The sequence below is a fragment of the Hippoglossus stenolepis genome, chromosome 18 (assembly GCF_022539355.2).
Source record: "Hippoglossus stenolepis isolate QCI-W04-F060 chromosome 18, HSTE1.2, whole genome shotgun sequence".
Lineage (NCBI taxonomy): Eukaryota > Metazoa > Chordata > Actinopteri > Pleuronectiformes > Pleuronectidae > Hippoglossus > Hippoglossus stenolepis.
Window position 1 is genome coordinate 20,199,456 of NC_061500.1, and position 119,736 is coordinate 20,319,191.

A 119,736-nucleotide genomic window follows, 5' to 3' on the forward strand; every position below is an offset into this window, starting at 1 on the left:
CAACCGTGTTGGGACTGATACACAACAGTGATGAGTCTGACTACAGGGGTGGAGTCTGCCAAGAGTGCACCAAGACAACTGAAGTGACATTTGTGTTGCTTAGCAAGCTAGCAAGCTTTAAACATTGAATTGAAACTGTCGCCAGCTTCAACCAGTCTTATTGTTGCTAGTTCCATTGTACAAATCGGTATTCAAACAGTCGACTGCAGTATTAGGACTGCGACCGGATCTCGACAAATTTAGAGCAACCGGCCGCATCTATGGTCGCAAGCTTTTAAATGTGTTGATGAAAACTGGCAAACAAATACACCACCCTTTAGAGAGGGCTGCAAGTGAGGGCTCCCTCGTTCAGGATGGACAAAAGGGCACAACAAACAGATCACATGAAAGCTCTGCAAATAGTGATCGAATCAGCACAGAACAACCACCATCACTGCAGGACATATACAGATCCATACGCGTACATTGGGCCACTAACATAATGTAGCTACAGTCTATTCACTCTGATGCCGTCTGGCAGGCGCTATATGTCCATTGAGTCCAACAGTTTTGATTCAAATGCCGTCAAAGGACTGAACAGAACTGAGATGTCCAGTAAGTTGGGACTGTGTCATGATATCCTGGTTTAAGTGCCATAAATAAACTAATCATGTTCAACTTTTGTTTATAACTGACTATGCTAATTATGTGCAATCACTGTATCTATATGTCCATTTTTATCTTTGATATTTACATGTATTTGTGCGTGTGTGCACTACACAGATGACCTAAGTTTTGTTGCATAGCTATGCAATGAGCTATGAAATAAGGACATCCTATTCTGTTCTCAAAAACATACAGAAACGAGACAGTTGTGATTACCAGCCAGGATGAACAACTCATTTCTAAAAAACAAATGGTTTGTTATTTGGATATTCATTTACGTGAGTATTTTAACCACCAATAACTACATGTTAAACCAGCCTTATCACTCATTTAATTTTGCTGCACATATTGTTTTACAGAATCAACTAATCAAAGCAAAAACAAGCCATTATGAATACATTTCAGATTGAACCCTTACGGCTGCATTAGAAAACTTCCTTTCAGCACCTTTGTTTACAAAAACATCTACACAGCCTGGCATATGTCACTGATTAGCAACAACATCGACTTCTATGCATTATTATTTTTGGTGTAGTGTCACATTTAAAAAACACTACCCTCTTGGCACCTTCGTGGACAAAAATGGTCACTCCCTCAAACTGCTATAAAACATTTTATATATTCATATTTGTATCACTTTTATTGAGCTAATAGTATTAAACAACATTGGTCCTGCCCATAAATACCAAATATTCCTTAATTTTCATTATTTCAACACATACCAGTTTGTGTACATAATACCACCATTTTTATATTAAAAGAGCACAATTTTTTTTCCCATATACTACATGATAATGAGATTTCTATATCAGTTTTTATACAAAACAAACAAAAGAAGCATTATTTTCCGTATGACAAATACTAGGGGGAAATATATGTATATTCTATTTTTGAGGTTATCACAGCCTTGGATATGTCAATGACTAGCCACAAAAACAAACAAACACACACACACACACACACACACACACTGAAAGCTTAGCTGTAACTCATACACAGAAATTCCCAGCAAAATTGAGGTTTCATTTGTTATATTGTATTGAGAGCACATGTAGACGTGCACGTCATGTTTGTGTGTGTCAGTGGTGGGAGCTGTGATGATGTGTGCAAGTGTGTGAGAGAGACAGAGAGGGAGGGAGAGGGAGTGAGGAATTATAACATAAAACAATATTATTTCTCTGATTTGTCTACCTCTGGATCCTGTCATAACTGCACACAAACACACACACACATACACACATGCACACACAAACCCACATGCACATTGACACCCCCCTCAAACACACACACACACACACACCTTTAAGCTCAGCACACTGTTAATCATAAACAGAAATATACTCAAAGACTTGAGGTGTGGTTTATTATATACAATGCATGTGTAGGCCCTCACGTGCATATGAGCATCACACACACACACACACACAATTTTTTCCCCCACTCTCTGAAGTTCATATCAACACACACACATCATTTCAGTAGAAAACATTAGGTCTATAGGTCCCATTGTACAGAAATAGTGCCACTAAAGGGGACCAGGATATAGTATTTTACCTTTATGCCAAATATGGGAAAATGGGTCAATATGATGTTAATTAGTATGAAATATAAATTTGAAGCCAGGGCCTCAGAATGAAAGGATACATACATGGAATGCATGCTTTTATGTTCTCATGGTAGAGGTATCACGAAAAGCACTTCCAAAGGGTTTCAATTGGACCGTTTTTGCCTTGAAGGTGCCGGAATGTTGTATTTTCTTTACGCAGTGAAAAAAATATCAAATTCCACAAAAAAATACACATCTTTGGTGTCATGCCATATGCATTAACACAGCCAAAATGATCCCAAAAAGAAAACTAAAAGCCAAACATGTCCCCAAGGTCCCCTCAGGGGCTCCAGTGTGAGAGTGTGTGCAAGTCCTCATCTGTCAGTGGCTGCCTCAGACGTGCCACGCCTGCCTGGTCCTGGTCTGTCGCTGGCAGATTCGGACAGTAACACTGCTCCAGGTAGTTTTGCTGCAGCGGTTGCCTTCCAGAAGCTTCTCAGATCAAAAGGAAGTGTATTGCGTAAACACTGGAATATGAGCTCTGAGTGTGAGCTCTGTTCACGCTTGTTGTTCAGCTGTTGTGGAATTTAGGTAAAGAGTGAATAAAAGGTTACTGGGTGGGTAACCAGTGTCTCCCCAGGAGACGTCCACCGGGCTCAATCTTCTAGGGAGATTAGGTAGAGCAAGTCACTTTGAGTGCAGATGGCTCAAAAGTTCTGTGTGTGTGTGTGTGTGCTTGTCTGTCTAATTCTGGTTGAATACCATCATTGTGAGGACATTGTGGCTGGTCCTCGCAAATTCAAAGTGTTGTTTGAGGGTATAGACTTTCAGGGTGAGGGTTAGAATCCGGGTTAGGCATTTACTTATGATGGTTAAAGGTTAGGGGCTAAGCATTATGTCAATGAGTGTCCCCACAACTATAGGGAGACAACTTGTTCAGAGCAAATGTGTGTGTGTGTGTGAGAGCTATCAGCTGCAGGTTTCCCGGAGCCCAGTAGCAGTACAGCAGCGGACCAGTGTGGAAGTGGGATCATGATGGTGAGCGTGGTGCTGAGCAGCCTCCTGGCAGCGCTGCTGGCTCTACTGGTCTACCAGAGGCTGACCTATCCCTTCTTCTGGGTGGATTTGATGTCCTACTTGAAACTTCGCAGCTACAGAAAGACGTCGCAGGCTCGCATGCAGCAGGGGATCATCACGTACCTCGACTGCTTCCTCTACCAGGCGAGAAGGAAGCCGAACAAACCCTTCATTATCTTCGAGGAGCGGACCCTCACATACCAGGACGTGGACACCAGGAGTAACCGCTTCGCCAACGCGCTGCGGACGGAGATCGGTGTGAAGAAAGGAGACATTGTGGCTCAGTTGATGTGCAACGAACCGGACTTCGTGTGCGTGTGGTTGGGATTATGCAAACTGGGCTGTGAAGTCGCTTTTCTCAACGTCAACATTAAAGCCAGGTCTCTGCTCCACTGCCTACAAAGCTGCGGGGCGAAGACGCTCGTTGTCGGGGCAGGTATAGTGCACGTTTCTCTCTCACGCTTCCTCAAAACGTGTCTCTCTCACGCAAGGTGTTTAAAGTCGTACCACAAACAGATGGCCGTGCAGAGCCGTACAAAACCTTTCAGGGGCCCCTTTCCGCCCGAGTGTCAGGGCTCCCAGAAGTTAAACAGCACACAGATTCTGAGAGTACAAATGCACAAATGTATTTGAATACACGTTGATTCATAACACGTAATTTATTGTCTTTGTTAACAGTAATTAATTCTCGTAAAACTTTTTTTCTTTTTCTCTTTTTTGTTTTGTTGCATTCACACCATATCGGCAATTATGGAAAACGTAACATTTTCAAGTAGCTCACTAAAGCTGTTTTCAGTCAGAGAATTGACTCTGGAGTTTTCCTGCAGTTTGCCTTTCTCACGTGCTCAATGCAGCGGGAGGTTCCCTGCACAGATGTGTTTACAACAGCAAAAAAATCCTCCACATTATTCAGACGAGAGGTGGAGCAGCAGGCACAGGCAGGAAGTGGCAAATGAACTGTGTGGAGAAACTGCGGAGTTCAGTGCATATCTGAAGAGATTAAAAAAAGAGTTCATCACAGACAAATAGTGTGCCAAGACTTTTTGAGGCACTGTTCACACCTGGCATTAGAACACATCTTGACCGATATGATGGCGGTGGCCACAAATAAATCAATGCATGTGAATCACAGAATCATTACAATGTTTCAGGTTCATAATGAAGGACAAGGACACATTCCCATGCGTCACAGACCACCTCTTCATATGATCTTAGGTGCATCCATTTACACCAGTACCTAGAGCTGACCATTAGTGATTGGATAACTCAAGACGCATCTTTATACCAGAGCTGAATGGGGCCATAGTTACATCCCCATAAATTGTATAGAGAGCAAGTGTAATTAAGAAAAATAACCAAACATAAAAAAATGGTCACATTTTAAAATGTAGACAGGAGAAAATCCGAAAGAGTATTCACATTGCAGTATGTATGCGGAACATGGGATATGAAATATGGAGTAGTAGATGACATAATACTGCTGAATTAAATGTGAGATATTTGAGTAAAAGCTCAAAATATGAATTCAAATTAGTAAAAGTACTTGAGAGTGTTTAGTGTTATATTACTGGATTATCACTTAATATACTATTGGGTAGTTAAACTGAACCAACCATCATCTTTTTAAAGATAGTATAGCTGTCAGATAGTATGGATGTGGTGAAGTTAAAAGTAAACTGATAACTGACAGTTGACATGTACAGAGCAAAGTACAATGCCATGACTTCTCCCCTCAATAGTCACACTGAAAGTACGTATGAGACTGGTGTGCAGTCCCTGAATGTGAGGGATGTGATTTATATTGACAAGGGGTGTAACAATTCTCCAAATCCACGATTTGTTAAAGAGATTCTGTAGATTTGTGAGTCTCAGTCTTTGTTTTTGTGCTGTGTTGTGTTGGGGGGATATAGTTTCCCGCACTGCTGACTTGAACGTTGGGTCTGCAGTCTCAGGGTTGTTATCTATCTTGAACAAAGCAAAGTGTGTAATACTGATAAAAATACAGCTGGCCCTGACTTTGAATAGAATGAAATAGATCGTGTCATGATATACATGTGTGATAGCTTTTATTGTGAAATAAGTTTTGTTACATTAGTAAGGTCATGACAGCTCAGTAGGTTGCACCTGCAGCTGTGGCAGTGGGTTAAGGTTTAACAATTCCCGAAGTTCCTGTATGTCAGTAATAATATTGTGAGTTTCCGTCTCGATTATTCATTTATCATTTCGCTGCTACTTTTTACCTCGTGTCCGTGTCCTGGTTTGACATACTGTATCATCACATCTTTGAGTAAGGAGGACAAAGTAGGTGGAACACTGTGGACGAGTGTATTTAGTCTGATACAACATCTAAAATGACCATTGAGTGGAATCAGCTCTCTGTACATGTGTGTTTACTGTCTGTGGTTCTGTGTGATGAAGCTGCGCTCAGATAACCCAATTTGTCTGTTTGTCCAGATTTGGTGCATTTGGTGGAGGAGGTGCTACCTGATTTGAAGAAAGACAACATGGCTGTGTGGGTGGTAGATCACACATCACCCTCCGAGGATATCAACAGTCTATTGGATAAGGTGGAACACATGTCTGGAGAAACCTTAAGTGAACTTCCTAAAGTTGACATCATGTCAAACTTCCTCTTCATTTTTACTTCGGGCACTACAGGTACTGTGTGAGCTTTGTGTTATAATATTACCTATAGGTGGCCAGCCACCTCACAATGTGCAGAAATTACAGCCTAACAACTCTAGTTGAGTACTTTAAGATGAAGTGGCAGATGAATAAGATCGGGTGATAGGATCAAAAACAGAAAAGCACACAATGGACATTGAGTTGAAATTGTGTTTTCAGCACTAATTGTAACTCTGACATTTTTTATTATATTTTTTATAATATCTGCAATCTCTGCAACCTGTGAGATCAAGATATCCGATGTTGGTCTCATGATTGTAAAGCTGAGAACAGTCTATTTTTCTGATATAAATACACAGTCCTACCAACATAAGTCTCACCAGACAGTGAGTTACCAGCTTAATGGCCATGTCCAGATTGTTGTTCTGTAACAACTTTGTAATGCAAACAAAGACTTAGCAGTTCTTGGCAGTAGCACAGTTTGGATCCATAAAAGACAGGCTGCTGCATCTGCACAAACCACCAGTAACCAAACTCGGTGGGCCAGCAACTATGGAATGGTTTGGCATAACATTTTGTACATTCATGCTCCTCTAAGCTAGAGAAATAATTCAACTCAACTAATAGTCAGTATTTTCAACTCAGAGGCCATGTGTTTTGAATTTGTTACATGTATTACAAAATGTTTTCCAGGTAGTTTTAAAAAACTACAAATTGGTGAGACTGTACAAAACATACAGCTTGTGAACCATTTCCGGTGCCAATCTGTTCCAGGTCTCTCTAAGGCAGCCCGCGTAGGACACCTGAAAGCCATAGTGAGTATGGCCTTCTTCGCAGTGTGTGGAGCCACATCTGAGGACATCATCTACATCACTCTTCCTCTTTACCACATGTCTGCTTCCCTGTTGGGAGTTGGAGGATGCATAAACCTTGGTAAGAACAGCCATACTTCAGTCATTGTAGATTTTAAACTCCGTCTTTGGGCTGTTTACCCCCCAGCTCCCACCAGGGACACTGCTCTGTGTTTCACCTTCAGACTGAAAGCCTTGATATGAAAATTGAATTATGCTTTGTGAACTTAATTTTTTACACACATTTAGCACTTTTCTAGAGCAGCATCCCAGTATAGTGATTTCCCTCTGCTTCCAGTATTTATGCTAGGCCAAGGCTACACTCTGAAAACACTAATGGTGCACATGGAATGGCAATTGTTCTGTATTTATATATCGCCTTTCTAGTCTTGATGACCATTCAAAGCGCTTAATGGTACAGTTTTTTGCTATTCACCCATTCATACACACATTTATACATGGACTGCACAGCTCTCAGGGATAATTTGGGGTTCAGTATCTTGCTCAAGGGCACTTTGGCATGTAGAGTGGTGGAGTGGGCGTGAGCCACTGACCTTCAGGTTAGAGGACGACCCTCTCGAACCCGTGTCCCACATAAACCAAACTGAACACTGGGAAGTATCACGAATTAGAGATATATTTAATAGAAAGACATGTTTGATTAACACACCTAAATGAACAAGGATGTATAATAAACAAGAAGAAATATATGTTGGGTCCCTGTTTTAACTGCAGCGAATGCCGTCAATAATAAACACAATCACAGTTACAGTATCAAGTGACTTCTCTAACAAATGCTGAAGGAAAACAACATGAAGAAGGATTTCTGTTTTATAGGTCCATAAGGAATTCTCACTTCCTCACATTGCAGGAGAAAAGCCTGAAACAAAGAAAGGGAAATTTCTCGCTTCAGCTATATTTGTAAATGTTACGTTGACATTGTTAGAAATGTAGAAAAAGAGAAATATCTGAGTTTCTATTTGCATATTGTCTTACATTGCTGACTGCTTGCCTTTCCATCTTCACAATATTTTCTCTTTTGGATCTAAGGTGCAACTTGTGTGTTAAAAAAAAAGTTTTCTGCCAGTCAGTTTTGGAAGGACTGTGTGAAACACAATGTGACTGTGGTGCAGTACATTGGAGAGCTCTGTCGATACCTGGTCAATCAGCCTGTGGTAAGTCTTTAAAACATAGGTCATTCTTCTTGGTAAACTATACTATTGGATTTCAAGTTTAAAGGTTCAGTATAGGCCCCTAGAGGTCACTAATAGGTGGACAATCCTATCTGGACCCAAACCTACACCCAATAATTCATTGAGAATTGTCACATTTTGACAGAGCCTTTCTATTTTATCCGGCGTAGATTTTCTAGATTATTTTCAGCACTGTGGCCCAGGAAATTCACAGACGAGAATCCTATCCCGAGTCAGTGAGTGATAGGATTTAGTACAGACAGTGAGAAGTGAGTCAGAGAAAAGAAAGAAAAGTAACTTCACATAGTGTGCTCTGGAAAGAGATTCTTACATTTTTCCAGTGAGCAGGTGAAAACCAGTACTTTTAATTGTTAAAGGCAGAAATGTAAGTCGTCCTCATGTCTGGAAATTCTGTCCTGATGGTGATGACCAGAATCGAGGTCTGGAATCATCCTCAAATGACCATGAGTATTTGTGATGGGTGATGTAGGGTTATGAAGCTTTGAGAATCTCCCTACTTCTGCCAAAAATATGTTCAGTGCCCCAAAACCCTTTTGAGCATATTTCTTGTCATTTGCACTAATAAGTGCATTGACATCTTTCCCAAAATGTAGGACTGTACTTTTGTTAAGTTAAATGCTGCTTTTCCCTCTAGATTCCAGAGGAGAGCGCACACAGGGTCCGGCTGGCAGCGGGAAGTGGTCTCAGATCAGATGTTTGGAAGAAGTTTACCAAGCGCTTTAAAAGAATAAAGATCAGAGAGGGTTACGGCCTGACTGAGGCCAGCATCGGATTCCTCAACTACACAGATGAGGTCGGACCGATTGGGAGGGCAAGCTATTTCAACAAGGTCAGGAATAAAAAGTCCTCTTGGACTTTGTCACACTCACACAGTTTTGACACAGATTAGTGTTTTTTACGGTACAATATATTCATAGTTAAATGAAATACTAGATAAATAGATGCTATTGCTTGCATTATGGGAAATGTAGGATCTGGAGCCTGGAAACCAGGTTAATAAGAACACTATGGCTGAACCAAAACAGCAAAGTTGTAGGTTGTAAAATAAAACGTTTAGCTGAAATATTCTAAAAGGCTTTAGAAAGCTATAAAGGTGGTTATAAGCCACTGCCATACCACACATGAAATAAATGTAAAAAGAGGAAATATGAAATGTACGTATAAAGTCAACATTGATATGATGGTAAACATCACTCAACAATATATGATATGTTGTGTTTTTTTCTTTTCCAGCTTTCTATGCCATTTGAGCTCCTTCGATATGATCCCCAATCATACGAGCCAGTCAGAGCAGACTCTGGAATATGCATACGAGCACAAAAAGGTAAATTAATAGCATGCCAAGTCTTTTTACATGACAGGGATTTAGTCTGTCGGACATATCTGTATGTACAGAAGAAGAGCTGATGTGTCCTCTAAATGTGCGCTGTCTTTCTGTGCACAGGAGAGGCAGGGATCCTGGTAGCCCCTCTAACAGCTATGAGCCAGTTTCTGGGCTATGCTGGAAACAAGGTCCAATCAGAGAAGAAGCTGCTCAGGAATGTGTTTAAAGCTGGCGACGTCTATTTCAACACTGGAGACCTACTGCTCCACGATCACAGGGACTTTCTGTACTTCCATGACCGCATCGGAGACACCTTCAGGTACCATGACAGTGTGTATGATCAAAACTGTGCCAATGCAACCTTGCTCAAGTATTTGTATTTTACTTTGCTTTAGTGATGATGATACACAATGTTTTGTTGGGGTCATATTGAATACCATTACTCTGCCAGCCAGCCCCTGAGTAAAAACTCCGGAGAATGTCTAAATGAGCCCATGTGAGAACACAACAGGAGATCCATGAGCAAGTGGGTGTGTTGATGATGCAAAACTGAAAAAATATAAAGAATACAAATATCTCAGGATGAAAAAGGGCCGACGTACACCTATAAGACGCACACAAGAAAGCTTTTATTCAGCTACACTGTTTACCCCTGAAAAAAAAGTGTTTTTATCTCAGGAGTAAACAGTGTTGCAGCCAAAGTGACCCCTTCTTCAGACGTAATAAAACAACAGAAAAAAACACAACATGCCTCCATACTGCTCGTGAGGTATCATCTAAGTGTCCGGAAGCCCAGACATTCATATTTGACTCGAAATGGCTTCATTTACACTATGTTTTAGAGTCCCCTACCGAAAGTAGAGATGCTAGCGGACGTAGCGATCCTGTGCGTGCCCTTGGGTGAGAGTGTGTGTGGTTTTCCGGTGCAGTTCACACTGGCACAGCAAAATAACTAGTTCAAAGTTCAGTTCATGCAGATGAAAATGATCTAGTTCACATTCATAGTTCATTTTTTTAAAATTTTGAACTAGTTCACGTTCATTTGTTCAATTTGCTATAGGGATGATTTAGGTGACAAACTTACGATCATTAATCGATGGTGTCGGATCATGTCTGCGTGTCGCTCCGCTCACTTTAACACTGAGTCCTGGCTGTGAGCGTCACGTCTCGTGTTGTACTGAGCACAAAATGTAGACGAGTCATTTTTCATGTTTAAATGCAGCTTCATAAACTCTGGAGCGAATCAAACAAACACTAAGTGACTTCATGTGCTGATCAGGTCCTGATAACTAGTGAGGAGTGTTTATTAGTTCAAGTGAGAGCAGAGTGGAGGAGGACACAGGAACTCCAGCTCGGTACAAACCAACTGCAGCTTCTGCTCTGATCTGGACGCAGCGGCGCTGATCACTGAGCAGCTGTGACCAGAGAGGAAAGTCAGTAGTGTGAGAATGAACATCACTCACATTCACGTTCATCATATGTAAACTGATTCATTCAGTTCATTGTTCACAAAAATGCCATTTCTAGTTGATTATGAATGTTGGGGCTTCCCGACACTTGGATGACACCACACGTGCAGTATGGAGGCATGTTATGGGTTTTTTTCTGTTGTGTTTTCCATCTGAAGAAGGGCTCCCTTTTATTTAAATTGTATTGGATTTTGCTGAAACACATTTTACATCAGAAACTGTTTTGTGGACTCAAACACTTCACCCACCCCTCCGTCGGCATAGTGGTGAATAGATACAGTAATGAGTGAATTCAAATTATCGGTGAACTATTCCTTTAACAGGGATACCTGCAGACAGTGAATTACAGCAGCAGAGAGGACTGATGAATGTCGATCCTCTAGAAACAGTATTTGGAGGTCCTGTCAGATTCTCCAAATCATGTTTTATGAAGGGAATATGATGTGAGGGAGCTTCCTGCAATAACATGTATCATCAATATGTTTCTCCACATCATAAATTAGATCCATGGTTTACATTTGGTTTATCTCGTCACAAAGTCATTTTCTTCTGCTATGTGTGAAACAAAGTGAGCATTTAGTGTTGTAATTAGAGAGCATCACAGACACGCCACAGACATAAATATATGCTAACAACAGCGTAGGCTACTTGTGTAGGCTATGGTGATTCTACACAGAAGTATAAATCCGGGTTAGTGCTGTAGCGTCTCACTCCCATTAGAATTGTGTTTCCCGTTGCACCGCCCCTTAACCACTATGACACAATGAGCACAGCATGGAGCACAGTGAGGCCTCAGGCTGACCCACTGGCAGAGGAACTAAAAGATGACTGTCAGTCTCTTGACATGAGCACAACTTTTACTCTGAAGTTATTGTTTAGCTACATCTAATCTTGTGTCCTACAGGTGGAAAGGAGAGAACGTGTCCACCACCGAGGTGGCAGAAGTTTTAGGTCTTGTTGATTTTATCAAGGAGGCCAATGTGTATGGAGTCACTGTACCAGGTCTGTGGAATCTGTGTTACTCTATAATTTATATTACTGCCAAAGTTGGTTTTTGATTTTGTTCATTTGGTATCGAATTGAAAAGCAGGAGATGTTATTTGAGGAGCCACAAAAACAAAACCGAATTTTAAAGATAATAATAATAATAATAATAATAATAATAATAATAATAATAATGAGAAGGAAGAGTTTGTACTTGATGCAAGGGTTGGGGTTATGTGCTGCCAGAGCTAAGTGCGGGTGAGAACCCTGGCGGCAGAGATCTGCACAAACTGAAGTCTGTTCAGGACATTGTTTGGTACACCGGACAGGACTCCAGGTGTTTACATTTTTTAAAATTTTTAATTCAATCAACAAAACCAGTTTCTTCATATCAATCAATCAATCAAATTTAATTTGTATATCCCATATTCACAAATCACAGTTTGTCTCATAGGGCTTATAGGGGCTCATAGGGCTCATAGAGGGTTTGACATCCTCTGTCCTTAACCCTCAGCGAGTCGGGAAAAACTACCAAAAAACCCTATAGAGAGGGCCACATGGGGGGGGGATTCCTCTCCCAGGACCACAACATAACAATATTTAAAACATTCATGAGACAGTGTCTGAGAGGTGTATCAATGTTTGAAGTATTTTTACGTGAGAAAAGGAGATGAAGGAAGCCGTAATGATAGAGGTGTTGTCAGTAATGGAAGAATATGTGAAGAGGTTATATAGTACATCTAAGCAATCAGTTCTAATCATAATCTACGATCAGCTGCCACCACGATCACCATCCATGATCACGATCCACCATCACGATACCATTACGATCATAATCCACATCAAAATCCATGATGTGGCCGCAGCAGCCATCCTGAATCTGCAAACAATAAAGCACCAGGACTCCAAGGAAGAAGTCAAGTCAGTCACATGTATTGATGAGACATTAACGCGATGAGGAGGAAAGGGAAGTTCCATGGGTCATGTGTCCCCCAACAATCTAGGCCTATAGCAGCCTAACTAAGAGCAGGTCCAAGACAGGTTTAAAGCCTACTCTTAATCAGTCAATCAATCAATCAATCAAATTTGATTTGTATAGCCCATATTCACAAATCATTGTTTGTCTCATGGGACTTAACAAGGTGCGACATCCTCTGCCCTTAACCCTCAACAAGAGTAACGAAAAACTACTAAAAACCCTTTTAACAGGCGAAAAAACCTCAAACCTTAACATTGAGAATGTGTCTGCCTCCCGAACTGAAACTGGGAGATGATTCCACTGGAGAGGAGCTCATGTGACTACAGGAATGTGCTGCTGCTCAAGTAAGCAAAGTGGTAACACAAATAGGATTTTTTTTTACTAAACAAATTGTCCCTTTGGAAGAAACACCCAGTATTTGTCTAATTTAGAAGAATGAACCCTCGTATTAGCCTCAAACAAAGAGAATCAGTGTAAAGGGACCATCAGACCAAAAGCAGCCCTGCATTAAACAAAGGATGCACTTTATATCTCAGCACAGTGCTGGTGGCTGGGTTGGTTCTACTCCATTTGAGTACGTCACACTGAATGGCACATTCCACCTTCTATTAACCTGAACCGACAGCTCTGTGTGATAAGTTACATTTTTTATTTCACTGATAATAATAATATAGACCAACAAACAATATTTTTCACACAGCTTATTACTGCTAAATGGAAAAAAAATTGTCTGTTGCATCTTTGCAAGCACATACAAGCTGTTAGAAGTGTTTATCTCCACCTATTGGAAAAGGGTTCCTCTTGTTGAGGGTTAAGGGCAGAGGATGCCACACCTTGTTAAAGCCCTATGAGACAAATTGGGATTTGTGGGCTATGGGCTATACAAATAAAATGTGATTCATGGTTGATACTGCTGATGTTTGAATATCAGCCAATAGAAATTACACATCATAACTACAGTCTCATTTGCTGACTGAACACTATGTAACCCGGCTAAATGACGCTCTGCCACAGCCACATGGAGCACAGCCAATATTGTTTTTGAGCAACACTGAAGACTATCTCAAAAGAAAACTTCCAGAGGAGCAGGTCCTTCCACTTTTCAATTCCTTGACATGTTGCACGTCAGGGCCTCGGCTGTATTATATCACAGACTAAATAAAGTAAGGCCATGGAGGCACTGCAGTTGGTTTCCTCTGATTTATTCAGTGTGACTTAATGCATTTTCTCAATCTGTGTCTGCAGGATACGAAGGTCGTGCAGGTATGGCGGCTGTTGTCCTGAAACATGAACACAAATTAAATGGAGCAGAACTCTACCACTGTTTAGTCAGATCACTTCCTGCATATGCCTGGCCATGGTTTCTCAGAATACAGGTAAGTCATACAGGTATTCATTGCCTTAACTATATTAGGTGTAAAGTTATTTTCTTCATTTGGTTCCCTGCCTGTGTTTTCAGACCTCTCTGGATGTGACCGAGACGTTCAAACAGCAGAAGACAAAGCTGGTCCAGGACGGCTTTAACCCTGACATCACCGAGGACCCTGTGTATTTCTTAGATGTCTCTCAGAAGGATTATATTCTCCTGACTGCATCCACGCATCACGATATTGTGTCAGGAAAGAAAGTTTTTTAAACATTTTAAGACAATTTACTTTAAGAGTACTGATCACCTGTGTCATGGCCACATTTCCATTGGTCTCTGCTTTGAACCCGTATAAATGATGGGTGCCACACTGAGTCCTTTCCAGTATTTTGCAATTGCAAATAATATATGAGGACCAATTGGGGAAGCAAATCATCCAACGATTTGAAATTATCTTTCAGAGTTTTCAAATATTTAGTAACCATTATTGAATCATCAGCCACAGTAGCCTTAACAGATGGAATTGTTCAGTATTTCAAGGGAAAATACTTTTATTATTAATTGCATTTTTATATATTGGCTACAGCCTTGTTGAACTCGACACAAAGAGAAGCAGGCCTTTCGTATATTTGGAGCATTTTCTATTTCTATTTCTGTTATTTTGTAAGTAAGCCTCCCTGCGTTGTCTCTCTATTTGAATTGTTTTCAAAGTTTCTCTGTCTTGATAAATGTAGTGTCATATCTACATTTCCACAGTAATAACTCAGTCAGTAAAACAACAGACATGCCATACTATACTTTACTTTCTCTTTTTAAAACCGAAATGCTGTTGTCAGTTACCTATACCTATATTCACTTACAAAATGTGCATGTTGAAATGCTTACAAAATTAAGAATTTGTGTGTGTGTGTAATAGTAGTAGTAGTAGTAAGTGATCATGCGCTGTCCTGGTTGAGTTTCATTGATGTGGTGTACGGTGCTAAAACAGAAAGACATACAGGCAAAATCATCGTGATTGGGATAATTAGGTGAGTGAAAACAGTATTTAGGTTCAAATGAGAACCTCAGAGAAACAGTAGAAAGTATGACTGTTGTTGTACTGATGGTGCTTTGCTGAATTTATCATGAGCGCTATTACACTCCCATTCCCCCTCAGGGTTTTTGACCCACGATTCATTTAGGTCATATTCCTACTGGCCACGGCCATTATTTGGATGATTTTTATTTTCGGTGCAGCCCTTATTTAATTATTTGTGCTATTAACATTTTCAATTCCTGGGCGGATTTCCCTTTTCTTAGAAGAATGGGATTGATATATTTGTACTTATTTAGTATAAAATAGCATCAGTATATATCATACCTTATCATAACAAAAGAGTAAACAGAACTAAGAATATCTGAAGTCTCAAGCCTTGAAATGAATCATTGATATCAAATTCCCAGAATTTACCACTACTTTGAGTAGAAAGACTGATGTCTCTAACTAGTTTCACCTGAATCACTGCAAGTGTAATATTATATATGATTACCCATACAAAAAATGCCTGAACATGTTTGTTTTTTATCACAAAATGTAATTAAAACAAGGACATACCGATGGTGACAAGATAAGTATTATTCATTTTATAACAGCTAGAAATAATAAATGGAGCAAGTTATACAAACAGACTGAACAGACACTTTGGTATGTTTTCTTAATTTCAGATTTTGACTGTAGTATAGTTTAAATAAACACTTTAACTATTTTCTTTCCTCTAATTCACATTGGTAACCATGCACATTACAGCTGTATCGTACAGTAAATGGGGATCTACTGGACATTTAACTTAATTTGTACATCTTTTGACTCAAATTTCACCAAATGTGTACCGTTGTTTACCTGCACATGCAGTTCATTGTTCATGTAAAGATGATCTAGTGGAATAAACTCATGTATCATGGCAAATTCTCAGTCTCTAACAGAAAGTGTTTCTGACCCTGACCCCCAATATGGATATATCCTCTGGAACCAGTAGACAAAAAGAGGAGTCCACAATGTTCTTTTTATCTCTGTAGAAAAGGTTTGGAGGGATAAAAACGATGAGTCAGTTTGACAGTCACTCCTCTGATCTCATTCACCATTCGATATTCCGAGGGAAGGCACCAACCCTTCTCCCAGTCCAGCTCAGAACTTGGTAGGAAATTCCGTTTGGAATAGAGACCATCCGGGAGACGGTCGCAGACGTGGCAGCATGTGACGTCATCAGAGTGGGTCGGTGGGTCGTTGATGGCAGCAGAGAGTCGCGTCGGTGCAGCTAGCAGGTGAGTGGGGAGGCACAGGAACATGTAGCAATGTTTATCACAGACGATGGAAGATAAAGATATTAAAGGCACTTTGTCCATATTTAAATGTCACTGTTGCTTCCGCTGAGAGAGAGATAGAGAGAGAGAGAGAGAGAGTGTGTACACGTGTACAGCTGAGCTGGGAGCTGTGTGGTGAAGGAAGCTAACTGTAAATTGTTCCAAACTAAGGCACGGACATGGTCCGCCTACCATGGTTTTAAAGAACTGTGCCGTAAAGATGGTGTTGGGTGAAGCCGCTGTGGTGTGTTGTTCTTTACCAGACGGAACAAAGCAGCTCTCAGATTGAACAAAGTTAGTGACATTTGAATCAGGAAGCAGTGAGTGAGTTGGCAGTGTTGTGTATGTGCAGTCCGTCATGGTGACATGTCGAACAGGAGTTTCTACTCTGTTGTGTTCAAGCATCTAAACAGGAGTGGTGGTGCACATCCTCAGCACTGGACTCAGCCCCTGGAGGAGCCTGAGGGTTCGTGGTGCTGGTCCTCAACCTGTTTCTCACCCACAGCCTTGTGTTGCTATGAGATGATAACAATAACTGCTGCAGGATTATGCACAATACAAGGACAGTTCTAACTGAAGTGAAGCATTGGAGATTTTAATATTAGCTTCTGCCTCAGGTAAAATAAGGTCAACATGTAGAAAGAACTAACCTTTTTACTGCTGTCCTGTGTGTGTGAGTTTATTTATTGAATTGAAATTCATGAAATCACAACAAACTGGACATGCAGGGGCCCTGGGGCAGTCATTGACTATGTGTTCATTCAGTTACGATACACTATACAGCTTTTTGCAACCAAAGAGTGTAAATCCTGGAGGTGTTTGTTCGGAGAGCACCTGTTTGAATGTCACATTGGAATGTTGTCACCTCAGCTCTGGATATCTGATTGCCTTAACATCGGTGTAACTCACTGCATGGAACTTATTGGGATCATTTTGATGTAAGGTGACATTAATGCAAAGGATTTGTGTGGCACTAAATACTTACCCTGTGTGATTTAATTCTTGTAACTGATTGTGGCAACACCAAATTCTATATAAACATTGAAGAAACTATTCAATGTAAGTCATCTAATTTGCAGTCTAGGGTTAATAGCTAATCTGCTTCACAAGGTGTAATGGTTTGATACATCCTGTCTGCAGGCTTTAGAACTGATGAACTCAATAACAAGTTGAACACATCTTAATTCATCTTATCTTATTACAGCTATAATCAGGGTTGAATTGAAGGAATAAGGTACAATAGAGAAGATGATGGAAGAGAGTGGGATTGAGAATACACCTCCTGCCAGTCCTACACCTCCTCTGACTGTGGCTGCCGCAGTCAACGCCCCACCAATGACCATAGGTAAGACATGACCTATCAAGTGTTGCTATGTGAGCAGAGGAGGTTCCCACTGCGGCAGCGAGCAACCTGCCATCCTTTGTCAAGTCATTTGTTGTGTTTCATTTCACATCACTATAAGAGTCAAATTGTTGAGACCAATTTTAGATTGGTAATCCATGTCCATATTCAATTGTTATGAAGTTGGCATTCTTATATCCCAGAGTATAAAATAGGCTACAAAAAGCACAACATTGGTGTTAAGAAGGAGTCCACCGATTTGTATTTCAATATAGAAATCTGGATTTTAAGAAGAGGATAATGTGAACTGTTTCTTTTAAGAAGAGAAAAAATCATTCACCTGGAATGATGACTTTAGTTATTGAGAAGCAGGACAACTACTCTGACATTATATATAATCCAGTTAAAATCCAATCTGTTTATGGAACACATTTTATTGCCAGGTGTAAATGGAGTGTGTGTCTCAATTTAGTCCTTTCAATTTCAGGTTTGTCCAGCCCTCTCTCCCTCCCAGGCGCCAGCTCCATCTCCATGGGATCCACCTCAGTCTCCACCACTCTCCCTCCTTCCCTCCCTCCCTTCAGCAGCCCGCTGACTGCACCCCCCTCACTCTCCTCCCAGTTTCCCCCTCCCTCCACACTCACCTCACCCTTCCCCAGTCACTCACACTTCCCTCTCTCCACCTCCCCCTATATGCCACCTATGGCCTCCCCCATCAGACCACTTCACCCCTCAGCTCCAGGTGTGTCAGCCCCTCCCGTAGGTCCCCCCATATCTAGCTTCTCCATGAGTGCAGGATATGATATCACACGCGGCCACGCTGGTCGAACACCACAGACACCGTTGATGCCAACTTTCTCAGGTCCTACTGCCATGCCTGGTAAGAGCCACGCCTGTCTGTAACACACTGTTTGCATTGTCAACATGTGGAACTTGGCTCCTTTTTAAACAGTGTTTTTTTCACATCTACATTGACACGATAGAGAACTGTCGATATGTAGTTAAGCTAACAAATAACTTTACATTAGAAAATTGTGGGACTAGTAAGAGATTTGTTTATTTGATCGGGTGTAGGATCTTGAATTATGCATCTAACCAAATATATCCACTGTGTGCAAACTTGTGTCTTTAGGTCTCTGCACCTACAAAACCCTTCACACATTGTACAGACCAATACCATGATACTGACCTACTGTAAAACATTACAGAACTATTGTTACCCACCTGTTAATCAGAGAAGGATCTGTCGTCATGCCAGTCATCTCTCAGAGGTGTTCACCATAGTCTCACTGTCCATCCGCAGTCCACATACACACATTGTGTAGGTGCATCTACACTCACTGAGCAGTATGTGAGGAACACAATATCTCAGGAACACAATCAGGGAATTTCTTAAAATTTGGCAAAATGTGCAGTTGGACTCAAGGACGAACTGATTGTAACTAGGTTGGTCGAAGGTTCCTGTTCCTGTGACCTCACAACACATGTTTTTGGACATAATTCCATAACATAACTACATATTACGAGTCATGCATCAACAAGGTGGTACTCCTGTGTCCACTCCTTAAGATTGGTATTGGTATTGTCACCAAAAATCCACTATTGTCCAAGCTCTACTTCTAACATCTCTAGATGAACGTTGATACATTTACATTTATGTGGATTTGTTTTTTTAGAATTGTCCCATCATATGTTCTAGGTGTCGTATCCAATGCCATGGTTCAGCAGCCAGCCATGACAGGGGGAATAAATACTGGATCTCCAATAACTTTTCCAGAGGAGCAGGAAGATCCCAGAGTTTCTGCAGACATAAGCACTGGTGGGGGCATCTGGGGCTTCATCAAGGTAATCCGACTCTAATCAAAGGTGGTTTCAGTAACTTTCCGAACACATTCAGCATCTCTGGCTGGAAGCAGCACCAACCACAAGATAGCAGCACCAATAAAGAATTAATAATAATCCTGCAGCTCTACAGTCAGAGGTACAAGCTATGGATGAGACAAAAAAGTTAATGACATGTAGTAATGTGAAATGCATGCATGGGGACAGAGAGAGAATGATAAAATATAAAATAACAGCCACAAAAACCCTGAGTGCAAGCAATACATATTTTTAAAATTTCCAATGTCTGTTTTTTCAACTGTGACACAATTGGAAAAAGATTCTCACCTGCTGACCTTAAAGGAAAGGGATTTTTGGTTGGGCTCTATGTATCTGTGTTTTTAGAATTTGTGTTTTTTAATCAGGGACATTTTAGATTGTAAAAATCTACTTTTAAGGGTTCTCTGGTAAACAGATGCTATAATGGCAACACTGTTTTTAAATAACCTTATTTTTCATCATACTTGAACACTGGCAAACAGTCTTTACTACCTATGATTCTTTTTCACATTAGTCTAGTAGGGCTCTAGTTTACTCCAGGTAATTACGTGGATACAGTGTTTACTAAACTCTTTTTTCAGTAAGAAGAAATGATGATAAGTTAAATGATAAGATATGATGTGAAAACTGAAATATGTAGTTGTCTTACTTTCTTTATTATTTGGTGATTAATTTGATTTTGGATTAATATATACTGTGAAGGTGATGAATCTGCATTAACCATTTTTCAAATTGATTACAGCAAGCTCTGCTCTGTGCTCTGACAGTCACTTCTTATGCTTTGTCTGTGTGTCCTCAGGGAGTAGCAGGCAACACTGTAGTAAAGTCAGTCCTGGACAAAACCAAACACTCTGTGGAGTCCATGATCACCACTCTGGATCCAGGCATGGCTCCATACATCAGTAAGTAATCCTGCTCTCATCATCACTACATTCCTCCATAATGTTAAGACATTTGACTAAAAGTCACTGTATTGTTGCTCCACAGAGTCTGGTGGGGACATTGACATTGTGGTGACTTCAGATAAGGAAATGAATGTAGAGGCAGTCAGAGATGCCTTCCAGGAAGTTTTTGGGATGGCCATGGTCACTGGAGAGCCCGGTCAGTCCAACATTGCCCCACAGCCAGTGGGCTACGCAGCCGGTGTCAAGGTTAGTTTGCTGCCAATACTCCAACCAACTGTAGCAGAGTTCTATTTTAGCAGGTTCATGCTTCATCATACTTCACATTGCAGATCCTATCAGTTCAGACCCAAACCTTTTCTTGAACATGGTATAAAGCTCATTACTACTTGCGATCTGATATTCATGGCTTTCCAGTTCAATCAGGAAAAAGACTGAATAGGTTAAACGTTTGTGGATAACAGTAGCAACAAATCAATCTTTAGAAATACTTTAAGGGATAATGTTTAGACATAAAGGATTAAACATTTCAGAATAATATCTTCATTTTTAATGATATTTCAGTAAAGTAGGTTGAGCTGAAAAGTAAATGTTGCATGTTACTTTTCAATTATGTTAATTGGATTACATGATTGTTTTAGCATTTCCTGACAGTCCCTACGGTAATCTGTAGTTTCCTTAGTAATTGTAAAGGACATGAGTGTACTTTCCTGCAGCTGGTACTGTGTACAAGTGTGGTGTTTATCGCTGTCACCTCTGGTCTAAAGACAGACTACCACTCTGTATGCCTCACTTTTGAAAATCTTTGTGCTGCACTTTAAGACCGGTCAGGAAGTTAACTTTTGTATGGACAGGAAGCCACTCAAAGATTAGATTCATGCCGTATCAGCATTGTATAAAACTAATCCAGAAGTAGAGGTTTCAAGGATGAGGAATCGGTTCTCCACAGAGGCAGTATGCGAGAACGCAGAAGAATTTATACATTACCTGTGTGTATACATATATATATATTTATTACGTATGAAAGCGTCTGAGCGGAGAGTCTCCTAGTGTGTTGTCCATGTGTGGAATTCAAACTTTGGAGAAAGTCTGAACCCAATTCTGTGAACATCCTCAGGAGTTCATGTCTGAAAACATTCTACACAACAACTAATCTTCATTCATAAGAAGCTTCCAGTGTGTGGAACAATGTATTTATTATCAAAATATAATTGTTGGTGATTTATTTTTGTTTCAGCTTTAGACCTCCACTGGCTGAAAAGTCCAGTGTTATATTTTATTATTTATGTTACTGTGTTACATAGACAAACCATCTTTCATTCTGGTCCTTCCTTTTCCTGTTCTTCAGGACAGAATAGCCAGGATGTGCTACAACTTGTGTATTTAAACATTTTGGGACTTTTTGTATGAGAATTATTTTGAATATACTAAGGTCACTTGAAATCATATCACTTCTTCAAGTACCTGACAATATTTAGTCCCTCAACCCTCACATTTCCCAACAAAACAGATCCAGTCGCTCAGTTCTGAGTAGCAATGAAGTGTCTTTGGTTTCAGTCTTGCATTCGCTCTGTCTGTGTTCATGTGTGCAGGGGGCTCAGGAGCGAATCGATAGCCTACGTCGTGCTGGTGTGATCCATGAAAAACAGCCAGTGGTCTCATTGGAAAGCTTCATCGCTGAACTCTTTCCTGACAAGTAAGAAGAAAACATATAACACACACACACACACACACACACACACACACACACACACACACACACACTGACACATTTGCACACTGATGTAAAAGTCTCTTTGTGTGCAATTTGATGTAGCATTTAAGAGCTGGAGCAGACTTCACCTTCAAAAGTTGGTTAGCAGGTCATGGAAAAATATGCATGATATCTGCTGTGGCGCAGGAGGAAGAGTGGGCATCCACTAACCAGAGTGTTGATGGTTCGATCCCCTTCCGTGTGCCATAGGGTCCTCATTTCCAAAAGTCACACCCTTTGATGCAGCAGTTTTCACAAAATGTAAATATACATTTACCCACAATACACTTTCAAAGCAACATGTATTTTTTTAACAGCTTTTAAATTTCTCCATTTAAAATGGGCACAGATGGTGGACTTTATTGATAATTTTACAGTTATCACTAACATAGGTTTAATACAATCATTTAATGAGGTAATAATTAATAAGGTATTGTCTATCTAGCTGAATATGAATTGAGTTGACCATGAGTAAATAATAATAAATGCTGTCATGTAATGCATAAATGTGCACCAATCACAACATGCATTATCTCAAAGCACTATAAATAATAAGGTCAAAACCTAAATTTAAGAAACCCAACAGTTCCCACAAAGTGCAGCACTGATGACTGCAGGGAGAAAAGATCCCTTTTAACAGAAACCAACCTCTAGAACCAGACTCGGTGTGGGCAGCTATCTGCCTCGACCGGTTGGGTGAGTGGGAGAGAGGGGAGAGACGAGAGAGGGTGGGGGGAGTGGGAGACGGACTATAGGTACAGCTGTGTAACGTTTTAAGTTTAACCTTAAATGTAGAAATGGTGTCTGCCTCCCAAACCCAAACTGGGAGCTGGTTCCACAGGAGAGGAGCCTGGTAGCTGAAGGCTCTACCTCCCATTCTACTAGGATCCACAAGTAATCCTGTATTTAGGGAGCAAAGTGATCTATTGGGATATTACACTGCTATGAAATCTTAAATACATAATAGGCCTTAATTCTTAAGGTCTTTGTGTGTAAGGAGCAGGATCTGGAATTCTATTCTGAATTTTACATGGAGATTTTACAATGCAGAGAAGCTAAGACAGGAGTAATATGATCTCTCCTTCTAGTTCCTGTCAGCACTCGTGCTGCAGTATTTTGGACCAACTGGAGGCTTTTCACAGACTTACTGGGACTTCCTGATAATACAGAATTACAGTAATCCAGTCTAGAGGTAACAAATGCATGGACGAGTTTCTCAGCATCCTTCTGAGACAGGATGTTCCTAATTTTCCTGATATTGTGCAGGTGGAAGAAAGCTGTCCTAGAGACTTGTTTTGGGTGTCATCTGTGTAATAATGGAAATGCATGTCAGGTTCTCATAATATTGCCTAAAGGAAGCATATATAAACTGAAAAGTATCGGTCCTAGTAGTAGTAGTTGAACCTTGTGGAACTCCATGACTAACTTTTGTGTGCATGGAGGAGTCATTGTTAACAATTTCTACATAATCCTGTTTCTTTAAAATCTCCAGGTGGTTCGATATTGGCTGTTTGATCCTGGAGGACCCCAGTTACAGCATCCGCATTGAGGTCTTCACTCAGGCAACACCTCTGGCTCTAGCTCATATCCAACAGGTATAAATCAGCAGATGACACAGTGTTCACATGTACTACCGAGTATTATTGAGAATTATTTATTTATTATCTACTCACCACTATGCCTATGGGTGAGTGGGTGAAGTGTTTGAGTCCACAAAACACTTTTCTCTCCAAATTAAGTCTTTAGTGCAAGATGACAGCTTTCATATTCTTCATATTTAAGCTTCATTTCTGGATTGTGTGTGGAAGAGGTGATGGTATAAACACTTTATTTCAAGAAAGAATTTCCATAAAATGTTGTATGTCCTGATGAGAACAGGAAATACAGTAGGTTAACCATTTGAACGTTTAATATAAAAAATGTACAATTGTGTTGTAATAAGAAAAATAAAAAATGGAAAAATATTAAATTTTATACACTTCATAGAGTATACTTGTTAAGTTCTTGGAAAAAGCTTGGATGTTGTCCTTCATAAACCTGCCTGTGTGTTCACACTTTACTTTCATCAATGGTGCTTAATATCAGCTTCAGAAATGTATTCAATATCACTGAATCGGAACCCTCTTGCAACTGTCTTTTTTTTTTTACTCTTCTTGTGCAGGCTCAGTCCCTGACTCCTCCTGACTACAGTCTGCGCTGGTCAGGTTTGATTGTTCCTGTGGGTGAGGTCCTGGAGCGCAGCTTGCCCAACATCAACAGGACAGACTGGCATCAGGCTATGACGGGTATGACCCAACGCCAGATGATCCGTAGTGCTGCTAAAGCTCTTGCTGGAATCTACAAACAGCAGCTGCCACCCAGGACTGTGTGAGGCTGAATGATTCCAGTATTTGTCACAAACTGGAAGATAGATGAAGTCCGTTGGGACAGCTGGCTGATGGGTCAGCGAGGTTCCTTGTCTCTCCCCATCAGTCTCCCATCTGCCCTGGGTAAAACCAAATGCACATTTAAAGTCATTAATGTTTGTGCCAACAGATGTTTATTGACATTCCAGCAAGTCACCTGAGTTTTGTGAAACTCCATCATATAATATCTTTATTGCCAACTCAGAATCTAGAGAAAACTTAATTATTAACTGATCATTTCTTCATCTCCCTGAGAGATTTTTACACATGTATATTAATATCAACAACCTTAACTGAAAATGTGGCCATATGTAGTTTTCTTGTTTTGTTTAGAAATGCTTAACATTATTGTAGAGACTATTACATAGACTGTGTCCCAATTGTATTCTATGTACTAGAGACCTAAAGCTCTTCAAAAGATACTTGAACCTTATTTGCCTGAAATTATTTTTAAAAGAGGAGACTCAGAGAAACCCAGAGAGAGACCACCACCACCACCAACGTTTTGACCTGAAACATTTAGAAAAACATAACCCTACCTGACCCCATTAGATTTAATTATATAATGTGGACCTGACGTTGGCTACTACTACTATAGATAGTCTCACTGTTTATTTTAACACAGTAAATTCAACTTAGTACTAAAGACAATAAACTACTATGCTGTTTTGAGATAACCAGAAATGATACAAAGTATTAACCTTGTATCTTACCCTGACAAGACTCAGTAGACCTGACAAGATTTAATTTTGTATTTAAATTGCTGCTTTCTTAACTGTTGCTAGTGTCATCAATCTAAGGTCCAGCTTTTAAAAAAATATATATCACTAGCTGTAAATCACTGTTGTCCTTGCTAAAAAACTACCACTTAAACATTGAATTAACTTGCTAAGAGGGCTAAAGCAACAAGGCAATGGCTAACCCATAATTCATCCCCCTTGCTTTGAATCAATGGTGTTCCTATGCTTAATTCATATGCTAACTTTATGTAATAATGAACTCTGCTAATTTGATTAGTACAAATTAAGATCAATGATTCTGGGAATATGCAACATGCAAACTTAATAAAGAAATGACAAGGATATTAACTATAGATTGTGACACAGGGCGTTGACATCTGATAAAGCCTTTATGTCAGTTGATATGCCTTAACCATTAATCAATTACCATGGAACATGGGGTTCAGGAGACTTAAGACAGTTTCCCATAGAAACGATAAAAGCACCGGATCACTATCAAGTGATCGTGCTAACAATGGTTCATTGTTTTTGAAGCATTTGATGCCGTAACACCTGTGGTACTCCTTCTGTATCAAACGGTTGGTTGAACCAAGGTTGTGATGGAAAAAAAGGAATTAGAATAGAAAAAAACGGCCTCACTTGTAGTGATCCTTTGACTGAAGGCTTCATTGCTTGTTACATGATTTGCCCCGTTAGTAACAACTCCTCACTCTAAAGTCGAGGAAGTTCAGTCTGTGTGTTTGTCTTCTTATACATACTTCACTGAGTCCATTTTACAAAGTAGTGCACGAAAGCCATTTAGAATCCGTACATAGTGTGCAACTGGGACACAACTAGAATGGTCTGATGCGTCATATGATGTCGTTCTGTTTTAGATATGTGAAGGGGAAAAAAGCATAGTATCACATACACATTCATATTGATTCTTGCTTGTTTTACTGCAAAAGTATTTGCCTGCCATAACTGTTGAGCTGTCTGTATTCATTAAGAAAAAACACATTCTGACCATGAGTTATAGTGGCAGGGATGCAAACGTGCCAACTTTCAGTAGAAACTGCTGTTTCCAATATAAGTTTTGGAAACAATAAGTCTAGCTGAGACTGTTAATTAGCAAGGTAGAGTTGTTTTGATGTAGCTAATGTTAGCCACCTAACTCTGTATGTAATCTTAATTGTTCACTTTATTTCCATGAAGAATAATATTAATTCACATACTTGTTATCCCAAAATAGACTGGTATGACTTCACTCATATTAGGGCTAACAATAAGTAATGATGCCATTTTTCTGTCGATTGTAACATGAGCTGAGCTCTTCAGCCAAAGTGCCAACTTAAAGCTGGGGTATAGGGAAAGTTGATGTTCCAGCATTGGCAGCAACTGCCAAAGCAAACTAAAAAGGAAGACTGTATTTTTTTTTTTAAACCGTCCGAAAGAAAGTCTTACGATGAACATAATCAACAGTTTTTCCATTGCTCCCACCTACTCCACATCTTTCTGCCAAGATAATAATAGCGAGGCTAATATTGTCATTACCACAATGTAATTAAACTAATCGCTTTTAGATTTGTTTTGGAATGTGAGATTACATCATGAGAACAATGTAGGCATTCCACCAAAATGGACCTATGATACCTCACATACGTATGAGCACTTGTTATAGTAGCATTATTCTCGTCACTTGAGAAGGGTCAAATGCCCAGCTCACTGAAAACAATAGAAGCCGAATGTAAATTACCATGGGAACGATTTTCTTTTAGTTGTAGTTGTTGTGAAATCAATTTATCACTTTCATATCTAAATACTGTCTTTTAATAAACCCTTCTTTTATAGCCCCTTCTTTGCATCATCGGCCCTGTTTAAACCTGGTATTAACATCTGTCTCCGGTGATCAGATCACAAGTGGCCAGCTCTAAGTTCAGGTGTAAACAGGCCCAAGACCTATTGAGGCTGCATTTGAGATCCAATCACTCAAACACGTTGGGGAGTGGAACACACGTGGCCCCATTCTTTTATCAAAGTTAACACAAATGTGTGCTGGGCCTCATTGAAGGTCCGCTGGCGTCCTCTGGCCTGCTACAGATTACTGTTGAACCAAAAGTATGTTACACTTCTAGACGAGCTGGAAACCTAATTTGGTACACAAGGGTTCATATGTCAATACCATGTGTGAACAACGCCATCATCACTGTTTTCACTGCTGATGAGTTTGCATCCCTTCTATCACTACCTTGGGGTTTGATCAAAAGGAAAATAATTTATTTTCTACTGCTTCAGGCAGTTGGACACTGACAGAAATGGAAGTTACTCATACTGTCGGCATAACGTCGTTGTGTTTGTTTGGAAAGAGCATCCTTCTCTCTACTTTGTGTCCTCTAAATGTGCCTTTTTACATAAATAAAATAAATGGATTTTTACTTGTTTGTACCTGCACACACTGACAGATTTGGCAGGAGATTACCCTCTTCTGTCACCATCTCACAACTTAATTTCTTGTATTCACGGTGGACACAAAGCTCAATGCTTCCAGTGTGCAAAAACAAACACTGAGAATGACTGTAGAGGCAAAAGAAAAGTAATTCTTCTGGTGTAAAACAATATCACTGCCAGCTCTAAAAGTTAAAACAGAAAGAGCTCTCTGAGTGCGGTTCATCTGTTCAGCTTCACCACTAATTTGGGAGGTGATGAATATAATTTGAATCCGCTGAGCTTTCATTTAAAGGGGTATATAGTAATTTCACATGAATGATTCATATTGCCTGAGGTTAGAAATTCTCTGTCTGAAGACTCCGATTCCTCCCTGCACTAAGAACAGGGTCTGTGGAGGCAGCTTCTTGGGGCCCCTGAGCCTGCACTGACTCGTCACCTGACTGCCTTGAGATTGTATCCTGTCACCTAGTTTGATCTTTTGAAGGTCAGTGAGGGCAGCTATTTTCCTTCGAGATACATGACCACCTGATAATCAAGTGGAGATCCACTGCTGAGAGGAATAAATGTGACTAGCATGGCATGCATTATTTGGTGTGGTGTTCTTATGTGCCCTGTCTAACTGGAGCTTGAAACAAACAATCCAAATAAAACCAGACCAACTGTGGTGTTGTAGCCGTCTCCTCAGTTCTAATCAAAGTGGTGTCCCACAGAATCAGGTCAAAATCTCCTCAAGATATCTTGAAACCAGATCGAAGGATGTAAGATCATTTCATACACCATTCAACTCCATCCATGTGACCAACTGCCAGGCCAGTTTGGCTGTTAGCAAACCTATGTACAGAGTGATTGACCTGCAAGCATGGCTCCAAACACAAGCTTATGTATAGGCAATGCACTTCTCTGTGTCCACCACTGTTTTCTGTAAATTATATTTATATCCAAACTATTTGTATTACCTAAAAGGTTTTATAGAACATTTTATTGTGTTATACCATTTAGAGCATTTTCCCATTGTTTGCAGATCCTCATGTTCTGACTATCATGACCAGCTTGCCTTTTTGAGCTGAACATCCTGAAAACTGAGGAGTAGCTGCCCTACTCGCTGTATTTGCACAGGAAGTAGAGCAGCTCCTTTACCCTTCCTGTGCCAGAACAGGAAGTTGCACCTACCTCGGGAGCTATTGATCCAGTTCTGTTCCAGAGTCTGTTCTCTGTACATGACTCACTTTCTCCTTAAGACCGGCCACCAAACAAAACAGGAAAAACAACACATCAGACAGTTGTGACTGAAAAAAGTAATTGTTGCCAACCTTTCCTGTATTCAGCAGTTGTATACCTCTGCCAGGAAAGGGAAAGATACAATCACTGCACAATCCCTAGGCACAGATTGTTCCAACTACCAAGGCAACCAGGCATTAGGAGACAGTTTCACACACCATTGCATTAAATCACCCATATCATAGCAATCCCTTAGAGAACCTAACGATAACCCTGTAATACCAAAACATTCATTGTACCTTTAAAATCTAAAATAGATGTGTCCTGCATTGATCAGCTAAACATCAAACCAGTGCCTTTATACACTTAGGAAAGCTCTTGAAAGATGCAATCTGGGACTTCAGCCAAGGTGCAGCAACTATGATAGAGTTACAAATTAACACTTTGCAATGGCAAACATATCCATGTCCATTCTGTCAAACTCAAATCTAAAGGGGATTAATGGACATCGTATTGACATGTGCAGACATCAGGGGCCTGTAGTACGAAGCAACTCAACATACCCCGGATATCTTTTCGTTATCTGGCTGAACTTAACCTAAGGCTAAGCAGTCACACAACACTGGTTATCAACTCGTTAAGTCAATCACGGCTGTCCTACTTTGGATATGAGCGTGTGTACATAAAAGGTGCGATGTTTACACCATATGACAAATCACCAACATGGATGAAGTGTTCCGGCAGCAGAGTCGCACATTTAACAAACAAGGAGCAAACTATTACATTAGAGAAATACGAGAGGAAGAAATGCAGGAAGGACAGCTGGTAAAAAAATCTCTGATTGTGTGAATGTGTACGTTTCGGAGCCCCCTGGTGGTATTTGGGGAAAAAAATATTACGAGGCCACGACATATAGTGTGGGAACGAGATTAATAACTCCGGGCCATGAGATATGTATCTGTTCTTTACTACCGGGACCTGGCAAAGTGAACTGACGAGGCCTCTTGGATGAGAAATGAAACGTTTGACTTAATCCCATGATGTAGCCTCTATAATGAGCTCACTGTGGTGGAAACGTTTGCAATTACTAACCAATTAAAACATACGGACCTATTTTTGTGCAACATGGTGCACGGAACGAGACTGTGCGCATTTGGTATCTTGGTGACAGGATGTGCCTGGAGCAACTGGTAACAGGGAGAAGTTGAGATGTACTGAGTGTGTTAGCGGGGGGGATTGACTTAACCAACCAGACATTTAAACCTCCCTTATCCTTCCCTTTAAGGACACTGTGCAACTACACAACTGTGTAGTGTCATTTTGGTGAGAGCTGACTGTGTCAGAGAGAGAGAGGGAGGGAGGGAGGGATGAGTGCTGTCACAAGGTAAAACTGTAAACGATCTATCCCCCATTCCAAATAAATCTTTTATTTCATAGGATAAACCTACCTAGAGGCAGGGATAAAAGTATAAAACTATTTATCCCGTCGCTAACACACCCAGTACATCAATATCAGTAACTCCCACAAGCATAAATAGAAACTTGTGGTACTGTGAGCACTTTGCTCCTACGTGTCAGGTTGGTTATGTTCGGCTCCAGCAGCTGACAAAGGTTTATATTCCCTCCGATGAGAATCTATATCTTTCATAAAGATACTCATCGTCTCTGAAGACCATTGTCCTCCTCAGAGACCCTCTAACAATCTGCTATGAGCTCCATCGCATCCTATAAGAATGGTGATGTCATGTTTCAAAGGAATTGATTGGCCAGCGGGTGGTGCTTTTATACAGGTTGATCGCTTATCTCTAACTTAACCTGCTCCAGAGTAGGTGAGCCGTTCAGCATAGGTTACCATGGTGATTTACCTTGATAAGAAGTGAACTGAAAACCCTGAAGTAAACCTGACTTTACCCCGATAGCTGCAAATCCTGCTTCGTAGTACAGGCCCAAGACCTCGGGATGTGAATCTTCTCTCACCAAGCAGGTAATCAGGAACCCCTGATTACGTCAACCTGCTTATTCATGCTACAATTCAATCAGCAAAATGTGTGCTGACAGTGGAATATATAAAATCATCCAGATAAAGTTAAGGAACTTCAGTTAATGTTCACATCAAACATCCAAGTGGGGTTAAAGGTTCTTTTTAAGATCAGTGTCCACAGATCATATTCCCAAAAGGATCGAGTTCAAAAGTGTAGTAGTCACAACATTTTCCTTTTGTCTTGACCCTGGAGCAAAGAACAATGAACCCTGATCAGAGGGGCTAATATGTAATGGTGATATAGGGCTGTAGTGCCTCAGTAAAGACTTTTTCAGACATGATAGCTAATTCTCCAGATTTTACCCGCAGTCTGCCATGCCAAATTGTGACTGTAGCACAGGAGGTGGAGCAAGTCGTCCACTAACCAGAAGGTTGGTGGTTTGATGCCCTGACGGCTTCTCAAGTCTGCATTGCCGAAGTGACCTTAGTCTAGGAAAGAACCCTAAATTGCTTAAATTGTCCTTGTCGACTGTTCTGTGTGTAAATGATGTATGATGGGAAAGTGCCACTTATAGAAATGTCTCTCTGACGGGTGAATGTGACTTGTAGTGTAAGACTGATATATAAAGTAGAATGGCTCTCAGTAGAGCTCATACCTCCACCAACAGTCCATTCACACTCAATCCAGCTGCACCTCATTGCACATACTTAGACACCAGTGTCCTAAATATTCCACTTTTTTTTTTTTCAAGCTCCATGAATTATTTCTTGGGAAATCAGTGACATTTTAATATATTTTTTCAAACACCAAAACAAAAAACACCCCTTCTCAATATTTTAAATAAAGATAAAACAAATTCCTGGATCTGCCCCCTTTATCCGGATCTGCACCAAAATACAAGGGGGTTCTTCCCTCAGCCATGCTGCATCCTGACTCCAAGTTTTTTTTGCATAATCTTGCTGACAAACACACAAATATGATAATGAAAACAGAACCTCCATTGGCAGATGTGATGTGTTGTTATTTCTCAGGCGCAGGAACTTTGTCTGAATTGTAGAATTAAACGGACTGATTTCCAAAATGTTGCTTTAACATGTGAAAGATGGTTGAGTATTGTTTCCCCCCCTCACACGGCCCTGGGACTCTTTACCCTGATGATTCCGAACCGTGCCGGTGTAAAGCTGCTGTGTCTCAGCCGGGCTGCGGTGTGCACTGGGCTGATCCGCCCCTTCCTCCCGGCGGAGCCCCGGCGCACCTCAGCGGGCAGTGAGGCAGCTCGACCCCGGGATGGGTGTTCCTCTCGGGCATCCACACACACACCAACTACCTTCCTCGGCGGAATCCCGTCATTGTGCCTCTCTGTGTTTCGTCTGTTTGCCACGGAGGCTGCCGACGGCGAGGCGAGGAGCTGAAGGTAGAATGGGCCAAAGCTGCAGGTCCTATGTGTAACTCTGGAGATGGGTCGGACATCCCCGCAAACACACACAGGTATCATCAGCCGCTGCGCTCTTACGGGGATGCAGATGAGTGTGTTTGCATGTTTAGGATTCAGCTCTGTGTGAGTGTGTGAGTGTGTGTGTGTATCCATCTCTGCGACGCTCACTGGTGTGCAGAATGTGGCTGGTGCACAGCAGCACTGTTACTGGCTTTGCACTTGTTGAGTTGTGTTGTCCTCTTGACAGAGAGCTCAGCTGTCAGTGTGTCAAGGGAGACAGGTTCACATGAGAGAGGGTGATGAGCTTACATTGTTCTTGTCAGATTCACTGCCCCCCACTCCTGGGTTTCTCTTCACATCCACACTACATGTCAGGAGGTTGCAGTGTCTGTGCAGCACTGAAGGAAGCTGCTGATGTACAGATACTATACACTCAGTTATTCTTTTCTTTCCTGTGGGTGGGGGTCTACAGGGGTCGTCATTACCCACTTGACTGAGAATGTGAATGTGGCCTCAGAGCTGACTGCATCTTTTGCACACTTTATGTTTTTGAGGACTCAATTCATATGAAACTGTACATTTTTTAATCTCTTCACTTTCTCGTGTAACTGGGCAGTAGAGACATTTGTCCCAGGCTTAGTGGACATTACAGGAGTCACACTTTGCTTCTGGGTGAACTTCTGGCCACTATAATATGTTTTCTATAGAATCACCTTTTGACATCACCTTGGGAAGTACTTTGATCTGTGAAAATAGTGACCTGTCTGGAGTTGATCCATCACTTAATTCCAGTTCCACTGAAGTTTAATTTTTTCTTTAAATGTTACTTCCATCTAAAAAATATTTTAAAGGCCAAAAAGAGAACATGTGAAAATGTAGGATAGAGGATAAACTTCTATAAAGTTGGTCTGTCCTTTTGATCAGAGGAATCTGAACTGTACGTGGTTTTCTGATGTCTCTGTGAAGATCCTCACTCATCCAGGTCCTGGTATCTTCAGAAGTTGTACAAGTGCACATAGGCAAGTGGACTTGCTTGTGTTTCTTGAAGACGATTCACCTCTCACCCAGGATGTTTGAACTATTCCGTTCAGTTAGAACAGAAGAAGCATCTTGGACATACACTTGTACAACTTCTGAACTTTTCTGATGTCATTATCTCAACCCATTAAGGAAACAAGGATTTTGCCCTTCTCCACATCCAGATCCATTTATATTACACAGATGGATTTTGGCAGTTGTAATGAAATTGTGTGGATGATATTTAAAGTGTAAACTATAGCATTATGTTCAGACATTGTTGTTATCAACAGTTTTGGATAAATTATTACTGAAAAAACAACATCTAGTTTTGTTTTGACTTTGTATTTAGTGGATAAAAATGTATCTGTCTCACTTCTTGTCTTCTTGTGAAGGTTGTAATTGGGGGTGTCTGTCTTTCTATCGGTCTGTCTCCGACGGACAGTTGTAATTGGTTTGATTTCAAGTTAGGTTCAGGATGAGTGCTGTTGATCTTTTATATTCCTGTTATAATGATGACATCCAGACCAGGGCTCAGCAAATCTTTGCTATAACTCTTTGAGAATTTGTCCAATTATTATGAATCATGGTAGATATCTTCAGGGCTTGGTGGAGGGTAGGTCTGCTCTAGGGGTTGGCCGAAGATCCAATATCAAAAATTAGCAGTGCATGCGCTGGGGGCAACTATTAACCAAAATCTCAAGTGCAATACTGATTGGTGCAAGTGTTATGTACACGGTCTGTAAACAGAATGAAACTAGCTGAGGTGACGTTGTTCAGTTTTCTCAAACCTGAAACCCACTTATTGCTGCTTGTGAATTTAATCCATGCCAATTGAGTTGCTTTCTTATGATGAGCACAAGGGTCTTTTCTTATAATTGCACATGCAGCATTGATATTAACCGTGAGACCAATTATACATCCAAAAAATAAATATATCATACTCAACAGCTCTTACAATGTAATGTTATCACTGTACCTACTTTGCTGTCCTGCATTCCTCTTATGATTGTCAAGTTAGAATAATTTCATCATTTTATCATTACCCTTTACCCTTGCTTAAAAGTTAAAAAAGATACTTAAATATCTGAACCATGTAGCAATTTATGTGCATGAGCTTTCTAAAAATATGAGGTTAATTGGCCAAATAGTGGCACTGTAACAATTTAGAAAGACATGCCCCTCACTGATTCTGATGGACTTGAATTTAATAACTCTACAAAATAGTCCCTTTGACCTTAAGAGTCTACATGGATTTTTTTGTTCATTTGCATAGTGTGAAAAACGTATTGCATATCAAATTTATCAACACCAATTTAAGTTGCAGCCTTGAGAACACATGCCAATTATAAATGCACATGGTTGAAAAACGCAGCTTCCGAATATCTTTGGAAAGGGTTGGGCTTCGTATATATCAGAATATTGGCTATAATAATAATATCAAAACATTTTCACAACCTCACAACCTGCTTTTTGCAGGATCCAATAATATAATCAGCTCTGCACTCTTCGGTGTAACTTGATTTCATATTGAAAAAGCTTTTGTTAGGCAAAAGGCAGGTTTTATGGAAGATACAAGAAATTGCCCTTTTCTGTGATGGCCCTGTTCTTATTGTTGTTGCTGTATTTTAGCATAAGAAATCATTTGGAATTTTCACACTCCCACATGCTCCCATAAACCTTTTAATGACCTCCCAGGTAGCGTTTAAGGCACAGGCCCTTCTTCAGACAAATTACAAAGTAGAGACACAATACATTTGCTAAATCCCATTAGTGTCTGTGCTTATTACCCCAGAATACGAACACAAAACTGCCAGGACATATTCCGTTGTTGAACAAAGGAGTGATCAATGGTAAAACAAATAGGGGACTTGTTTCTGAAGCTGTTTTCAGACATGACCTGCGGGTAAAATCCGGAGAATTGGGAGTTTACCTTTATCTTATCACCACAAACTGTCTTGACACATTTGTTGGTGTTTTCTACATGTGTGAGACCGCCTTTTCACCGTAAATAAACCACGGCAGGCTGATATATACACAAACTGTATTCTAATAATAGTAATTAAAATTTACTAATAACACGTGACAGTCTGTAAGCCTTGTTCGTTTTGGCAGATTTTGACACATTCCCACTGCTTGCTCAGGTTCAAAGTTGTGCTAGTACATCTGCTAATGCTTCTGGACACATCTTCAGTGATGATCCTAATAACCTAATAACTAATAATCATGTTGGGACTTCAACCAATGTTGCTGTACCACAATTGAAAAAAAGAAAAGATCTACAAGGTGCTTCATTGATTTACACAATATGACCATATGCACAATATTACAGCTTTTCCCGATTGCTAAAACATTTGTATCCACTCTTCTATCACATTTTCCAAGAAATCAACACACATGCTGAAAAACATTTTGTTTGTAAAATGTTAAAACACGTGCAACAAAAGATAATATTTCATATTAACACAGTGACTTGTTTTGAACAACCAAATACAGCTCTCAATTAGAAGTGTTCAGCCTCACTGTAATTTGTGTTTTATGCCAAATGCCATTTGTTGTATCATTATAGTATTTGAAAGAGAAAACACAAGCAAACACAGTTTCAACTGCTCTGTGCCCCTCTGGTAAATGGGTTGCCCAGTGTTTGTTGATGATGGTGTAGATTGAGCTCCAGGGAGATGCTTTGCAAAAGTAATATCATATGTCCTTGGGCAGCCACCTTAGCTGCATAGGATTTTTCTATTTTCTCCATCTCATAAGCAAAAAATACAGATGCCAAATGAGGTTTCTCACCTCTGTGACTCTCCACGTTGTGGACAGCTGAGCAAATCAGCGTTGTTTGGTTTTACTTTGTGTAGAGAACGGAAGGTCGTAGAGCAAGTTACACGCCCAGTACAGTTTGAAACTTATTTGTCCACAATACACGTCAAGCCACGATCCAGAGGAGTGGTGCCTTCATTCTTAGCAAGGGCCTCCTTTGCAACAATGATGTACTGTCTGGTGGTACTGATGCATATCAGCTGGGGTTTGTGAGTTGCGGATGATGCTGCCAGATCATTGCAAAGTAATGCAATACTTGTTCCAGGCTTAGAGACAGGAAAAACAAAGATACATTTATTGAAGTGATCAGCGACATTCAGTCTTTCCTAAATGCAATCTGAACGTTACTGAATAAAATAATAATAAAATAATAAGCATGATATGAGAGAGAGAGAGAGAGAGAGAGAGAGAGAGAGAGAGAGAGAGAGAGAGAGAGAGAGAGAGAGAGAGAGAGAGAGAGAGAGAGAGAGAGAGGTTGGCTGTAGTATAGGACATAAACTTCCTCCTTTTCGAAGAAAGGACATGGACCAAACAAAAGAAAATTGAAGTACACTTCAAATACATTTTTCGAGACTTTTCCTTCCGGTTTTAGGACAAACTACAGCACAGAGGGAGTACTTCTTAAAGTCATGAACAATCTGCTAGCTGCTGCTGACACTGGAAAACCCCTCAGTTTTAGTTTTATTAGATTTAAGCGCTGCGTTTGACACAGTTTTATTTTGACACACATTTTTTCTCGTACTTCTCATCACAGCGTCTATTTGAATCAATAACATGATCAAATGTTTTATTTTAATTTGTTTATCTTTTTTTATCTTGCCTATAACATTTTTTTTATTGTTTGCCTTTTAAGTGTTTCCTATTGTTTGCCTTCAAATTTTCATTTTTAACTTGTAAATGTTATATAAATAAAGGTTCAATTATTATTTAGCCCTATTCACAGGGATATGTGTTTAAGTGTTCATGTTTCAAATAAGTTATGTTTTAATGACCTTCACCAATCAGATTCTGTTTTTACCTTTTTTCTGTTAATTATTTAGGATAATGCAAAAACTCCTGGATGGATTACCACTAAAAAGAACCCGTTGGATTTTGGTGTGGATTCAGATAAATGGACGAATCCAGGAATTTTCTTTCACTTGCTCTGCAGGGTTTCCCACAGAATGACTTCTTTCTATTGGCTGTAGCAGGGCTGCACGCGCACCACGTAGACAGAAAAAAGAGTGAACTTTCTCACTTGAGAGAGAGAACTGCATCGATGCCACTTGTGGATACACACACAACTGCAGCTGAAGCTATGAGGGGACTGTCTGCATGGACGAAGTGAGAGTGTGGTGATCTGCCAGAGTCCTGGTGAATGAGCTGGTCCTTATACACAGTAAAGGTTGAAGAGTTGATGTAGATGGTGCATTGTTGCTGGCTTCATGGCTGAGTTGAGTGACTTGTATTTCACATGTACTCATTAGGCAGTCACTTTCATCCAGTAACTGACTACTGAGTAAGGTATTCACAAATCATAGGTCTTGCTGATCTAAGTATTTAAGTTATGAAATCCAAAATGTGTTCAAACTCCAGATGACTCATTTTTGTATGCAATACATGCAGTACACATGTTTTTTTTCATGCGCTACTTTAAGAAGTAAAAACATTACTAGTAGTAGTACATATTTACATAGTAGTAGTAATAGTACATTTCATTCATCCACTCAATCCACTAATATTACTTTGTACCAAATGCTGTGAGCCTCACAGACAAAATTCCATTCTCTTTAATAGTATCTCAAAACCTGGGTAAATAAGAACAAATCTACCTTGTGTCAGTAATTAAACTATGGTTTGATGTTGTTCAAGTCATTCATAATTTCTAACTCAAAGAACTTTGTGATTTCTATGTTGATAAAGATGCTTTGGTCCAATGTCTCCCCAGACAATGAAATCCAAGTGAAGGGGCTGGGCTGGAGTGAAGAGGATGCCACAGTGCCTCCTGTGGGATCTTCAGTGCTACTGTCCTGTCCCCACCACACACTTCTTCTGGATGATGGAGAGAGAGCCCTTCACCTCTGCATTCTCCTCTCTGCTCTACTCCGCAGGGGCACACTTTGTTGCCCTCTCCTCCTCCACGTCTTCCTCCTCATCCTCAACAGATTCAGCCATCACTGCCATGTCCCTGGAGCAGAAAACAACTTTTGCCTTGGTCATCTTCCTCTTTGTCTTCCTGCTTATCCTTATTGTCCGATGCTTCCGTATCCTGCTGGACCCCTACCGGAGTATGCCAACCTCCACCTGGGCAGATGGCCTCGATGGTCTGGAGAAGGGACAGTTTGATTATACTCTGGCCTAGGGTTCTATTCAAAAATGCACACATCCAAACACATTTGCACATTTTTGCACCCATACACATGCACATACATACAGTGTGTGCTATGTTTCTGTGTTAGCCTTCAGCTTATGGAGGCATTAATCAGTCAGTTGTAAGGTTCGACTCCACACTGCCTTTTCGGTGTGTACATGCACAAGCTAAATGAACAAAGAACAGTTCAGAATTAGCATAGTATGGGTGACTTTTTTGCACATTCTCCTCTACATGGATCAAATGGTCTACACCCTGGCCTGGCTGACTGTGAATATGGCTACCCTGCCTTTTTGATAGTAACAACAGTTTCAGTGACATGCACATTTACCAGAAATGGAAGTCTTGAAACCTGGATTATTGGGAGGTTGTTTAAACAGTCTTATAGTACACTAGCCTGAATCCAATGACATTTCAGTCTTGCTTTATTTACATTTTTTCACTACAATTAACCAAATGTAGAGATGTTATTGAGACCCATCCATCAACGTAGACAACATGTTTGTCTAGAATGCTAGCTAATGTGCAATCCCAGAATCAACCAAGAATTCATATCTTGTCTCAATACATTTCTTAATTAGCGTCATTAAAACTAAGTATAAGTGTAACTTCACTTAATCTGAATGGTTTTATTTCTCTAGATGAATTTGTTTCCAACTAGCACAAATGGTTGATATCTGTCTTTCATTGAATTTCAATGGAATTGTTTCTCCTCTAAAACTGCTTTGTATGTTTAAACCTGGGCTGGTATTAGTTCAACGTTTTCCATCGTAATGCTGATGTGAATTTTGCTACCAATTTTAAAATGCTCCTTTTTTTGATACTTCACAAACACATTTTTTTCAGGAAACATTTGAACTTTTGTCACTAATAGCTGCCCGATACCTCACTCAAGTGAAATATAGTCTATTGGAATATTACTATTCAAATCATGAACTGATCTGTTCGAATGAGCGAACAAGACCAGCTGTGAGTACAACAGATCCTCATTCTTGGTGTTACTGGTAAAGTTCTCACACTTCGAAGATATTGACTTTTGATACCCAGCCCTACGGACAAAAGGAGACAGGCACATGGGTAAAAATGGACCTCACTTGAATCGTTTAGTGGCTCATTTGACTAAGCTTAACATTATACCGTATCTACTCAGAGTCTCCTAAAAAGATATGAAGTTTTAACATTTTGTAACGCAATCAAGGTCAGTTCTAATTTAGCTTGAAAACAAGGCTACATGTTTATAATGTTTATCACTGTGCACATTTGCAGAGAGCTGTTCCTTTTGTTAAACTCTGAAACTGTTTACATTGTCAGCACTTCACTGAGAACTCCAGAGACAGTGGCCGGCAGGTGCCTCACTCATACAGGGTAGATATTGCTCTTCCCCACACCTCACTGTCTTAGCTTACTTGAGTGTGTCTGTGCTGTGTAAGAGCTTTTGATTTGCTAAGCTGCCAAATAAATTAACTTTTGAGTTAGTAAAATATATGTATCCTAGGAAGATTCTGTGGTGTTTTGGTGGTGTATTGCAAAAGAAGTTATTCTCAAAATGCAGTAATTCTATCCACTGTGAAATTTTGTAATTTAGGGTCAACTTCACCCCCCTACCCTCATATACATATAGTACACATTTATAAAGCAATCAGCTGTCAGCAGTGTGGGCTGGACTGATGTCGTGCAACTCCCACACTCGTAGTCCAACTGTGTTAGAAATGCAACCTGTTTATCTTATGGAATATATTGTCAGCATACTGTTCACAAAGAGCCTAAATGAAAGATGCTTTGAGTCATAGGAGTGATATGTGAGCTATAAGTTCTTTAAATGCGTTACAACTCCATTTCTAATTCTAGGCGACAGTCAGATGAAGCATCTTTTAAAACAGATTTTTAGACCAGAGGTGTAGTGTTACTTAGCACCAATTAGCTGAGACAGGGGTTGCACACACACAGTTAAATATGGCTCACTTTCAAGGTTATGTTCAGGTTAACACTCGTTCATCCACTGTAACCGAGCACACAATCCAATGTTAGTCTGACTTCATGAATAGTTTGATCATGTTGAGAATGCTACACAGTGGTCAGACAAAGATATAACTCAGTGGACCATACCATGGATGCAGTAGGTTGTAATCAGTGTCGTATTAAGAAACAGGGGAGTGAACATATTTAGTTTAAACGATTTACATCCATTCTGAAGAGAAGCTGCAGTGCAACAGAGGTCAGGTTCATCTAATAAGATAGACCGGGAAAACGTAGCTAAACCATTTTTAATTCTCAGCAGCAATGTGATGCAGCACAAGTTGTCCAAGTTTAACTGGCTTTCTAATGTGTCTTTGTGAATGCAACACAAATAAAGATCAAGATGGAACAATGTTTGGTTGGTAATTTACTGTGCAGCTACCTGGGTTAGACAGCAGAGAGATAAAAACCATCTGACAATATATTAGCACATGGGAGGAATTAGTGTGATTGTTCAAATTCATTCATGCATTTCAGGAATTTGTGCTCAAACTAAAATGGGATGTTAAGCTGCTCTTCAATAACATGATGTTTTTACCTTTTGGTTTTGGTTTAGAGACACAAATATTGAAACTTGGCAGCAGTCTGGAAGATGCAGTTTTACTTACTTACTCTGAAGATATTCCTGAAAGAAACCTCTTAATGAGCTTGTTTGTTATTGGATTATTCCGTTAGAAAGAGAACAGGGTATCCGATTTAAGTTGATTAGCAATGCACAAGCAAACACATAATCTCTGGCCGATTGTTGAATATGGATCTTGAGACGTTTTGTCTTTGCACAGTATGAAGATAATGGTGTCACCGACAAAGGTTACTGTGACTGTTGAGATCACCGCAGAAAAACAGCATCAGTGGCCTGCTCTATTCATTTCACTGCCAAACTTAACACGCACAAGTTCGATATGCACACATATTTGTAGTTCATGGCTGTTTTTGTCAGAAGTGTGACGATGCCGTTTACTGTAACCTTAATTAATGGTTATGGTCATTGGTGAAGAAAATCAAAGGTAACAAAACATAATTTTATCAAGCTGTCAATTTTGAGTTCACCTGTCAACTGTGGCTTCAGATACTATTAAGATACCTTCGATTTTAGTACATTAATTGTGCTTTAGATTTAATTGGAAAGAAATATAATTTTTCATCAGTGTCCTGCTGAAAATATTTGTATTAAAATTTCTTGCAACTTTATTAAAAAACATAAATTGAAATCTTCCTTTTACAAGTGTTCAGGGCCTTAATGCAGTATTGGAGTTGAAGTGCCTTTGGCAGCACAGTTTCCAGTTGTCTTGGGTAGAGTCTGTAAAAGTCTGGAACGCTGTGTGCAATACGAGACGAACTGGCACTGGACGAGGGGACGACACAGACCTTACATAAAGACAGACATCAGCTAAACTACACACAGGGAGGGGAAGACAATCTGTGAGACACACGGGGGTAGGAGTGAAGCTACCTAGAAGAAACAGAGACAAGCGTGAGTATCAAAATAAAACAGGAAGTGACATAGAACATGCAACAGGAAATGGTGTGAGTGTAACCATGACACATAGTTGCCTTTTATTAGGACCTTGCTACACAGTATTTACACAGATATATGCCCAACTTAACTGTCCAGTCAACTCAGTACAGGTTGACTCCAATAAAGTTGTAGAGACATTTTAAGGGTCATTAAAGCTGACTGAATTGTAGTACCACAATAATGGTCTGAATATATTGTAAAGACAGAAATTGATTTACAGAGTATAGACTGATGGGCAATCATGGCAGATTTATTTGTTTAGATGAAATCTAAAACACAATAATTATGATATGATACATCTTTATTCCCTCACACGTTTAGGAGAGATGTTTTAGTTTTCTCTCTCTCTTCTGCATTCTCCTTCAGCCCAACTGCTGCACTTACCTATTCTAACCAGATACAAAGCTAGTATTGTTGAAGGCGGGGCCATGTTGAAAAAAACCACCTTAAATTTCGAGCATAATTACGTAAAATTCTGAGAATAAATTCGTAGTTGAGAAGAAGTTGTACTATTGCGAGAGTAAAGTAATAATTTAGTAAGAGTTTATGATATTACCCCTCTAAAAGGACACGTAGCCTAAAATTGTGTCTTGTAGTAATACAACTTTATTCTTGAAATCTCTGATTTGTTCCCCTTTAAGTGTCCATAACACTCCGCAAGTAAATGCCAGGCACCATTTTGATGATTTTTGCCAGATTTCTTTCAGGAGGTACCATCTGCTTTCCATATGTTGACTTTGCAGCTGCAGAAAAGATATTCAGATACAACTAGCTTAACAATGAATTGTGCAATATGTGTGTTAACTTAATTTACAGATGAAAAATTATGCTTGGGCCTTGTGACTGGTTTGGAAACACATTAGTTCTTTCAGATTTTGTCTCCTTTTTACCGAGAACAACCACGGGAAAATATATACAACCACTGTCCGCCTGAAACATATTGCTCTTGCCCCCCTTCGCAAAAACAAGCCCAGTCTTCTCCGATTGGTCAGCCGGCCAGGTCTGTTATGGGGTTCTAACTGTTTAACCCTAACCCTAAACTGAAACCATCTTTTCTCAGGACGTGTCATTCTGTTTTAAACAGGAAACTTTATTATAACTGTCAGCGCACAGCACAGAGTAGTGCACGTCTTGTGCGTATCTTCTGGTATAAATACGGTTATTTTAACAATGAGTGTCAGTAGAGTCGGATTTTCTCCGAACAGTTGCTTTCCTTTCCTAACTCCTCACAGCTTCTCCTTCGCATCTTCCCTTGTAGCGGTTAGTGAAGGAGGTTATTTGGACGCAGCCAGAGTCTGTGAGCACAGAGAAGACTGAAGATAGTAAAACTGTAGCTTCAGCCATTATGGGAAGCGCTGTTCGTTATTGACACCGGGACACTGCGGTTCAACTAACGGAGTTAGCCATTAGTCAGTCCGTCGAGGAAATCGTCTCCGCCCGCTCGGGAGTTAATCGGCCTACTTCGGTGTTACTTTCAAGTCAACCCAGAAGTAGAGAGGCGCATTGCGTCGAGCCACCCCATTGGCCAGTCGATCACATTGTCAACATTTCAATGAGCCGCCATGTTAGCAAGCCAAACCCCCTTTCATTCTGTGAAGAATAGAAGACATTCACTTCCAGGGTAGTTTTCGGAAGTGCCGGTTGTTTACCGCCGAAATACAAATTGTTATACCAGCACAAGTTGTGTCCTGGTCTGGTTCGGTTCGCTTTGTGTCTTTTATTCCGGGTTTTTTAGCTCCTCTTGTACAAATGGCGACCGCGGCTGCAACTCCGACCGGCCAGAGAAGCACGTGCGGTAGCGGCACACCGCTTAGTCCGACCAGGATCACCAGACTGCAGGAGAAACACCAGCTCAGGGACCTCAACGACCGCCTGGCCCACTACATCGACACTGTCCGCAGTTTGGAGTCTGAAAACAGCGTGCTCCATCTGCAGATCACCGAAAAGGAAGACGTCCGGAGCCGGGAGGTAACCGGACTGAAAGCCCTGTATGAGACCGAGCTAGCCGACGCCAGGAGGTGTTTGGATGACTCGTCCAAGGAGCGGGCCTGGCTGCAGATCGAGCTCGGGAAATTCAAGTCCGAGAATGAGCAGCTTCTGCACAAGTAAGTCTTTTAACACTTGAATTGCGCGACACAGTCGGACAGGGACGCCTGCAGACGAGTGTGAAGCTGCAGCCGACTTTTGATTTTCGAGCCACAATTGATCCATCAGGCACGGAACTCTGTTCAGGGAAGAGCGCGTCAGTCCGACTCCACCCCAAACAAGAGTTGACCATGGAACGGCCAAATTAGATTTGATGTAATCACAACATTTATCTTTTTAAGTAACAAACAATTCTAGTCATTACTCATCCACCGTTATCTGCTTTGCTGAAACTCGCAACTGTGAACTTTTACAATAACTAATCCTAAATAAGTAAAAGATCGAATCAGTTGTTGGTATCAGTTTCGTTTGGAGAAATCCACCCGTGATTTAATCCGAACGAGTCCGCTCCCGTGAAGGTTAGTCACATGGTGCCTTTAGGGGCAAACATCAGGATCTGTCTCGAATTAAAACAGCATTTTGGTTTTGCTGTGTACACAGGAAACCTATCAGACATGATCCCGATTTTAATGTCCAAATTGTCTCAAATTGATATTGTATAGAGACAATACCCATGTATTAATAAACATGAGTAGAAACCATAGACTGTATATACAAAGGTAGAAACACTCACATGGGTATGGTGAGTTTCTGTATATCCTGGAGATCGGGGCAGCAGCAACTGTGTCACAGCTGTCAAAGTGCATGAGTAGACAATGGGCAAAGTTTCCTCCGGGAAACTGGGGATTCTACTGTGTTCCCTGAAGTAAAAGACCTGCTAGTTGACCAACTGCACATTAAGCCGAGTAAAAACCAAGCAATGATTTGTTATTTTCGATGGGTGTTGTTTTTTTTTCTTTGAATGGAGGTGCAGGATTTTGACTTTGCACCTCTGTGGCTAAAAGTGTCACTTGTGATGCAACTGTATGCAGTGTTGTACTACTTGGTTGTGTCTAAAACAATTGCACCTGTTGGGTTTACTTGGCTTCCAGAGGCCCGTGATGATCTCCAACAGAGCAGCTGCTTGGTTAACACAGGCTGGAGGCTGAAATGCTGCAGTTGCAGTATTGTAATTATACATTATTATTAATTACATGCTTCGGAACATAATGCATACAGAAGAGATGAACTGTATAAAAGTGACACACTCCTGCTCTGAGTTAAGATGCATGTACTGGTGGCACTGGGCTGGCAGCATATGTTGTGAGTATTTGTGCATCTTCAGGACATTTGTCCCAGTTGAGCAGGTGTTTCCAGCAGCTGCAACAACACCAGCTAGAGTGGACAATACAACCATTATGTAGATCAAATTGCACATTATCTTTAAAACAGGGCGGGGGCTGTTTATTGTTTATTCAATAACTTAAGGTTGTTTGCTGTTGAAGGCTACAGCCCACTCTCCCATTCGAGGGAATGAATGAAACTGGACTGTGTCCAACTGGTTTTGTCGATACTCTTTTATGTTTTCTGATAAATCCTGGAAGCTGTGCAGTGTCCTCTGCTATGTTTAAAGCGTTGGATTGTATCTGGTCAGTTTGATGAAATAACAGATAGTTATTTTTGCTCATCATCAGAAGACAATAGTCAAAGACCTTTTTAATGTATTTATTTAGTTCGATCATTCAGTTAAAATTGTTGGTTGTGAAAAGTGCCATCATTTTTTTAAAAATTTTTTACGTTGATAATTTCATCACTACATGAAACACATTTGGCCTCTCCTAAACTGTCTTTTTAATGTGCATGCAAGTAATGCCTGTGTGCATCCTAAAATTTCTCTGGCCAATTTATAATTGTGCCTGTGGTGACTGAAAACTTAAGATGCAATAAGAAATACAATAACAGGAGCTGTTTTTGAATATACAGCTCTGATGTACTTTTTGACGAATCTGTATGATAACTTTCTAAAGTGTGTTTGGTAGCTGCTGTGTTCTCGTATGGTTTACTGACTATGTTCTGTGAAGTGAGAGCCTGGCCTCTCCTAGCTAATGTTTTTCAGTAACACGTGAGAAAGTGGACATACCACTCTACATTCCACTCATAGTGTGTCCACTTTAGTGGCAGTCCCACACCCTTTTAACCCAGAGGCACACCATGAGAAAAGTGACTGTCCTCTTTGCTCACAAACCCACTGAAAGACTTGTGTTTATTTAGTTAACCCAGACTTACGACTAGGAAATAGAAATCCTGCGTGTTTTTATAAAGAAACATTTTCAAAAAAAGTTCACGTAGAACTTAAAAATATTTAAAACGAAGAAATAATGCATCTAGATCAGCAACAGTAAAGCTGACAGCAGCAGAGTCACCATCAACTCAATATGTCACTGAAAAAAATCTAAATGTCAGTAAAAAAATATATATTCTGGGATGGGGAATACTTTTTCTACTTTTGACCTGGTTCACTGTCTCTGCTCGCTCCCTTGTTGTGTGTGTGTGTTTTGTCAGAAAGTGAGGACGCTCTGCAAGTTATTTCTGAACATCCCCTACTACATTGTGTTTGTCGATACTTGTAACTTAGAGGAAGATCTGGCGACATCTAATGACCAATTAATGCAGAAAGCCAGGTCAAGCTAAAGGGTTTGCATACCTTTGATTGCCATTGTTCAGGTGTGGCTTAGGTCCTTGATGGCAATCTTTTGAGTTTTGGTATCTCAAGCAGACACCAGCATCACACACTATCATCTACACAAACTCAACATGCCTTTGCCTTATCCCAGCTACCACAAGAAGGACTCGGAGGCAGCAGGAGCCCAGGCCAGGTTGAAGGACTTGGAGGCGCAGCTCAACTCCAAAGACGCTATGCTGGCTACAGCACTGTCTGAGAAGAGGGGCATGGAGGCCACCATGACTGACCTGCGAGAAGAGCTGCAGGAGGTACTGCACTACTGACATAAATATGATGAGTCTAAAGATCTGTGTGTCTTTTTAACTGTTCATTTGGACACTAATGGAGTGATACAGAGAGATTTAATTGTGGCTTTTTAAAGCTAAAGTGTAGTTGTAAGTGATGTCTACTTCTATCTCATTCTTTCACTAGTGCTTCCCTGTCAGGTTCAGTTTTTCTTGAATGCTATTCTGGCCGTATTAAACTTGAGAACCATTTTACATTCATCCAGACTTATTTTTAAAGTCTTTTTGTGTGTGTGTCATCAGCTGGATACAGGTCTCACTCAGGCCAAAAAGCACCTTTCAGATGAAATGCTTCTGCGCGTTGACCTGGAAAATCGCTGCCAGAGTCTGACTGAGGACAAGGACTTCCGTAAGAGCATGCATGAAGAGGTGAGTACAGGAGATTAGTTGATCAAATAGAACAGACAACGTCTCCCACAACAGCAGAAGCATGATTATTTTCAAAGGGACTGCAACAAATGGTTATCTAGTTCATTTAAAAAATTGATTAATTTCTTTTGTTTCTGCAAACTAACAACAATTGACTTGAATCAATTAGGACAGGGTGAAACAGTGCTGACTCCGTGTTGTGTTACAGGAAGTGAAAGAGGCCCGGCAGTGTTACGAGAGCCGACTGGTGGAGGTGGACTCTGGGCGGAAAGAGGAGTATGAATATAAACTGACTGAGGCCCTGACTGACATGAGGGCTCAGAATGAGGAGCAGATCAAGATATACAAGGACAACATGGAGAGCACCTACCTGGCCAAAGTAGGAACTCACACACTCACTTTATAACTTACCTTAACTTTAAAAGTTTCAGTACAGTAGAATCTCCATTCCTATGCTAATCCATTACATGTGATCGTTCATGCCAGAGGAAGAAGGGTTGAGGTCAGGGCTTTGTGTGGGCTGGTCAAGCTCTTTGACAACAAGCTGTGGGCTCAGGGTCATTGTCATGTTGAAACACAAAAGTACAAAGCACTTCTTCTGAATGGCGGTGGTGCATGCAGACGCAGCTGCTTCTCATGTTTTCTTTTGTGCTAGTTTTTGTTAGTCCATTTTCTATTAGGGTAGCTGCAGTTTTCCAGCTATGATTGATCCCAGCTGCTTTCCATCTTTAATCACTACACAGGGTTTAGTTTCAACACTTTTAGTCCCCTGAGATCCTACGTACCCTAAAGACCACTGGCATTACCATCCGACCAGCGAAATGACACGGTGGAGGGCGAGCAAACAGGAGCGGGGGATGGGAGCTGGGCTACGTGCTAGGGTTGAGCGACATGTTAACAAATTTCCAATCTTCAACCGTCAGCCCAACAACTGTCGATTCATAATATATTGGCGTGTATGTTGTGTGCGGATCTCCCTCATATTCTGCCCTCTACATGCCTCCACATTAACCATAAATGGTCAAGAGTCATACACTTGCTACAATGTTAAATGACCTGGGTAATCAATGGATTTCTATTGTGAATTATTTCATTAAGCGCGTGTGTGTGTGTGTGTGTGTGTGTGTGTGTGTGTGTGTGTGTGTGTGTGTGTGTGTGTGTGTGTGTGTGTGTGTGTGTGTGTGTGTGTGTGTGTGTGTGTGTGTGTGTGTGTGTGTGTGTGTGTGTGTGTGTGTTGCTGCAGATATTTCAGTGAATAAGAGTGCGTACGACAGAAAGGAAAGGACATTGCCTGAAATAAAATAAAAAAAGTGGTGAGATATAAAGGTGGAGGCAAAAAGAGAAGCGCTTTCAGGGTCTCATCGACCTCACATTGCAGTAATTCCAGAAACAGTGCACCAACACAGTAGATGGCGGTAATGGACCTTGAAGTTGGTTGCCACTCGCAAATAAACTGAATAAAGAAGAGACTTGCTTTCTGAGGGAACTTGTTTCAACTACTTAGGGAATCTTCCTGGTCGCTGAGAACTCTTTTCCTCCTCATCCTTCTATCCCCTACTCCTACCCTACAGTGAATTTTACACACATACTTTATGAAAACTAAAGTGTGTCCTGACTGTCCTCTCTCCCCACTCTTCCACTGACCTGCACTCCCTTTATGCTTTTAACAATTAAACACCAATACTAAGCAGAAGTTATTAGGACATGTACAGTACTTGAAATTTACCTTGCTTACCTACCTAGGAAACACTGCCATTATTTAGAGATATTCTTCAACTCGCTATTTAATGGTATTTGAGCTCAATTTGGGGGAAGTTGTTTTACAATTTAAGGTTCTTATGGAACAGTTATGTTTTATGAGCACAAATAACAGTGCTGGTTTAATGTTTATGATAAAGTGGAGCCATAATCTGGCTTCAATTCACCACCTTTCGTCTGCATCGGCACTTTGCCATCTCCAAAATGTTAGTATGCATGGGTCAGAGTTCGTGCACAGGTGGGCGTGTTCTCCTGTCAAGTTTGACAGGAGAATACGCCCATGCATGTGGCATATGCATGTTTCAGACCCTGTTTTGTGCGTAAGCAGCATTTGTAAATGAAACTCTTACGAACAGGATGGATTTGGTCGGAAATCAAAGTAGCTGGTAGAGGAGGAGGTGGTGTGTGTGTTTCAGGAAATAAGGGAAAAGACCACGTCCCCCTCCATTTTCATTTGAGTCTTCGCTCACCGTATTCTCACACATGCTCCTGAGAGAAAACAGTGAAAGATGCGGTGAACAATCTCTAACTCTCCTAATGGACTGTGAGGTTTCATGAAACAAGACCCATCCTCTAAGAATCCTCTCTTTCTCTATGAAAGACACTTTTCTTTCACAGTTGCTTTGGCTGCTGTAATGACATCAAAGGGCATGACCTGAGTGTGACAAGATTGGATTTTGTTAGACAAAGAATTATTAGTCAATTGTCTGACAAGGTGTGATGTAAACTGATGTGGATGATGAGCAACACATGCAGTGTATAGTGCATTATAGTAAAATGTGAAATAACTGCATGTGTAAATTTTAGCACAACGGTGATTTTTAAAAATATTGGTTCATTTAGCTGTTTGCATGTTTGTCTAGTCCTTCAGAACATGAATAAGAAAAGAACATTAAGACTGATGACTGCAAAGATGAATGCAAAAATACAATCATATGCTGTCCTAATTCATAGTGTGCATGTAAGCAAGTCTATGTCACTCTTACTATTTGTAATCGAGTAGGCCAACATGGCAAACACAACATCAGCAACTTCCTGTGTGTCAGGAAGTGACTGGCTGCTTAGTTCCCTTTAAGTGTGATGAAAAGGAAACAACGTTTATGTTGCTGACCAGAATCATCTGTTTGTTTCCAGCTGGAGGATCTGCATCGGTTGTCTGAGATGAACGGAGCTTCAGCCAACGTGGCCCGAGAGGAGCTCCGAGAGTCCTCTCAGAGGATTGAGAGCCTCCGCGCCCAGCTGACAGGACTGCAGAAAGAGGTTGGCATTTTATCTTCCTAATTAACTAGCACTGCTGAGGCATGTTGCATCAGATACTGGTGAGACAAATGATAATGCAGGAAGTCTAGCTCAAGTTTTTACGACAGACAGGGCTGAAGTTAGTCTGATTGTCAGACCATCAATATGCTATCACTTATGTTTCCATCTGTAAAGCTGTGAAAACAATGTTTTTAATTATAAAACAGTCTTATGCTCACCTTTTTATAAAATATTGGGTCAATCATTCATACACAGGATTATCAAAGGATAATTCTCTGGATCCAGGTTTATGTTCACATTACTTGTTTCAAAGAATGTAAATTTACACATCAATTAAAAATTACAGGAAAAACTCAAGTTAACAAATACACCTTCTGATTCACTGATGCTTAGATAAAATGTTCATCTCCGCTATGATGGAATTGAAGCATGTTAAACGCATGATTAAGTGTTGGCATGCCCTGTGACCCATGCATTACTGCTACCTCCCTCTCTGACCATGTTTGTATTCAGACCCGTGGTTGGCGTGATCGTATTATGGAGCTGGAGTCAGCATTGGCTCAAGAGAAGGACAAAAGCCGCAAGTTGATGGCAGACAAAGAACGGGAATTGATGGCGATCCAGGCCAAGATGCAGCAACAGCTGAATGAGTACGAACAGTTGCTTGACGTTAAACTTGCTCTCGACATGGAGATCAACGCCTACCGCAAACTTCTGGAAGGAGAAGAAGAAAGGTGAGGACCCGCAAGTGTTGTAAATTGTGATCACATCAGTTAAATTTCCTCTCTGTTTCTGACACCAAATTAGTTTTTTCTGCACCCAGACAGGAAGTAATTCCTGGTATATATGACAAGTTAAGACAACGCCACAACACTTAAAAAATTAAATTAAGTAAATGGTCATAGGGAATGTAAATAATATTTGATCAAATATTGCTTAAAGGGGACATAGCATGCCCATTTTACCACAAGTTGATATGGTTCCTTGGGGTCTTAATGAAATGTCTGTAACATACTTTGGTCAAAATACCACAAGGATCATTTAAAACAGCACCCTTTTTACCCTGTATAAAACTGTTTTGAGTGCCTGTTCCTTTAAATGCTAATGAGCCAGCTCCCCCTCCCCCTCTCCCCCATGATTTTAAACGATATAAATTACATATTTTATATGATATAAATGATCAAATATGCATCCCATACTTTGTATTCCCTTGTTGTCCTGGAGTTTTAATTTTCGAATCACATAATTAAATGTCCCCCTCTGCCCATCCACTACAAGCACATAAGCAGACAGACAGAGAGAAGAGAGGGGTGGGGGGCTATGAAGACCATCATTTACCCTGAACCCCGACATTCAACGGGTACAACAACAAGCGGAGAAAGCAGAATCGCGGGCTGACCTTATATATACAGTCTATGGGGCTGACCAGCGGAGAAATGCTCGTCCCGTGTGAACAGCCAGGCGGCTGCGCGCTTGAGAACGGTGCGGCGCTTCCGCGTCCGGTGTAAACCCGGTGTAACGAGTGTGGGGGGGCGGGGGGATGGGGTGGGCCAAGGCCATGTAGGGAGACTTCCAGTGTATTGTGACGACACAGTACACAGGAAGCTCAATCCAGTCACTCAAGCATGACGTTTCTGACTTAGAGGAACCATAACAAAACGCGCAAGTGTTTTTTTTCCCAGAGTTTTTGGGTTGGTAGACATGCCAGATACCCACATTAATGTGTAGAAGCACTAACAAAGTGGAATTTGCATGCTATGTCCCCTTTAATCACTTTAGACTGTCTTTGAATAATGGCAAGAAATATAATGTCTCTCCAGTGTCTCTCCTACCCAATTTCAGCTAACGCGTATTATCAAGTATAGCTTGAAAATAGCTATAACGGGCATTGGCTTTAAATAGCTTCATCAGTTATCTGGCTACGTTTATCCATTACAAAACAGTCAAAGCAGGCTTGTTGTAGACATCTTTGACTGGGCAGCAGTAAGAGATGTTGATTGATTTTTCATTATATATATCTGTAATTTTATGCTATATACACTGGAACTGAATTATGGCTAAAAAAGCTGTTTGAGATATCTACAGTTTAAATCGGACTATTCATAATTCAAGTTAAAGATGTTTAATGTTTAATTTGCCTCAGTTCAAAATGACTAATACATAAAGTAAGTTTGAATTAGTCAAAATTAGGGGTGCACCGATATGAAAATTTTGGCAGATAACCAATATTCACATTGCTGTTATGGCTGATTACCGATGTGGATATGATCTGTTAAAACAGGTTTCTATGATGAGTATCACTTTTATATTGTTTGAAAAGCCCATAAATCATCTCTCAAGAAGTTAAAGGGCCACCATGAAAAACACAAGTAACTAATGGTAGCCACTTTTCTAAATTGTAGCAAGTGTATGACTTAATGATAATGTTAACTTGCATCTAAGAAAAATTTGGACCATATAACTAAATATCCTGACAAGCTTTTATGACTAATTAAACTTGCCAATATTCATGGCACAGTACAAAACCTCCTTTCAAGTTAATCTCCAGGCTAAATAAATACAATTGAAACATGTCCTCACTATATCCTCACTTATAAAGTTTACCGAAATGTATAATAGACACTGTATTCTGTGCACATTTCCCAACTTAATGTTCTTAAGTAAATGTACTTAACACTGACAAAATGTAAAGTCTAAGCCTACTCTATAAGCAGCATTTTTTCTTTTTCTTTTACCAAGATAAGCATTTCTGCTTTCTCGCATAGGATCCTATTTCTCTTTCCTTCAACAACTTGTACTTCAGCAGAGAAGAGTAGGTCGCTGTTGACTGATATGCATGAAGGTGAGAGGTGCTTGCGTGCTGCTTTGGCTAGGATAGAGAAGCCTGAGATGTTGCTTTTCCAATACAGCGGTGGACTCTCATTCCAGGGGATGGTATGTTCACTCAGATAGCCATGCACCTATAGGAATGTAGTCAAGTCATGCAAATTAACAGCAATCAGGACATTATAAAATGACCCTCCTTTTGTTGTTGTTAGGATCCACTGATGACCCATCAAACCAATGATGAAATTTGTTTCCAACTATATCCATATAGGATTTAAGTTGATTTGAATCTGTCAATTGTTGCAGCGCTACCCTCCTCCAGCTTGATGTGTCATTCTTTGAGCAGGATGACACAGAACAGCAGGAGGATCATCCAGACTCACTGTCACTTCACACACATGATCAGGAGTTGCCGTGCTGAAAACTGTGTGACCCCCTCCTTCTCCTTGTGTCCTATGTCCTTCATGGTCAAAATAATGTTACAAATGCCAAGAAATACAGAAATACAGGAGGCCATCAGATATCTAACTGTGGTGTGTGTGTGTCTAGACTGCAACTGTCTCCCAGTCCTTCATCTCGTGTCACGGTGTCAAGAGCCTCGTCCAGCAGCCGCAGCGTGCAGACCAGTCGAGGAAAGAGAAAGCGTGTCGATGTGGAGGAACAAGAAGCCAGCAGCTCTGTGTCCATTGCTCACTCTGCTTCAGCCACAGGATCCATCTGCATTGATGAAATTGATACTGATGGCAAGTTCATTTGCCTCCAGCACAGTGGAGATGAGGTGAGTCCCTGTTTTTATTTATTTTTTAATTTTTTTCTTGGATGTAACAGTAGAATATAACACCCATTTTATTATTGTTTGTCCCAGGACCAGGCCATGGTGGGGTTTGAGTTGATCAAGACTACTGGAAATGCTACAGCCACTTACAAGTTTACTCCCAAATATATTCTGAAGGCTGGCCAGAAAGTCACGGTAAGTGTTTGTCTTAGATTCGAATCCTTTTCAGCTGAACCTGGAATCGCTTAAATCTTATATCATGTATTTGTCTTATGAACACCATTACACAAACCGCATGTGCTCCTACCTAACCTTATGAGGCTTAACCCCACCTTACTGCAGGACTTCTAAGTCTCTGACAAACTAAGCCAGACGTAAGCCGAGCTCAGGAAAGCCACTTCAATGTTGTAGTTTAACTCGTAAACATTAATGCCTCCTCCTGGCTAAATCTAAACCTTGTCTGTGAAACTGGCCATGGATTTATGTTCGAAGCTGTCTACGTCCTTCTGACCAGTCCACAGCATTCTGAATCCTTTTATGTAAGGATGGGATACATTCATCAAACCAGAAACGTATATCTATTTTTTTCCTTTTTCTGGCTTGCTTTTAAACCACTAATACAGGAAAGAACTGACTGATATCAGTAGTGTATGTTCTTAGTCACTTCATGTTATATTGAGTTGAATATTAGGAGGTTTCTGGGGGCTTTTTGAAGACTAATGTGCTTGTTTTTGTGCAGGTGTGGGCGTCTGATGCTGGTGTGAGCTCCAAACCTCCCACAGACCTGCTTTGGAAGAACCAGTCCTCCTGGGCTTCAGGCGAGGACGTCCATGTGGTGCTGATCAACCCTCAGGGAGAGGTACACGCACGCGAGATTTCCACTTTTTCACTTATTTGTCACATTTCATTGTCCCAGATCATCCAACAAATTTTAGTAAAAGTTAAAGACAACATTAACGATCTCATTAATTCCATTATCTTTTGTATTTAATTTAAATCTTTCTGATGATCTCAAACGTTTAATTCTGACAAATATACAATATAGAAGAAATTAAGAAAGGGGCTAACATTTTCTTCAGAGCAATGTAATTTGATTTGAACTCAGAAGGCATAGTTTCTAAGATTTTTGCTTTGGTAAAATTTAAATAACTTTTTAGCAGAGACTATGACTTATTAATTAGAAATGAGTCAGTCATTTTATGTCCAAGATTAATTGATTTTTTTTCACCATTTCCCATGTGAGTTAGTTGTGTCTGGAAGAGGTTGTCCTAAATTATCAAATTAAATTAAATATTTGTTGACCGTACTGATTTCTGAAGAGTGGGTCAATTGGAAAATATGCCTGCAATTTTCTAAATGTCCCAGACAGTCCCACCCAAGAAGTATAGAACTATTAGATTAATAAGGCTGCCCAGCGAAAAAAAAACAAACTTCATGGATGTTTTTAACATGCATTTGCGTAGGAGGTGGCAAAGAGAACCACAACGTACAAGGAAGCCATAGAAGAGGAGGAGGAGGAGGACGAGGACGAGGACGAGGAAGATGACGGCGTGGAGGACGAGGACCTCTTCAACCAGCAGGTGAAACTATACATTATCAGATTTAGGATCCAAGTCCAGTTACTATTTATATTATATTTATATTATTAACAGTTGTATGTATGTATGTATGTATGTATGTATGTATGTATGTATGTATGTATGTATGTATGTATGTATGTATGTATGTATGTATGTATGTATGTATGTATGTATGTATGTATGTATGTATGTATGTATGTATGTATACTCACATTCTTTACTTAAGTAGAATTACAGATACTTGAGTAAAAAAAGACTGGTAAAAGTAGAAGTACTCATTCAACTCCTTTACTCAAGTAAAAGTAAGAAAGTACAGGCTCTGCAATGTAAATGAAAATTAATTTTTTAACTTCAATGATACACAATGCCTCTTTTAATAACTCAGCAAAATGAAAAAACTTCTAGGCACACAAAATAGGATAGTTTTCCTCTTATGTTAACAACCTGCACAGTGCTGGTACAGAGAAAAAAAACCTCACTGGACACAGTAGTTTTGCGGCAAGCCAAATTTCAGACAGAATAATAAAGACTGAACTGAGCCGAGGTCCTGCATGAGCACCTGGATACTTTTTTACAGGGGTTAAATGGATGGGGAATGTGCTCACGTTGATTAAGTCCCTGTACACAGTGAGGTCCTCAGATCGGTCACGGCTCTGGCGGAGCGCCGAGAAGACGATCAAACTTGACTATCTAGAGGAAGTAAAAGTCCTAACAAGGTTTCTGTAGGTGAACCTGCGGAAGGATCATTACCGGTACAGCCGCTCGACCACGGCAGCCCGACCAACCTCGCGGCGCTTAGGGTCTCCTCTGCCGCTAGCCTGTCTGAAGCCGGTGATGGTCTTCATTCAACACCAGACCTCTCTTATGTTGTTCTGCTGGAGTTTCCCCTCCAGCTTCCTCCTGTAGCTGTCCTTTGCCTCCTTGATCTTGATTGTCAGTTCCCTCTGAATACTCCTCAGCTCCTCCCTGTTGTCACCTCTGAAAGTCCTCTTCCCATTAAGGATGGCTTTGATGTCTCTTGTTAACCATGGCTTGTTATTTGGGTAACAGCAGACAGTCCTTGTTGGGACAGTTCAGTCCACACAGAAGTGTATATAATCCGTGATGCACTCTGTGCGCGGGCAGGGTCGTTGGCGTAGGTCGGGTTGACATTTAACCTGTTCTTTTTCATGAGGATTATCAGTGATTTGAATTTAGTGAAGGGCAACTCCTCTTTTGCGATATTGTAAGCAGTATTGAATTTGATCATCATTTCTGATTCCTTACTTGTTTGATTTGCCGCTGCCTGGCGCCGAAACGCTGCTGTGAGAGGAGCTGATCTGCCAGTAACTCACCTGTCACGGCACAAGATGTGCTTTGTTAGAAAAGTTTTCAATTTTGAATGCTGAGGTCGAAACAGCAAAAGCACTTTTTCCCGCAATGCTTTGGCCGCACTCTTTGCAGTAAATGCAATGCATCGAGTAGGTCGCTTTTTCATAGCGCAGCTATGTTTTAGTAGGCTCTGGATCTTGATCTGGCTCTGAATCAGATGGTAGATTAGGAGTCAGGCAGGTTTAACAACTGGAACGACAATCGCCGATGATGTCGGGTCTGCGCTCGGCGTTTCAACCTCGGGGACAGGTGCAACGGGCACCGAAGCAGTTTTCTTGATGGAAAAATAATTTATAACCTTTTTTACGTATGTCCTTTCGGTTTTTTGTTCTTTTTGCCTACAACCCTTAACGGGCCCTCATCCCACCTAATGGGGTCTGTTTCTGACAGTTTGGTCAAAAGTATGCACACCAGTAGCCTGCTGGAGGTCATTTGTAGGGATCTGGCAGTGCTCCTCCTGTTGCTCCTCGCAGAAAGGAGCAGATACCCGTGCGTGTGTGTGTGTGTGTGAGTTTTAAATTTATTTTGTATTTTATTCCTGGTAAATGGTGTCATAACATTTGTAGTGTTTTTATACAGTACCCTGAATGTTTGTCGTCACTTTGCAGGGAGACCCTCGCTCTGCCAAGAGAGGCTGCTCTATCATGTGATCCCACTGCTCCCAACAAGCCACCATCACTCCTCTTCTCTGAGCCCAGCCAGTCTGCTGCCAACTGTAATACTAGAACTATTTTTCTATTTTTTGTAGTAGTATTTCAATTAAGTGTTTTAAATTTTCTTTTATCATCTAATTTCTCATAAAAATACAAAACTGCTATGGTCACAGTATTTTTTATCTTAAATACCAAAATAACATGTATTGGTATTGAACAGAATTTGTATTTGTAGTTCACAGCCTTTTTTTTCCTTTTTAAAACCAAGCAACCGGTAGCTAAACTCAAGGACAGACTGTCTTTAAGAAAAGACTGTAATTTTACAATAGATTTTAATTTTGTAATTTTATTTTATATTTTATTTTTATTTTATTGTGGATGCTATACTTAATGCCTTTAAATTACAAGAACTGCCACAAGATGTCAGTCATGAGTTTAGCTCATGGACTGGTTGAGCTGGCTTTTTCAGAAAGAAAAACCGAGTATACTGCAGCAACTGGAGTTATTATGTCAAAGAAGTTTCTCCCATCAGTAATGACCTTGAGGGGGAAAAAGCCAGCAGTTGCATAAGGAAACTCGTATATGGCATTCTTCTAGTATTTTTGCAAAACAATGGAAATGCCACGGTTAAATGATTGTATTAAAGTGTGAGCAGTTGCTGAGTCACCTTAAAGCCCTGTGTAGAATGAAACTAAATCCTATTTGTAGTATGAAAAATTCAGACCTGAGTACATTACCAAAATGGACTGAAAGTAACAGCTTCAGCTAGTTTTTACCAGCCTAACCCAGATCGACTCATCCCATCTGAATAATTTGCCAGATGTATCATTGTGTTCTATCAGGGGCTTTAATGTGATGCAGCAAACATGACTTTCTCTTCTCTGAATAAGCATTGCAACACTAATTGAGTGTTGATCGTATTCTGAACTTTTGATATTTGAAGTGTTTGAAGTACTTTTGTGTCAGTGTGTTACTATGCATGCTATTGGCTGTGATCTTTATAGTTGGAAAAATTAAATGTTTTCTCGTACTTGTGTTTTGCATTTTCATTCAGTCAATCAAGGAGTCAATTAAATAAATAAGAATTCCTCCATAAGAAAATTATGAAATATATATATCCTGTATGTCACTGATCAGTTTAAAGTCTTTACTTTTTTAGACCCCTACACTTTTTATCCACTGAACAGTACCTGTAGTAGTACTTTTGATAGATATACATTCTCTGACAATCCAGCTTGTGACAATGGATCCATAACAACATCCTTCAAATTTAACTTTTTGTTAATTTACTATTGAACAATTTAATGTGCTTTGAGATGGAAGCATCTACATATCATGGGACTTCGGTCTGTTGGTGTGTCATGTAGCATCTCTCAAGTTGATCATGAGAAGCTAATCTCCAAAAGAGAAGGAATTTAAACTGGTTATAGGGAGCAGAGAAGAACGCTGATCTCATGGCTATTGTAAAAAAAAAAAAGAGCAAGAAGAGCTAAAATAAATAATGGGTATCGGATTGGTTCTGTTCTGGACATGTACTCAAATGGATTTTACAGAAAGGTATTGGCGGTGGACAGGAAAATAATGAGGAGGCAATATTTAGCTGTCAAGAATATGTCATAATTACCTGAAGAAAGTGCAGAAGATGAGCTGTCGAGAATAAATCTGCTCTGACAGGAGCAGGTGCCCCATTTTAATAACAAGCAAATTTATCAAAACACACAACAGTCCCATCAAATTCAGTCAAGCCACACCAAGTTGTTTACACTGATAAATGTGTGGATTTTTTCACGTGCATTATTCCCTAGGAAATTAGTGAAATGACAAAAAATAGCAATCTTGCAATGTTAAAAACAAATATTTGTCGGGGCCCATACCAAAATGTTATGTGTTCTTTCTGGCCTGTGTCCCATCCTTCCACCAAGAAAATCCACTCTGTAGTTTTGGGGTAATCCCGCTAATAAAGGGGCCAGAACAAAACCTACACGCATGATTCATAGTAGTTCTACTTTCATAGTTCCCCAAATGGCATAATGCTGGGAAATGTATTCAAAATCTTCCTAGCAACTACTTTCCTTCACCAAGGTATCTAATAATGTAATGTAGAACAATACAATGGGTTTAAAAAGTATCCATACCCTTTAACCTGTAGCACACAGACTCTCAAGCTCTCAGATTGGATGAGACGTGTGTGTCTCTTCTCAGATGTTGGAGTACATGTCTGAGCTTTGTCTGGGCCAGAGTCAGAAACGTGACCTGAAGTCACTCCAGTGTTGTCTGTGTGCTTCACTGTTGAACACAGTGAACCGTCGCCCCTGTCTGAGGTGAGTCAGGACAGCAGGTTTCTACACGGTCTCTGTCCCCGATGCAAAGACCCCCATGATGCTGCCCTATAGGGATGGAATCAACCAGGTGTCGAGCAGTGCTTGTTGTTCTCAAGTCAAACTGTTTGGATCCAATTTTTGACTCATCAGACCAGTGAGTCATTGTTGTCATGTTTCCATCTGTCCTCTCTATCATAAAGTCACTGAAATGGTTCTCCATATTTAAAATCAAATATACTCGTGCAAAATATGAAAGGGTCTTGATATTGTCTTTAACCACTGAATATCTTGGAATTGAATTGAGGAACATGAACTTTTGATATTTCTTGTACATTTTACTAGTAATTATGTTTTTGTTATTTGAGTAGGATTTAAATAAGACTTTTACTTGTAATGGAGTATTTTATGTGAGATTCCCTTCACTAAATTACAATAATATATAAGCAGATAATTATAATCAGAGAGCGCTCATTTGAAATTTGAATAATTAAACATCCAGTGTGTATGATTTATGGGATCTGTTGGCAAAGAGGGAATATAATATTCATAACAATGTTTTCATTAGTGTATAATCACCCTAAATTAAGAAGCAGCTCTGCCGTTTGTTCCATCATTCATTTCAGCCATGACTGGCCCATTATTCAAGAACTCTCCACCTCTCCTCTCTTCCCAACTTCTCCCTGCTCACCCCAACCGGTCGAGGCAGATGGCCGCCCACACTGAGTCTGGTTCTGCTGGAGGTTTCTTCAAGTTAACGAGGGAGTTTTTTCTCTCCACAGTCGCCAAGGTGCTGCTCATTGTGGGAACTGTTGGCTTTCTCTATAGATTTTAAGGTCTCGACCTTCTATGTAAAGTGCCTTGAAATCATGTACATCATGAGTTGGCGCTTTACAAATAAAATTGAATTGAATTGATTATGCAAACTCAACACACAAAGGCCCCCGGCCATCCAAGAATCTTCTTGCTGTGACGCAACACTGCAACCACTCCAGCGCCCTGCCATGCTGGGAAAGGTATCGTGACCATTATACATAGGTGGGACAGGGATGACAGAGAATGACATTTTCTCAGCACTCACATCAGCGAGGATCTCGCCAGGTCTAACAAAACACACACATCATCAGGAAATCCCAGCAGCGACTGTACTTACTGAACAGATTTAGGATATTTGCTATACCGTCAACAGTTCTCAGCAACTTCTACCGGTGCACAGTCGAGTGTCCTGACCAGCACTATCTCAGTGTGGTATGGAGACTGCACTGCCCAGGACCCTCCAAATGCACAAATCTTCTCAGGAGTAACCTTCCCATCACTCCGGGACATTTATCACACCCGATTCATAATTGGGGCACACAATATCATCAGGGACAGCACACATCCCCAACGCAGCCTCTTCAGACTCCCACCACCAGGCCGAGGCTACAGGAGGGGAAAGTCCAGGACAAACAGCTTCTACCCTCAGGCCATCCACTTGAGAACAAACATTTCTCTTTCCCAGAAGTCTGACTGGTTGAACATTTGTGAACACAAACACACTCCAGTGAGCCACAATCAATAATGGACAACGCACTTTACAACATGTTGCAATATTGCATATGCACCCTATGACTGCTGCTGCTCTTTGCACAACAATGCACATCCACCCTGCATATTTATATCCTTAGTATCTTACAGCAAAAGCCACGGCCCACAACAATTGTTTTAGAGTTGATTATTGCTGTTGACTTTTAAGGCACTGCATGGTTTGGCACCAAGCAACAAAGCTGAGCAATCAGTACTCACCAGCCCAGAGCCCAAAGAGATCAGAGCCTGAGATCGCCTGAGCAAAGTAAGATACTCTTCAAAACTGATGACCAAGGATGACAGGGCCCCAACCCTCTGGAAGAGTTTCCCTGACTAAGACAAGAAGCTTTATTGTCTGTTTTTAAATTGTTTACCAAAACCAATTTACACATTCGCTTGATTAATTGAATTAAAGAAGCTGGTCAAGCCTGTCCTTTGGCTTTGGAGAGCACAACAAACCTGATGCATTCTGGGTGCTCTTTTTGCTCTTTGGATCTTTTGGGGCAAAAGCCAATACCACTTTTTATGTCTCAGCTTTCTATGGTGATATAGCAGCCACTTCCATTCTTTTTGCAATTCTACTGTATAGATAGTGAAGTCTTCCTTGAAGTTGAACCGGTGAAACCAAAAAGCAGAAAGGCATGAGATAATGATGGTCTAATAAAGTTTTATTGCAAAAGGTGTGGGTAATTAATGGAGAAGTTGAGAGTAAGGGCACCAGCAGATGGAGGTGAAGGGCTGAGGGGAAGGAGAGGATTACAGGGCGGAACTGAGTGGATTCATGACTATACTCTTTGACAGTAAACTGAGCAGTTACTGCTTTCTCAGGACATTCTCCGGGAGGGACTGTATGTGAGAACACAAATGTTCAAGTTAGAATTCTCCAGAGAATGTCCGGATGAGCCCGTGTGAGAACACAGTAGGAGATCCTCCACATGATTCACTGCAAGCGAGTGGGTATGTTGAGGATGTTTCTAACACGCGACTGACGCAAAACAAAAACAAAAAAACAAAAGAATACAAATAGTATTCAATACAAAAAGTGGGGCCACACATGTAGAAGACACAGACGAAGATGTCGAGAGAGCTTTCGGTGATAAGGGCCTACGCCGGTGTCAATGGGTTTCACCTCCTGCCTCTGCCTGCTGAACCCCCCCCCCCCTCACCTGAGCACTGTGGAGGTTTCTGTGTTGTTGTGAACACTTTGCCCCACTGACTGCTACAGAGCGTCACCAGTTTATTTATATTTTATTAATACCACATGCATAACGCGTCCATATTGCACCAAACTCAGCACGGCACTTTCCTGGGCCATTTACAGTACACACAAGTGTGAAGCCGATTATGACCAGTTTGTAAGATATCTGTCTGTGGAATTAGAAGGTAGATATTGCGCTCTACTTGTAATGTGATATTGTTTTACATGTTTAACATTTCTTGCAGGTGTTCAGTTAAAAGATTAGGTGGTGTAATGAAATAGTGATAATGTAACATAGATGCATGTGGGGTGGCTGGTTGTGCTGGGCACCAGTCTAAAACAATCTTGCCAAAAGCTCAACATGAATCTCGTGAATTAGTGAATTTTAGTGAGACCATGACTACAAAAGTAAAGTTCATACATATTTCAAAGCATTGTAAACCAGGAAGATGGTTGTGCAGTACGACTGTCTCTCCATTCCTACATTATTTAAAATGCTATAATGTATCTTCTATGGGCTAAAGCAGGGGTGGGGGAAAGTTTTCTATCAAGTGCCATTTAAATTTTTATATTGAGGGCCATACTAAATTATTGTTTATTATTAACCGACTCCGATTAACACGCTCTCGATTCAATTTGATTCGATATCGATTTTAGTAAAGGATATTTCATTGTACAATACCAATGTTGCTTGGATATGTGTAACTGTGCAAGGAAACCTCGAACTCACTGTGGAAAATATTAAGGTAGGCCTGTCACAATAACAATAATAATTTTGTAGCTGTATTGTGATGATTGATGGTATTGTCATCATGTGTCTCCCTTTCTAAGAGCAATGAACTTAATTCTAAAGAATATCCAGTCTAACATTTGAATTAGAATTGAAAATATTAAAATATCCTAAATAGATAAAACACAAACACAACCAAAACAATGAAGAAAATGCTCTGTTAACAAATATAACTCTTGAATAAAAGTTATGTTCTGTATAACTTTCTCTAATAACTTTTGATGAGTGTAAAGTGAGTGTGTGGAGGGAGGATACACCACATTTACGATAGTTCCCTTGCTTGAAAAATCGGCCTCAGTTTAGGGCAAACACAAATCCTCATGTACAAAGTGGGAAAAAATTCAGTTTTCCACCTCAATGTAACTTTCTATACGTATATATGTACAGTATTATAAAGTCACTAGTGGATTAACAGCTTGTCAATTTTGATGGTGAAGGCTGTAACATGGCAACGGACAGAATACACTGTCTTATTAATGCATACTTAATTAAGTTGGAAAAGCAAGTAACATATGTATTTTACATACTTGTTGCTGTTAGTGCTGGCATTGTTGAATAGTTCTGTTAATTAATTCTAGTGATGTTAAGTTCTATATCTATATACATATTAGTTCAGTTTTTGTGTGACTTTAAAGATTTTTTTGTTCACCAACAGAACTAGTCTGTGTTTCTGCGGTTTTTTTCCCTTTGTGTTTTTTTGTCTATCCCCAGTTTGTCTCTCTCCTGGTCTGTGTTGTCCGTCTGGATGTGGTCATCTAGTTCTCTCCTACTGCCAATGTGTTTACCTGAGGCCCATCCACTACTCAACCCTGGCTCCTCATATGCTTCTGTTGAACAACAGTACAAACAAAACCACTTACACACACTAACATCTGGCTTCGCTCTGCAGTGGGACAGGGTGGAAGTAGCATTCCCAGGTCAAATGACTACACCCCCCCTCCAATATCTTATCTCTCCGGGAACTTTCTAAAAGGATGTCCCCATTTCATAGTTGCTGATATCTCATGTTAATAGATTACTAACACACTCAAACATTTGAGAACCGTGTTCAACTCTCATGAGAGAGACTTGGTTACATACACTAATAAAGGACTGATAAAGGATTATCTTATATTCTAAAACACACCTAAAGAATAACTTGATATAAACTATTGAACTTGATACTTGTTATCAAGTTTGTTATGTTATTATACAATAAAAAGAGAATAACAAGAGTTAAAACCTTAAATATAGGTGCAAGACCTCATACCAACATTTGATGGCCTCAATATGTCAGCGTAATGGTACAGAAGAAGCAAGTAAAAACGCCAGCAGAGCAATATGTGTGTGTTTGAAATGAATCCCATAGCATGTAATTAATATTTTAATCACTTGACAGCACTACTAGTAATATAACATTATTTTTGCAGGTTTGGTTTACATCACACAGGGATGAAAACATGCTTTCAGCCCTGACAAAGATTGCGTGTATGCGTGTGTGTGCGTGTGTGAGGTAGACCTGGAAGAAGAAACACAAATATGGTGTGAACACAGGCAGTCTGTTACCGTGTTTGTATTTGTTCTTTAGATATAAAGCAAATTAGCACACTTGATTGATTTGAACAAATAATAATCTAGAAAAAACAAAGACTTTACATTCAGGACGGTCCAAGGTCATTTCAGCACGATTGTGAGAGGATGGTGAAAGTGATTCCAGAGCCCTGCCTCCAACTCATCTCAACTCCTGTCACTTGTTTTCACTGCCAGAGATATTGTCAAGTTGCTTCATTAATTCACTTATACAGGAACTGTACTCAGGGGTTTCCCTTCAAAATAAAGCGCTCAGCACATTTGCCTGCTCCGTGAGAGGAGCATGTAAGCTGATATGATCACATATTCAACAACATTGTGTTGCTGTGTATAGTCTTTTTTAAAAAGAATAAAGTATGTAATGTTGGTATGACATTTTCACATAATACAAGAGGGGAGCAAACCGTGCACCTTCGAGGCTCATTTCAAAGTGTTTACAAAGCTAGTTTACATATTTCAAGTTCAACTTTACAGGTGTAAAGGTAATGTTATTGTAGCACATATGTGTAATTAAATGCTTTCTAATAAGAGAGTAGTAATGCTTAATTAATCATTATAACCAGTCCGACTGTAAATGGACGGTAATCCTACAGCTCTTTGGTTACAAATGACAATACTCTTTTATTTTGAAGGCGACACCTCTCATGTTCCAGCCTCAAGCTGTGTGTGTCACACACGCACACGCACACAAACACAAACGTATATCACCTGCAGCATGCAGCAGAGTGTGAGAGCACTCTTCTCCTCTGGTTGTCTTCAGCGGTCTTCATCGTGTCCTCACAGCCGCAGACATGTCTGTGTTTCTGGGATGGCTCTCGGCTCTGGCCATGGGTGTTGTCTCCGCTCATGTCCTGCTGAAAGTCTGCTTCCCGTACTTCTGGAGGGACCTGTTGTTCCTGATCAAGGTGATCAGGTGCGGAGCGCGGCTGGAGCTCTCTAAGTTCACCTGCAGCGTGCACACGGTCCTGGAGAGGTTCGTGCAGCAAGCGCAACGCGTCCCCAACAAGCCGTTCGTCATCTTCGAGGGAACCGTCCACACGTACCGAGACATCGAGCAGCGCAGCAACAGACTCGCCCATGTTTTCCTGGAGAGTGTCAACCTGAGGAAAGGAGACTGCGTTGCCTTGCTCATGGGCAACGAACCCGACTTCCTGTGCGTTTGGTTCGGGTTGGCGAAGGTCGGCTGCTCGGTGGCTTTCCTCAACACGAACATCAAGTCCAAGTCTCTGCTGCACTGCTTTAACTGCTGTGGAGCCAAAACTCTAATAGTTGGATCAGGTAAAGCTGTCACTTGTTCTGCTGTCACATCACTGAGGCACATGCTCCTATGGCTGCGTCTCTTCACCACTTATTTGAGGACAATTAGAAAATGATATCGACTATTAATTCTGCTCTGTATCCTGTCATGAGTAACATCTGGTCAAGTGTGTTTGTGAGTAGCTTCACATGCACATTGTGGGTTATGACATAATACGGAGAGAGCTGCTTATCCACCTCTGTACTGTAGGGTTCCTACATTCTTCTGGCTTCTTGACCTGTCAACATCTCAGTCACTTAGTGGGCTGCAGATATCATGAGTATGACTATGTCCCAATCACGTTTTGTCAGTCGGTATTTCTTCAATTCAAACGGGGACTATTTTCTCCACACAATAAAGACTTTAGGCTGGAATAAAAATGGGTTAAGTATTTTAAATTTCAATACAATAAGTTTGTTATGCAGAATGGTCCCTATTCAGTATTATATTGATAATAATAACCATTGTGCTGTAGCAAGAAAAAATGATCTACCACAACAATGAAATCTGACTGGAGGTGTGGGTTTTAAAAAACACTCATTTTCAGTTGGCTTTCACAAGAAGCATGTTCATAATGAGACCTGAGAAAGATCAAGAACTGTTGATTCACATGAAACTGGAAGGGGTTCCAAAGTAAACAGACTTTAAATATCCTGTAAACTGTCTGTTTATGAAGACAATTCACCTCTGTGCCTGAAGTCACTAGAGCTGTCAGATGAATTCAATTTTATTTGTATAGCGCCAAATCTTAATATACATAATCTCAAGGCACTTTCCATAGTAAGGTTGAGACTTTTTATTCAGAAAACTCCAGCTAAGTACAAGTACCTTAGAGCTTAATACATTTATATATGAAGTGAGTAAATATACTCTACTACTTTCCACCACTGATTTACAGCCAGTACACCTTCATTGGTCTTGATCTCAGTCCTGTGGATGTCAATGACTTTCAATCTAATTCCAGGATGTAAACATTGTGCTCATTGACATGGCAGCAAGTGGCATCTGCCACTTGTATTTAGACTTTAGACTTCTCTATGCATCCGAAGCCCGTTTTGTGAAGCAGGGATTGTTGGTAGCAAGGTAACTTAGGGTTTAACTATGGGGATTCATGGTTATAAAGAAAGTTCACTTCTTTAAATGGTAAATGGTTTTGTATTTATATGGCACTTTTCTAGTCTTGATGATCACTCAAAGCTCTTTACAGAACAGTTTTACATTCACCCATTCACACACACATTCATACAGTGCATCTATTAGCAGCACTTTGTTGTTCTATGAGGGGCAATTCAGGGTTTAGCATCTTGCCCAAGGACACTTCGGCATGCAGATGGGGAAGACTGGGGATCGACCTGCCGACCTTCAGGTTGGAGGACGACCACTCTACCCCTCAGCCACAGCCACAGCCTTTATGTGGTCAATATATATAATATTTTTATAAACAACAAATATTTTATTGAAATAATTCAAAAATAATTGAAAACTGCTAGGGAGAAAAAAAAGGCTTAATAGACAACCAAAAAAATACCAACACCAAATAGGAGGATTCAAATGTTACTTTATTACATTAAGCGAAAACTACTAAAATACCAAACCCTTAAATACTATAATCTCTTAAAACTATAAAAGTCAACCCAACTTAAGCAAAGGAAAAATAGGAGATGTGAGCTGAGGCCACATGTGGAGAGGCAGACTAACTGAGTGTCCAGGGTGCCACCAGCCACTCACTTCAGGTGTAACACAGCAAAGCGCAGCAACAATGGTGCATTCATATCCTGGTGCTCTCAGTCGTGGGGACCTCAAGCCGAGTGAAATTAAAAGCAATATAACCATAAGCAATATAACCATAAACTGTACAACCCAGTTGGTCAAATAGACAAAGATAGCAATTCAAACAAACTAGGGAAGAAAGTAACACACTGCCAAAAAGGAACAAAACCAATATTAAGAAAAGAACCAAGCAACAAAACAAACCAGCAGCAGGTGAAACACCTCTAGTGTGGGGCCTCGTGTCAGGACAACATGCAGGCTGTAACCATCACCACCAGCCACAGCCAAGGCAGGACAAGAAGCAGAGGAAGAACAAAGGCCCACAGGTGCCTTTATATAGCCTGGCTCTGATCAGGGGTTTGGCTGGAGGAGGAGTCAAGGCTGGGGACACACTGGGGACACTTCCCCACCACACATGGTAACTAACCTAACCTGCTCTTGGGCTGAATGACTTCAGAGGATCAGACCAAAACCTGTCGACATCTGAACAATCCGATTACTGGACAACCAGACAAATAGAGTTTTCAATAAAGGGACAAATGATAAAGAGCAATAGATATTTTTTCTCAAGTCCAGGTGCCTGTATTTTTATATTTTACTGTTCCAGACTTTCCATGTGTCAACAGGGGACAGTTTATCGCACACTAAATATGCATAATAACTGTGCATACAAATGTGTACAAAAAGAAAAATGATCTGGTCTGTGAAGCTGAAGTAAAAAATCTAAACGGAAGACATTAATATATATTATCCCCTATTTATTAGCCGAAGACACGCCAGTGTGTTCAAATTGCTTGGGTTTTGTGAAACATGCGCTTGTGAGTACTCCAAAGTAAGTTCCAACCACGTTGGTATCTTATTTTTTATTTCTAGATCTTGTCATAAACATTTGTGACCATTCTGATTTCTCCAACAAGTCCCTTGTTGTGCCGAGCAAAGTTTTGCAAAGCAGAGTGAAAACTGCCCCTAAACACACAAGGCGAAGCGAAAGGGGACAGAAGCCTCTTTTTCCAACAATTTGGAACAGCTTCCGCTCGTGTTAGGAAACCTAATTTGAACCGTTAGGAGCATTTCAACCAAAGAGAATTGATTTGAAAGTTGAAATGTTGATTGCAGCTTAAAGCAAAAAATAGTGAATGTGTGAATCAATGGGCATTTCATATTCTATTAGTTAGTTATAAAACTACAGTTAATTCAGTTTCTATTGCTGACTAATTATAATTATTCATACTGTTCCAACACAGCTTTACATACAGATTGAGGATGCTTTAACCATTTTGTGGGTTTTGTGAGACTTACTCTATAAAACATTATAGTGTTGTAATATTTAATACATTATTGTACTTTTTATATATGCTAAACACCTATTAAATAACATATAGTTTAAAAGTGCACCCCTTGATTTTGTTGTAATTGTCCAATAATGAACCCCGACTGCTAAGTGTCCTACCAGGTCACTGTTCTGAAACGGTGAACTGTGTGGAGCCTCGGTGAGGGATGGAACTTAGTGCTCAATGTGGAAGTGATCTCTGAAAACTGCCAAATCTGCTACAAATGAAAAAAAAATGAAAAAAAGAATGCATTATATTCTCCATCCATTTTAATCATACACCAATATAAATTTCGTTAAACCACATTCAGCTTCCCCCATGTTTTACTGCAAGAATCCTGCTGCTACAGTTAATAGGATTCACCATGCTGCAGCCATGTGACAGGATGACAGATCATTGCTCAACCAAACAAGCATGATGTTTGTCAGAGACGCTGTCCTCACCCCCACCCCAGTGCAACAGGAGAGTGGATTCATGGAATCGCTGGAAAAGTCAGACACTGATGAGAGTACTGTCCACAGAATATTGTATTGATATTGAATACACTTACTCTCACTTGCCCACACACATGATATACAGTGTATACACAGGTATTTACATACCTGATGTCATGTATTTTACAAAGTAATCCAAAATACGACACATATCTAAAATATATGACGTGCTCTACAGGATAGGTATTAACATATTAACATAGGTATTAACATATTGGCTAATATACAGCACTGTGCAGAAATTTTAGGCACTTTAAAGTAAAGATGCTTTTAAAGGTAATGGCATGAATAGTTTTTTGGATTATTCATTATTATCATGGTCAGTGAACTGCAAGTACAGTAAACAGAACAGACCTATATTAAATCAACATTGAGCAAAACATTACCGGTTGTCTTTGTTACACTTCAGCTCAGATCAAGGCACTTGGCAGGCAGGTCGCTCCACACATGCTGGAGAACTTGTCACTGTTGTGGAGGTGGTTTCTAATGGATACGATTCCAAACATCCAAAGTGCCCAAGACTTGCTCTGTGCTGTATTATATGAACTAAGGTCAGTTTATGTGAAAAACTAGAGTATTCTGGATCAAAGTTATGACATACAATGCATAATTGTTTGTGCTTATTGGCAGAATGCATTTAATTCATTCTGTTCAAAGGTCAATTTCATTGCATTTTAATTTTCCAAAGAAAAGATCTCTAAAAACATCTCTTTCAGCGACAAATCAGTTTTTCTTCTTTCCTCTGACAGTCGTTATCATGCAGTGTTGCTTGAACACGTGAAAGATACTTGCACAGTCCATAAATCTCTTCAATCACTTCTTGCAGAGTCACTGTGAAACATGTACTTTGTACTTCTAAAAGAACTTCCTATTTGCTCTGATGCCTCTAGAACACATTCAAAAAAACACATTTGTTCACGACATACTCACAATTTCAACTTTAGGATTGAAGGAAGTAGGAAGCGAGGCAGGCTGAGAAGAGGAATTATTACAAACCATTCCAAGTAACCTTTGACCGTCTCCATCCCCTAGAACTGGTGGAATGTTTGGATGGCATCCTAACCAGCCTGCTGGAGGACAACATCCAGGTGTGGGCCATGGGGAGCCACAGTGAGCACACACAGGTACACAGTCTGTTGGATAAAGTTGCTGCTGCCTCTGAACAGCCGGTACCAGCTGTGCTACATGCCACCACCTCTCTCAAATCCCCCACCCTGTACATCTTCACCTCTGGAACAACTGGTGAGTTTTTTGAACAGGCCAGTGGGGATAGACATTTGACATCACAGTGCTATCATTTCAGTTCATGCAGCTGATATTAGTGATAATGACACATGCAGTGCTTGCAGTGCAATGTAACATCAATGTGTAATGTTAATATGTCTGAGTTCTTGTATTAATTTAGTTTCATTATTTCGTTTTGCAACTGCATCAGTGATACATCATTACATTACATTATGGATCTTGTTTTTTTTTTTAATCAGAAGTAACTGCTGCAAGGTTCAATGACAGTTTAATAGGCACTGGTGCATCATGGGTGAACATTAGACTTCACTTGTTATTCGAGGAAAAATCTCATGACAAGGAGAAAGTTTAAATGGAAGAAATTTTGAAAAAACTAGTAGAGAGCAGCCAACTCTGCCAGACTGAGCAAACAGGGAGCAGGGTCTCGGTAACAAAGGTGACCAAATCTGGCTGAACTGCAGAGGTGCTGTGTGCACAAGAGTACTGGTTGTTCCATTTAAAAATCATGGAGGACACCAAGGCTCTTGTGAACCTTAAATGCAGCCTAAATATGTTGTAGTAGTCTGCAGGCAGCTCCCTCAACCTCATGTCTTGGTTTTTTGCTCCGATAGACTTTGTCAGTTGTAGAACCTGATCTAGAACGTGTGTTTCTTTCCAAATCTTATCCAGTCAGATGAATTTACCACAGGTGGACTCCAACCAAGGTGTAGAAACATCTCAGTAATGATCAAGACAAAAGAGAGACACCTGAGCTATTATTAAGTATCAGACCCATGAAACTTAGCTCAGATTAGGAGGATGGAAATATTGTTTCCATGTATTTTCTAATATGATCACTCCTCACTCTTGTAGAAATGTTTTGCTTGTTAGGCTACGTCATACAGTAAAAGGAATTGTATCTTTTGGAACAGGACAGATTTTTGCATACTTCCATTCTAAAGGAAACCTTCCTTGTTGCAGACAGGTCACAATAATATATTGTTTTAAGCGGAGACAATCAGATCCATTTTGGATGGGATCATTAGCTTTGGGTATTACAAAATTGTGATAAAGTTGCTAGTTTCTGATAACAATCAGCCACAAAGGTAGTATCATAGAGGTGCATTTGCTATTGAAATGCAGCACTGATATTGTCTTGAACCAAATGTTGTTTTTTTCTATGTCATGTATCATGTTATGTATCATGTCATGTATCATGTCTTCATTTCCACAGGTCTCCCGAAGGCTGCAGTGATCACTCATCTGCAGAGTTTGAAGGCAGCAGCAGGCTTTTGGGCATTTGGGATGACTGAAGATGATGTGGTGTATATTCCGCTGCCACTCTACCACAGTGCAGCTTCTTTGATCGGTATAGGAGGAACCATAGAGCTGGGTAAGATTCAGAGTTTCTTCATGACCCTACATCTTATCTTAATTCTCTGTATTCACTGTATGTGTTGATCATTTATGTCATAATGTCAGATGAAATCTAGCAAACCATTATGTAGATCCTGTGTTTTAGTACTCAGGTCCAGGTGCCGGTATTACAAAGCATGTTCAACATACCCAGGATAGGTTGTTGTTATTATCTGGCTTCACTGAACCCCACATTGGTTCGTCCTGGATAACCTGTACTACAAAGCAAGTTCTTTAGTATGTGGTGCATCAGAAACCTTTCCTGGATTTACAGTCTACGAGTTAGACAGCAAAGAACAGCTAGATGTGGCATGAAGGTGAAGATCAGAGATCGGCAGATGCATATAGCCTTTGATTAATATTATGGAATTAATTGATTATTCCACCAGATATTGTCACCAGATTTGCATAGATTTTATATTTGAAATTGCATTTAAGAAATGTTTTAATGCACATGAAAAACAAAGCAAATGATAACAAGTTGTTCATGATCTATAGTGTCATCTGAATGTGAATAAAAATGTATTATTATAGAGTTAAATCAGGAGACAAAGTCAGAAATGGTCTTCCTGTGAAGCAGATGAAATGTTACTTTTTTCTAAGCCCCAGCAATTTGTAGTCAGGACTGCTCACAGAGTCCAGTGTCCAGTGTCCACTAAACTATGTGACCCCTTTGAGGACCCGCTGTTTCACTTCAACTAGCAGCTTAATTAGACACGTTGGGCAGGAAGTGAACACTGGAGACTATTATGACGATTATCAGTCAGTTGTGCTGTTGATAAAGTTTTTGCACTCTGAATTTCTGTTCCCACTGCTACGTTGGCAGTTCGATGTCCCTCACTGGAAAAGACCAACATCCAATCAAGCTGTGCTAACAAACCTTTGGCCAGTGAACTGACAGCTTTATGTTATATAATAAACATGACAAACCTTGTACACATTATCACATTTAGCCTGTAGAAAACACCCCAGACACATTTGAGATCACTCAGATCCCATTCTGAGGTGGTCTGGGTCCCATTCGTAGGGTGAACACAAATGTCTCCTGGGCCAAGTTCAGAGACGCCCTAATAAGCTGACGTCCTCTAACCAGCTAGGTGCATAATGATCATCAACATCAGTGCTATATCAGAAATATTGAGTCATTTGTGGCCACAATATTAACATCAACTCTCGTCAAAGCTCCGCCCACATGAACAAGCACTTTTCCATGACTCGCTAACTCCTGGCTATTGTCCCTGCTTCAGTGGTGTATTTCGTCATGTGCGGTGAGAGCACGGACACGGTGCACGTAGGCAGGTAGGTCTAATCATCTAATCAGCTTTTTTTTTTCCAGATGTCTATTTATTGATGGCTATCGCAACGTGAGGAGGATTTTCACAACTAAGATAAAAAGTGTTTCAGAAACAAATGACCAACCCTCCCTTTAATTTACTCAGCTCCTCCCTGGGTCCACTCTCTCTCTATTTGACAATGGACTCATCTGTATAGTCAGACTGAATAAAACAACATCATTTGTTTATTGGTGAACAGAAATGATGTGTGTAGGTATTTGCCTTTAGAGCAGAGGAGTGAGATCTGATCACAAGTGGTCACAAGGTTTCCATTCAGGAGACATTCTTGCCAGATGTGAACAGACTAAACTTACAGCAGTCCACTTGCCATTGGATCTTTAAGGACAGATGTTAATAGCAGGTCTGAACAGCACATCGGCTCTCCACATGGGGCCAAGCTTCCCCACCTGTAGGGGGGGGGGAAGGGGGTAGCACAAATCCAAACTTGAAGTGATATCTGCTTTAGGTTTGACATTTAATCCATGTGACAGATTCAAGTGGAACTTCAAGTGTAGAGCTGCATGTCGGGCATTGCTGCTAAATAGCTGACATACGCTTGAAATTGTCTGAATTTTAAAATCATTCTACTCACACGTGTAATGTATGTTAGAGCAGTGAATGATCTGTAAATGTTCCTCTTGCGTACCTATTGTGACGCGACTCCACTGTATGGAGGACTGTGGAATGAGGGGGAAATATTAGCTGTGGTGAATATGAGATGTCACCATCTGGAGTGAGCACAGACAAATATTAACATATTTCAACTGACGCACTAAACTATCATTGATATTCAATGTCCCAGTCAACAACCAGTCTGACAGAGCTTAAATATGATGGTTACACAATTGTTCCTGCTCTCTCTCACTTTTCCACCCACCTCTCTTCCCCATTCTTCTCTGCTCAGCCTCAGGGTAGATATTGAGTCTGGTTCTTGCGGTTTCTTCCTGTTAAAAAGCACAGGCGTCCGTGCTGCTTGTTGTAAGAACTGTTGGGTTTCTCTATAAAATTGTAAGGTCTCAACCTTACTATGCAGAGTTCCTTGAGATAATGTATGTGGAAATTTGGTTTTTTGTAGGTCAGTATATGGGTTCTATCTCAGATGATGTTATTTTATTAAATCCAGGAAGCTTAAACTGTATTCAGCTTTGTGTGTTATTTTCCGAAATTTTCCAAATTCTTACATGTCACTATGTATTAGTTAAATAAATACAAACAAGTGTTGGTCCAGCCACACCATTCTGCAGCACTGACACAGAGGTGTGGAGGTGTGGTTATACGGGACACTTGGTACTGAGTGTGGAGGAATCTGGTTGCTGTCTTGCATCTTTATGGTGGGTTACAGTAACCAGGTTGCATGTGCATGTAAATCCATTCTTTAATTACCCAAGTAACTTGGTTCTTGAGTTTTAACATGTTTACCTAAATACATGTAAAGGCATTTGACGACATCAGGCCATTTCCCTGCCTGTTGTGCGGTCAGTTGTAGCATACAAAGAGTTGTGCGGTTGGACACGTTCGGATGACACTTAATAAAATGGAGTTTGTTTGAAACATGCTATGATATTAAGTCTGCTTTGATATATTTGGCCCTCCTGCACATAAATATCGTGTCGGGACAGCTGGGAAACAGGGATTTAAGGATGTATAAACCTGCATAGTAGCAAAATGCAGCACCACTTGTTCAAGTACATTAGATACCTTTATCATCAAAACAGTTCAAATATACAGTACATGGAAATTAGACACCATGTTTATATAAATAAAATTATGAAGTAGATTTTCCTAGTGTTGAAAATCTTGAATATGAGAATTTAATCCCAAATTCTGAAATTGAAAGACATTGTTGTGTTTTGTACTGCAGGTGCAACCTGTGTCTTGAAGAAGAAGTTCTCAGCCTCCCAGTTCTGGAATGACTGTAGAAAACATAATGTGACTGCTTTCCAGTATATTGGTGAACTCTGCAGATACCTCTGCAACCAGCCTAAGGTAATCTCCTGTTACTGACTGAAAGTATACAAACGCACACACATCCAAACTTGATAAACACCAGGTGCTGAACAGAATTGATTAAAATCATAAGACAAAAATGTGTGCACACCAGTTGATTCTTCTGTGACTTATTTACCTCCCTACCTGGGAAGACATCTCATCCTCTCATCTTCTGTTTGGCTTCTAGCAGTGATCCTCTTGTGAAAAAAATAATAATATGTCGGTCTCTGGACATACTGACGGCAATAAATATGTTCCGGATACATTTTAGATACATTTTAGAATCATTTTAGCGATGAACTAAACTTTGTCAATTTAATAAAACAATTACATACATAGTCGCACTCGACTTGTGAATCATTCAAGTAACTTTGTGTACAACTGTAGCAGAAAGATAAGCAGGGTCTTTGTTTCATTGTTTGCATCTTCCCACTGGACACATAGACATGCACACACACAGTGTGAGGTCAGAGCTCATCCTTTCATGAAGCTGGACTCAAAGTCCTCTTTGTCCCCTCTCCCTCTGTTATTTGGCTGTCTGGGTGGAAAGCCTGCCATGAATGTCCTCGCCAGTGACTGAAAATTAAAGATGTGGACACGTACAGCACATACGCACCCTTTCACAAGCTCAATGTGTGCACACAAGCATGTTTACTAATGACTGCTTGCATACAATCATTGTGCACTGTGATCAACGTGCAAATTGGCCAGCAGGCACATACCCATTTTCTGCAGGTTTGTCCAAAAGTAGATGTTACTCAGGCATTCATTGGCCAAAAATAAACTGTATGATAATAATTAATAGTATAATCTTAATTTTACTGTATATGTGTAAGTATAGAAACTTCAAGTGTTAATTTAGTCATGCTTCCTAAGATTCTATGAAATTCAACCCAATACCTAGTACTATTTATGTATTTTTCTGCAATAACACTTCAATGTGTTTGCATTGTCTAATTAACTTTCTGTTAAGTAGTTTTCATAGTTACTGGTGGAGTCAGCCTTTCCCCTACAGCAGGCCAAAACTGGCCCCACAGCAATATTATTTAGCCAGTCAGACACAAACATTCACAGGTGTTAACCTCTGTCATGGTGGCAACATTTATAGAATCATCTCCTCTATAGCAATTCTATCCTTATTTTTAATGCTGCAAAATTTTAGTTTTTAATCTGAAAAGTTGTGGACTTTGGTCTGAACATTGTGTTGCTTGCTTAACAGACCTTGCTGTTAAAGCACACCGTCTTTATATTCATGAAGTCAGGTAGGATGAACGTTAAAGTTTTCAAACTGTAATCTACACACCACATCCAACACATTAACAATAAAAAAAAAATCAGTTTTTTAAGCTATATATGAGGAGGGGGTCACTAATACCAAGGAATAATTCTGAAGTAGGCTATGTCAAATAATTAGTAGAATAATTAGGCTCCAGAGAGTATCATAGAAGCAGTAAAGTCATTCTTAAAATTATAATACAACTTTATTATTTATAATATGGAAAGGGGAGATAAAACGTTCATGACTCAGAGAGCTGCATCTACAGGCACATGAGATTCACACGAAATGTACTGCATATTGTGGATAGCAAAAGCAGCTGCATATGGCCATCATGTCTTCCACTAAATGTCAGCTGTCATTGTCAGCTGTATTCTATAGTTCCCCCTAACAAAGAAGGCAGTGAATCCTCTGAGCTTCCAGTTTGTCTGGCGCTGTAGGCAAAGAGATACCAGTTCTTCTTCTTTTGAGTATCTCAGAGTAGCTGGACCCTCGGCTGGACTAGATTACCAGCCGAGGCCCCAGACCCTGAGGAGCTCCACAGGCCCCATGCTGATTGTGTTTCTGTTGGTTTGTGGTCTTTCAGGTTTAAGTTTGTTAATTAATATGTAACATCATTCAAATATATTTTTTTTACATAAGCAAATATTTAACTGACTCAAATTCCACAAAAATCTAAGACAGTAATAACTAAACGCCCTCTTTTAAACTAACTGCTTAAAAATATATTTATTGATATGAAAACACATTCATAGTCTTATTAATAAGGTACATAAATGATAAATGGACTGTATTTAGCCCTTTTCCAGTCTTATCGACCACTCAAAGTGAAATTACCTGTTCACGCACACATTCTATATGCACAATCTTTCTATCACACACAATTCATACTCTGTTAGCTGTCAGGGGCTCTTTGGGGGTTCAGTATCTTACCCAAGGTAACGTCAATATGCTGAATGGAGGAGCCGGGGATTGAACCAACGAACTTGGTTAGTTGACAACCCTATCTACCTCCTGAGCCACAGCCTCCCACGGAGGAATAGAAAATAATACATAATTAAAAGCAGTGTTAGGGCAATGCTTAGCCTGTGTGCGCACTACAGTGTTTACCATTAATTTCTACACAGCTAGCCTAAGTTTCTTAATATGTTGTCTCTCCCTTCCTCTCTATCTCACATACACACTCAAACACAATGATCTGACCATCTTACCATACTGACCATCGGCAGAGTCTGGAGAAATCCCGCCCATGTTGATGGCCTGTTAAAATCCATACTTATCTATGTGGATTTGTAAAACAAATTTAAAAAAAGATGCACATTGTAAACATCACTTTTAACACCTAAGTCAAAGACAGAGGCAGTTATTTTATTTTCTTACCTTTCAGCAGCAGCGTTACAGTTGATTAGTTGACATACTTTAGCCCTGATTTGCCCTGACTTGACTCTTTCGAGCATCTTATATAATTCAGGCTTTGGTCCAATGTGTGTGTGTGTGTGTATGTGTGGTGAAAGACTGCTTTTGTTGCGACAGATTCCCTCTTGCACCCATTTGCTTCACACCAATTTGACCAAGTAGTTTTTTTTTTTGTTTAAAGGTTATATAAAGCTTGATTGAAAGCTCTTTTTCTCGTATATTCCAGTGTGTCTGCTTAAGAACACGAATAAACACAATCATAATTTCTAGCATTTACTCATTATTGAGAAATTCTCACTTTTCCCTTGTCAGATCTGTTTTGCTAATGTCTCTACGTCTTTCTCACTTCATCAGACAGAGGTAGATAAAGTTCACAAGGTGCGGATGGGAGTTGGGAACGGCTTGCGGCAGGACGTCTGGCGGGAGTTCCAGAGTCGCTTTGGAAACGTTAAAATGTGCGAGGTGTATGGCTCCACTGAGGGAAACCTGTGTTTCATGAACCATATCGGCAAGATTGGAACTGTGGGCCGGTCCAACTTCCTCTACAGGGTGAGTGATGGGCAACATTGCAAACGTCATAGAACACAGGGTTTTTTCAGGTGTGAAGTAATTAGATATCTCAAATCTTTTCAGTAGCAGTGAAAGTAAATGAAGCCTTGAAAGTTCATGCTAACAATTCCTACAATCCCTCTATATATACAAAGACAGTGTTGGAACACACTGATACCCCCCCCTACCCGAGGTTGTCATCCATCTGCGGCCCACAAATTGCCCCTCAGATAGCATCCCCTCTCATCTTCCTAAGGAAGTCTTTGACACTGTTAGCCCATGTATTCTGTCACTGATAAACACCTGTCTTCCCTCTGGTAGTGTCCCAGCTGCCTTTAAACATGCTGTTGTGCAGCCCTTGCTAAAGAAAGAAAATATTGATCCCTCAGTTCTCTCTAACTTCAGGTCCATTTCTAAAGTGCCTTTCTTGTCCAAAGTCCTAGAGAAGGTAGTTCTCATCCAGCTGCAAAAATTTCTAATTGACAATAATGCATATAAAAAGTTCCAGTCTGGTTTTACATCGCGTCATAGCACCAAAACAGCTATGTTAAGATTTTGTAACGATCTGATTTAAACTGTTGATTCGAGAGACTCTGCTGTCCTGGTGCTCTTAGACCTGACGGCTGCTTTCCACACCGTCGATCACACAATCCTGTTTTCACGTTTGGAGAACTCTGTAGGGATTAAAGGTGCAGCACTCAGCAGATGGTTTCAGTCATACTTAACAGATAGGAGTCTACCTGGGTGATAACTCCTCTAGGACGGCCCCACTTACATGTGGTGTCCCTCAAGGATCCGTTGTAGGCCCCATCCTATTCTCCTTATATATGCTGTGCCCCTAGCATTAAGTTTTGAAAAATACGATGTCTCTTTCCACTGCTTTGCAGATGATAATCAAATATACTTGCCCCTGAACCTTAAAACTAAGAGTTCACTGCAGCCCCTGTTTGACTGGCTAAATGTAGTAAAATCACGGATGAACCTAAACTTCCTCAAACTAAATGAAATTAAGACTGAGGTTATTGTGTTTTGGGAATTCTTATGCCTCTGCCGGAAAAATCCTTGAGAAAATTTCTTTGGTACAAATATTTAGTTGGACGGGTGAGGTATGAAGGGACAGATCAGTTCAGTGTGTTACTATGCTAATTAGTATTAAACAGCAAGGATAATGGAAATGTCATTATTGTTTGCTGTTATTTAGTCCTACATTTTAAATAACATACAAATAAAGCATTGAATCTTGAATAAAGTTCTGACCTGATTATGGTGCTAGAAAAAAATCACTCGCCTAGATCATCTATTTTAGCAAGAATCATGGCGCCGTGAATATTTTTTCAAAATGTTTCAAAAATATAGTAGAAACTGCAATCTTCCACATTTTTAGTAAAAATTGTACCTGCTGGTGTCACTACATCAAAGTAAGGGGCTCACCAAAGTCCTTAGGGTTCCTTCACAGGGTTTTGGGGATATTTGTACTAAATTCCATGGCAATGAAAGTCGTGAAATTTCAATAAAAGCCAACACTGTCAGTCTGTTGGTGATACCAAAGGAAAGGTTAGCATTGTGTAATTCAGCTGTAGCTGACTGTGAATGACAAATGTTGATCAGTTTTTATCAGTGTAGACCAAAGTAGTAGACTGACTCACCAGAGACTGACATTACCATATGTAGAGCCTTACCACTCAAATGATTACAAATACTCTTAATGTAAGGTAGGGCTGGGGCGACGTCGTATGGAAGGTGGCTCCACAGTCAAAGCATGGATTCACCTGAAGAGCAAGCTGAACCGAAAAAAATCGCCTATGATAATCTAGCATAGATCAATAATACCTTGGCCGCGGTCCGGAGCGGACCCAGAAGCCGTTCTATACAGACCTACACGCTGTTATCAGATTTTGACAGAGCATTTCTATTTTAACATGCGCAGCTTCTCTCGCATTTACGGTAGGCTTATTTTTAGTAGTTATATATTAAGCAAAAGAAGAAATGGGGAAACTCAAACTACATCTTTTTATTTATTTTTTCAAAAATTAGGCATTTTATTTTAAGATGACTATTTCAAAAGCTCTTTATTTTGTACTTGAAATGAGAAAAGAATATTTTATTATTAGAGTACACTTCAGTTCTATGTTAAAATTAATAATAAACATTGTTAAAATACTATTGAATTATACTTGCTTTATTTTATTTCTTAGTTAGTCAGTTTTTGACGTCATACAGACATTGATACAACTGCTAGGATACTTTAAGATAATTCTTTTGATAGACTGCTAAACTTGAATTTACACAGTGTTTTGATATTCCTCCAGAAAGTAACTTGAATTTTACTTTGGTTTTCATTTCTTTTGTTGTTGGACAGCTTAATGTAGATTTATATATTCATTTTACTTTAATGGAACAAGCTCTTGCACCAATTTAATTTTGGAGAGATTTTGTATGGGACTGTAAAAGGCTGACTAGCAGTTCAGACTGGGCTATTTTTTGTTGTGGAATAATGCCTTACAGTGCATACTTTGTTGTCAGATTTGTTTTTATTTAAGAGAAGATTATTAAATACATATAAATGACAAGTTTTTTGATAAATTCATTATTATATAATAATACAAAATATAGATTAATCAGTAGAAAAATAATCAATAGGTTCAGCTCTAATGTAAAGTATATCCTTGAAAGTGGTTTTAGAAGAGCTTTTGGTGATAAGGGCCTACACCAGTGTTGCTGTAAACAAAAACACATGATTTATGCAGCAGAATGTATACGTTACGTCCAGCCTCCTCCATGGTTTACCAAGACACTACCCCTGCGTGGATGTTCATGACATCTTCCTGTTGTTTGCAAGGCGTTCGACTTGGAGAATCTTCTGCTGCGTTTTTCATATGTGAACGGCAAAGTCCAAGAAAGTCTGGATCCAATTTTCCAGACATTTTCCAAAGTATGTTTCTAAAAACGGCTTGATTTGCAGAGCCCTGACAGTTCCCCCCCATGAGCATGCATAAGAAAAAATGTCCTTTTAAGAAGTTCACTTAAGGTCTAAACATACATTTCTCACCTAGTGTGTGAGTTAGTGTCTGCGTTAGGAAAGGGACATTTTAAATGGTTTGTATTTATATAGCACTTTTCTAGTCTTGATGACCACTCCAAGCGCTTTACAGTACAGTTTGCCATTCACCCACTCACACAGTGCACCTATTAGCAGCACTTTTTTGTTCTTTGAGGGGCAATTTGGGGTTCTGCATCTTGCCAAAGGACACTTCGGCATGCAGATGCGGAGGACTGGGGATCGAACAACCGCTCTACCCCTCAGCCACAGCCGCCCCAAATTGTGAAGGGGTGCTGTGTCTACAAGGCACTGGCTGTGTTTTTCCTCTAAAAGCATTTCAGTAATGTCTTATTGGCCGGCATAAGTTATGTGGGGTTATAGCGGGACGCTGAATATCTCCAGCTGCCATAACACCTAGGCTGACTGAGGAGAGCACACTACCACTGTGAGCTAGTGAAGGCTGTTTGCTCTGCCAGCCCCACCAGGAACACACTGTTAAAAACAGAGCTTCATCGACTGTTCTGTTCAGCCTGTTCTGGGAAACAACAGTGTTACAGAATTGACAGGGTTCATTTCAGAAGAGTGGGAGTCCATAGGCTACATACCAATACCTCTTCTGACACCCCCTTCCAACATAGAGGAGCAGCTAAAATGTCTTCCATTCCTGTTCTTAGCAGTATCACGATGAACAAATTGTAGTCAAGGCACACAGCTACTTGACTCCAGAGGTGCGTCAGCCACATACTGAGCCACTCAATCCTTATAATACACTAAACTTAGTTTTGTTTAAATATCAGCTCTGTTTTTGACAAGTCACTATTATTAAATTAAAAGAATAGTTCACCCAAAAATGATAATTCATGCATTATCTACTCACCCCTATGCCGATGGAGGGGTGGATGAAGTGTTTGAGTCCTCAAAACAGTTCTGCCAGGTAGCAGCCGAATCCAATACAACTGAAGATATTAGGGACCTATCTTCAGACGTAAACAAACAACAGATTCACATGTTATGCCTCCATACTGCTCCTTTGGTGTAATCCAATCAATCAATCAAATTTTATTTGTATAGCCCATATTCACAAATCACAGTTTGTCTCATAGGGCTTTAACAAGGTGTGACATCCTCTGCCCTTAACCCTCAACAAGAGGAAGGAAAAACTACTAAAAACCCTTTTAACAGGGTAAAAAGAAGGTAGAAACCTCAGAGAGAGCCACATGTGAGGGATCCCTCTCCCAGGACGGACAGAAGTGCAGTAGATGTCAAGTGTAAAGGAGAACATCACCAAGATAAGGGTTTTAGCAGCATTGATAAGAATAAACATTTTGAAGCATAACTGAAGGTCAATGAATTGATGGATTATTGTCAGTAATGGTCGAGGATCCGAGGAGAAATACTATATATCAAGCAGTCTTGCTACAATCATAGTCCATGGTCAGCAGCCAGCAAGATCATGATCCACCATCAAGATCGGATGCCATTATAGTCCACAGTCATTGTCCACTGCCGCCATTAGGATCCACCATCAGCTGCCACCTCGATCGTGGTCCACCACCACTATCAGATGCCAACATGATACAGGATCCGCCATTACGATCTCTGATACGCGATCCACAGATCATAATCCACGATGTGGCCCTGGATCTGCGGACGATAAGGCAAAGGGACTCCGGGGAAGAAGTCAAGTCAGTAACTTGTATTGATGAGATATTAATTTCTTTGATGTGATAAGGATTGAGAAGAGGAAGGAGAAGCTGGAAGGAGAAGCTCTGTGTGTCATGTGTCCCCCGACCTTCTAGACCTATAGCAGCATAACTAAGAGCAGGTCTAAGACAAGCCTGGACCGGTTCTAACTATAAGCTTTATCGTAAAGGAAGGTTTTAAGCCTACTCTTAAAACGTACAGATGGTGTCTGCCTCCCGAACTGAAAGTGGGAGATGATTCCACAGGAGAGGAGCTTGATAGCTGAAAGCTCTGGCTCCTACTCTACTTTTAGAGACTTTAGGGACGACAAGTAAGCCTGAATTCTGGGAGCTCTGGAAATGACCTCGTTTCGAGTCGAATGTTAATGTCGGGACTTGCAGATACTTGGATGAAACCACACAGGCCTAAAAGTCCACCAGAAGTGGCTAAACTAGTTGACGTCAGCATTTCTGACGGCCCCCGAATGCACCTCGTCGGAAAATATCAGCAGACACTGTTTACCCCTAAAACTCCCAACGTGTTTTGTGGACTCAGTCAACTCAACTCTATTTGAATAGCACTGTACAGACAACTCATCTTGTGTTTCCACAAAGTAGAGCAAAAGAAAAGAGACAAACACAAGATATATAGTTAACACTATAATGATTACAAAAAGACTAATGTGTAACAACTATGAGAGATGGGATTTTGGACAGAGGTATGTACACAATTTCTTTCAAACAGTAAGTATATAGTAGGATTTAAATGGAACAATTTTAAGTATTATCTGTAATGATTAGATAGTAAACCTATAGGTGTACTATTGAGTTACAGTCTACTATATATGCACAACGCACAGTAGACATGAATAATACGCAAATGCACATATATGTGTAGTGTGATCAAATCCTTTAAATACAAAACTTGGTTTTGTTTAAATATCAGGTTGCTGTAATGATTCAAGAAAGACCATAATTCTATATATTTAACTGAAAGTGAAAAAACAGTGCAGCCGCCCTTGTTGAAGCAGGTCCACCTGACTTCTATAGAGGGCGATCCCTTCTCTGACAATAATGCATGTACCTTATTCAGTGTTTTTGACAGACTGACACAACACTTAACACTTTGTTGTTACAATCCAACTTCTTTAATACTAGTCAGTCAAGGTTTAAACCACACTTGTCTGTTCAAGTGCTTCCCATGTTCACTTCCCAACCTCCCATATCTTTAACTGTGGTAGAAGCAATGTGCAAGACATGAATCTCTCCAGTGCACATGTTAAGCTGGGTATACTTTGGTGAATGGTGGGGGTTGGGCTAAACAGCTCAGATGAGATCTCCTGGGCCATGTATTATCCATGTTGTTCCCTCCTGTCCTCCATCAGCAGGAGGGGGGGTGTTGATAGTGACTCATTTGATTCATCCTGCAATATTGCGTTCCAAGGTTATGTTATTATGTCTTTATGTTTTATTACAGATTGTGATGATTATTCATTATTATTAATGGGTGTCATGTGTCAGCTTTAATCTCTGACCTCATCTGGGCTATTATTAGATCTGTCCCAGTGCCTTATAAAAGTGAAGTTATCAAACATTTAATTTCAGGACACATATCCTGTGTTAACAGGATTAAAAGATCTGGGTATTCTTAGATTAAGTTGTGGCAGTGTTCCTTAATAATAATCAATGCTCCCTAGTCACTGTTGTCACTGACGCAACACTTTGTAGTTTCTTGGTACAATCCAATTTCTTTAATGATTTTCAGTCTAGGTTTACAATGCACCACAGCACAGAGACAAAACAGAATTCCTTTGTGTGTCAAATATTGCATATTTGGTGTTTGGAAATCAATTCTGCGTTTGTTGAGCAGTAGATGCTATTCTGGAAAACTGGCTTGGACTACCTAGTGCTGTGTTTAACAGGTTCAAATATTTAGAAGATATAGGCACTTCTTTGTAACAGTTGTTACAAAGCTGATCCCAGTCAGGACAACAACGTTAATAGAATCACTTCCTGTTTGATGAATTTGAAAATCTCTCCAAACTAAAAGCACAACGTTCATGTTGTTTCTGCAATGCTTTGTATCGAGCCTAATTACAGAGCTTTTATTTTCAAAGGTTGTGAACTTGGGTCTGAAGATTGTGTCAATTGATTAACCAACCTCTGAAGTAGACAACATGCAATGTATGAAAAAGTAACAGCAGTTCAGTTAATAATTTAACCGTATATATAAACCATACACATGAACAGTAATAAATTAAACCCCGTTAAATTTCATGGACATTGACTATAACGTATTTAATGCAGATAAACCAGGTGGGATAAACACAAAGTTTTCTTACTTAACTCTGCATGATAGGCTGTTCAATTTTACATTTTTCTACAATAGTAAGATGTGTGTTATTGTTATGTGCTGAAACCAAAGATGTTTGGTGGAGAATGACAAAATGATTTTTTTGTTGTGGAGACAAAGCTGCCAGTCTGTTGAGAAAGATGACCACTAAAGTAGCTTTCCTGGAGCTGTCATAGGTATTAGCCTCACTAATGAAGAACTGAGTATAGCTGTTAATCTGAAAGAGGGGCTTCGTGTATTTAGCTTTAATCTCTGACCTCATCTGGGCTATTATTAGATCTGTCCCAGTGCCTTATAAAAGTGAAGTTATCAAACATTTAATTTCAGGACACATATCCTGTGTTAACAGGATTAAAAGCTCTGGGTATTCTTAGATTAAGTTGTGGCAGTGTTCCTTTGAGGAAAGCCTTCATTTATAGAATATGTGTTAGCCTTTATGCCTTTTTAATGATTATTAGGAAACCAATTTGTAAAAATAACAGATTATATTTTCTGATATGAAAAATCAGAGGTGTTCTTATGTGTATATGCGTGTACACAACTTAAAAGAGGGAGGAGGGATATACCTATAGGGATATATATACCTAAAAATAACCACAGCTGTGTGGGCATCTCATGGTTGCAACACTACAGTTAATCATGTTGCAATTTTGACCTGGTGTTTACTGTGCAAAGAGACTTTTGCGCTGGATAAAAGTGCTGTATCTGACTAAACAAATGTCCCTCTCCTTGTTGATCCATAACCCTCAAGCTTCATTCACACTTGTTTGCCAACAATTACACTAACAGTTGCTACAAACCAGAGAGAGACAGATCTCAAGGAGATTGTCAGAGTACATCAAATAAGATAGAGACATTACATTGGCAGCTGCAGTGAGTACAAGTAGTACTGTAGTCCACCAGGTCCTGATAAAACAAAAACGTGGCAAAACGTAAAAGTCGTGCACTGAAATTGTCGGCAACCTGTTCTTAAAATACCTTTGAATTAGAAAGAAGTGTGAGTGTTATGTTATTTGGTTGTAACTGCTGATTCATTAAAGAGGAGGCATCACTTTACTGATATAGATGGTCAAGGTATAGCTAGAATGAACTACTTCACATACTATTGAAGAGTACATCATGTTAGGGGAGCTCAAGTAAATATAGGGGGGTAAAAAGTAAAACATTTCTGTCTGAATAAAATAGTATAGCATGTATAGTGTAGTGTAGTGTAGTGTAGTAGGCTGTAAATAAAGATAGAGGGCAGATTTCCACCTCCTCCAATTGTACAAAAATCAAGCCAAAATCTCTCAGATAGGCCCACTGCCATCTTGTACTGCCAGAGTCTAGCCACAGTAGTGATAGTGGAGTAAAGGAGCTGTATCATAGGTCACCGTTAAGTGTGATTGACCAATCGCGTGTCACTTTTCAATCAATGATGTTTCACCCTGTTTTTTACAACATTAATAATGAAACTGCATATGTTAAGATGCACCCGCCCCAGGCTTCTCCTCTTCCTTCTCATCTTCTTTTTTTTTCTTTTTCCAGAGTATAAGAATGATCATCGTTGACTTCAGCTTCATTGTCACTTACATCAGGTTGAGAATGTTGTACCAATCCATTATTAGATGATGTTTTTTGTCCCGTTCATGGAAATTATATGTTTCCACAATGCATCTAATATTTTCTTGTGTTGCTGGACCATACTCCATTTCATCCTGACTCACTGGTGTGCCTTACTTTGAGTCGAGTCTGTACTCCATCAGGGCTCTGTCCATCATAAAACACTCTAACCCAGTGTGGGCCAAGCTTTATGGAGCGTGGTATGGGACTAGTTGGAGCCTCTTCAACATAAACAAAGCGATCTCCATTAGTGCAATTAGTAAGTTGTCCTTTATACCTTATCATACGTCTCATCACTCCTCCAGCTAACTTGCATCCAGCTTTAATCAGAAACTTTTGTACTGACCTCAAATGGTTTGGATGAACTTGCTGGATGAGACTGTGGTAGAACTCCTCCTCTCTGATAGGATTGGATATAGCCATTTCCTTTGTTAGGATTTCTCTCTCCATGACAAGGATTGGTAGAACAGTCACTTTGGACTTACTCTGCCCCACAACCTTACTCCAGGTACGATCCTTATCATTTACTGTGACACCAGAATTTGAATCACTAGTGTTGATGTTCTTGTTCGCAGCGGCCATCTTAGTGTTGTCCTTTTTGAGAAAAGTTAGTCCAATATTGAAGTGTTCTTTGATAAAATTATGGAAAATATTGCACTAGACACATTCACCTTTACTTATAGAATGTTCTGTCAGCTAAAACGTTATTGGATGGTTAATCCGCAATTAGATATTTGATGGATTATGCCCTGCACCAGGTCCTCCTGAAGATTTGGCTGCTCTCATGAGTGAATGATCAGTTTTCAGTGGTCAAAGGTAAAGGCCACAGTGACCTTAAATGAATCTGGAAAAAAAGATGATGTAGCAATATGAAGACAGAAACTGCACTGGTTGGGGGAGGCATAAAACCACAGTGCTGTAATTCTAGCTCTAAGCTAGGTATGGATTCAAACCCCCAAAATAGAAAAACTCAGAGGAAAACATAATTTAAAAATGAGTGGACAGATTTGTTTCCTTTTACCTCCTCTACTCAATTCAATTTTGTTAAAAATAGCTCCCAATCTTAAAAAATGCATCATCTTATTAATGTGTTATGCGTCTTTAGAAGAAGTTCAGCTCGGTAAGAATTTTGTTTAGAAAAACTAATAGGTATTAACTTGATATCTTGTCCATATATGGTAGGTTGCATCCTAAATCTCTTCCTTCTTAGATGCTTTAAATATGTGGTGCTAATAGATGTGACAACCTTGGATATCACTGACCGCAGTACTGAGGTTATTCATCCCCATGATTTTGAAGGACTAAAATCTAACAAGTGTAAAATGTTATGTTTGTCTTTGAAATTAGTAGTTTAGACAAAATGATTTTTTTGCATGCTGTTCGAACTTTTAAAGCAGGCTACTATTGCTGTTTGCAGTCATGTATAAATATTTATCTACCTACTAATTCCTCAAACGTTTATCTGTCTGAATTTGGAACGCATATCCCCCGAATGGTTTAGCTAATCAACTTCAAACTTGTCATGTCAATTGTAAATTGTAAATTGCCCGTTCAAAGTTAATACAATTTGAACAAACAGCTGACCGGTGCTCTGTAGCAGGCAGTGGGGGCTTGGCAGTTTGCCTTCAGTCTGTGGACCGAGTTGAACATGTCTCCTTCTACATCCTCAAACAAACTACAGTAGCGGCCACATACTGGGTCAAACTGTGGGTCCAAATCACTGCCAGATCATGTGGATTTTGAATTTGTTATTTATTTCCCCATAAACGTGATTTAACCTTAAGTTGGAATGTGACTGATTGTTACAGTTACGATGTCTATGCCATTGCTCCATGATTAACACGTTCTCTTTACTTTTGTAGCTCTTGTTCAAGTACGATCTAGTGAAGTATGACATGGAGAAAGACGAGCCAGTGAAGGATCAGTATGGTTTCTGTCAGCGAGTGGGAAGGGGTGAGAGTCCAACTGCTAAACATCTCCACAAATATAATTTCAATTAGATTGTGTTTTCAAAGTTGATCAACTGGGGGAAAAAAAAACATTTTACTGATGAAATAATTCTGACCTATTTTTTCTCTCAGGTGAGACAGGGCTTTTACTGTCCAAGGTGAGCGCCACCAGCCCCTTCTTTGGCTATGCTGGAAGCAAGCAGCTGACGGAGAAAAAGCTGATGCGAAATGTATTTGTGAAGGGAGATGCCTACTTTAACACTGGTGACCTCATGGCTGAAGACCAGGAGGGCTTCATCTGTTTTAAGGACAGAGTAGGAGACACCTTCAGGTACTGTTTGAGGTCTAATATTTCCCAGCGCTCTCCTCTTAAAGACAACTTTTTAGCTGTAATCTCTGCTGTCTGAGATCTCCTGCAGTGCCATGCCATTATTACAGACATGTCTGTCTTTGTATGGACGTTTGTCTTCTGTTGTGCCGTGACATTTAACCTGTGATGGTACAAGATTTAGCCTTTAGTCAGGAATGAAGTTCATTAAATTTCCTGCAAATATTAAAGGAACAATATATTGACCATTCTTTATTTAAATCTGTCCCTTTTGAGCCCCTTGGGAATGGAATCAACAGGATCCATGATTTATTCAGTGTTTTTGGTTCCATGGGCTTTTACTTTTAAAAGTAAAAACATTATTCAAGTTGAATTTGAATCAGGTTTCTTCCATGTTAAGCCGATACAGTAACTATATTAAAGTACACAGAGTAAGTAAACTGCTGTGTCTTGAATGTTGTGCAACACTTACGAGACTTGCACTATTAATTACTTTGACTGAAATCAGCATCTCTCCCTGATTTCAGGTGGAAGGGTGAAAATGTAGCAACGACAGAGTTAACAGAGGCTCTTGGGCTGGTGGATTTTATGCAGGAAGTCAATGTGTATGGAGTCGAAATACCAGGTACGTTTGAAATATGTTTGTGTCAATATGTCTGCTATATATATATATACAGTTATACTTAAATATTGCATATTTGAGGCTGAAGGTATTCAGCAAGTGTAAACACGACTGGACTTATGAGATTTGGAAGAAGCCCAAGTTGTTACATAAAGGCAAAATAATAAGATTGACATGATAGATATGAATGATTCATGACAGCCAAACTGTTTTATTGAAAGAGAAATTTAAATTGCAATTATATTTGATGAATGCCTTGGAGCTCAGGAACAGAACCTTTCATCACTAAACGATTGGGTGATGATGATGTGATTCTAATTCCAATCAACTTTTCCTACATTTTATTTTCAAGCCCACTGGAATGTGTTTCCTTGTAGGAAGGAAACGGCGGTATTTTTAATATTTGCTGTGAAGGTGTTTTATTTTGCAAAGATGGATGACGTAAAGAAGGGAAACCACGCTGTTTCTCTTCTTGGTAAATATTAACGCTGAGCTGACCTTACATTAAATGTTTTCCACAGGGCTTGAGGGCAGAGCGGGAATGGCTGCTGTGATTATAAGACCAGGTCTCGTGTTTGATGGGAAGAAACTTTTTGAGCACGTGGTGACAGATCTGCCAGCATACGCTCATCCGAGGTTCATTAGGATTCAGGTAAAGAGCAGGGCAATGCTACATCTTGACTTTGTTCTGATTTATTATGACTATAATAGCTCTTTTATTATGACTATTAATAGGTTTGTTCACCCCCAAATCCTCATACAGCTCACTTAGTCCTAACCTTAGGACTCCTAAGTGTTTGATCATTCACAAAGCCTTTAGCATTAAATGTTCAACATACACAGAATATCTTTTCACTTAACCTAACATTGACTGTCATGATAACCCGTACTGCAAAGCTGGTTATCAACGGTCTCAGATAACCCTGGGTTTTCTTATCCAGCTAGGACCAGTCATTCAATATGAACAACGTTGTCAGAGGCTAAATAAGAAATGACAGGAAATGCCGATGTCTGCCAGTAGTATTGGTTATAGCAACATACAAAAGTGACGTTCAACAAAGTGAAAGGTAAATGCTGATCACATAACTAGAAAACAAAAGCATCCGTAGAAATACATGTTGATCTTTACATTATAAGGCTAAACATGATCCGTACAGTTCAGAGACATTTTATTAAGGTTCTTTGTTGTTTTTTGTCTGAGGATGAACAAACAATGATGATCATGTGATGCAGGCTGTTTTCCTACCAAAGCAGTGAGGAGAGAAGTAGATGATGTGTGATGAGCTTAGTCTGACTGAGCAGTTCTGAGCTACACTGACTGTTCTGGGCAGCACTGATAGAGTGAGAAAGCAAAAGCATCAAAACTATCAGTGTAATAAACGTTTCCAATTCGTTTGTTAGAAGCTCTGTTTGAAAACCAGAGTGGACACATGGAAAGTCTGGATCGGCAAAACAATTCCACTCATCTGTAAAGATACTCCTGACCCCAAAGTTGGCAACTCTGGGTCTGGAGCTGCAACTGTTCTTCTCATTAGTCATCAATAAACCATGAAGGATAATTTGAGATTTATTTTTTAAGTGTAAGTTTAATGAAATAAAGAAAAGAAAATGTAAATTGGATGAAGAAATCTCATTTAGGTTGGAAGAACTTTTTTAACAGATGGTAAGCTTTTGTCTCCCCCCCCCCGTCACTTTTTTATTCCATTTCATAATCCTTTCAAAAACAACTAAGAATGAAGAAAGAAAACAAAATCATCTTTGGAAGAAGTAAAAGATTTTTCCTTTAATAGACTATCCACTACAGTATATGGAGATGCCGCTACCCAGTTATTCATTTACCTATACTTCTTTCGAGCAACAGTTTTTTTTATTGTTTTTTTATTAAATTTTTGTCCTTTTTCAAAAAAAAGTTTTTACCATTTACCTATTTTTTTTCCTAAGAGGTAGATCAACAAAACAATTACATTGATTATTTAAATATTTAAATATTTAACTTGTTAGATATTATTATTTGCTCGTATTGCCCAATGTGACATTTTCACATGTTAATCAAAAGTCCAAAACCCAAATACTTTTATGACATAAAACACAACAAAGAGAAAGTCCTTCAAACTGAGAAGATTCAGAAAGTGTTTGGCGCAAAAAATATTTTCAAACGTTAACATTGTTGGTTGACTTATCATTAAATAACTAATTGCTTCAGCTTCATTGTCGTTGATGTGTTCACAGTAGTGGAGCCAGTCTTACCAGCATGTTCTAAAGGCACGCACACTCAAATGACACAACAAATTAAATGGCTATTGTACATTTGATCCCTTTTAGCTTTTAACTAATGATCCAAAAAATTCAAACAATAAATTTCAACCTCCTTAAACTGTGAAACCTGCTGATTGTTGTGTGTTTATTTCTGTTCATTAGGAGATGATGGAAATGACAAGTACCTTCAAGCTGCAGAAGTTCCAGCTGGTGCAAAGTGGCTTCAACCCCTCGACTATCGCGGACCCTCTCTATGTGTTGGACTATCAGCAGAAGAACTACATTCCTCTAACAGACACTGTCTATCACAGCATCCTCGCTGGAGAATACAAGCTATAGGACTCACAAGTGTGGGTATGATGACACCGCTTCAAACAAAGAGGGAGATCATAAGCTCTGCTGAATCCAGATATCTAAAGGAAGTCCATGGAAACACAATACAATCAGATAGGATGATTTGAATGAAAATACATTCGTAAATAGGTGGATTATGATCAGTTGACCATTTGCAATACTTAACACAAATATCACATGTTATTTACCAGTTTAAAACCTTCAAACAGACAAACTAAGGCGATCGCACCATTCATACCTTTAAACAGGCCTTACCTTTTAAATAAAAGAGTCTGTTTTGTGTGTATGAAAGCCATTTGTGAATATTTATTGTAATTTAAACATTAAGACCCTATAAGGGATATGTTGAGACATGGCTTTCATTTTTAAATTCTAATGCCCTTAATATAAAAATACATTGTCCAATAAATTGTCCAAATATTGCTCCCTTCAAATCCAACTTAAGTACCTAATTATATCTGAACCGATGGCTAAATTGGTCGAATTTTAAGGTACACAAATAAGGGATTTATTGTTAAGTCAATAATAGATTAAATAGCTCACAGACAACTTTGCTGGTTTGTCTGATTTCTTTATCAATGTTTCAACAAGATAGGTAAATGTACACACACAATTTCTTCTTATGCAAGCAAAATATGTGATTCATCAAATCCCTACATTATGCTGACCACTGAGAGGACACAGTGCCTGTGTTTTCAATTACTTAAATTTTTTTATGAAACTGAAATAATTTTATATTCTCTGTGAGAGATTTTGATGAAAGCCCAACATGTTTGCCATATTCTTTTTTTCAAATTTTATGTTGTATTTAGTGCTTAATTTTTATTTTTAGTTCCCTGAGAATTTAATGTGTGCTGCTAAATTCCTTAACTGACATGCTTGGGAACTTTGCCAGATCCAATGACTATTAACTATCAGGTAAGGAATCAGTTCATATTAAAGAAGTGTATTTGTACATTCACAGTAGGTGAAGGATCAGGGGAGAGCTGGGATTTTTACCAACAGCCACAATAAGCTTGCTTTCCTACCCACGTCAGAGTTTGAGGTAATGCTTTTGATTTATTTAAGGTGTCAACAGCTTATTTCTGTATATCACCATATTCCTCTTTTCCAAATAAGAGTAATATTTAGAAGGTTCAATTTACTTTTAATTTTAATTTACTTTTTTGATTAGGGTCATAAGATACATATAAGATGCATTGCCTTAAAAGAGTTGCAGTTTATTAAAACATGGCTCTTTTTCCAATTTTAGCACCAAACTTTCTCAGAATTCATACACCAGCAGAGTTAGAAAAAGTAAATGTAAGTACCCAGACATCCACTACAGACTGCTGCTTCACCCTTGACCTACTGTTCTCACATAGACTAGATCAATATTTGAATGTGGAATTGCATCACTCCCACAATGATGAACTAAACTCAGCACAGCAGGGAGTGACTGTAATCCTTTTCAGTGAAGGAGAACTAGAATGTCTCTGGTGTGGTCGTTGTGTATGGCGTGGTGCGACGCTTGGAGAAGAAGAGCACAGTGATGTTGCTGTGGGTGAAGCCTGGTGGCTGGCAGAGAACAGCGAGCAGGTCTTCAAACAGAGACAGCACGAGCCAACAGGCAGGCGATGTCCAGGCAGGATTCAGACAGGGAGGACAGGCAGGGAAACTAACACAGAGGATGCTAACAATTAGTCGGACACTATGATCTGGCAATGAAGGAAGACCAGGGTACTTGTACTGCAGCAGGTGAGAAGTGGAGCTCAGCTACAGGTGTGCCAGGGACCTGAGGGAAGAAACAACGCCCATACTCAGACCAAGTCAGCACACACTCAGTCCAAGCATGCCATACCAATCAGTATTCATTCATACACATTCAGACACACATAAGAACAAGACATTATCTCAAGTAGGATGTTTACATGAGTCGCTAAAAGAATATTTCATTCATATTCCCGTTTACATGTTACAGAGAATAGTCTGAGTATGATCTTGAGCAGTTGGTAACTACTGTACATGTTGATGTCCCAAAATGCTGTGAAAACTCCAATATAATATTATCGAGACGTATATGTGTGAACAAAATGTGACTATGGTTGGAATATTTCAAATGTTCTTTTATTGCTTATTCTGAGTATGATCTTATGCGAGAAAGTTAATCAGAAAATGCTGCTTGCGTGTGAGTACCCAATCAAAATAATGTCAGGATATTGCTGTCCATGTGAACACAGAATTTTGAAAATGTTTTCAAATGTATAAAAAAGGACAAACTGAAATATAATATTATATTATTGACATAAGTATCAGGCTCTTAATCATGACATGGGAAATTTTATTTAGATGCTCTTGGTGTAGAAACATAACTAAGATGCTCAAGAAAAATGGAAAACTAAATTGGTTGTTAATCAGAGCTCATATCCACCTCCAGCATCAGACATCCTGCTCAGGTTCTATCATCCTAAATGAAGACTGCCATTTCCATCCATTGTTCACTGATTTTCATTTCACATGACCAAGCTGAGCCAGAAGTAGAACGCTTGAATCATTCTGACTTGCACTTTTTACGGAGTCAATATGGATGTTTACGTTTAAAGCTTTACTCAGGTATATTGTCTCATCTCATACACGACTTCGAGCGGGGGTCACAACAATTGACTCACAATACTATAATGCACTGATCAGAAATAATTAGATTCCACCTTGTTGAGGTGAACTTGTAGCTAGCCCAGAGAGAGCATCCGGAAGGTTGCTCTCTCTGTTTGACAAGAACATCTCTAGATAAGTGTGTTTTAATTTAACAACTCAAATCCATTTTCCCTCTCTAGGGACACCTTTTGTCTTCAATCTCTTCAGCTGTACTACTCATGTAAATCAAATCTCAATTTCATTTAATTGATTTTGTGTGTATTTACTAATAGGCTACATTGTTAAGAATTTCAGAATGTGCTATTTTTGGATAATCATCTCAAAGATTATAACAATTCTGAACTGAATATAGACCAGTTTCTTTTTTTTTTCTTAGTTGATGTTCCTCCTGCTAAGTGTTGCACTTAGAAACAATGGGTTTCATGTTTATTGTATTTGTTCTTGTTTTTCATGCACACTGCTGCTGCCACTTTTCTCTGCCATGGTCGCCATGTGCTGTAATTCAGTCTCTGAAAGTGTTGGCAGTTTTAGCCTGAATAAAAGTGGTGAGCTCCAGTGCCATGGTGTTCAAAAATGCTAGAAGAAATGGATATTGGTTTGTTCAATACATTTTCAAAAAAAATTTTGATAGGACATCCCACACTCACAGAACATTCACATTGACATGTGACAAGTAGCTTTAATGAAATAAGTGAAACATCTGTTTGCCAATTTTATTTATATAGCCCATATTCACAAATTACAATTTTTATAATTACAAGGTGTGACATCCTCTGCCCTTAACCCCAAACAAGAGTCAGGAAAAACTACCCCAAAAACATAGAAGCCTCAGAGAGAGCCAGTTGTGAGAGATCCCTCTCCCAGGAAGGACAGACGTGCAGTAGACGTCGTGTGAAACTGAACACATCAACAGAAGAACCGTATATTTACAACACAGATTTGAAATTCAAAATTCAAGATTCAACACATTTTGGTTGTCAAAGGTCACATGGCCTTGCGTTGTTTTCAACTCGATATATCAGCAATTCCAAAAGAGAATTTCATCACATTTCATAAAATCTGCTGGCCAAGGGTCAAAGGTCAATGTCACTGTGACCTCACAAAGCCCATTGTTTGCCTTGTGAATGTAATATCTCCGAAAACACCTTTAGGGAATCTCTTCACATTTGGTACAAACATTCACTTGAGGATTTCATCTTAGTAGGTCAAAGGTCAAGGTCAGTGTGGCCTCACAAAGTATGTTTATATTATTCTTGAACATGATATCTTAAGATCAGCTTGAGGGAATGTCTTCAAATTTGGTACAAACTCAAAGATGAACTGATTAGCTTTTGGTGCCTGGAGGTCAAAGGTCAAGATCACTGTGATCTCATGTTAATGTGAATGTGACATATTAATACTGCCTGTAGGGAATTTCTCCCGACTCACTGATAAATAAATAAATAAACTTTCAGTAGTCAAAGGTTAAGGTTACAGTGACCTTTTATATGAATCTAGAAATACATTATGTAGAAATATATTAACAGAAAATGCACTGGTTGGGAGAGACATACAACCGCATTCTAGTTCATTGTTGATTTTATTTCATCTATAATCCATATGTAAATCATGATAGTTACTGTCCATATTCTAAATATAGGTGGCCTAAACAAGGATATTAAACATACCAGTCACATATAAACATCAGAAACACACAATGTTATAAAGTTTGATAAAGTTCCACAAAGACAAACCTTTGCTTTGACAGACATATAGTTGTGTGATCCAGATAAAAGTAGCTGCTAACATGTGTATATAATGGGAAATAATCCATTTTTGGCAGACAATGTTCACTTTTAGGTGTCTGCATGAGCACACCACCGCTAAGACCTGAGGAACCCCAAGTCAGTTTGTTTTGGAACTGGGCCTGGTCAGTGTGAGGAGTCTACTCAAGCTAAACAATCTGTCGGCTGATCACTACACGTCGTCTGGCATCACACAACCATGGTGGCACCCATAGAGGCTCACACTATAAATACTAAATCATTAATTATAAGGGAATACAGAGTTTATACCTACTATCATATAATAACACGTGTTCTGTAAATAAATTGAGATGGCTGGATACAGTCTCTGCTTGGTTTATGTACACAGGGAGTCTGCACATCTGACTCTTCAATCGCTAGCAAAAGAAAATCAGTGTCACATTCAGCCATACTTTACATTTGGCGTTGAGTTTGTAATAAGAAATTCCTCCTCTTACTGCCTCACTCTGATAACCAGTGCATCAGACCCAAGCCTGTGGAAAAACTCCAGTGTGGTTCCACAGGGAATGGTTTATACTCCAGCACCTCCGTCCCCTGGTGAGCACTTAGCTAGACCCCCTACAGTTTGCTTATCGACAAGACTTGGTGTGGATGACACAGTCGTCTACCTCCTGCACAGATCCCTAGAGCACCTGGAGAACAATGGGAGCACTGTGAGAGTCATGTTTGTGTGGACTGCCACCTGGCTGCATGAACCATCAGGTCACCAACAGACCACAACATGTGAAGCTTCATGTCTGTGTGTCTTATTTAGTAGTTTGCAGCACAGCTGTCAGTACAGCTGTCAGTTTTTTACTTGCTGCTGCAATCATCCTGTGCCCCTGCACTTTATTGAATAACATATCTACACAAACCACTTCTGCAGTGAAAGGTGTATATTATGTACAAACTCTGCTTTACTTGTTTAAGTGTTTTGTTTTTTTATTCTATTTGCCTTTTTATATTTATGTTTTCTTGTCTGCCTCATTCTGACTTGTCTGCTGCTGTAACAACTGAACTGGTGTGTGGATCAATATCTTAAAATACAAGGATCCTACCTGCCTCCCCAATGTAAACAGCTTTACAACCACAATACTGCTTGCAGAAGATACTTACTGCAAAGAATACCCCGATCTATCACACTTCACTGAGACTTGGCAGAACAGAAGGGCCCCATCAGTCTGCCCTCCAAACAGCAGCCACCGTCCAAAACTCGACATTTTACAACATTAACAAAGCAGAGAGAACAGGCGCCTGTACTACAAACCACAGTTTGTGATTATCAATGTGACTTCAGGTTTAACTCTGGGTTTTCATTCCTATGAAGATCAAAACCAGTCAAGAGCCCAACTACTGTCCAGTCAGATCACTGGAAAACCAGAGACATCATTCTACATTCTAGTTTACAGGAAAGGGACACATGATGAATAGCAGTGTATGTCCTTATCGATGAGTGGAATCCTTTGGCTTCTCCAGACTTTTCATGTGCTCCATCTGGTTTTGAAACGGAGCCTTGAACAAACAGAGGGAAAACGTATTACACTGAATAAACAAAGATTCTAATTCTGACATAATATCTATTGATGCTTTCACTGTTCACTGCTGTTCAAAACATCATGAGAAATAAATTATAAATCCTTTGATGTATTTTATTGTAAAAATGATCCACACACTGTTCAATGTTTCCCATGATTGTAAATACATTTTTCAGTCAGACGGAGCTCATCAAACTTGAACTAATTCTTTTCCTCTTCTCTATACTGCGACAGCAGAAACATCCTGACACCCCTTTAACTTGTTTTAATCTGCAGCATGTTCATAGTTGTAAGTTCATCATAAAGACAAAATACCTTAAAAAATGTCTCGGCTTGTTTACAGTTTATCTTTAGCCTCATACTTATAATATTTTTTTAATTTCATTTCGAGTTATGTGATCATCATTAGCATTTGACTTTGTTGAATGTCTCTTTTGTTGCTGTCCCCGACTCTACCAGCAGGTATCAGCGTTTCTTCTCATATCATGATAAGCTTTATATTAACGATGATGCTTGTAAGTAACGACTCTGCCTCTCCCACATGAAGGTGCTCTTAGGAAAACCCAGGGTTAACTGATACAGATGATAAACAGCCACGTTGTCCAGGTTATCAGGTTGGGTTAACCTTGCTTCATTTTGCAGGCCTTAGGTGAAAGGCACCTCCCTCAGGCAGGAGGGAGAAGAGCCAAACACAACAATGATTCAAGCCAATATGGTTCACATGTGGCTGAGGGGATAGAGCAGAAGGTCGTGGTTCAATCCCAGTGTCCTTGGGCAATATGCTGAACCCCACATTGCCCCTCATGGAAAAAGTGCTGCTCATAGATACCCTGTATGGATGTGTGTGTGAAGTTAAAAGTTAAAAAGATATTCTGAAAGCAGCATATACTTTCAACGAAGTGGCACAGTGTAATGTATGTATGGACTTAAACAGCAGATGGCACCAGAGCGTTCTGAACCGTTACAATGAAAAGGCAGAGAGGGGAGGATGAGAGTTTGAGCTGCAGTTTCATAACAACCTGCTCCACACTGAGGGGAAAAAAGAGAAAGAAAAATGAATGACATGTAAAAGGGTACTGCTACTGATCTATTTTCCCTTTATTATTATGTAGTGTGTCACATGTTTTCATCTCTTCAATACAGTTCGTCCATAAGGAAACCCATTTGATTTTGATTCAAGATTTATTCCTTTCAATTTATATTTATTCTCTCTTACTTTGAACTACACCAGCAGAGTAAATTTGTATCATCTGCAAATACAACATTGGGCCCAATACTAGTCCCTGGGGAACCCAGTTAGGATTTTAAATTCCAAATTGATCTGAACCTATCAGTATCTAGTCTGTGAGTAGCTGGTTATCCTGGAGAAGGCTATTCCTCCCAACATTCTATTCCTAAATGGGATGGAAAGAAGCCTGGAAAAAACTGCATACATGTACATATATATTCATGGGTGGCTGTGGCTCAGGTGATAGAGCGGGTCGTCCTCTGACCAGAAGGTCAGCAATTTGATCCCAGTCTCCCCGTTCCACGTGCCAAAGTGTCCTTGGGCAAAATACTGCAGCCCAAATTGCTCCTGACAGCTGTGCATGCAGTGAAAAAAGTGCTGCACATAGATACTTCGTATGAATGTGTGAGTGAATGGCAAAACTGTACTGTGAAGAGCTTTAAATGGTAATCAAGACAAGAAAAGTGCTGTATAAATAAGGACCATTTACTAAATACTACACATATTGTGATGTATGATCACATTTTTCCATCAGGATAAAACTTATGACTTTTGCTATCACTGCCTTTTTTTAATAAACAATCCTAAGAATTTGGGCCATTGGAGCATGTGAAATAGAAATATGATGTGGTCTCAGTGGGAGTGACTGAGCTGGGAAAGAAACACAGATTGTCTGAGCTCCAATCTGAAGGTTTTTGTCATCAGATGTGTTTGTCTCCGTCAGTATTGCTGTCTGTCGATTCAGCGTCTCCTCCACCCCAGCATCCACCTGTACGCTACTGCAGGGGGTTAACAATATTTGCTCAAATTGCTCATTATATCAAGGTAATCATATGTGGGGAATGGATGAAGTGAGTTGTCTGACTGAAATAGCTTTAACAAGCAAGGCAAAGGCTTTGGGTTCTAAGAAAAAAAAAGTCTCAAAATTGAAGTTAGACACAGCTTACACCTCAGTTTGAACTTCCAACTAATTGGTCCGAAACATGGTTTTGCCAGCCTGGCTGGATACCTGCGACTCTCACCTAGATCTCTGTAAGGTTTCTGGATTGGAAACACTTCTGTGTGGTTGTGAGCATAGCATATTCAAAAATGGATGACATGGCAGCGGCCAAAAGTAAAGCCAAATTATCTTCATCGCCAATGCCTCATCGATCTATAAATACAGTCTCAAGTGCTGGGCAGTGTGCAGTATCTTTTTAGAGTTTTCTCACTGGAAACAGCTGGTTGGTGTGGCTGAAGATGAAGCTGTGAGAGCAGAGTGAGGGCTACGGTAATGGGCCAGGCATCTAAAGCTGAACCTACTAAAAATGCTTTGTAAAACCAGTTCAACACTTTGAACAACGCTCTTCACCTTTCACATTGTCATCTGACAGATTTCTATTACAACTGATTTACAGTCTGCAGTCTCGCGTTGACCCATTCACAGCAGAAGCTAGTTTTTTCAAAAAGCTAATATTGTTCAAAGTTTATTTGGGGCATCAAGTTGACTATGTGAACTTTAAAAAATACCCAGATTCAAATAGTCAGAAATAGTAATAGTAACCTGGTTTGGGGTTTTACACCATAGGATTAAATTAGACACATTACACATTCTGAAGTTAATGCAAAAGCATGACACGTTTTAAGTTATGAATACTGCACACCAAGCAGTATTCATACTCCCTACACTGGGCCTGGACGTGGCCCCTAATGTTTAATGAATAGTGTGGTGCAGGTGAAGTTAGGGGAAGTGGAGGAAACGTTCGCAGAAGATAATGACAAACTAAACTGTCATTTCTCATATAGATGATAGTATGAATGTGTGTGAATGAGTGATTGGCAAAAAAACTGAACTGGTCATCAAGACTAGAAAGAGAAGCTATATAAAGACAGACCAGAGAGGTGAACAGATCTGAAGTTTGACACGAGATGATTGGCTGATTGAGAACATGGCCAAATCTGAGTGGCTTACCGTAAACAGAGAAGGAGAAAGAGTTGGACATAGAAATAGTCTTCCTGATTGAACTTACACTCAGCTTCATTTGTGTCGCTGTGTTGTGCAGGTGTCCGCCCATTTGAAATAAAGATGAAATAGTGTGTTAAAGGGCCTTTTTTACAATAGGATATCAGATGGTGGGTTCAAATAACAAGATATGTTTTCATGTTCTAATCATCACTTAAAAAGAATCTGAGATTTGATCAGATTCTGGTTGATATATGCTGATTTAATTCTTTTTCTGAGCAGGACAGAGAGAAGAGAACAGGAGGGGAGAGCAGAGATAATGAGACACCACCAGAGGACAGGACAGGGACAGAGCGGGGGAACTCAGGCAGAGAACGGGAAAAGGACAGACAGGCGGAGCTGGCTTGGAAGGAGGAGATAGAGCAGAAGACCAACTGCAGAGGCAAGGACAAAGGGAGGTCCTGTCCTGACGCATGAATAGGAGGGCCACAGCAAAGCCGAGTGAGTCCCCTCAACTATCCAGAACAAGTCCAAGGTTCAATGAACTCAAATACAAATTTGAATTCCATACAAATGCAAAAAGTCCACAAAGTTAAATCAAGTGCAGACTAGGGGCAGACCCTGACAATAAGTAAGTATATTTAATCAAACGCTCCTTGATAACCATAAAAAATATGTGGTCAAAGCTAATTTTACAAAACCTATTTAAATTCTGAACTGTGAGCCTTGCTCATAAAAGAAATATCTACCACTACAAAGAAATATCTACCACTACAAAGAAATATCTACCACTACAAAGAAATATATACCACTACAAAGAAATATCTACCACTACAAAGAAATATCTGCCACTACAAAGAAATATCGACCACTACAAAGAAATATCTACCACTACAAAGAAATATATACCACTACAAAGAAATATCTACCACTACAAAGAAATATCTACCACTACAAAATATATATACTACAAAGAAATATCTACACTACAAATAAAAAAATCTACACAAAGAAATATCTACCACTACAAAGAAATATATACCACTACAAAGAAATATCTACCACTACAAAGAAATATATACCACTACAAAGAAATATCTACCACTACAAAGAAATATCTACCACTACAAAGAAATATCTACCACTACAAAGAAATATATACCACTACAAAGAAATATATACCACTACAAAGAAATATATACCACTACAAAGAAATATCTACCACTACAAAATATAATTACATTCTCCCTGTATAACAACTTTCAATCAGTGACTTAAATACCCAAGTCCCAAGAGATTTCCAAGCAGCACCGTGATATAATAATATGGTGGACAAATAACACAAAACTTTAGAGATGTACCATGAATAAAAATGGAGAAAATAGGGTTTTTCAAATTAGAGTTGATGGGTGTGATCTTACTGTTATTAGTGTTCGATAGCCGAGGTCTAAACGAGACAGTGAAATTGGGCAATATCCCCCTAAGTGATATTTATTAATACTGTAATAAAATGATATAAAGTAGTTATTATTCATTTGATAACTTTCTTTTGGAAGATGCTGAAATAATTACAAATACACTTTCCTCTGTCTGTATTTGGACAATTAAGATGCGTTTTGTTAATATGTAGCTTATATATTGAACAGATAGCCTAGGGAAGGGTCAATAATGTCAAAAGCTTAAGGCCGGTCTGAGAGCAGCATGTTTTAGGTGTGTGTGATGCAGCCTCAGGATGTCCTGCAGCTCCTTTCACGCTGAACAACTGTTACTGGAATGGAATATGCCTCCAGGAGCCCTGTGTGACATTTAATGTCCGTAGAGCACCATCAATATTGACATCCATAATGTTTACTGTTTACTTTTCAAAGTTCAGCCATTCAACACTCCATGCCCCAGCTGAAAGGATAAATGCTGGTTGTGCTGCCATGTGTGTCACTTGACAACAAGTACAGGTGTCGAGAGAGAGTGTGTCCAGGTTCTCCGGGGGGGGGATTTTCCACTCTGCCCACTCTAATCTCAGTGGGAGTGAGCCTTTGGATGCAGAGTTTCTGGTCAATGATGTTCTACCTGTTAGTGACTTGAGCCAGAAGAGCGGCAGTATTTTGAGAGAGGTCACATTAACAGTAACACATTGAAGAGAGGCTGGGTGTGAACTCTACTGAAAAGCATGCTTTTGTTCCTTTCTTTCAGTCTTTCTGCGTTGTGTCATGTGAAACTGATGCTAATTTCGTCTGTATCTGTTTCAAGAACTCTGCATTTAATGCAGAAAGTTGAGCTTCAGTTTACCCAAATTATAACAGTATATCAGTATCGCCCTTTCCCCAAATGTGACTCTCAGTGCACATAGATTAGAAAGATTATAGGTTTTATTTGTCCAGGGTTTGAACAGCTGTCTTTTGATTCCATTCCAGTGTATTGGGGCAAATTATGTTTGTGCTGTTCTGTACATAATCCAGTGTAGATTATCCAGGGGACTGGATGTAAAAAGTGTCCATTTTTTTAATTCGAATCTATGTTTTGCTTTGGGCTAAGAGTTTAAATACCTTGTACAAGCACAAATCCCTAATGGCAAAAAAGGCATCCATGATTGTAATCACATTGAAGGTGAAGTCTATCATACGTTTCCAGAGAGTGAATTATTATATTATTGTTTCAATTGTAAACGTTGTTTTTAATCCTATCACAACAGTGCATTCTCACATCTTACCACATACATACAGCATTTTGCATCTGCTCAGAACCGCGAGTGTGCTTAAAAATATTTTCACCTGCATACTGTTTGTGATGGTAACCCACTTGTTTTGTGTTTGTCAGTGTACTGTCTCTACTCATAGAAAGTGGTAGGACTCCCTGTGGTATTCTTTAATCAGCTGTTGCAGAAACACGTGAGTTCACTTTTCATGTTAAGAGTGTTAAAACAAAATTCCAAATATGTAATATAAAAATGTCTCTGGCTGACACCTCTTTACATTTAAGGCTTACAACTTTCATCTTTGATAAAGCTTATAGTTAGTACTGGCTCGGGTGAGCCCTTAACCATCTCTTAAATGGTTGTTGTTACAGATCTCCCATCCTTCGCTGTGCAGTCTCTCTCTACCCCTCTCTCTACCCCTCTCTTTACCCCTCTCTTTACTTCTGACCCCCATGTATTTATATCACATTACTACATTAACTTCGTGTTCTCTCCTGTAGTTTGTTCTTTTCCTCGTCTCTCTGCCCGCATGTCCTCATTCTGCAGGTATCTGTGACTCCAGAGGCAGGATCCAGCTATTTCTACATTCATATTATTATTATTATTATTATGATTAATTAAATTTTTATCATCATAGTTTTTCTTTATAACTTTTGTCCACTGTGACATCACATTTTCAAAACAGCTGAAACAGAAACCCCCCATCCACAGTGACACATTCTGTTTGCAAAATGCTCGAGCACACACAACACATGAAAGACAATTTACAACTTCTAGTCAAATTAATATATTCTTTCAATCACTCATTATACAATTAACAACAAAATACAGAGCTATCAATGTGAAAAAATAATTATTACAATTATTAGTCTATTACTCAGTATTACTGTTATTAACTGGTGCTGCTGTCGTTGCTGCTGTTATTATTGTTCTTCTCGATTGCTTGGTACATTGAATGAATCTGGGATCCACTTGATGTTAATCATCCCCTCTGTAGCACAGCAGAAGTCTTCTCATAAGCTGCTTTCAGACATGCACTGAACTCCGGAGATACTCTGAACTCTCTCTGCAGGCGCTGTATGTGTGAACGCAAATGTCTGAGTGAGAGCCTCAGGATTTTCTGCAGACTTTCTCCGCCTGGCCCACAAGTCTGCAGAAACTCCAAAGGAGCTGAAGTGAGAACACGGCCGGAGATCCTTTCAGCAGGATTCACTGCGAGCGAGTGGGGGTGTTGATGAAGTTTCTATTACACGACTGACGCAAAAATGAAAAGAATTAAAAGAATACAGATAGCTCCGGATGAAAAGCAGTGCCATACAAGTAGAAGACACCAACGAAGATATCAAGAGAATTTGACATGATAAGAGCTGACGCTCCATGTGCTGCAAACAAAAACAAGTGATCACAGTATTGGAATGTATATGTTGTGTCCTGCATCTGCCTGGTTCATAACCCTTCACCTGAATCTGTTTCTTTTGTGAATGCGTCTGAGCAGAGAATATCCCGCTGTATGAAACCTCTGAAGAAAGCCCGGACCCAATTCTCTGGAGTTCCACCGGACGTCATGTCTTTAAATGGCTTTACAAATGTGTATGTGTTTTTTATTGGGTTCATTCATGTTTTACACCCTCTTGCAAAACAATAAACACATATTGTATACAGGGACCAGAAACTATTCACAGTTGGTAGAAGTAACTTGCATAAGCATGAATTCCTAATGCACCTATGTGAAGCTCCTTTGAGAAAATCATCAAGCAGCAATCAGCCTTTTATTTCACTTCTGTGTTGCTCTTTGCAAATATAGATCAAAGAAGCCAAAGAAATGTAAAAAGTACAAATGTACAAAAGCTGTACCACATTGAACGTCCAAATCAGTCAGGTGCAGATGCTTACTGTCAAAGACGTTTCAAATGACCCATTTGTGTCCACCCAGCCCTGTTGTTGATGTGAAGTGTGAGTTCCAACAGCTTTGCTGGTGTGTAAAGTCATGAAAGATGGTTGGGGCCCATGTTAAACGTGTCGAAGGTTGGACAGGATTTCTTGTAGAGGCGCAGGATTCACATAAGATGGTGTTTTGATCTCTATCACTGGGCACCACAGTGGGTATCAGAATATTGCGCAGTTGGAAGATGGCTGTCCTAAGGAATTGTTTTATGTGTTGGTCAAGTTTGTCTTCAGAGTTAAAGCACATAATTTGTTTTCACGACAATATGCTTTACACTGAGCGGATTTAATTAGAAAAATTGGCTCTGAAGATTGTGTCAATAGCTTAACAGACCTCTGAAAATGTCAACATGAAATGTATGAAATAAAATAACACCAGTTCAGTAAATCATTCAAACTTCCATACAAGCCAAACAAATGAACAGTAATAACCAAATTCATTTTCATTTTGTATAAAACATTGACTGTAAAATCTTCATTGCGGATAAACCAGGTAGGATGACTAAGACGTTTTTTAAACATCAATCTGTACCATAGACTGTTTGTATAAAGCTCTAGACACAACGAGGTCCCCCACGCTTGCTGTAGACATTCCTAGGGTACGTGGTAATTTAACATGTCTCTGAGGAATGACGGTGGAGGTCATTAAGATCAGAACCAATTCCTTTTGACTGGTATGTATGCCTGGGTTCAACGTGTTAATGTAGACATGGTCATAACAAAAATAACCCAAGGGGTCAAAACCTGTGGCACACTTCTCATCTTACAGGGAACTGAGGGAGGACAGGGCAGTTAGAGAGCAGGATGAAGAGGAGGGTCAGTTTCTTTCTCAACACTCTTATATCATAAGTATTGTTTTCTGCAAAAATTTCTGCCATGGGCTTATATTTGTCGTATATTTTGTCATTTCATTGCTGTCAGCTATGATAGCATTGTACATCGTACCCCTTTCAATGCTTAATTGGAGCGTGAAGAAAGACTGGAAATCATACTTTTTTGCAAAAGATGAACTAATTAGATACAAGCTGTTTTTTGGGGAATAAGCTACCGTAATGTCAGACATGCCCTGAGCAGAGCGATTGACCCAACACTCTGTAATGCCACAAATACAACTTTATATAGCAATGCAGATCTGTAAAACTGATCACTTCAGGCAAACAGAAAAATCCCCTGTTAACAGAAACATATATTAATTGTGAGGATACACTATCTTTTGAAGGCGTTACTATTGGAGGACTGTCATTACACAGTGATAATGACATCATGTGAATACACACTGACAATGATACATGTAAAAAGTACAGGCTCAAGGTGGACAGCAGGTGGCCTGGTTCTGGTCAAGCTTTTTTGTCGCTAGTGTTTGTTAATGGTTGGAATTGTTGGGTTATTGTTATGTCAATGTGAATATCATAGCATAGTCTAGACCTGCATTGTATAAAAAGTACATTGAGAAAAATGTGTTTCATCAATGACAATCAAATCACTAGCATTAAATAGTTAAGGACATTAGCAGTATTCACTAACCAGCAGGTATGTCCATACGCATTATCCTTTAGGACCTAATGACTCACACAATAGAAGGGTGGGTCTATGACTAACAGGTATCAACAGACATTCACACCTCAACTCAGGAGACCACAACAGCGCACTAGTTGGCAGGGTGGGGGGGTCAATGACCTGCATGTTTAACGTAACAACACTCGTGACAGGTAAAGACCCACAGAGGTTAAATACCCAAAACCTCCCACCTGGAGAAGCCTCTTGGAAGAGAAGTGAGACTTCTCAAACAAACACAAACACAAGTTCTGAGACCTATGTGCAAACATCTGTGTGTGTATGTGTGTGTGTGTGTTTGTGTGTTTGTCTGTGTGTGTGTGTGTGTGTGTGTGTGTGTGTGTGTGTGTGTGTGTGTGTGTGTGTGTGTGTGTGTGTGTGTGTGTGTGTCTGTGTGTGTTTGAATGATAAACAAATGAAGACTATAAACAACAACAAAGGAAACCACAACAATGTGGTACACTCAAAGACCCCAAACTTTGTGATGGGTTATGTTAATCACTGTAAACCAGAAACCTGTCATTTTTGTAAAGTACGACTTTTCTGACACATCACACAAAAAGCTTGGGCCTAAAAGGAGCTAATAAATCCCTATATTAAAATACCTTAATTAATCTGGATGAACTTTAAGACATTGGGTTAGCCACCATTCTAGAGTGCAGTACAAGACCACGCATATCAGGTGTGGCTGTTTATTGAGTTGTGATTTTCCTCCCCTCTCAGGTCACAGGTCATACAAATGAATGTGAGGCTGTGGCTTCACAGTGGTTGAAGAGGTGGGTGTGACTCTGATGTAAATTATGTAAATGACAACAGCTCCAAGGTGTTTTGGTGAAAACGGAATATTTGTTTACAGTGACAACTATATATATATGTGTATATATATATATGTGTATATATATATATATGTGTATATATATATATATATATATATATATATATATATATATATATATATATATATATATATATATGTATATATATATATATATGTGTGTATATATATAATGTATAACATTTAAATTGATCACTGTATTTCAAACATTAACACAACTTGTAGCACCTCCTGAGACCAAATTGCATTAAGTGCTACAGGCATGCTTAAAACCCCCATGTGCACTTGTGATCCATTTTTGGTTGAAAGTGAACATTGCAGACTTAGAAAATTTTAAACCCATAAAAATCTAATTGAACCTGATTTTTTCTTATAAAGCTTATGCATCCTGAATAAAAAGAAAAGATGCAAAAACTTGTATTACTGACCACATGGTGACAATAATGGATGCCTGAAGTGGGAACTGTTGGGTTTATCTATAATTTTTAAAGGTTAGGGTTAGGGACCTTACTATGTAAAGTGTCCCGAGATAATGTATTTTTTTTGTATTTGGCACTATACAAATTATACAAGTGAATGACCATTTAGCAGCTGGTTGCTGAAGTGAAACAAATATGCCAAGTTGAGTGGTAAGGTGTACCAAACACATGTGATTTGTTTATAAGCAGCTTCAGTTTGAGCATGCCAGGTTCGACCAGCAGCAGAGACAGATGCTTTGTCGCATTTTAGACTGTGTCACTGGATGCAACCATTAGCAGGTGTTTTTACCAACATTAATAGCAACTTGCTTGATCATCATAAACAATTTTAGAAAATCATTATAACAAAATATTTACAGAAATTCTTATTACTGCTGATTCCTGCCGGTCCATCAGTCTTCATACTGACCCTGAACTGTAACTTAGTAAACAGTCTTGAAAGCTGTCAGCTTCACTTGTTGTTTGTTCCCTGCTGAACAGAATTAGAAGATTGAGAACAGTCAGCTGCTTTCAGTCAAGTTGGTCATGTGGGTAATGGAGGCACTGGTTGGATAGGGCAGAATAATCACCCTTGGTTCAGATGGACAACAAAACACCAATCTTCATCGCATTCATCTTCACCCGACCATATCATTCTGGGCCCAGAAACATGGAAAATGGATGCCCTCTCTCACAACACATAAGCCATTTTCAGGCATGACCTCCGGAGTAACTCAGGAGAATTGGGTCCAGACTTTCTCCAGAGGTTTCCTTTCACACATGAACAACGCAGCAGGAAATTCTCCACTCAGACGTGTTCACAACAGCAAAAAATCCTCTAGAGGGTTCAGGCGATGGGGTGGTGCAGGAAGCAGAGGCAGGATGTGCCTGTGTTTTTTTTCATTTTTGTCTCTGTCACATGTTAGAAGCGTCATCAACCCCCCACTCGTGGTAAATCCAGTGGGGGATCTCCTGCTGTGTTCTCACATCCCCTACTCTGGACTTTCTGCTTATTTTACCCGAGGGTGTCAGGCAATGAAAGCACGCAGAAAGTCAAGAGCTCTCACTCGGACATTTGCTCAAACTAATGCATGTTTTCCCTGGGAGGAGGGGGGCAAGAGACTTCTTAACACTTTCTAAATAAACAGGAAACATTTCAAGATTGTAAGACTGCACTTTGGATAAAGCCAGTGCTATCAATTAAAGTAGATTATGACAACTTTTATTTCACTAATTAATGAATAGATAAACATTTTTAAATAAGATTTTGGTCAGAAAGGACGTGTGCTGTTTAGAGGCAGAGTATTGGCATCAACTGGATTAGCTCTCCTGGCTAATGAGCAGGAGAAACTCCTTGGGGGGGTCTGACCTTCCACACTGCTGTGAAAAGATACAGCAAAGCCTGTCACAGAGTTATTATCAGCATGACACCCTGCTGCAGTGTAGGCGGGCAGCCAGGCCCGGCTCGGAAACTGTAGACCTAATGGGGGATGTCGTGGAGCACCATGAGCTGGTAGTGTGTTAAAATGTCATATTTGTGTATAATTAAAATCATTTCCTTGTTATTGTATGTTATTTTGGTCAATCTTTCTGTCCATCTGTCCATACTTTGCGTCATGAGGGGCCCTGCAAGCTTAACATGTTCTAGACTACTCACATACATTTATTCTCTCCTCACTTATGCACAATATATGCTTACTCTTGTGGTAATGTTTTCACCCCTGTCCATTGGTTCGCAGATTTTGTTTGCTAGTTTGTTTTTTAGTTAGCTCGTTTGATGAACAGCAGGATTACTCAAAAACTACTGAACAGATTTCCACAAAACTTGGTAGATTGGATATTTTTCAAGAATTAACCCATTCAATTTTTACAATGATTTGGCAGACACAGGAATTGCTTTACTGACATTTGCACCAGTTTCACAGAGAATAATGTATGGATCTTGATGAAAACATCTGGCATATTTAGGGGTCTGATACGGGGGACTGTCTATAAGTGTGTGCTATTTCATTTGGTTTTGTGGGACTGTTGGGCCTGCGGATAATGTCCGGATAAAGTGACAGATTAATTCTGCTGCAGGGATCACATGATTTTCTTCACAAAACACAGACACCAGCATCAGCTCTTATCTCTATGAACTCTTCAACATCTTTGTCGGTGTCTTCTAACCCTGACCCCCAGTCCGGAAGTCAGCAGAAGTCGATGTGAGAACACAGCAGGGGTTCCACCGCTGGAGTCAATGTGAGCAAGTGAGGGGGGTTGATGATTAAAGCCCTATGAGACAAATTGTGATTTTTGAATATGGGCTATACAAATAAAACTTGATTAATTGATTGATGATGCTTCTAACACACGGCAGACAAAATAACTTAAAATAACTAAAAGAAAACAAATTTATCAGGATGAAAAAGCGGTGTCACATGCGTAGAAGACACTGATGAAGACTTGAAGAGAGTTTGTGGTAATAAGAGTGGTGTCAATGTGCTGTAAACTAAATGATGTGATCTCCTGCACCACCCCTCACCTGAATCCTGTGGATTATTTGTTGCTGTTGAGAACGTGTCTGAGCTGAGAACCACCCACTTGGTTGTGCATGTATGAAAGGCACACTGCGGAGAAAGTCTGGACCCAAAGATTGTCATCAGGACAAAATGGCTTTAAACGAAAGGCCACTGTCATCCAACGCTGATTTAGTAAATGTTTTAATCTCAGATTACAATATTGATTCAGTGAGATCTGGGGTCTGTACTACGAAGTGAGGTTACTGGTTTATCAGGGTAAGTTTAGGGGTAACTTGGTGAAATCAGTAGTAACTTCATGGTTACATTTCATTTGCTTTTATCCAAAGCGACTTACAATAAGTGCATTCAACCATGAGGGTACAGACCAAGAACAACAAGAATCAAGTAAGAACAATTTGCTTCAAGAAAGCCAAACTACAAGTGCTACATGTAAGTGCAACTAAACTGGGAGCTCGTTCTACCATTTGGGAGTCAGGACAGCAAACAGACGTGATTTTGTTGAGTGGCTAGGTGTCCCTTGCATTGAGGCAGCAGCAAGCCGATTGGCTGATGCAGAGCAGAGTGGACGGGGTGTAAGGTTTAACCATGTCCTGGATGTAGACTGGACCCGATCCGTTCACAGCCCGGTATGCAAGTAATAGTGTTTTGAAACGGATGCGGGCAGCCACTGGTAACCAGTGAAGGGGGCGGATGAGCGGAGTAGTGTGAGTGAACTTAGGTAGGTTAAAGACCAGTCGAGCTGTTGCATTCTGGATGAGCTGCAGAGGTCGGATGGCACTAACAGGTAGACCTGCCAGGAGGGAGTTACAATAGTCTAGGCGTGAGATGACCAGAGCCTGGACCAGAACCTTTGCCGCGTTCTGAGTGAGAAGGGGACGTATTCTCCTGATGTTGTGCAGCATGTATCTACAGGAGCGGGTTGTTGCAGTAATGTTGGCCGTAAGGGAGAGTTGACTGTCGAGTGTCACACCCAGGTTTCTAGTAGTCCGAGAGCGGGCTACCACAGAGTTGTCAATGGTAATAGTAAGGCCATGGGTCGGAAAGCCTTTCCCTGGAAGGAAAAGTAGTTCGGTCTTGTCAACCCGTGGTCTGCTGCTATGGCAACTTACGCTGCTCCGAGCAGTTTCTGTTTGCGGTTAACTTGATCTTAGTGTGTGTAAGCACCACACCACTGCACAAAATCCAGTTAAAGACAATGCTAGCACATGTGGAGGAGCCAATCGACATTGGAGCGAGGATTGTGAGAGGCTGGATCTAGATGATTCCTGTGGAATCATCTCCCACTTTCAGTTCGGGAGGCAGACACCATCTGAGTAGGCTTAAAACCTTCCTTTACGATAAAGCTTATAGTTAGAGCCGGTCCAGGCTTGTCTTAGACCTGCTCTTAGTTATGCTGCTATAGGTCTAGAAGGTCGGGGGACACATGACACACGGAGCTTCTCTTTCCAGCTTCTCCTTCCTCTTCTCAATCATTATCACATCAAAGAAATTAATATCTCATCAATACATGTTACTGACTTGACTTCTTCCCCGGAGTCCCCGGTGTGGACTATAGTGGCATCCGATCTTGATGGTGGATCATGATCGTGGTGGCTGCTGACCATGAACTATGATTACAACAAGACTGCTTGATATACAATATTTCTCCTCAGATACTCGACCATTACTGACAATAATCCATCAATTCATTGACCTTCAGTTATGCTACAAAGTGTTTATTCTTATCAATGCTGCTAAAACCCTTATCTTTCTGATGTTCTCCTTTACACTTGACATCTATTGCACTTCTGTCCGTCCTGGGAGAGGGATCCCTCACATGTGGCTCTCTCTGAGGTTTCTACGTTCTTTTTACCCTGTTAAAAGGTTTTTAGTAGTTTTTCCTTACTCTTGTTGAGGGTTAAGGGCAGAGGATGTCACACCCTGTTAAAGCCCTATGAGACAAACTGTGAATTGTGAATATGGGCTATACAAATAAAATTTGATTGATTGATTGATTGATTGATTTTAAGACCATAAGGAATTTTAAGACCTATATCAAATACGACAGATATGAAGGAATGTCTGACCACCTTAATCAGTCACACATACTGTTGATTCGGTCATCTATCTCAATAACCATTGCACTTTCTCTAGCACATTTCACACTTTTGTTTTTAAGTTTTTCTGTTTTTAATCTTGCTTATCTTGTTGTATCCTTTTAGTGTTTTATCATTTTAAGTGTTTTTAGGGCAAGTGCAATATTCAACTCACTTTTATTCTGCATTATTATTCTGGGTCTTGTGTGATACGTCTTTGTGTACTGTTTTTTGTTGTTGTTGTTTGTTGTACAATGTACTCTTTTGCAGCTGCTGTAACACTTTGGCCCAAGACAAATTTACCTATGGGACAATAAAGTATATTTGATTTGATTTGATTTGAAATTTCCAGAATTATTTATACTTCCTCATAATTGAACATATGGTGAAGATAACTACAACACACTGAGACATTACAATCTATGCATGCCATCAAAACTAGTATCTCAGAAAGAAAACTTATTTTGAAGCACAATGGAAGTGGTGTTAAATGAGCGTTAACATTATTAAGACCTCCTGAACGTATTTAAGACCAAGTTGGATGAATTATTGATGATTGGGACATAAATACAAATGGGATAGTTCAATTACACAGGGCTTTTTTTCTCTCTTGAATGAAAATACAGCTGAAAACTGCAGCTGTAAAACCATACGCATGTGTCACTGACCTCACACAAGTGAGAGAGAGAGAGAGAGAGAGAGAGAGAGAGAGAGAGAGAGAGAGAGAGAGAGAGAGGCACTGCACACAGCTCTACTATGGAATAGGATTTTACTCCAATGGCATTCATTATGTGCTGATCAGTGTTGAAAAATTGATTGATCGTGATGCTGTCAACATTTTTTGGATGAGACTGTGGATGATGGGTGTTGCAAACTTTAATTGATGAAAGGTGTACATTACCACTATTTAATATGAGTTGTAATGTGTGTGTGTGTGTGTGTGTGTGTGTGTGTGTGTGTGTGTGTGTGTGTGTGTGTGTGTGTGTGTGTGTGTGTGTGTGCTTTTCAATATAGTACCCTATATCAGACAAAGACCTTTGAATTTCATTAACTGTTATTACTGAGGCACTGTGTCAGATACATGACATTGCATACTTCTTTTGCCCTTGGTCAATGGCGACATAAGACCAAGAAAGTATATGACAGCATAACTAATATGCTGACACAACAGTTGTGGGTCAAAAATACTGCCTGACAAGCTACGTAAATTCTATAGTCAACACTGTTTAAAAGCAACAAGCATTGTCATGTAAAGATCACAGATGACATACAACTTAGGTCCACGTTTTATTTTGAAAAAAACAAAACGTAGTTTCATACAAACATTCTGTGTCTAGAATAAACCCTCTGCCTTTACTAACTGAGATATGCATTGAGATAATGAAACGGGTGTGTCCAGCTACATTGTATAAAAATTATAATTTACATGGATGCCCATTAGGTTTTTCCTGGTTTAATAAAATGTACCACTAAAACAGCTCAACATGATTATAGTGATTTCATTTGAGATAAGACAGTGGTCCAGGGTCAGCAGCAAGGACTCGGATACTGGTTCAGAGTTGAGGAAAACTGAACAGGGCCAAATATCAGACATCAGACTGGACTGAAGATTCAGCTTCATCCAACATGACAATGACCTCAAGAACACAGCCAAGACAAATTTACCTATGGGACAATAAAGTATATTTGATTTGATTTGATTTGAAATTTCAGAATTATTTATACTTCCTCATAATTGAACATATGGTGAAGATAACTACAACACACTGAGACATTACAATCTATGCATGCCATCAAAACTAGTATCTCAGAAAGAAAACTTATTTTGAAGCACAATGGAAGTGGTGTTAAATGAGCGTTAACATTATTAAGACCTCCTGAACGTATTTAAGACCAAGTTGGATGAATTATTGATGATTGGGACATAAATACAAATGGGATAGTTCAATTACACAGGGCTTTTTTTCTCTCTTGAATGAAAATACAGCTGAAAACTGCAGCTGTAAAACCATACGCATGTGTCACTGACCTCACACAAGTGAGAGAGAGAGAGAGAGAGAGAGAGAGAGAGAGAGAGAGAGAGAGAGAGAGAGAGAGAGAGCACTGCACACAGCTCTACTATGGAATAGGATTTTACTCCAATGGCATTCATTATGTGCTGATCAGTGTTGAAAAAATTGATTGATCGTGATCCTGTCAACATTTTTTGGATGAGACTGTGGATGATGGGTGTTGCAAACTTTAATTGATGAAAGGTGTACATTACCACTATTTAATATGAGTTGTAATGTGTGTGTGTGTGTGTGTGTGTGTGTGTGTGTGTGTGTGTGTGTGTGTGTGTGTGTGTGTGTGTGTGTGTGTGTGTGTGTGTGTGTGTGTGTGTGTGTGTGTGTGTGTGTGCTTTTCAATATAGTACCCTATATCAGACAAAGACCTTTGAATTTCATTAACTGTTATTACTGAGGCACTGTGTCAGATACATGACATTGCATACTTCTTTTGCCCTTGGTCAATGGCGACATAAGACCAAGAAAGTGTATGACAGCATAACTAATATGCTGACACAACAGTTGTGGGTCAAAAATACTGCCTGACAAGCTACGTAAATTCTATAGTCAACACTGTTTAAAAAGCAACAAGCATTGTCATGTAAAGATCACAGATGACATACAACTTAGGTCCACGTTTTATTTTGAAAAAAACAAAAACGTAGTTTCATACAAACATTCTGTGTCTAGAATAAACCCTCTGCCTTTACTAACTGAGATATGCATTGAGATAATGAAACGGGTGTGTCCAGCTACATTGCATGTAAAAAATTATAATTTACATGGATGCCCATTAGGTTTTTCCTGGTTTAATAAAATTTACCACTAAAACAGCTTAACATGATTATAGTGATTTCATTTGAGATAAGACAGTGGTCCAGGGTCAGCAGCAAGGACTCGGATACTGGTTCAGAGTTGAGGGAAAACTGAACAGGGCCAAATATCAGACATCAGACTGGACTGAAGATTCAGCTTCATCCAACATGACAATGACCTCAAGAACACAGCCAAGACAATCCAGGAGTGGTTTAGGAAGAAATCTGTCCTCAAGTTGCCCCACCCAGAACCATGACCTGAATCCAATCATCTCTGGGAAAAACTGAAAGTGGCTGCCCATCAACCACCCCTGATCCAATCGGAAGAGAGTTTGACAGGATGTGCAGAGAAGAATGGCGGAATATCCCCAAACACAGGTGACAAAGCCTGTCGTGTCGAACCCAAGTAGACTTGTAGGTGATTGTGGTTAGCTTAAGTTCTTTTACACCAAACTGGAAAAACTGTTGGCATTGTCATTTTGAAAGAGGAAAGGAATAAACACCAAATATTGACACAAAGTTGCAACACTATTGTCTGAAATATCACTGTATGTCTGAGCAAAAAAATGTTTAACTCATGGACAAGTTTTACAAATGTGTATCCAGGTGTTGGAGAGTACTGAAAAAAGTTGAAATCCTTTTGTGACTCCAGAGGGAGCTCTGTAGTTGTGCATCTGGTTGTGTGTTCAGGGGCCATTTTGACTTCCCAGCAACCATGTAGGGAGGGGGAGGTGTAGCTGAGGAAGCATTTGTTTTGTTCTAGATGTTGATGCTAGTATGACCTCTTGTGGCAAAGAATGCCATGTATATGATATTTCATATGGTCAACTTTTTATTGAACATTTGCCTGTTTAGACAGTTAGGGAGCATCATTATGTTGATGAGAACATCATTTATGATATGTGATGTCAAGAAGAAATCTCAATCAAGTCAGAAAATGGTGTCTTACATAGTTTAATAATAAAATGTTTCAGGCATCTATGCATCCTAAAGGACTATGGACACAAACTAAAGCTCATATAGATTGAAAATTATTTTATGATAGACATTATGTCATCGTGACATCATATAGTAGGTAATTCGTCCAATTTGCAAATTATAAGATTAGAAACACAATCAACAGCCTCTTTAGATTAATCCGTCATTCATCATCATATATATACAGTATATTTGGTGTATATTATGTCATAATGTTATGAAATGGCATTATTACAATACAGAAAGTTAGCATTGCCTAATTGTGGTATATACAGTGAGTGAATACGCATCGCCCCTACAATAGTTTTAATTTGAAGTTATGTTTGGGTCCACCTGATGAATGCAGGGATCTAAGTAAAAAAAAAAAACGTTCAGAAAGGTGGTGTTGGGGTGGAGGCTGTGATGGGGGGTGATTACATATGCGTTATACGTAATTGTGTGTTATTGTAAACACTTTAAACAGATCCAAATCAGTTTACAGAGGAACAGGATGTACATATTTTGATTTATACACAAAATTAAAACAAACAAAAAAACATAATAGTGTCAGTGGCCTGATGGCTAACTAGTCATCGTTCAGGGAAGATTCCAGCACATAGATAGCTCCAATAAACAACTGACTTATTGTAACTTTTAACATCATTAATAAAACTCCGACAGTAAAACCAATGACATACATGTATTGTTTCAACAAGAGTTATAGTGTTACTGATCTGGAAACTGTTGTTTTGTTGAACACACGGTATGTGAACATAACAGGTTATTCTCTTTCAGGGGTAATTTGTTATATTAGCTACTAAAAACAGCTGCCTGCTGTGGCTGGAAACAACGCATTGAGAGCAGTGAGAGTAAACCAAAACATTAAAACTGTGAGCCAGACCGACTGCCATGATTACTTTTACATTGGTGTGTTGTCTAATTTATGCAATCCAATTTACACTTCCTGATACATACTTGATACGCTTTAAATTTTGCACATTTTTGTTTTATCTGACAGCTGTAATTACCAGATACTATTTTGATTATGATTCTTGCATAAACACATCTGATTTACAACAGTATAGATAGTTAACTTCAGCTTCTCCCACAATGTAATGCAAAGTACACATTCATGAAGGAGTACTATCCAAAAACAACAATATAATGCTAAAGGAAGCT

At 39.8% G+C, this 119,736-nt stretch overlaps 4 protein-coding genes across 4 annotated transcripts; all 4 read left to right on the forward strand.

Moving 5' to 3' along the window:
* The first annotated feature begins 3,154 nt into the window (after positions 1–3,154).
* Positions 3,155–16,025, forward strand: LOC118125593 (very long-chain acyl-CoA synthetase). The gene is made up of 10 exons (XM_035184334.2): positions 3,155–3,704; positions 5,723–5,926; positions 6,668–6,826; positions 7,795–7,919; positions 8,593–8,787; positions 9,192–9,282; positions 9,403–9,601; positions 11,656–11,753; positions 13,960–14,090; positions 14,174–16,025. The coding sequence occupies exons 1-10, from the start codon at positions 3,224–3,226 to the stop codon at positions 14,348–14,350; spliced, it is 1,860 nt and encodes a 619-aa protein (XP_035040225.1). The 5' UTR covers positions 3,155–3,223; the 3' UTR covers positions 14,351–16,025.
* Positions 16,026–16,113: 88 nt separating this feature from the next.
* prrc1 (proline-rich coiled-coil 1) lies at positions 16,114–27,857 on the forward strand. The gene is made up of 9 exons (XM_035184335.2): positions 16,114–16,381; positions 17,625–17,765; positions 18,250–18,642; positions 19,462–19,607; positions 20,443–20,545; positions 20,631–20,794; positions 22,138–22,241; positions 23,791–23,893; positions 24,460–27,857. The coding sequence occupies exons 2-9, from the start codon at positions 17,669–17,671 to the stop codon at positions 24,667–24,669; spliced, it is 1,320 nt and encodes a 439-aa protein (XP_035040226.1). The 5' UTR covers positions 16,114–16,381; positions 17,625–17,668; the 3' UTR covers positions 24,670–27,857.
* A 15,924-nt stretch (positions 27,858–43,781) lies between these two features.
* lmnb1 (lamin B1) lies at positions 43,782–58,841 on the forward strand. The gene is made up of 11 exons (XM_035184179.2): positions 43,782–44,332; positions 47,027–47,183; positions 47,463–47,588; positions 47,797–47,967; positions 50,481–50,606; positions 51,120–51,340; positions 53,982–54,210; positions 54,298–54,402; positions 54,947–55,066; positions 55,671–55,787; positions 57,767–58,841. Exons 1-11 carry the CDS (start codon positions 43,977–43,979, stop codon positions 57,806–57,808), a joined length of 1,770 nt encoding a protein of 589 aa, XP_035040070.2. The 5' UTR covers positions 43,782–43,976; the 3' UTR covers positions 57,809–58,841.
* Positions 58,842–65,950: 7,109 nt separating this feature from the next.
* Positions 65,951–96,747, forward strand: slc27a6 (solute carrier family 27 member 6). The gene is made up of 10 exons (XM_035184178.2): positions 65,951–66,530; positions 71,177–71,386; positions 72,603–72,761; positions 75,980–76,104; positions 79,154–79,348; positions 89,888–89,978; positions 90,107–90,305; positions 90,830–90,927; positions 91,446–91,576; positions 93,343–96,747. The coding sequence occupies exons 1-10, from the start codon at positions 66,044–66,046 to the stop codon at positions 93,517–93,519; spliced, it is 1,872 nt and encodes a 623-aa protein (XP_035040069.1). The 5' UTR covers positions 65,951–66,043; the 3' UTR covers positions 93,520–96,747.
* Positions 96,748–119,736: the final 22,989 nt, after the last annotated feature.

Coding starts and splice junctions, on each gene's coding strand:
- lmnb1 (XM_035184179.2), top strand. CDS start 43,977: ATGGCGACCGCGGCTGCAACTCCGACCGGCCAGAGAAGCACGTGCGGT. Junction 54,211..54,297: donor TCCAGCACAGTGGAGATGAG/GTGAGTCCCTGT, acceptor TGTTTGTCCCAG/GACCAGGCCATGGTGGGGTT. Junction 55,067..55,670: donor TGATCAACCCTCAGGGAGAG/GTACACGCACGC, acceptor GCATTTGCGTAG/GAGGTGGCAAAGAGAACCAC.
- prrc1 (XM_035184335.2), top strand. CDS start 17,669: ATGATGGAAGAGAGTGGGATTGAGAATACACCTCCTGCCAGTCCTACA. Junction 20,795..22,137: donor GCTACGCAGCCGGTGTCAAG/GTTAGTTTGCTG, acceptor TCATGTGTGCAG/GGGGCTCAGGAGCGAATCGA. Junction 23,894..24,459: donor CTCTAGCTCATATCCAACAG/GTATAAATCAGC, acceptor CTTCTTGTGCAG/GCTCAGTCCCTGACTCCTCC.
- slc27a6 (XM_035184178.2), top strand. CDS start 66,044: ATGTCTGTGTTTCTGGGATGGCTCTCGGCTCTGGCCATGGGTGTTGTC. Junction 66,531..71,176: donor AACTCTAATAGTTGGATCAG/GTAAAGCTGTCA, acceptor TCCATCCCCTAG/AACTGGTGGAATGTTTGGAT. Junction 76,105..79,153: donor ACCTCTGCAACCAGCCTAAG/GTAATCTCCTGT, acceptor TCACTTCATCAG/ACAGAGGTAGATAAAGTTCA.
- LOC118125593 (XM_035184334.2), top strand. CDS start 3,224: ATGATGGTGAGCGTGGTGCTGAGCAGCCTCCTGGCAGCGCTGCTGGCT. Junction 11,754..13,959: donor GTATGGAGTCACTGTACCAG/GTCTGTGGAATC, acceptor CTGTGTCTGCAG/GATACGAAGGTCGTGCAGGT. Junction 14,091..14,173: donor CATGGTTTCTCAGAATACAG/GTAAGTCATACA, acceptor CTGTGTTTTCAG/ACCTCTCTGGATGTGACCGA.